This window comes from Dipodomys merriami, unplaced genomic scaffold (assembly GCF_024711535.1).
Source record: "Dipodomys merriami isolate MVZ:Mamm:240054 unplaced genomic scaffold, mDipMer1.0.p SCAF_3, whole genome shotgun sequence".
Taxonomy (NCBI): Eukaryota; Metazoa; Chordata; class Mammalia; order Rodentia; family Heteromyidae; genus Dipodomys; species Dipodomys merriami.
Genome location: NW_027204492.1, coordinates 64,905,694 through 65,049,872, shown reverse-complemented (window position 1 = coordinate 65,049,872; position 144,179 = coordinate 64,905,694). Strand labels below are relative to the sequence as shown.

At 39.1% G+C, this 144,179-nt stretch overlaps 2 protein-coding genes across 3 annotated transcripts; both read left to right on the top strand.

Annotated features, from left to right (window-relative positions):
- Positions 1-60,798: 60,798 nt before the first annotated feature.
- Positions 60,799-68,831, top strand: Cdx4 (caudal type homeobox 4). Its single transcript, XM_070039078.1, has 3 exons — positions 60,799-61,300; positions 66,913-67,058; positions 68,625-68,831. Exons 1-3 carry the CDS (start codon positions 60,799-60,801, stop codon positions 68,829-68,831), a joined length of 855 nt encoding a protein of 284 aa, XP_069895179.1.
- Positions 68,832-77,521: 8,690 nt separating this feature from the next.
- Chic1 (cysteine rich hydrophobic domain 1) lies at positions 77,522-133,039 on the top strand. 2 transcript variants are annotated; one of them, XM_070040189.1, is made up of 7 exons: positions 77,522-77,880; positions 81,684-81,749; positions 88,068-88,122; positions 101,570-101,725; positions 123,494-123,550; positions 123,786-123,845; positions 126,561-133,039. In XM_070040189.1, exons 1-7 carry the CDS (start codon positions 77,588-77,590, stop codon positions 126,609-126,611), a joined length of 738 nt encoding a protein of 245 aa, XP_069896290.1. In that variant the 5' UTR covers positions 77,522-77,587; the 3' UTR covers positions 126,612-133,039. The 2 variants fall into 2 exon arrangements, with proteins under 2 accessions (XP_069896290.1, XP_069896291.1); XM_070040190.1 differs by lacking the exon at positions 81,684-81,749.
- The last annotated feature ends 11,140 nt before the right edge of the window (positions 133,040-144,179 follow it).

Sequence of the window (144,179 nt, the reverse complement as noted above, 5' to 3'; positions counted from 1 at the left end):
ATGCCCCCTCTTTCCCACACAATTTTCTCCTATTACTAGCATCTTGCAGTATTGCAGTACATTTGTTACAATTAATAAACCATTACTAATCTGTTACTATTCAACAAATCCCTTAGTTGGTACCAGCTCTCCCCAAACAAATAAGAGTTATCTCAGTGATAAGGGTAGGAAACTTTGCAATTTTATATCTCTAAAGTCCAAAATGCTCTGCCCCTCTCCTATGCTGGCTAAGCAAATAGCCACTGAGAGAATCTGTATGTGGATTCATGAAAGTAGTGAGACTAGAACTCATATTCATGGACACAGAATTTCTTGAGTGGATAATGCAAGCCATAACATGCAATGGTATGTGGTGGTATGTTGTCATTTCAGATATGTGGAACCTCATGCAAGGGAAGTTCAGAATGAGTTGTGAGATACTAATCTGTAAGACATCAGAATAGCAATCTGCAGACCAAAGCCAACACACACATGGGGTAAGTTCAAGGAGCCACTGATGGTGAACAGCCACTTTCTCAAGTCTCAGGTAAATCTCATGAGTCTATTGGAGAGCAAATTTGGAGTTGGTGTATACCACATTCAAATGAGAATAACGTCAGTCCATTAGAGGGTAAGCTAAGAATTGACAGGAGTGTGACTAAAAAGATTTCCGTGAAATTCTGGAACAAACAGAAATGTCAGGAGTCACTGGCCACAAGGAGATGAAAAATGAACAGCTGTTATGCTATCTCACAAACAGCAAGATATTTATTGTGACAGAGATCTGGCTCAGGGGTTCCCAAGTGCTGAGCGGGCTGTCTTTTACTGAGCTAAGTCCCCCAGGCAACACTCTATGGTCTTACCTGTTCAGACTTCAAAGAATAGAGAAACTGTTTCAAGAGAGTGGGGAATCCTCTCACTTCTTCCTGAGCAAAGATCTGCAGAAATATAAGCCAACATATAACAGAGATACTTGCACAATTGCTATATGCTTAGAGCAGCACTATTCATAATATCAAATTATAGAGAAGCTGGAATCTGAACAAGCTCTCACATAGAAAGCAGTTTTAGAGTTCCAGTGAACAGTCCTAAGCCAGAGAATCACACCAAATGTGCCATCACAGGACAAAGAGTTAGACAAGAGAGGGGAAGCCAAGACAAGGAGACACATCTGAGCGCCTGCCAGCAGCGGCCGCGGCGGCGGCAGGGTCGAGGCGGCGACCGCAGCCGTGGCCATACCTTAGCGCTCACACAGAGAGTCCGGGATGAAGGAGCCAGACGCAGCGGGCGAGAGGATTCTACTCAACACCAGCAAGAACCAACAAGGAGCGGACATCTTCATCCTGCAATTTGCAGACCAGAGACGACCCAGGATCCAAGACTCGGTGTGAGTACAAGCCCGACGTCCTCACTCCTTCTCAGGGAGCAGAGGAGGGAAGGCCACCCCTCCCCAACCCCCCCCCCCCAGCGCCGGTGATCTCCATCTTGGATACCCACAAAGCTCGGATGAGCTGCTAGCTCCAACTCAGGCCTTGGAATAAAATGAGTCATTTAGCAGGTCACAAGAACTTAACGGTGAAGTGACCTGCCAGACTCAGCTCCATCCAGGGAAAAGTCACCCAGCTCAGGCGCCAGCCATTGGAGTGCCTTGCCTCACTGGGTAACCAGAGCCAGAGGCTGCCCCTCCCTCTAGCAGCCTCCACAATCAATTGAAAAACAGAAACCCTGAGAATGGCTCCAGGCTGGGCTCTGTGAGTTTTTCACAAAATAGCCCCAGGGAAAAGCTACTGTTTGTTGAAAGGCCTCAACTCTACCAGAACCTAGCCTCACCACCCCTCTTTTGTGATTCTCAAAGCAGATCACCCTCCCTTTAAACTAACCTGGGAGGGGGATCTCAAAATCTTGGGTAAAGCAGAGCATTTTTCTGCCTGTTGGAACAAACTGACTTAAGAAACCAAGCAAGCCACAGGACCTCAAGATGACCAGAGACTCCAACAAGAGGCTGGTTACAGACAAAAGGGAGATACAGGATTCTTCCCACCCCTCCCAAAAAAATCAAAAAAAAAAAATCAAAGAACTTTTTTTTTTCTTTCTTCTTCTTTTTTTTCTTTTTTCTTTTTTTGGTACCTTATATATATAAAATTTTTTTTTCCTTTTCTAAAACTTTTATTAATCTTTAATTTTTGCCTTTTTTTGAAAAAATAATTGTTTTCCAGCAATTTTTTCCCTCTTATAATTTTTATTTTAGGAATACGTGAATGTGCGTTTTCCTTTCTTTTCTTGTCTTCTTTCTCTTTTTCTTTCTTTCTTAATTATCTTTTTGTTTTTTGTCTAGCTCTACTGAACTTCTGATCTTTTTTTTTCTCCCTTTCTTATCCTTGTCACCTTTTCCTCTCTTTTGTTCTTCTGTATGTGACTTAACTCTTGTCCTGCACATCCTCAGATAAACCCATAGTTAACTAGTAGACCCTATCCCCCATTGTGTACACACTTAACCCACAAATTTATTACTCAATCCAAAACCTCTGAGACTTAAATTCCTTAATAGCAGTACTACCTCTTTATTCCTATATAAGATTTTAAACATTTTTTTAAGTTTTTCACATCTCCTCTATCTCCCTCCTGTTTTCTCAATATATTCACATTCCTCTCTAAATAGATGGTCTTTCAATCTCCACAACTATATTAACTTTTACGTTTCTATTTTTTTTTCTGGTCTCTTTTCATTTCCCTTTCCCTTTCTTCTTTTTCTCTCTCTCTCTACTTGCATCCTACCCAACCTATTTCCTGCATTGAGATTAGGACATAGTTAACTCTCCCTGTGCCTCCCCACACCAATCTATTCCTATTTTTTACCCACATCTCTCCCTAACCCTAAAAATTCCTGGTTTTCCAAATTCTTCTCTGCGGTTCGAAGCCCATTAAGATATAGTTGTTTGATGTTGAATAGATGTATCTGTTGAACTAGATTGTATCTGTAGACTATTGACTGTATAAATGCAAACGTTGGTTGATGGTGGCCTTAAGATAGTGTTCTAGCACAAAACTGGTGCTATTTTCATCTCAAATGGGCAGAGTAAGCCGGAAAAACACAAGAAAAATGGCAAATCCGGGTATCTCAATTCCCAATCTTGATAATCAGGGGCCAGATCAGATAATGAACAATCCAGAGGACAGTTCCCAAATAGTTCTACAAACACTGCTGGCAAACATGATAAATGAGAAGTTTGACAACTTACAAAGGACTCTATGAGCGTGATAGGGAGAGAGAGGAGGCATCCCAAAAGTTTATACAGGAATATCATAAGCGTGAGGAAGCTACTCAAAAACTGATACAGGATTTGCGTGAACAACTTGAGAATACTCAAAGAGAAAAGGAGGAATGGCGCGAGCAGGCTGAGAACACTCAAAGAGAACTGCAGGAATCCCACGAACGGGAGGAAAGAGAACTGCAGGAATCCCACAAACGGGAGGAAGCTAATCAAAGAGTAATTCAGGAATTGAGAGACCAGGTAGAGAATACACAAAGTCACTAAAGGCATTCATGGAATCCATTAACAAAGAGCTGAAGGAAGTCAGGGAGACCACAAAGGGAATGCTGAATGGAACCCAACAGAAGGAATGGGAGTCCAAAGAAACCATAACCAATCAACTAAGTGATTTGAGAACAAACACTGAACACCAAACTAAGGAAGTAAAGAAATTCATACAAGACCTAAAACAGAGCTTCAACAAAGAACTTGAAGCCATCAAAGCTGACCAATTAGAAGGAAAAGAGATAAAAAAAACAAAGCAGAGAGTCTTGACAGCAGGTTAGACCATGCAGAAGATCGAATCTCAGGGATTGAAGACAGCCTAGATATTATAGAGAAAGAACATACAACCATCCAAGACAAGTCCAAGAAATATGATAGATCTATCCAACACCTGGAAGACACCATCAGAAGGCCTAATCTAAGGATAATGGGTGTAGAGGAGCACCTAGAAACAGAAGTTAATGGTCTAGGAAATTTGTTTAACAGGATCCTAGCAGAGAACTTCCCAAACATACAAAAAGATAGGCCTATTCAGATACAAGAAGCTTTTAGAACCCCAAATAGACCAGACCAGAATAGGACATCCCACCGTCACATTATCATCCACACAGGATCAACTCAGACCAAGGAAAAGATACTTAAAGCTGTCAAGGAGAAAAGTGTAATCACCTATAAAGGGAAACCAATTAGAATCACCTCAGATTTCTCAGCAGAGACAATCAAAGCAAGAAGAGCCTGGAATGATGTATGCCATGCCCTAAAAACAAACAACTATCAACCAAGAATACTGTACCCAGCTAAACTCTCCTTCATAACTGAAGGCCAAATAAAAACCTTCCATAGCAAAGAAAAATTGAAACAATACATCTCCACCAAACCAGCCCTACAAAAGATTCTTAAAGATGTCCTACACATAGAAAACCAACAAGACCGCAACAAAGGCCAAGAAACTGCACCCAAACTGAGAATCCAAGAACCATAGGAAGAACCCAGTTTTCGCAGCCCCCAAGAAGGTGGATAACATGGCGGGAACTCCCAAATACCTCTCAGTCCTATCTCTTAACGTTAACGGACTGAACTCTCCAATTAAGTGACATAGACTGTCTAGTTGGATTAAAAAACAAGACCCTTCTATCTGCTGCCTGCAGGAGTCACATCTTGCCCGTAAAAACAAACACATTTTCAATGTTAAAGGCTGGAACAAAATCTACCAAGCAAACAGCCCCCATAAACAGGCGGGAGTTGCAATCCTAATATCAGATAAAATAGACTTCAAATTAAAGTTCGTGAGAAGAGATAAAGAAGGTCGCTACATACTAATTAAAGATCTCTCCTTCAGGAGGATATTACAATTCTAAATATCTATTCGCCAAACAATGGAGCACCCAAATTTATCAAAGAAACACTACTTTCCCTCAAATCCCATATAGATCCAAAGACATTAATTGTTGGGGATTTTAACACACCACTCTCCCCACTAGATAGATCAACTCGGCAAAAACTCAACAGAGAAACCGCAGATCTAAACAGCTGCATAGACCAACTAGACTTAACAGACATCTACCGAACATTTCACCCAGCAGCATCAGAATACACATTTTTCTCAGCAGCACATGGAACGTTTTCTAAAATAGACCACATTTTAGGCCACAAAGCAAACTTGTCTACATTCAGAAACACTGAAGTTATACCTTGCACACTTTCTGACCACAAGGGAATAAAATTAGAACTCAACACCAAAAGCCACCAAAGAAAGTCCGGTAACACATGGAGGCTGAACAACACACTGCTGAATCAAGAGTGGGTCATGGAAGAGATTAGAAAGGAAATTCAAATGTTCATGCTATTCAACAAAAATGAACACACAAATTACCAGCTTCTCTGGGACACAGCAAAGGCAGTACTCAGAGGCAAGTTTATAGCTCTGAGCTCCTACATAAACAAATTGGAGAGATCTGAAACTAGCAATTTAATGACACATCTAAACCTCCTTGAAAAAGAGCAGCAAGATAAACCCCAATCCAGTAGACGGAAAGAAATAATCAAAATTAAATCAGAATTAAATGAATTAGAATCCAAAAAAACTATAGAAAGAATCAACAAAACAAAGAGTTGGTTCTTCGAAAAACTTAACAAAATTGACAGACCCTTAGCAAATCTTATCAGAAAAAGAAGAGAACACACCCAAATTAATAAACTCAGAGATGAGAATGGAAACATCACCACGGAAACAACCAAGATTCAGAACATTATAAGGGAATACTTCTCAAAACTTTATGCTAATAAGTTTGAGAACTTGACAGAAATGGACCTTTTCCTAGCAAATCTTGACATGCCAAAACTAAACCAAGATGAGTTAAACCAGCTTAACAGGCCCATATCAAGCATTGAAATAGAAACAGCAATAAGAGACCTCCCAGCTAAGAAAAGTCCAGGACCAGATGGTTTTACAGCAGAATTCCACGAGGCCTTCAAAGCAGAGCTCACACCAATACTCCTCCAACTCTTCAATGAAATTGAAAGAGAAAGCTCACTACCGAACACATTCTATGAAGCCATCATAACCCTCATCCCAAAACCAGGCAGGGACTCATCAAAGAAAGAGAACTATAGACCCATTTCTTTGATGAACATTGATACAAAACTTCTCAACAAAATTTTGGCCAATCGACTTCAACAATTCATCCAAAAAATCATACACCATGATCAAACAGGATTCATTTCAGGTATGCAAAGCTGGTTCAATATACGCAAATCAATTAATATTATTCATCACATCAACAGGAGCAAGAATAAGAACCACATGGTTATCTCAATAGATGCAGAAAAAGCATTCAACAAGATCCAACACCCCTTTATGATGAAGGTTTTGGAAAAATTAGGAGTCCATGGAACATTCCTCAATACAATAAAGGCTGTATATAACAAACCTACAGCCAGCATTATACTCAATGGTGAAAAACTAAAGCCATTTCCTCTTAACTCAGGAACAAGACAAGGATGCCCACTCTCTCCACTTCTCTTCAATCTAGTATTAGAATGCCTAGCTACAGCAATAAGACAAGATGCAGACATAAAGGGGATCCAAATAGGGAAAGAAGAAATAAAACTCTCCCTCTTTGCAGATGACATGATCTTGTATTTAAAGAATCCCATAGACTCCACTCCCAAATTACTCAAACTGATTCAAAACTTTGGCAAAGTAGCAGGTTATAAAATTAACCCCCCAAAATCAATGGCTTTTCTGTATGCCAACAATGAGAAAAGTGTGGCTGAAATTAGGAAAGCAACTCCATTTGTAATAGCCCCACAAAAAATAAAATACCTAGGAATTAACTTAACTAAACAAGTGAAGGACCTCTATGATGAAAACTTTAAAATCTTAAAAAAGGAAATCAACACAGAACTTAAAAAAATGGCAAAACCTCCCATGCTCCTGGATTGGAAAGATTAACATCGTGAAAATGGCAATACTTCCCAAGGCTATCTACAAATTCAACGCAATACCTATCAAAATTCCAACCTCATTCTTCAAGGAAATAGAAGAGGCAATCCAAAAATTCATATGGAACAATAAAAGACCCCGAATAGCAAAAACGCTCCTCAATGGAAAGAACACTGCTGGAGGAATATCAATACCAAACTTCAAACTCTACTATAAAGCCATAGTAATCAAAACAGCTTGGTATTGGCATAAGAACAGACCTCAGGACCAATGGAATAGAATTGAAAACCCAGAAATGAACCTACAGACCTATAGCCATCTAATCTTCGATAAGGGAGCTAAAACAATAGAATGGAAGAAAGACAACCTCTTCAGTAAATGGTGCTGGCAAAATTGGTTAACTACATGTAGAAAACTTAAGCTAGATCCTTATATATCACCCTGCACCAGAATCAACTCCAAATGGATCAAAGACCTTGAACTCAAAGCAGACACTCTGAAAACATTACAGGATGGAATAGGAGAAACCCTAGGTCTCCTTGGCTCAGGCCGAAATTTTCTGAATAGAGACCCGGAAACACAACAAATCAAAGAAAGGTTGGACAAATGGGATTGCATAAAGTTGCAGAGCTTCTGCAGGGTAAATGACATAGCTAGCAAGATCACTAGAAAGCCCACGGATTGGGAGAAGATCTTTACTAGCCATACAACGGACAAGGGTCTCATATCTAAAATATACTTGGAACTCAAAAAATTAAACCACCCAACAACAAATCCTCAAAGAAACAACTGCCCAATAAATAAGTGGGCGAAAGACTTAAAGAGAAACTTCTCTGAAGAAGAAAGAAGGATGGCTAATAGACACATGAAGAAATGTTCAACATCCCTAGCCATAAAAGAAATGCAAATCAAAACAACATTGAGATATCACCTCACTCCAGTTAGAACGGCAAAAATCAAGAACTCTAACAACAACAGATGCTGGAGGGGATGTGGACAGAAAGGAACCTTACTTCATTGTTGGTGGGAATGTAAACTTGTTCAACCACTTTGGAAAGCAGTATGGAGGTTCCTCAAAAGACTTCACATAGAACTCCCCTATGACCCAGCAATCCCACTTTTGGGCATTTACCCAAAAGTTTACAAACAAGACCACACTAAAGCTACCAGCACAACAATGTTTATTGCAGCATTATTTACCATAGCTAAGATATGGAACCAACCCAGATGCCCCTCAGTAGATTAATGGATCAAGAAAATGTGATATATACACAATGGAATTCTATGTCTCCATCAGAAAGAATGACATTGCCCCATTTGTTAGGAAATGGAAAGACTTGGGAAAAATTATATTAAGTGAAGTAAGCCAGGCCCAAAGAAACATAGGTCCCATGGTTTCCCTTATTTGTAATATCTAGTATATGTATGAGTCAAGCAGAAAAGGTCAGATAATGTGATGTCAGGAAAATGAACCCTTAGATGTGTATTTTAATGTTTTTTTTCTTTCATGCATGTGTTTCTAACGCATTTATAAGATTATCTCTTTGTTGCTTTGTATGTCCCTCCCCCACAGTATATGGCCTCTGCTTTCACTATATTTGATGTCAGTATAACTTGTGGAAGAGATAGGGAAAAACCAGTTGTTTAAGGATACAGGTGGACCTGTTGCAACAATGAGAAGTACAAGTTGTCATGTCCAAAACGAGCTTTACAACGTCGGTGGGGGGGGGGGGAGGAGAAGATTGGGTTTGGGGGGAGGGGGGAGGCTGGGAAGGGATGTGAAGGGTAAACAAAGGAGGAGGCTGCAATGCTTGGTAAGAAATGTAAGCATTATCCTGCCCACGTAATTGTAACTCCTCTGTACAGTATGTTCACAAATAAAATTAAATTAAATTTAAAAAAAAAAAAAAACTTTGGAAGTAGAGCTGTGGCTCAGGTGGAAGAACACTAACCTTGAGCAAAATAGCTCAGGGAACGCACCCAGGCTCTGAGTTCAAGCCCTAGGCTCAGCACCAAATAAAAAGTTGTAAGTGAACATGTGGCTCAAGTGTTAGAATTCTAACTTTTAGCAAATTAGCTCAGGGAAAATATCCAGGCCTTGAGTTCAAGTCCTAGGCATCGCACAAAACAAAATGTTGGAAGTGGAACTGTGACTCAAGTGGTAGAATGCTAACCTTGAGCAAATTAGCTTAGGGAAAGCACCAAGGACCTGAGTTCAAGCCCTAGGCCAGGCAGGAAAAAAATACTTGGAAGTGGAGTTTTGGCTCAAGTGATAGAATGGAAACCTTGAGTTAAATAGCCAGGGAAAGTACTCAGGCCCTGATTTCAAGCCCTAGGCCTGGCACGCACACACACACACACACACACATACACATACACACACACACACACAAACTTGAAAGTGGAGCCATGGCTCAAGTGGTAGAATGCTAACCTTGAGCAAAATAGCTCAGGGAAAGCACCCAGGTTCTGAATTCAAGCCCTACGCCAGGCTCGAAAGAAAACATTGAAGCAGAGCTGTGTGTGCTCATTTGAACAACTACCTCAGGAAAAGCACCAAGGACTTGAGTTCAAGTATTAGGCATAGCCGAAAAAAAATATTGGAAGCGGAGCTGTGGCTGAAGTGGTAGGATGTTAACTTGGAGCAAAATAGCTCAGGTAAAACATTTAAGCCCTGAATTCAAGCCCTCACACAGCAGGAAAAAACAGTTGGAAGTACAGCTTTGGCTCAAGAATGTTAACCTTCCATTTCTAGCTCAGGGAAAACACCTAGGCTCTGAGTTCAAACCCTAGGACAGTCACTGAAAAACAGTCGGAAGTGGAGCTATGGCACTAAGCTCAAGTCCTAGGCATGGCATGAAACAAAAAGTTGGAAGTGGAGCTTTGGTTCATTTTTTAGAATCCTAGCCTTGAGCAAATAGCTCAAGGAATGCACCTAGGCCCTGAGTTCAAGCCCTAGGCCAGGCACATACAAAAAAAGTTGCAAGTAGAGCTATGGCTTAAGTGGTAGACTCCTAACCTTGAGCAAAATACCTCAGGGAAAGCATCCATGCCCTGAGTTCAAACCCTAGGCCCAACACCAAAAATAAAGTTGGAAGTTGAACTATACTCGTGGTAGACTACTATAATTGAGCAAAACGGATCAGGGATAGCACTCAGGCCTGGAGTTCAAGACCTAGGACCAGTACAAAAGAAGCTGGAATTAGAGCTGTGGCTCATGTGGTAGAATGCTAACTGTGAACAAAATACCACATGGGAAGCACTCAGGCCCTTAGTTCAAGACCTAGGATCATTATGAAAAAAATAGAGACAAAATAGCGCAAGGAATGCACCAGAGTCCTGAGTTCAAGCGCTAGTACCAGTGCACACACACACGCGCGCGCACACACACTCACACACACACACACACACACACACACACACACACACACACACACACACACCCTTGAAAGAGAAGCTGTGGCTCAAGTGGTAGAATGCCAACCTTGAGCAAAATAGCTCAGGGATAACACCAAGGCCCTGAGATCAATACCTAAGCATGGCAGGAGAAAAAAATGTTGGGAGTTGAACTGTGGTTCAAGTGGTAGAATGCCAACCTTGAGCAAAATATCTCAGGGAAAGAACCCAGGCTCTGAGTGCAAGATTTAGACTTGCCACAAAATAAGTAGGAATAGGAGCTGGGGCTCAAGTACTAGAGTTTATCTCAAGGAAAGCACTCTGGTCCTGAGTTCAAGCCCTACGCCCAGTACAATAAAAAGAAAGTTGGAAGTGGAGCTGGGGCTCAAGTGGTAGAATGCTAACCTTCAGCCAAATACTTGAGCAAAAACACTCAGGTGCTTATTTCAAGACCTAGGATAAAAAAGTTGAGGGCTGGGAAGGTGGCTCAGTGGTAGAGTGCATGCATGCCTTGCATGCATGAGGTCCTAGATTCGATTCCTCAGCACCACAGAAGCAGAAAAGCCAGAAGTGGCACTGTGGCTCAAGTGATAGAACACTCATCATGAGAGCTGAGGGACAGCGCCCAGGCCCAGAGTTCAGGCCCCACAACTGACAAAAAGAAAAAAGAAGTTGAAAGTGGAGTTGTGGTTCCAGTGGTAGAATGGTAACCTTGAGCAAAATAGCACTTGGAAAACACCCAAGGCCCTGACTTCAAGTCCTAGGCACAGCATAAAACAAAAAGTTGGAAGTGGGGCTGTAGTTCAAGTCATAGAATTCTAACCTTGAGCCAAATAGCACTGAGAAAGCACCCAGACCCTGACCTCAAGCCCTAGGCCATACAGGAAAAAAAATAACTTGGAAGTGGAGCTGGGGCTCAAGTGATAGAGTGCTAACCTTGAAGTTAAATAACCAAGGAAAGTACCCATGCCCTGAGTTCAAGTCCTAGTAAAAGAGCAACAACAACAACAACAACAACAAAACCTTGGAAGTAGAGCTGTGGCACATGTGGTAAAATGCTATGTTTGAGCAAAATAGCTCAGGGAGAGCACCTAGGCCCTGAATTCAAGCCCTACATCTAGCAAGAAAACAAAATTAGAAGTGGAGCAGCAGCTCAAGTGATAGAATGCTAACTCTGAGCATTATAGCTTAGAGAAAGCACACAGGCCATGAGTTCAGGTCCTAGTTCCCACACGTAAAAAAATCTTTGGAAGTGGAGATGTGGCTCAAGTGGTGGAATGCTAACCTTAAGCAAAGTATCTCAGGGAAAGCACCCAGGTCCTGAATTCAAGCACTAATGCAGCCACGAAAAGAAAAGTTGGAAGTGGAGATGTGGCTCAAGTGGTAGATTGCTAACCCTGAGCAAAATAGCTCAGTGAAAGCACCAAGGCTCTGAGTTCAAGTCCTAGACATGGCACAAAACAAAAATTTGGAAGTGGAGTTGTGGCTCATGTGGTAGAATCCTAACCTTGAACAAATACCTTAGGAAAAGCACCTAGGCTCTGACTTCAAGCCCTAGGCCCAGCTCCAAAATAAAGTTGGAAGTGGATCTGTAGCTCTAGTGGAAGAATGCTAACCATGAGCAAATTAATTAAGGGAAAGCACCCAAGACCTGAGCTTAAGACCTAGGAATGGCACAAAATAAAATCAAAAATGGAGCTGTGGCTCAAGTGACATATGCTAATGCTGAGCAAATACCTCAAAGAAAGCACCTCAGAGTTTAAGCCATAGGCCCAGCACAAAAACAAAAAGTTGGAAGTGGACATAGGGGTCAAGTTGCAGAATGCTAAGCTTGAGCAAACACCTCCGGAAAAGCACCAGGCCTAGAGTTAACCCTAGTCCTGGCATGAAAACAAAAAATGTTGAAAGTGGAGATGTAGGTCATTAGTTCAAGCCCAAGTGCAGGTATAAAAAGAAAAGGTGGAAGTGGAGCTGTGGCTGAAGTGGTAGAATGGTAAATACGCAAATTAGCTCAGAGAAAGCACCAAGGCCATGAGTTCAATTCCTAGGCATGGCAAGAAACAAAAAGTAGGAGGTGGAGATATGGTTCATGTTTTAGAAGCCTAACCTTGAGAATTGGGGTCAGAGAAAGGACCCAGGCCCTGACTTTAAGCCCTAGGCCAGACATGGAAAAATCAACTTGGAAATGAAGCTGTGACACAAGTGCTAGGATGCTAACCTTGAGCAGAATAGCTCATGATCTAAGTTCAAGACCAGTAAAAAACAGAATTGGAGATGTAGCTCAAACGGAACAATGCTAACCTTGAGCAAAATACCTAAGGGAAAGCACCAGGCTCTGAGTTCAAGCCCTAGGCTTCACATGAAAAAAAGTTGTATGTGGAATTGTGGCATGATTGGTAGAATGACTACCATGAGCAAAATAATTCAGGGAAACCACCAAAGCCCTAAGTATATCTCTAATCCTAGCATGAAAAAAGAATTTGGAAGTGGAGCTTTGGCTCAGTAGGTACAGTGCTCACCTTCACCAAACACATCATGGAAAGCACACAGGCTCTGAGTTTGTCCCTAGTCCAGGCATGAAAACAAAAAACGTTGGAAGTGGAGCTATGGCTCAAGTAGAATACTGCTAACCTTTAGCAAATTAACTCAGGGAAAGCACCCAGGCCCTGAATTAAAGCCCTAGGACCAGCACCAAAAAAATGGGAGTAGAGCTATGGCTCAAGTTCCAGAATGCTAAACTGGAACAAATGCCTCAGGGAAAGCACCCAGTTCCTGAGTTCAAGCCCTAGGCCCAACAGGAAACAAAAAGTTGGAAATGGAGATATGGCTCAAGCGGTAGAATGCTATGCTTGAGCAAAATAGCGCAGGGAAAATACTAAGACCCTGAGTTTATACCTAGTCCCAGCACAAAAAATATCTTGAAAGTGGAACTGTTGCTCAAGTGGTAGAATGCTAACCTTGAGCAGAATAGATCAGGCAAAACATCCAGGCCCCGACTTCAAGTCCTATTCCTATGCCACACAGGAAAAAATACTTGAAGGTGGAGCTGCGTCTCAAGTGATAGAACCTAACCTTTAGTTAAATAGCCAGGGGAAGCACCCAGGCCCTGAGTTCAAGCCCTGGGATTGGCACCAAAAAATAGTTGAATGTAGAGTTGTGGCTCAAGTAGTAGAATTCTAACCTTGAGCAAAATACCTCAAGGAAAGCACCCAGGCCCTGCATTCAAACTCCATGTCCCACATGAAAAAATTGGATATGGATCTCTGGTTCAACTGGTAGACTGCTACCTTGAGAAAATTACCCCCCCAGGGAAAGCAACCAGGCCCTGAGTTAAAGCCCTAGGCCCATCAGAAAATAAAAAATGTGGAAGTGAGCTTTTGGCTTAAGTAGTAGAAAGCTCACCTTGAGCAAAGTTATCTCATGGAAAGCAGCCAGGTCTTGCATTCAAGCCCTAGGCCTGACACCAAATAAAATTTGTCAGTGGAACTGTGGCTCAAGTGTTAGAATTCTAACCTTGAGCAAAATAGCTCAGGGAAAGAACCCTGGCCCTGAGTTTAAGCCTAGGCCCAGCAGGAAATTTTACAAGTGGAGCTGTGCCTCAAGTGGTAAAATTCTAACCTTGAGCAAACACTTCAGTTCAAGCCCTAGGCTCACAAGCAAAATAAGACGAGAGCTGTGGCTCAAGTAGTACATTGCTAAACTTGAGCAAAATAGCTCAGGGAAAGCACTCAGGCCCTGACATCAAGCCCTAGGACCAGCACAGAAAAAAAAATGGAAGTGGAGGTGTAGCTAGAATGTAAGAATGCTAACCTTGAGCCTCAGGGAAAGCACAAAGCACCTGAGTTCCAGCTGATAGAATGCTAACCTTGAGTTAAAAAGCCAGGGAAAACAACCAGGCCATGAGTTCAAGTCCACATACAAGTGCAAATAAAAACTTGGAAGTAGAGCTGTGGATCAATTGGTAGAATACAAAGTTGAACAAAAGAGATCAGGCAGGGATAGCACTGAGGCCTTGATGTTCAAGACACAGGATCTGCAAGAAAAGCATTTTAGAAGTGGAGCTGTGATTCAAGTGGTTGAATGCTATCTTTGAGCAAAATAGGCCAGGGAAAGCACCCACGCCCAGAGTTTAAGCCCTAGGTTAGGCATGAAAAAAAAAGTCTCAGGTGGAGTTGTGACTCAACTGATAGAATGCTAACATTGAGCAAAATATCCCAGGGAAAGCATCCAGGCCCTGAGTTTAAGTCCCAAGCCAGACAAGAAAATATTACTATGACATGGAGCTGTGACTCAAGTGATACAATGCTAACTTTGAGTTAAATACCCAGGAAAAGCATCAATGCCCTGAGTTCAAGTCCTAGGCCTGGCACCAAGAAAGGCCTGGAAGTAGAGCTGTGGCTGAAATGGTAGAATGGTAAATAAGCAAATTAGCTCAGAGAAAGCACCCAGGGCCTGAGTTCAAGCCTAAGATCTTATACAAAAAAACAAAAAAAAACTTGGAAGTGAGGCTGTCACTCAAGTGCTAGAATGCTAACCTTGAGCAAAATAGCTCAGGGAAAGCACTCAGGACCAGAGTTCAAGGCCTAGGCCAAGCACTAAAAACAGGTAGAAGTGGAACTGTGACTCAAGTGGTAAAATGCTAATCTTCAGCAAAATAGTTTAGGTAAAGCACCCAAGACTTCAGTTCCCAACCTAGATCCAGCTTGAAAAAAAAAACATTGGAAGTGGAGCTGTGGCTCAAATCATAGAATAATACCCTTGAGCAAAATAGTTCATCGAAAGCATACAGGCCCTGAGTTCAAGCCGTAGGCCTGGCACACACACACAAAAAAGGTGTAAATATAGCTATGGCTCAAGTGTTAGAAGGCTAACCTTCAGCAAAATAGGTCTGGGAAAAGACCCAAGTCCCTGAGTTGAAGCCCCAGGTCCGGCACAAAAGAAAAAGTTGGAAATGGAGCTGTGACTCAAGTGGTAGGATATTAACTGTAAAAAAAAAAAAAAAATACCACATGGAAAGCACCAAGGCTCTGAGTTCAAGCCATAGGCTCAGCCCTCAAAAAAAGTTGGAAATGGAGCTGTTGCTCACATGACAGAATGTTATTCTTGAGCAAAAAGGCTCAGGGATAGCACTCAGGCCCTGAGTTCAAGACCAAGGAATGACACGAAAAAAAAAAAGTTTAGAAATCAATCTGTAGCCCAAGTGGTTGAATGCTATCCTTGAGCAAAATAGCCCAGGAAAAGCACTCAGGCTCAGATTCTAAGCCCCAGGTTTGGCATGAAAAAAAAGTTGGAAATATAGCTGAGGTTCAAGTGGTAGAATGCTCACCGTGAGCAAATACCTCAAGGAAAGCACCCAGGTCCTGAATTGAAGCCCTTGGACTGCCCTAAGTTCAAACCCTAGACCCAGCACCTACAAAGAAGTTGGAAGTAGAGCTGTGGCTCAAGTGGTAAAATGTTAACCTTGAGCAAAATAGCTCAGGGAAAGCACCCAGGCCCTGAATTCAAGTCTTAGGTCTGCCAAAAAAAAAAAGTTGGAAGTGTAGCTGTGACTAAACTGATAGAATGCTAACCTTGAGTAAATTAGCTCAGGGACCTGAGGTCAAGCTCTTTGCTAGGCATCACAGAATTAAGACAAAGCCAAGTGTGGATTGGATCTTGTTTTGACTGACTTATTTTCTACCAGGGCTGTGACATATCCTCACTTGTCTTTGCTAACATTAATCCGATTAGACAACTTCATGCTACCTCCTGCCTTGATTCTACTAAGTAGAGAAGCATGCCTTATATCACCTTTTTGGGGGAAATAAGATGGTAAGTGACATCCTCCAGCTTGCTTCTTCTATCATCGGATCTGTGGAAAAGCAAAGTATCAAGTAGCATCACTTTACATAATTTCATTGCTACTAGGTAAGGATAGAAGTTGAGCTTTCTGCAGGGCTTTACTGAATTCATCCTCACAAAAGCACAGTTCCCTTCACATTGCTTTGCCCTGCCCCATTGTTGTGTCTTTGACACCTCATTACCACTGGGCCAGGCTGTATATTCTGCTTCTCCCTTGAGCTCCAAGGGGGAAAAGTGCTGACTGGCATCACTTTGTATGATCTATTGTATTGTCTGGCGGAGGTGGGCAGGACAGACTCAGAAGTCGGAATCACTTTGCCAAATAATATGCCTGTTGCTGTTGGGGTAATATAAATTCAGATTCTTTGGGGAATCTGCTTATACCACTTCTAATTGCAGAATTCTAACTCATACCACCTATTGCTTGTGGGGGAGAGGTGGCAATGTAGCTGCTCATCAGTCCCTGCTAACACCAGGGGTTGGAAAAGCAATGGTCAACTCACAGTAACTTGTTACTGTCCCATGGGGGTAGAATTTTAGCTCTGTACTTAGACCCACTGATATCAGTGAGGAAAACCAAATACTGATTTACTGTTACTATGTCAGGATGGAAGCCCTGGTCCCAATGACAGCAGTAGCGACTGGAAGTTTAGTTCTTCATTAAGTTCTATTAACACTAATAGGTCTTTTTCTGTGCTTGTTGATAATTTGCAGTTGCAGAATTCTCTAGTACCCAATCTGGTGTGTTGAAGGCAAAATTCAAAGAGGAAATTGCCAGGTATAGGTTGCTCACAGTGTAATCCTTACTACTCAGGAGGCTGAGATCTGAGGATAATGGTTTAAAGCCAGCCCCAGGGGTTAAAAAATGAGAAACTCTTATCTCCAACTAACCAGCAAAAAGTTGGAACAGGACGCATGGCTCACGTGGTAGACCTCAAATCTTGAGTGGAAAATAAATGAGTTCAAGCCCCCATACCAGTACCTAATATAATAATAAAAATAATAAAAGGAAGGAAAGGAAAAGAAAAGAAAGAGAAGGAAAGAAGGAAGGAAGGAAGGAAGGAAGGAAGGAAGGAAGGAAGGAAGGAAGGAAGGAAATAACAGAGAAGGAAAACAAAGTGGCAAAGTTCCTGACATTTCAAGGTCCCTAAGCAGTTCCACACCTCTTTTCCACTCTGGAGTTGTTTTTGTTTGTTTGTTTGTTTTTTGTCGGTAGTGGGGCCTGAACCCTGGGCCTGGGCGTTGTCCCTCAGCTCTTCAGCTGTAGACTAGCACTCTACCACTTGAGCCTCAGCCCCACTTCTGGCTTTTTCTGCTTATGTGGTGCTGAGGAATCGAACCGAGGGCCTCATGCATGATGCAAGGCAAGCACCCTACCACTGAGCCATCTTCCCAGACCCTCTGGAGTTGTTTATATTTGTTGTGCCCAGGCATTTAGCTGTAAAAAAAACTAAAGTATAAGCTATTTCATCCTGGCCAGAATCCCGTAGTGTATTTTAAGGTTTCATTTTCTTCTTACTATTAGAATATGAAGATAAAAGTAAATAAAAGAAGCCAGATTCAGACCTCAAGTGTGTTGTGGGGTGTGTGTGTGTGTGTGTGTGTTGATTAATTGTAATTGTAGGACTATTTGGGGGAATGAGGAGGACAAAGGGAGAAGAAAAGAGAATAGGAGGTGACTAATTTTGAAGTACATTGTGTCCATGAAAATGGTGAAAGCTGTTAAAAAATAGGAGAGGGGCCGTGCACCTGTGGCTCACGCCTGTAATCCTTAGTCAGGAGACTAAGATCTGAGGAACTCAGTTCAAAGCCAGCCCAGCAGGAAAGTTCGTGAGACTCTGATCTCCAATTAACCACCAGAAAACTGAAAATGGCGCTGTGGCTCAAGTGGTAGAATGCTCACCTTGAGCTGAAGAGCTCAGGGACAGTACTCAGGCCCAGAGTTCAAACCCCACAACTAACAAAAAAAAAAAATAAGGGAAAGAGATAGGAAAAATAGTAATAGAAGGGTCAATCTGATCACAGTACAATATATGCATGTGTAAAATATCACAGTGAAACTTCCTTTGTATAGTTAATATATGCATTAATAACAAGATGGTTTTGTTCATCACAATGTTAAAAAAGAATATGAAGATGTAATTAATTTTTGTATACTGATGATGTTCAAGGATCTTACTAAGTTGATATGATTTGCAAAATCTGTCAATAGATTCTTTTGGACTTCATATGTGCATGATTTTTTTGCCTGATATATTTTTTGTTTTCTTCATAATCATTTCATTCCTTATGACTTTATACTGCTTAGTGTATGATCCAAACTTCAATTGCAGCTGGGTGCCTATGGCTCACACCTGTAATCCTAGCTACCCAGAAGGCTGAGATCTGAGGATCACAATTGGAAGCCAGGTCAAGCAGTAAAGTCCACGAGACTCTTATCTCCAATTAACCAACAGAAAGCTGGAATTAGAGCTATAGCTCTAGTGGTAGAACGCTAGCCTTGACTAAAAAAAGCTTAGGGACAATGCCCAGTCCCTGAGTTTAAGCCCCTAGACAGAAAAAATAAAAACTTTCATTGCAGTAATTAATGTGATGATAGAAGACATACTTATTTTGTTCTGAAATTAAGCAAGAATGTGTTTAATATTTTTAGCATACTCTTCTATCAATAGAGTTCTAGTCTATTCCAAAATAGCCAAGATTGAAAAAAAAAGCACTATGGACCTTTGGTGGCAATACAAGATGGTGGCTTAGAAGCTTCCTATGTGAATGAGAAGAATCATACCTCAACAACAACAACAAAAAACCCACAGCCAATATCTTACTGAATTTTGAAAAGCCTGAGAGCATTGCTGCTAAAATAAGGACTCAGACAAGACTATTCTCTCTCACCATTTTCAAAATTTTGCTATCAATCAATAATAGAAAAATCCAAAGGGGATTATAAATAGGAAAGGAGAAAGTTCAATTATCTTTGTATGAAGATAATATGATTCTATCCTTAGAAAACCATAATTCATCAGGTGCTGGGGCTCACACCTATGATACTAGCTGCTCAGAAGACTAAGATCTGAAGATCATGGTTCAAAGCCAATGTAGGCAGGAAAGTTCATGAGACTTATCTCCCATTAACCACCAAAAACAGCCAAAAGTGGAGCTGTGGATCAAATGGTATAGCACTAATCTTGAGCAAAAAGCTCAGGGAAGTGTCCAGGCCCTGAGTTCAAGGCCCAGAACCAGCACCAAAAACAAACAAACAAACAAACAAACAAACTCTGGAGGCATCACAATACTTGATGAGAAAATATACTACAGAGTCCTAGCAACAAAAACAGTATGATACTGGCACAAAACCAGATACACAGACAAATGGAATACAATAGAGTACCCAGAAGTAAACTCATGCATCTATAGCCATCTGATTTTTTTGTCAGTTGTGGGGTTCGAACTTAGGACCTGCGCACTGACTCTGAGTTCTTTTGCTTAAGGCTAGCCCTCTACCACTTTGAGCCACAGCACCACTTCCAGGTTGGTTTTGTTTTTAGTAGTTAATTGGAGATAAGATTCTCATGGGGATTTTTCTAGCCTGGCTGGATTCAAACCACAATCCTCAGATCTCAGCCTCCCGAGCAGCTAGTATTACAGGCATGAGCCACCAGCGCCTGGCACCATCTGATTCTTGACAACAGTGCTAAACCATAGAGTATATATGTAGACGATTGAAACATGACCTCTTTCACCCTATACAAAAAAAAATAACTCAAAATTGGTCAAAGACATTAATATACGACCTGAAAATTTTTAAACTACCAGGAGAAACCCCAGAGGAACATTTTAAGATACTGGCACAGGTAATGGTTTCCTGAATAAAAATTATATGGCTCAGTAAACAAAAGCAACACTTGACAATGTAATTACATCAAATTTAAAACTTCTACACCACAAAGAAATCAATCAACAGTATATACAAATAACCAACAGGATTGAAGAAAATCTTCACTAGTTATGCATCTGAGAGAGATTTAACACCCAGAATCCATAAAGACGTTAAAATTTTAATATTAAAGAACAAATAATGCAACCAAAAAGGGGCAAATAAGCTCGAAGCTTGGGGTTCATGACTGTAACCCTAGCTACTTGGGAGACTAAGAATGGGGGTATCACAGTCTGAGGACAGGTAGAGCAAAGAAAGTTTGTGAGACCCCTTCTCGATCCATACCTGGGTACAATGACCTATGCTTGTCATTTCAAGATGCATAGGAGTCTGCAATTGGAAGGTCTGGTTCCAGGCCAGCCTGGCAGAAAAAGCTCATAAGATTCTGTCTCCATAGAGAGAAGCTGGATGCAGTATCTGGCATCTGTGATTCCAGCAAGGACAGGAAACTTAAAAGTAAGCAAAATGTAGCTCTGTCACACTCCTGGGCAGGAGGCAAAGACCCTATCCAAAAAAAAAAAAAAAAAAAAAAAAAACAGTGAAAAAATAGAGTTGGAAATATGGTTCAGCAATATCATGCCAGACTAGCATCCATTAGGCCTTGAATTCAAAACCTCAATACCACCAAAAAAAGGGTGGAGGGGGGCAGGGGAAAATGATCTGACAAGACACTTCTCACAAGTAGTACAACTCAGGGGCTGAGATATGAGAATCACGGTTCAAAGCCAGCTCACAGGAAAGTTTGTGAGACTCTGAACTCCCACTAACTACCAAAAGCTGAAAGTGGCATCATGGCTCAAGTGATAGAGTGCCAGCCTGGAGCAAAAAAGCTAAGGAACAGCACCCAGGCCCTGAGGTCAAGCCCGAGTATTAGCACCAAAAAAAATCTATTTCTTCAAAAGTCACTATTTGAAAAGTGACTAAATGAAACCATAGACTGTAAAATTATGTTCTCTCTTCTCCACAGAGAGGATATATCTACATATACATAGTTTATATATACATATGTAGTTTATATAAGAAACTCATAAAAACCAAAATAAAAGCTGAAAATTCATTTAAGATTTGGACATTCCCTTTAGAAAGAGAGTCTACAACTAGTCAAGAAGTATATGAAAATATATTGGTATCATTAGATATGAAGAAATTCAACTCAACATGTACATATATAAGAGTACATATACAAAACTGGGGTTAAAAATACAATAACTCATGCTGCTGTGGTAACTATATTTTTAATTTTTTAATTTTTTTTTCGGTCCGGTCGTGGGTCTGAACTCTGGGCCTGGGCACCGTCCCTCAGCTCTTCAGCTCAAGGCTAGCGCTCTACCACTTGAGCCACAGCGCCACTTCCGGCTTTTTTTTTTCTGCTTATGTGGTGCTGAGGAATCAAACCCAGGGCCTCATGCATGCAAGGCAAGCGCTCTACCACTGAGCCACCTTCCCAGCCCTATTTTTTAATTTTATTGCCGAGGTGACGTACAGAGGGGTTACAGTTACATAAATAAGGTAGTGATTGCATCTCTTGTCTAACTTGTTAACCCCTCCCTCATTTGCTCCCTTTTTCCTTCCCCTTAACCTCCCTACATACCCAAGTTGTACAGATCATTTCCAACCTATTGTCTTTTAAGTATGGCTGTTGCATAGATTCTCCTTTGTCTTTTGTCTCACCATTTTGTTGTTCCCCTTCCCTTCCCTTCCCTAGTTCAGATAAACATACATACAATACCCACGGTACCAAAATCAAATACAGTGACAACAGGGGATAAACCATAGAAAGAAAAAAACACAAACGAAAAAGGAAATCACATAGTACATTGAGAACAACAATAAAGAAAAACTCGGGGCTGGGAAGGTGGCTCAGTGGTAGAGCGTTTGCCTTGCATGCCTGAGGCCCTGGGTTCGATTCCTCAGCACCACATAAGCAGAAAAAAAAGCCAGAAGTGGCCCTGTGGCTCAAGTGGTAGAGCCCTAGCCCTGAGCTGAAGAGCTGATGGACAGCACCCAGGCCCAGAGTTCAGGCCCCAAACTGGACCCAAAAAAAAAAAAAAAAGAAAGAAAGAAAGAAAAGAAAAAACTCTTGTCTCCAGGTCTTGGAGTTCATTTCACTTAGCATCATCTTTTTTAAAATTTTTATATATTTTTATTATAAAAATTCTGTACAGAGGGGTTACAGTTACGTGAGTAAGGTAATGAACATATTTCCTATCAAGCATTGTTACCTCCTCTTTTGTTTTTCTCCTATCATACTTTCCCTCCCCACTTCCCCAACTCTACCCCCCCCAAGTTGTAAAGTTCATTTTCAACATAGTGTATTGTACATCTCACTGTTACAATGGGTCAACCTGTATCCTTATTTCAGCATTTTATTATTTTCCTTCTCCTCCCCAAATTAGAAAAATGTATATTATATACAAGATGCAGGGCACCAGAATCAAATACAGTGAAAACAGGGGTTATACCATGGGGAAAGAACATACCAAAGAAACAAAAAAAAAATCACATAATACATTATAAATACATTAAAAGCAACAGAAAGAAAGAAACAAGTTGTGTCCCTATCTTGGGGTTCATTCCATTTAGCATCATCTTATATGGTCATATGCACATAACTTTTGAGCTTGTACTAGACATATACTAGTTATTGCAAATAAGGGAAACCATGGGACCTATGTGTCTTTGGGCCTGGCTTACTTCACTTAATATTATTTTTTTCCAAATCCTTCCATTTCCTTACAAATGGGGCAGTATCACTCTTTCTGATGGAAGTATAGAATTCTACTATATATATATATATATATATATATATATATATATATATATATATATATATATATATATATATATATACATATATATATATAATCACATTTTCTTGATCCATTCATTTACTGAGGGCTGGTAGCTTTAGTATGGTCTTGTTTGTGATCATTCGGGTAAATGCCCAAAAGTAGAATTGCTGGGTCATAGGGGAGCTCTATGTGGAGTCTTTTAACGAACCTCTATACTGCTTTCCAGAGTGGTTGAACAAGTTTACACTCCCTCCAACTAATGCAGTAAGGTTTCCTTTTGGCCACATCTCCTCCAGGATCTGTTATAATTAGAGTTCTTGATTATAGCCATTCTAACTGGGGTGAGGTGGAATGGCAATGTTGTTTTGATTTACATTTCTTTTATGGCTAGAGAAGATGGACATTTCTTCATGTGTCTATTGGCCATTCCTATTTCCTCTTCAGAGAAGTTTCTCTTTAAGTCTTTAGCCCAGTCTTTAGGGCAGTTGTTTCTTTGAGGATTTGTTGTTGGGGGATTTAATTTTTTGAGTTCTAAGTATATTTGAGATATAAAGCCCTTGTCTATTGTATGGCTAGTGAAGATCTTCTCCCAGTCCATGGCTTTCTATTGATTTTGCTAGCTATGCCCTTTGCCATGCAGAAGCTCTGCAGTATCATGCAATCCCATTTGTCCAAATTTTCTTTGATTTGTTATGTTTCTGGGTCTTTATTAAGAAAATTTCAGCCTATGTCAAGGAGCCCTAGAGTTTCTCCTATTCCTTCCTGTAATGTTTTCAGGGTATCTGCTTTTACCTTAAGGTCTTTGATCCATTTAGATTCAATTACAATTTTTAAAGATGTTTTTCCAAGGGAGAAAACTTTCCCAAGACAAAAATAAATTTTTTAAAGTATTCCTTTAAATATTTCTTTTCTTTTGGCTAACTGTTGTTTTAACTGTTATTAACTGTCACTTATAAACCATTTTGACTTAACAGAAAACCAACTGCTGTGACTGCCACTTTCTCTCAGAGGGGGTACTTCAAACCAATAGAAGACCTATGATTGGTTCAAGCACCAACTTTTATTTGCATAATGGACTGTACCATGTTTGGTACAAGCATGAAGGGACTCTTGTGATTGGTGCAGACTCCCCCTTATAGATATATAAACAGGTCCAGTCAACTCACTTTGTGAGCAGCTAGGAAAAATGAAATTGTAAAGAAGACAAGATTAAGACATCAGTCTTAAATTCATTACATAATTAATTCTATGCTATGCTAGAGTGGTATTATAATATGTTCAAAAAGAGGATTCCCCCACCCAATTTTGTAGGTTACATTTTCTTCTGTTTTTCTTCAAGTCAGAAGTGGTATAGCTTTGAAAATCTTTAACTCATAGTTTCACTCTTTTTCTTTTTTTATTTCTTTTTTTAAGAAGAAGCAGTCGGGGGCTGGGAAGGTGGCTCAGTGGTAGAGCGCTTGCCTTGCATGCATGAGGCCCTGGGTTCGATTCCTCAGCACTAAATAAGCAGAAAAAGCCAGAAGTGGGACTGAGGCTCAAGTGGTAGAGCGCTAGCCTTGAGCTGAAGAGCTGAGGGACAGCGCCCTGGCCCAGAGTTCAGACCCCACGATCGGACCCCCCCCCAAAAAAAAAGAACAAGCAGTCTACCTATATTTACATTTACTTAAACATAGCTAGTACATTGTCCTTAATGAAAATGATGGAAATCATATGAAGTGATAAATTATATAAAGATTGGACAAATGACTTAGTCTTCCTTAGTTTTCAACTCTAAAATAAGGATAGCATTGATATGGGAATTAAATAAATCATTCAAAGTATACAGAAACCTCCTGGAACACAATAAGTATTTAATAAGTATCAGTTCTTATGGTTATACAATAGAATGGTTATACTCACTCTTTTGTTGAGACAAATAACAGGCCACAGGCTGCAACCCAGTGTGCAACAGCAACAGAGACATCCACACAGCAGCCATTTCACATTGACTGGGAGAGCCTTTTTCAAACATGCATTCACACGGCCGATGCTGGTCTTAAATTCTTCTGGGGCCACCTATAACAAGGGTACTATCTTTAACAATTTGGAGGCAGTTTCCCACTATTTACCTTGAATCCTAAGGAAAATGTCTCATTACAATTGCAAATGTCGCAATATATTTCTTTCCCATCTGTCCCACAAGTATGTATCACATATTCTTGGAAGACTTCAGAAAGTAAAACAATAGGACTGAGGGGCACGGCTGGAGTGGTAGAGTATCTGCTTAGCAAGTGCAATGTTCTGAAGTAAAACCTCAGTAACCCCTCAAAAATGTTAAGATGATATATTAGTCTGGGATGTAGTTCAGTGGTAGAGTGCTTGCTTAGCATATACAAGGCCTTGTGTTCAACAGAAAGCAACAAAACTAAAAAGAAAAAAGTAAAATAATATCATTTCATGTTCACAGAACTTAGTTTAATATTCACAAACATCTTCTGAAATGATCAGCAATAAACTGTGAGCAATAGGCAATCTGGTAAAGGATATCTATCAAGCAGTTTTGTTAGCAACATTGTTCACAGACTTCAGGTGCTCTGACAAAGTTGAATAAGACTGGAATAATAAATCAAGAATAAAGTCCCAAATACTACCAGGGAGACTAGAATTAAAATTAGACATTGATAATAGTCCTGGATTACGTGTGTGTGTGTGTGTGTGTGTGTGTGTGTGTGTGTGTGTGTGTGTGTGTGTGTGTGTGTGTGTGTGTGTGTGTGTGCCAGTCCTAAGGTTTGAAGTAAGGGCCTAGGTGCTGTCCATTAGAATTTTACCACTTGAGCCCATAGTCTGACTTTTGGCTTTTAGGTGCCTAATTGGGATTAGAAGTCGTATGGCCTTTCTTGCCTGGGTTAACTTTGAACTACAGTCCTCTTGTCTAAGCCCCTTCAATAGCTAAGGTTACAGGCATGAGCCCCCAGTGCCTACGTGGATTACTTTTTTTTCCTGTTGGTCATGGGGCTTGAACTCAGTGCCTGGGCCATGTTGGTAAGCTTCTTTTGCTCAAGGCTAGCACTCTACCACTTTAGCCATAGCTACATTTCTGCCTTTTTGTTAGTTTGGTGGAGATAAAGAGTCTCATGGACTTTCCTGCCTGAGTTGGCTTCAAACCATGATCCTCAGATTCAACCTCCTGAGTAGCTAGGATTACAAGTGTGACTCACAAGCTCCTGGCTACTCTTTACATATTTAAAAGTTCCTATTAACATCTCCCCACCCCAGTCAGTCCTCTGCTAACGCCTTCATGGTACATCCTATTTTTATGCCTTTTTGTGAACAGGCCTTAGAATGCTAGCTAGTTAAGTCTTCCTTGGTCAAGCAAATTGGTTGTTGAAAAAGCATTTCTCTGAATATGGCTTCTAATACCTTATGCAAGCAACCTATTTGAAGAAATGCATCAGTCTGTATTTCTAACATATCCTTTTTTTTTTAGGTGCTTGTCCTGGGGCTTGAACTCAGAGCCTGGGTACTATTCCAGAGGTTTCTTGCTCAAACTAGCACTCTGCCACTTGAAACACAGATCCACTTTCAGCTTTTTTGGTGGTTAATTAGAGATAAGAGTCCCGTGGACTTTCTTGCAGGGTCCAGCTTTGAGAATTGAGATCTTCAGATCTCAGCCTCCTAAGTAGCTATGATTATAGGCATGAGCCACTGGCACCCAGCTAACATATTTTTATTCACCGTGATTTTTCATTTTCTTCACTTATACTGTGACTTAACTAAGATTACTGGTTCACATAGTATCTAACCCAGGGTCCCTTGTAATTCAGCTGCCTTGTTTTAAATATTAGGGGCTGAGATATTTCAAAGAGAATGGAATTGCCTGAGTGGTAGAATTTGGACTATACTTTTCTTCTGGAAGAACCAGAGAGAAGCTCAAAAAATGAACAATGTACCTGCCATATAAATGAGGGTAAAAGAGAAGGAGATACTAGAAACAATGGAGAAGTGAGTAAAATTCTAGGAGATAGGAAGGAAAATCTAAAAAGCTAAAAGGGATTGTGAAGATGGAAAGTCACCAACTTCTATTACTTTTTTTTCTTCCTAAGTCATTTACATGTGAATCTCTCTCACATTACACAAAGATATGCAAAAAACCTCTACAGTGTCAAGTTTAAAGTCTCCAGGCTGAACTGTCAGGATGTTTAGGTTTTTATTTAGAAAATATAAAGTCACTGGGGTTATTGTATTGCTTCTTGGATTTTTCCCAATCTTTTGCTCTAGGGGAATTTTTTTAATGAATTGAATTCCCTGGCCTTTCCCCTGTGTCTCTCATATTGTCTCCCAATTTTAGTGCTGTATGTGTACCTTTAAAATGTAGACAAACAAGGGCAAAAAACTATTCAAGGAAACCCAAAAATTCACTTGCACAGGCACAGCCCTTCACGATCAAACTTCTTTACAAAAAGGGAAAGACTGGAATGAGAGTTGTGAAAACATTACTGAACAGTTCTTTTCCTCACCAATCTGAAGAGCTTCCCCCCAAACAACCTACCTTTCCTTTCCTCTACTTTTCAGATAAAAAGAGGAGAATCCACTTCTCCTGAAAAGATCATTAGACTTTCCTCCATTATCTATCCCACCGGAGACCAGTCCCAAATTGATGAGAGAAAGGAACTTGTAGGGTTTATTCCAGTGTAACCACTGGGTCGTAAACACCTCCCTTCTAACAGGTTTTTTTCCCCCTGAAAACAATAAAGTCTAGGATAGCCCTTTTTATTTGCTGTGAAAATCCTCACCTTTTCTTGCAATATAACCCTTGAAGAAAGGCGAGCTGAGGAGGAACCCTGGTGCATATCAAAGCTACGTGAAATGTTTAAAAGGTCTGTTGCTTCAGTATGACAAGATAAGACCTCAAACTCCTAGACAGAGTAGGAAGCTATTTTCTTAGACCTCATAATTCCTGGACAAAGAGAAAAACATCAGCATTCAAGAGCAGCTCTGTCTTGGTGTTGTCTTTCAGATCTCTTTAGTGGGCCTGGGTAAGAGTGTCACCTTCAGATGGATTAAATGAGGAAATAAGAGGGGCAGGGTAATGAAATAACATCCCAGTGGAGAATGCACCTTCTTCCCACCAGGGGGCCACATGGTGATGAATAGTCTCCTTACCTCACTCCTGAAAGATTTAAAGAGAACACCAATTTTGCAGCTCAGGAGGCTGAAATCCTAAGGAATAGATCTGACCAGATAGTTAGAATTGAGACTAATGTCCAATTCTACTAAATCTAAACTGAATTATGCTCTACCATTGGAAGGTGAGCACTGTAGCTACAAACTTCAAATATACTCAGTAACTTTAAACTGTTCCAAATTCTCTATAAACTCAAGAGGCTTTTCACAGAATCTTTTTTTGGGGGGAGGGGTCCGTCATGGGGCCTGAACTCTGGGCCTGGGCGCTGTCCCTCAGCTCTTCAGCTCAAGGTTAGTGCTCTACCACTTGAGCCACCAGCACCACTTCTGGCTTTTTTTTTCTTTTTGCTTATTTGGTACTGGGGAATCGAACCCAGGGCCTCGTGCATGCAAGGCAAGCGCTCTGCCACTGAGCTACCTTCCCAGCCCTTTCACAGAATCTTGGGAGTGTAGAATATCTTCAAAATCTTTTATCATAAGAACTGTTAGGAAATAAGTCACTAAACTGATAGTGGTAGACGCTAGAGTTTAAGAATACACAAATAGTATAATTCTTTAGAAAGTCTAAGCCAAAGCCTAGTAAAATAAGTACCAGGAAATGTGTACTTGCAAATGGGGGTATGATCAGAGGAGAGGGGTAGAAGAATAAACAGGGAAAATGAGTAGGCAGGCAAGAAAGCATTGAATATAAAGAACTAAGAAAAATAAAGAAGGGATGGGTCAAAAGGAGTTGAAACTGTTGAAGGGATGACACAGATCAAGATGCATTGTACACATACACTTCCTTGTTAACTTGTAAAAAAAAAATCCATAACCTAAAACTTAAGAAAAGTGAGGGAAGGGGTGGGGTAGGAAAGGTGAGAATGCTAAAAGGGGTGACATGGATCAAGAGGCACTGTATTCATAAACTGCTCTGTTGAATAGCAACTCCTTTGTACAACTACTTAAAGAAATAAAAAATATATTTAAAAAGAAAAGAAATTTATTATCAGATACATATATATAATTCCAAAGTACGTGGACATTTATTTGTAATTATTATAATAGGAGCTATCATTTATTATATCTTAAATAGATATAACTGAATTTGTCTATTCATTTGTAAAAGAATGATGTTTTGTAATAGCTTTTAAGTCAAATTTCTGCACAACAAAGGAAGAATAAACAGGAAAAAAAGAGTCAACGTACAGGATTGGAGAAATATTTGACACCTAAACATCTGACAGGGAGTTAAAATCCCAAAATATATAAGAAATGGAAAAATTCAATAGACAAAAACATCATATATTAAAAGTAGGCAAAAGATCTAAACAGACATTAATCAAAAAACAATCAAATAAACATATGAAAATATTCAGCATCATTAACCATTAGGAAATGCAAATTAAACCCTAATGAGATAGTACTTCATTTGTGTTAGAGTGCCTACTACCAATAAATTCAAAAGGTAACAAAGTCAAGGATATAGAGGGAAGAGAACCCTTGTACACTGTTAGTGTAAAGGTAAATTAGTACAGACATTATGGAAACATTATGGAGGTCCCTTTAAAATGGACTTCCATCAGCTGGGTATATGTATCCAAATAACATGAAATCACCAGGCTAGCCCTTTACATTCCCATGTATATTTTTTAAATTTAGTTTACATTTAATTTTTATTAATACCTTAATTTTATATATCAGTGGAGATCAGTATATCTCAACATAAGAATATGGTCTACACTGATCAAATGAAGTCTCTATTCACCTTCCTTTCTCTACCTTTCCTCTAGTAATCACTATGGTACACTGAAGTTGATCTTTTTAGCTTCAACTTAGGAGAAAGAACATGGAATACCTGCTTGTCTTTGTTGAGCTTATTTCATATATCCTTCAGTTCCATCTATTCGGCTGCAAAAGACAACAATTTCATTCTGTATGGCTCAGATAATATTTGAGATATGTTCTCCAGAATGCTAGAATGATGTTGGTAGTTTCCTGAAATTATGACAATTTTTGCTGAATTAGTTCTGTGATAAATGGAGGAAATAATCCCTATGGAAAAGATTCTGCAGTATTTAGCTTTCTATTCTTCACTTAGTTCACTGAACATAATAATGTCCAGTTCTATCCATGTTATATAGGTGAGTCCTTGCTATGCTGATTATTTCTTTTTCTGTACAGAAATTCCTAGATTTGATAGAATCACATTTGTCTATTTTGTTTGTTGGCTTTTACCTTTGAGGTCATATACAAAACATCATTGCCTATCAGGGTTGAGAAACCTGTTGTTGTTTTTGTTTTTTTTACCACCAAGAGCCATATTTACAACATTATTTGTAAATCATACAAAATTATCAATACAGGGCAACCGATGAGAAATATAAAAGCAACATACATATCTTTCCTTTCATATATCAAATGATTTTAAGGGCCTTATATAGCCCATGAGTCAGATAGTCCTCACTCCTGACCCCTGGTAGCTCTATCTTGAAGTGGTTCCCCTTTGTTTCCTTCCAATAGTTCCATAGTTTCACATCTTAAATTTAGGTCTTTGATCTCATTTGAGGATTTTTTTTGTTTTTTTAATTATTTTATTTTTTTAATTTTTATTTATTTTTTATTGTGAAAATACTGTACAGAGGGGTTACAATTAGATGGGCAAGATAATGAGTACGTTTCTTATCAAGCACTGTAGCCTCCTCCTTTGTTCCTTCATCATTTGAGATGATGGTGAGAAATAGGGATTTCATTTCAGGGTCCTCAATATGGATATCCATTTTCCTCATGATATCCATCATTTTTTGAAGGGGCTGTCCTTTCCCCAAACTGTTTTGGCACCTTTCACAAGTATCAATTGGCTGTGGATAGGTTATTTTATTTCTATGGTCTTTCTTTTCCATTGGCCTGTATACCAAGACAATGCTGATTTTGTTACTTGGCTCTGTAATATGTCTTCAAATCAAGTATCGTGATACCTTCAATTTTGTTCTTTTACATCCATACTACTTTGGATATTCAGGGTCTTTCATGCTTCCATGTGAAATTTAGGATTTTTTTTCTGGATCTGTGGAGCACAGCACTGGTATTTTGATGGGGATTGAGATGAATATATAAATTACTTTGAGTAGTATGGACAGCTTAACAATATTAATTTCTTCAGTCCCTGAACATGGGAAGACTTTCTTTCTTCTTTAATTTCTGTCATCAAGATTTTGCAAATTTTATTGTCAATCATGGGACTTGAACTCAGGTCCTACGCACTGTCTCTGAGCTCTTTTTACTCAAGACTAGTGCTTTACCACCTTGAGCCACAGGCCCCACTTCCAGTTTCCTGGTGGTTAATTGGAGTTAAGAATCTCACAGACTTTTCTGCTGGCCTGGCTTTGAATGCAATCCTCAGACCTCAGCCTCCTGAAAAGCTAGGATTACAGACATGAGCCATCAGCACCTAGTGATTTAGCAATTTTTTTTATTGTAGTGGTCTGTTGTAGAGGTCTTTCAATCCACAGTTACATTGATTTCCTGGTATTTGTTATAGCAATTATAGTCTGATTATTTTGTTTTCATAGCTCTTTCTCATAAATCTTGTTATTGGTATATAAAAACATCAGTAATGTTTTATATATTTTTGTACAGAGGGGTTACAGTTACATGAGTAGGGTAATGAGTCCATTTCCTATCAAGCATTGTTATCCCCTCCTTTGTTTTTCCCCTACCATCCCTTTCCTCCCCAATTCCTTCCTTCCCCCCTCCCAAAATTGTAAAGTTTGTTTTCGACATAGTAAAAATACCAGTAATTTTTGTATATTACACCAACATCTCCCAGTGTATGTGGAACAATGTATGTCAGTGGATACAGAATGGAGTCTGGAAATAGCTGATAGGAAACCTGGTAAGTTTGATCATGGCAGCTAGGATCCAAGTGCTAGATTGTCTAGCATTCCCCATGGATCACACCAATCATGACACAGCAAACTCTCCTGAGACAAATAATAAAATCCTAACTACTAGCACAAGTCTGATAGTAGCCATGGATACATCTTGGAAATTTTGACATGGACCCAAAGTGGCATGATCTCATAGAATGTCCACAGCCCTAGAGCTCAACTTTTTAATCTCTAATAAGGGAATCATACCAGCCTAGAAAAGAATAGTCTGTGAGTTGGCAGGGACCCAGAAGATTTGGAGGGCACCTCAGGTTAAATGGGGAGTGAAATCAGAGAGAGGTTAGGAGTCCCAATTTTGGAAGACAGCATGAATAGTTGCATACCAAAGTTTAAGTGTATTTTCTGTACTAAGGTCTCAACTCAGAGACCTATAGGCCCTGATTGGCTAGTCTGCCATCAAGCTAAATACCCAAACCAGACACCCCCTCTCAGTCATTTCACATTTTTAACACTGCTTTGGAGAGGAAAGGGAACCCCTTTCCTCCTCAACAATAAGGAAAATACTGTTTTGTTACTGGCTTAGTCTTTTGGAGAGTTGTTTGGTTTTGTTTCTTTAGGGGTACTTTTGCTCTGTTTTATACTTTTTCTGTCCTTTCTTTCATTTCTTTGCAGTCATTATACATGAACCAAAATACCCATTTTTTTTTATTTTTTTTTTTTTTTTGTCAGTTGTGGGGCCTGAACTCTGGGCCTGGGCACTGTCCCTCACTAGCTCAAGGCTAGTGCTCTACCACGTGAGGCACAGCTCTACTTCCGTCTTTTTCTGCTTATGTGGTGCTGAGGAATGGAATCCAAGGCCTTATGCATGCAAGGCAAGCACTCTACCACTGATTCACCGTCCCAGCCCCCCCCCATTTTCAAACATTGAATTTTTAACCATCTCTTCTCCCTTCCTTCCTAGTGCCCTCTCCCATTTCTACTTTCCTTCTGACCAAAATTAGATTCTTCTTTTTTAAAATCTTTCTCTGTTCCCCCATTGACAATCCTTTATCATTACCTTTGGCAGGCTATTAAATTACAAGATCCACTTTTCTCTCTCCTTTTATTCTCACTATGCTTTTAGTGGAATCTTTTCTATCCCCCTTTTTCTATCCCCCTTCTTTCTCATTAACCCTTTCTACCTCCATTAGCCACCCCTTCCATTCCTATTACACCATACATCTTGTAGTATCCATTAGTATAATCCCTCTTTCCTTCTATCCATTCCTAGCTTTATTAACTCATGTCGTCCTAGTTCATGAAATGTTATCTTTGCTCCTTTATTCTTCTAAAGATATTCTAGCAGTAGCAATAATTGTTCTTTCTAAGAGATTACTATATTCTCATAATGACTTAATATTTTTCTCATTTAGGGAAATAAAGGGTCTTGAGCATAGGGTCAAGGGTCTTGAGCATAGTCAAGGGTCTTGAGTATCTATATGCCCACAACAAAAATACTACCCTGTCTTGCCTAAACATTACAAATACTTCAACTGAAAGGGCACAGAGCATTAAAACCTCCAACCATAAACTTGGCTTCAGATGTGTAAATCCCAATGTAGAAACCAAGTAATATGAAAAAAGTCAATATGTCTCCTCAAAAAGTCAACAATTTGCAGGGCGCTGGTGGCTCATGCCTGTAATCCTAGCTACTCAGGAGGCTGAGATCTGAGGATCACGGTTCAAAGCCAGCCGGGGCAGGAAACTCGGAGAAACTCTTATCTCCAATAAACCATCAGAAAACAAGAAGTGGTACTGTGGCTCAAGTGGTAGAGCACTAGCCTTGAGCTGAAGAGCTGAGGGACAGCGCTCAGGCCCAGAGTTCAAGCCCCATGACTGACAAAAAAAAAAACTTAACAATTCTACAATAAAGAACTTGAGCCAGGTGCCTGTGGCTCATGCCTATAATCCTAGCTACTCAGAAGGCTAAGATCTGAAAATCACAGTTCAAAATCATCCTGGGCAGAAAAGTCCATGAGACTCTTATCTCCAATTAATCACCAGAAAACTGGAAGTGATGCTGTGGCTCAAGTGGTAGAGTGCTAGCCTTAAGCTGAAGAGCTCAGGGACAGCATCCAGGCCCAGAGTTCAAGACCCATGGCCAATCCCTGCCAAAAAAAGAACTTGAGAGACAGTGAAGTAAATGAAATCTCACATAATGAACTCAAAAGCATCCTGTATTTAAAGAACCCTATAGTATAAGACAGAGTCTCAGAATCATAACAAACCAGAGAAAGACTGGATAAATGAGATTTCATACAACTAAAGAGTTTCTGCATGGCAAAGAACATTACTAGCAAGATGAATAGAAAGCCCAAAGAATGGGAGAAGACCTTTACTAGTTATGCATCAGACAAGGGCCTCATATCTAAAATATAATTAAAGCTAAAAAAATTAACCCCTCAAAAACCAATTTCCAAAGAAACAACTCAATTAATAAATGAAGACTTAAGGAGAGATTTGTCAATAGATGATAGAAACATGAAGAAATGTTCAACATCTCTGGCAATAAAACAAATGCAAATAAAAACAATATTGAGATTCCACTCACCCCAGTTAGAATTGCTATTATCAAAAAAAAAAAAAACTAACAATAACAGATGCTGGCAGGGACGAGGCCAAAAGGGAATGCTACTACACTATTGATGGAAATGTAAACCACTCTAAAAAGTAGTATGGAGGTTTCTCAAAAGACTAAACATATAGCTTCCCTATGACCCAGCAATTCCACTCCTGGGCATTTATCCAATTGGCCACAAACCAGGCCACACTAAAGCTATCAACACTATCATGTTCATTGCAGTATTGATTACCATAGCCAAGATATGGAATCAACCCAGATGCCCCTCAGTGGACAAATGGATCAAGAAAATGCGGTATATATACACAGTGAAATTCTATTCTCCCATCAGAAAGAATGGTATTGCACTGTTCGTAAGGAAATGGAAAGACTTGGAAAAATTATATTAAGTGAAATAAACTGAACCCAAAGAAACATAGGTGGCATGGTTTCCCTCATTTGTATTAATAAGAATGTGCCTATAAATCTACAAGTAAACACAATGGACTGTAAAAGAAAAAATTACAATTGGGCATGATAAATTAAACAGGACTCTACAGTGAGAACAAAGGAAACTATTCTTAGGAGAAGATCACAAAGGCTCAATAGGTATGTGGGTATGATCATATAAAATGATGTTTATCAAAATGAACTCCAAAAAATGGAAAAAACCGGGTTTTTTGTTATTTTGATTTTGGTTTTTGTTTTGTTTAGGGGTTGTTTTTTCTTTGTCACTGTTTTTGATTTCTGTACTTTTTGTCTTGTATGTAAGTTTATCTGTTTTGGAAGGAGTAAGGGAGAGCACAGAAATGGTGGGACAAAGGATGAACAAATGCAGCAGTGATACTCACTAGCCATTATGTTAAAAATGAACTATACAACTGTGGGAGAGGCATGTTGGGGGAAGGGGAGGAAACTAGAAGAAAACAAGGGAAGAGGTGACAATGTTCAAAAAGAAATGTAGAGAGGATCACATGGGCTCAGTAGCTATGTGCATATGATCATAAAAATGAGGCTTATCAAAATAAACGCCAAGAAATTGAAACAAGAGTTATTTGGGGTTTGTTTGTTTTTTACCAATCCTGGGGCCTGAACTCAGGGCCTGGGCACTGTCCCAGAGCTTGTTTTTGCTCAAAGCTAGCACTCTACCTCTTGAGCCACAGTACAACTTCAGTTTTTTCTGTTTATGTGGTACTGAGGAATCGAACCCAGAGCTTCATACATACTAGGTAAGCACACTACCAATAAGCCACATTCCCAGCCCAGGAGGTTTTTTTATTGTACTATTTTCAGTTATTTTTTCTTTTCTTCTTTCCTTTTCCTTTGGTTTATTCCCTTCTGTTATTGTTTTTTATTTCTGTTCCCTTTGTCTTGTATATGTTTATCTGATTTGAGGAGAAGTGAAAGCACAGAAATGGCGGGACAAAGGATGAACTAATTCAACATTGAAACACACTAGACACTATGTTGGAAATGAACTACACAACTTGGGAAGGAGGAAAGTCAGGAGGGTAAAAACTGAGAGAGAAAGAGGGAGGGGGGTGACACTCTTCAAAAGGAAATGTACTCATTACTTGGCTTATGTAACTGAAACCCCTTTCTGTACATAACCTTTAAAACAAAATTTTTTTAAAGAAATGTACTCATTACCTGACATATGTAACTATAACCCCTCTTTACATCACCTTTACAATAAAAATAAATAAAACTTTAAAACTAAAAATAAAAAATAATAATTAAAGAGGACAGGCATAAGCATCTGAATTGAAAGAGAATGCAAATAAACAGCTGTATGTACTTAAAGAGAATTCAAATAAACAGCTAACTAAAATAAGGAAAATAAAGGAAGATATGAGAGAGGAACTCAATAAGGATATAGATATCATTAAAACATCAAATTGAAATTCTATAAATGAAAAGTTCAGTAAGTAAAATGAAAAACTCAGTTGGAAGCCCAGGACTTGAAGATAAAGTAAAAGAAAAGATAAAGAAAAGCCAGGTGCTACTGGCTCACACCTGTAATCCTAGCTACTCAGAAAGCTGAGATCCGAGGATCCTGGTTCTAAGTCAGCTGAAGCAAACAAATTTGTGAGACTCTTACCTCCAATTAACTATCAAAAATCCAGAAGTGAAAGTGGCTCAAGTGGTAGAGCATCAGCCTGTGCACAAAAGTTAAGGGAAAGCATAAGGCCCTGAGTTCAAGCTGCAGCATTACACACACACATACACACACACACACACACACACACACACACACACACACACACACACACACATACACACGACAAAGAGCCAAATGCCAGTAGTTCATGCCTGTAACCTTAGCTACTCAACCTGATGAGCTCTGAATATCAAGTTCAATGGCAATCCAGGTAAGAAAGTACATGAAACTTATCTCCAATTAACTACTAAAAAGCTGGAAGTGGAGCTGAGGTTCAAGTGGTAGAGCACTAGCCTTGAGTAAAAAAGGGACAGTGCCCAGACCTTGGGTTCAAACCCCAAGACCAACACATCAAAGGAAAGACAAAAATGTACAAATGATTATAGTTTATGCATTCATATTAAGTTTGTACAAACAAAATATTTTATGATTAAGACTGCCATTCCGGAATGGAGAGGAAAAGACATTCCTACAGAAACAAAAGCTATGAGATTTTATTACTATCAGACCAACTTTACAAGAAATGTGAAAGGGAATTCTTCAATCTAAAACAAAAGTAATTAGTACAAGGAAAACATAAAACTCACTGGTAAAAATATGTATATACTTAAATTCAAAATAGTCTGGTTCAATAATGAAGTTGTAAAACCACTTATGCATGTAGTATAAATGTTAGTAAAAAAAATTAAAATCAATATAACTAAAATAATTGGTTAATGTATACATGAAACAAAAAGATGCATTGCAATATCTGAAACTCAAAGGTGGGGTGGTAACAGTAAAACTAAATTTCCCATATACAATTATATGAGTTGTTATCAGCTTAAACTGTCACAACTACATGATATTTTATGTAACTATCATGGAAACCTAAAGTCAAAATCTGTAGTGAATAAAAAATAAAGAAAAAGATATGCAAGTAGTCCATTATAGAAAATCATCACAATAAAAATGAAAACAAGAAAGAAATGAACAAAAAATATACCAACAACCATAAAACAATTAAGAAAATTTCCAAACTAAACCCTAACATGCCATTAATTTTCTTCATTGTAAATAAATTAAATACTCCAATCAAAATACATAGTGACTGAATATTTTAAAAAATAATTTCTACATTATCTACAAACAACTCACCTTAACTTTGGACTTTTGTTGCCTGAAGAGATGGAAAAGATATTTCAAACAAACAATAATCAATAGAGAACAAATGTAGCTGTGCTTGCATCAAAGAAAAATACACAATTCAAAAACTATACAAAAAGGACAAAAATCCATTGCATATTGATAAAGAGGTTGATTCATCATGAGAATATAAAAATTGTAAATACAAGCCGGGCGCTGGTGGCTCACGCCTGTAATCCTAGCTACTCAGGAGGCTGAGATCTGAGGATCGCGGTTCAAAGCCAGCCCGGGCAGGAGAGACCATGAGACTCCTATCTCCAATAAACCACCAGAAAACCGGAAGTGGCGCTGTAGCTCAAGTGGTAGAGCGCTCGCCTTGAGCTGAAGAGCTGAGGGACAGCGCCCAGGCCCAGAGTTCAAGTCCCACGACCGACAAAAAAAAAAAAAAAAAATTGTAAATACGTAGAAGCAACACCAGAGAATCTGTATATATAAAATAAAAATAGATAGACCCAAAGGAAATAAGCAGCAATACAATATAACTACAGAACTTCAATACCTTATTTTCAATACCACCTAGACCAAATCCAAAGAGATTTGGCACTTGAGCTAGACTTAAGACAAAATGTACCTTTAAAAATATACACAGAACTTTCAACCCACCAGTATCACAGTTTAAATAGAACTTAATACAGGACAGGTCACATGGTAGGATACAAAACAATGCCAAACAAATTTAAGATCTCCTGGTAATGGTGGTTTACGCCTGTAATCATAGCTACTCAGCAGGCTGAGATCTGAGGATCGAGGTTCAAACCCAACCCTGGCAGGAAAGTCTATGATACTCTTATCTCCACTAAACTACCAAAAGAGCTAGATGTGGAGTTGTAGTTTAAATGGTAAAGCACTAGCCTTGAGTAAAAGAAGCTCAGGGATAGAGTACAAGCCCTGAGTTCAAGCCACACCACCAGCACAAAAAAAAAAAAAATTAAGAAGACCTACATTTTATTAAGTATCCTTTTTTTAGGGGGGTCCGGTCGTGGGGCCTGAACTCTGGGCCTGGGCTCTGTCCCTCAGCTCCTCAGCTCAAGGCTAGTGCTCTACCACTTGAGCCACAGCGCCACTTGCAGCTTTTTTCTTTTTTTGCTTATGTGGTGCTGAGGAATCAAACCCAGGGCCTCAGGCATGCAAGGCAAGCACTCTACCACTGAGCCACCTTTCCAGCCCTTAAGTATCCTTTTTTGATACAATGGTATGAAACTATAAATCACTAACAGGAAGAAAATGGAAAATTATAAATAGGTGAAAATTAAACTTTTGAAAATCCATGATTGAAAGAAGAAATCAAACAGGACTTTTTTTTTTTTAATTGTTGGTTGTGGGCCTGAACTCTGGGCCTGGCCACTGTCTGTCAGCTCTTCAGCTCAAGGCTAGCACTCTACCACTTGAGCCACAGCACCACTTCCAGCTTTTTCTGCTTATGTGGTGTTGGAGAATTGAACCCAGGGCCTCATGCACGCAAGGCAAGCACTCTACCACTGAGCCACCTTCCCAGCCCTCAAACAGGAAATTTAAATTTCCTTAAGACAAATGAAAATTGAAATATGACATACCAAAACTTAGGGAATGAAGAAAAAACAGTTAAACAAAGTTTATAATGCTAAACACCTAAACGTGAAGAAAAAAGGATCTCAAGAAACCTAAATTTGTGGTCTGGGAAGGTGGCTCAGTGGTAGAGCGCTTGCCTTGCATGCCCGAGGCCCTGGGTTCGATTCCTCAGCACCACATAAGCAAAAAGAAAAAAGCCGGAAGTGGTGCTGTGGCTCAAGTGGTAGAGCACTAGCCTTGAGCTGAAGAGCTGAGGGACAGCGCCCAGGCCCAGAGTTCAGGCCCCATGACCGGACCCAAAAAAAAAAAAAAAAAGAAACCTAAATTTGTGATCTGGGAATGTTGGCTTAGTAGTAGAGTGCTTGCCTAACATGCATGAAGCCCTGGGTTTGATTCTTCAGTACAGAAAAAGCTGGAAGTTACACTGTGGCTCATGTGGTAAAGTGCCAGCCTTGAAAAAAAGAAGCTCAGAGACAGTGTCCAGGCCCTGAGTTCAAGCACCAGGACTGGCAAGAAAAGAAAAGAAAAGAAAAAGAAAGAGAACTAAATTTATACCTCAAGGAGACAAAAAGAACAAACTAAGATGAAAGTTAGTAGAAGGATGAAAATAACAAAGGTCATCACAAATAAGTGAAAAAGACTATTATTTACCTACCAGTAAAAAAGAATATTTCTGTCATTTGCAGCAAAATGGATACAACTGGAAGATAGTGCCTTAAATGAAATGTCTTTTTTTGGGGGGGAGGGGGTCCAGTCATGGGGCCTGAACTGTGGGCCTGGGCACTGTCCCTCAGCTCTTCAGCTCAAGGCTAGCCCTCTACCACTTAAGCCACAGCACCACTTCCGGCATTTTTCTTTTTGCTTATGTGGTGCTGAGGAATCGAACCCAGGGCCTCTGGCATGCAAGGCATGCGCTCTACCACTGAGCCACCTTCCCAGCCCCATTAAATGAAATGTCAAAAGCAGGATGGGGAATGATGTGTTTTCTCTTACACATATGGATGTTTTTCTATTTTATTTATTTGTTCATGCATTCATACATTCATTTGGTGCCAGTCCTTAGGCTTGAACTCAGGACCTGCATGCTATCCCTAAGTTTTTTGGCTCAAGACTAGTGCCCTACCACTTGAGCCACAGCTCCACTTTGTTCTTCTAGTGCTTTCACTGGAGTTACAAATCTCATGAACTTTCTTGCCTGGGCTGTCTTTGAACCTCAATCCTCATATCTCAGCCTCCTGAGTAGCTAGGATTATATGTGTGAACGACCAGTGCTGCCCAGCATGAAAGTTTTTTGAAAGTCAACTAGTTGGACTCTTCTTTGGGACCTCTCTCTGGATGGAGAATCTTACTAGTTTCCTTTTGCTATTCACTTTAAAATAATCTTGCTCCATCTGGTTTAAATGTTAAAAATTAAAACTAATTAAAACTGGAATGTGTAGTTACTAGTTGAGGCTGGATAGAAAAGGAGGATAGTAGGAGGTCTGATAATGGATACCCAAACACAGATTGATGCAATGCGTTCTGGTGTTCTAAAACACTACAGAACAGTTAACAATAAACTTATTTTTTAATAAATGGAAGACTCCAAACTCAAATAATTATAAGGTGATAGAAATGTTGATTACTGTGATTTGTTCAGTATATATTGCATGCATGCATTGAAATAACATTCCATGTTCCACAAATATGTATAATTATATATTAATCCTTTTTTCAGTTTAAAGAGATGTAAATAAATGTTAATTACCAAGATTTGATCATAATATGTAACAAATAATAAAACAGTTAAAATCAAAATATCCATTTGTATAGTATTGTATATTTTATCTGTGTGAGAAGTATTTTAGTTATAGTGAGAGTTATCAATAAATGTATAATATATGTCCCTCAAAATGATCATCCATTGGAAAAGATTAGTTAAATATTAGAAGAGGCTTTTAATAAGCCATTCTCAAAATAATGCTCATATGGCTGACAAACTTATAAAAATATATTCAGTGCTGGGCACCAGTTACTTACTCATGTAAATTCTACCTACTAAGGAAGCTAAGATCTGAGGATCATGGTTCAAAGCCAGCCCAGGCAGGGAAGTTTGTGAGACTATGCAATTCATCACCAAAAAGCCAGAAGTAGAGGTGTGACTCAAGTGGTAGAGCACTAGTCTTGAGCAAAAATGCTAATGAACAGTACCCAAGCCCTGAGTTCAAGCCCCAGGACCAGCACAGAAACAAAAAAAAACCACTAAGAAAAGTCAGGCACCAGTGGCTCATGCCTATAATCCTAGCTAATTAGGAGGCTGAGATCTGAGGATTGCGGTTCAAAGCTAGCCTGGGCAAGGAAAGTCCATGAGACTCTTATCTCCAATCAACCACCAGAAAACCAGAAGTGATGCTGTGGCTCAAATGGTAGAGCACTTGCCTTGAGCTGAAGAGCTCTGGGACAGTGCCCAGACCTCAAGCCACACAACTGACAAAAATAAAAAGTACACTAGGAAAGCATACTCAACATCATCGCTTAGGGAAATGTGAGTGAAAACCACAGTGAGACATCAGCCCAGCTAGACATGTTAGCAGACTAGTATTAAAAAGTCAGAAGTAGGGCTGGGAATGTGGCCTAGTGATAGAGTACTTGCCTAGCATGCATGAAGCCCAGGGTTTGATTCCTCTGTGCCACATAAACAGAAAAAGCCAGAAATGGCACTGTGGCTCAAGTGATAGAGTGCTGGCCTTGAGCAAATGAAGCTCAGAGACAATGTCCAGGCCCTGAGGTTAAGTCTCAGGACTGGCAAAAAAAAAAAAAAAAGAAAAAAGAAAGGAAGAACATTAGAAAAAGATTAATGAAGGTAAAATAGAGGCCTTCATTTAGCTTATTTCTAATTGATCTAGTAGATATGTTCAAAAAACTAATCATTGAATTTATTTATGTATGCATGTATCTAAGCACAAGTGATGTGAATGGCAGGGAGAAACAAGGTTCAAAAGGAACAACTGATAAGGTAATTGAACACAGTATAGTGGTATATACATGTACACATGTAGTATAGTGTTATATGAAAGAAGACTTGGAATAATGGTAAATATATGTTGTGAACCCTAGGATCACAACTTAAGAAAGCAAAAAAAGTGAGAGTGGTATACTAAGAAAGGAAAGTAAATAGAATTCTGCAAAAACTTAGTTGAAACCACAAAAAGCAGAAAAAGTATAGATCAGAGTCTGTTCAGACTACTATAACAAAATACCTTAGACTGAGTAACTTATAAACAACAGTAATGCTGGGTGCTAGTGACTCACACTTGTAATACTAGCTTCTCAGGAGGCTGAGACCTGAGGATCGCCATTCAAAGCCAGTTCAGGAAGGAAAGTCCATGAGACTCTTATCTCCAGAAAACCAGAATTGGCACTGTGGCTCAAGTGATAGAGCCAGCACCCAGGCCCAAAGTTCAAGCCCCACCACTGAAAAAAACAAACAAACAAAAACTCACAGTTGTGGTGACTGGAAAGTCAACAACAAATTCAAATTACAGAAAATTCAGTGTCTGGTGAAACATTGTCCCTCAAAGTAAATGCCTTCTGTATCTGGATTTGTCGGATGGGACAAAGAAACCCCTCAGACTTCTTTCATAAGAGTACTAGTTCACTCATGAGAACAGGACCAGCAGGATTAAAGCACTTCTCTAAGTCATCATTTTAATATCTTAACATTATGGATTTGAACATAAATATTCCAACCATAGCAGTGTAAAACACCAAGATCAGAGAAACAAACTAGAGCAACATATAGAAAACATAACAAGCATGTTTTATATTAACCTCAACATATCAGTAATCAACTTAAACCACCTCTGTAGGCTAAATAGAACAATAATAAGACAGATATTCAAAGGAGACTTTCAGAATATCCACCAGTAGTCTATAAGAAACTCATTTTAACTATGAACATTTATTGATTAAAGTTAAGGGAATGGAGTGGTTATAACATACAAACACCACTGACAAAAGCTGAAGTAGCTTTATTAATTTCAAACCAAGTAGAGCAAGGAAAGTTATCATGAATAATTTCATACTTTCAGAAGAGTTGATACTTCAACAAGAATAACAATATATAAAGTATATTCACCTAAAAATACAGCATCTAAATGCATGAGGCAGCAGTCTGGGATGGTGGTACATGCCTATAGTACTCCTGAGGCAAGGAGAATCATTTAAACCCAGGAATTCTAGACTGGCTTGGTTAACATAGTAATACTCTGTCACAGAAACAAAAATTTTAATTCACGGAGGAAATAGAACTTAAGAGGTAAGAATCAATCTACTGTTAGAATTGGAGAAATTAATACTCCTCTATCAGAAATGAATAGATCCAGAAAATCGGTAAGGAGATAGTTTAAATCAATAGTACCATCAACTAATTAAACAAAATTCAAATCCATGGTGACTTCTTCCAAAAAACAGAGCAATGTACACTCCTCTCAAGTCATACAGAATGTTCACAAGGATATACTGCTTTCTGGACTATAAAAAAAACAAAACACCTGGAGTCTGGAGGAAGATAGCAGAGGAGAAGCTGGAGGCTAAACAAGCTCTCTCATAGAAACCAGTTTTAGTGTTCCAGTAAAAAGTCCAAGGCTAGAGAATCACACCAAGTGTGCCATCACAGTACAGAGAGTTTGGCCAGAGAGGGAAAATCCAGGCAGCTTGGTTAAGGAGACAGATTAGAGCACTCACCAATGCAGCAGCAGTGGCTCCTGCCCCAGCTGCCATATCAAAAGAGGGAGCCTGGGACAAAGGAACCAGAGGCAGTGTACGAGTGGATTCTACTCACCAACAAGAACTGACAAGAGTGGACATCTTCATCTTGCTGACCACAGACAGTAGCAGACCGTGGACAGCCCAGAAACCAAGGGAAAGGTATGAGTACCCCACAAGACATCCTCACTCCTTTTCACGGAGCAGAAGTGGGAAGGTAGGCCCTCCCCCACCACCAGAGAATAACTCCATCTTTGATACAGACAAAGACCAGGCAAGAGCAACTAGCAGGTAAATCAAGCCTTGGAAGAAGACAATAGGAGCCATTCAACCAGTCAAAGGAACCTGGGGCTCAGGTCCACCACATGGAGGAAAGTTGCCCTTCCCAGGCAGAGAAAGCTCTGCCCATGGAGGAGTGACTTTCTTCACTGGGTAAACAGAGCCAAAAGCTGCTCCACCCCACTGCAGCACAGGCAGCAGACCTAGATGCAGGAGGTTAAAAGAAAAACAGAAACTCAATACACATAAATCATGAGAATAGCTCCAGGCTGGACTGTGTGAGAGTCTCAGGAGCTAGCCACTCAGGAACAGGCTACTGGTTGCTGACAGGCCTCAACCCTAACCACAAGCTAGCCCCATCACAGAAACTCCAAGCTAGAGGAAACAGCCATCGCCCTCTTTTCTGATCTCAAAGCAGATCACTCTCCCATTGAACTAGCCTGGGAGAAGGGTCATAAAGTCCCTGCTAAGGCAGAGCTTTGTTCTGCTTGCTCAAACTGATTTAAGAAAACAGTTGAGCCACAAGAAAACCAAACACCACAAGCAAACCAGAGACTCCACCGAGAGACTGGTTACGAACACAGGGGAGACACAAGATTCCCCCCCCCAAAAAAATCAAAGAACTACTTTTTCTACCTAAATTTTTTAAATTATTTTCTTCTTTTTTCATCATTTTTTGGGGGGGAGGTCCGGTTGTGGGGCCTGAACTCTGGGCCTGGGCGCTGTCCCTCAGCTCTTCAGCTCAAGGCTAGCACTCTACCACTTGAGCCACAGCGCCTCTTCCGACTTTTTTTCTTTTTGCTTATGTGGTGCTAAGGAATCGAACCCAGGGCCTCAGGCATTCAAGGCAAGCACTCTACCACTGAGCCACCTTCCCAGCCCTTTTCATCATTTTTATTTTAGGTTTTTTTTTTTTAATTGCCTTTTTACTCTTTTCCCTTTTAGTCCTTTTGGGGTTTTTTGCTTTACTTAATTGTTATTCTGTTCATTACCAAATATTTACCTGTCTTCGATTATTAGACCTTATTCTTCACTGTGTGCATACTTTATTCAAATATTGATTACTCAATTCACAAAGTCTCAGCTTTAACTCCTTTAATTGTAGTATTATATCTTTATACGTATATAATTTTTAAGTTTTTTATTTTTAAATTGTTTATTTTTCATTTTTCCTTTTTCTGTATCTCTTTTCTCCTTTCCTTCTATTCTTCTCCTCTCTCTATATTTAGGTTTTGGTTATATCCCCTCTCTCCCTTTCCCTCCCCACATTCCTCTAATCTTATTTTCAATTCACAATTCTCCCTAAACCTATTAATTTCTGGTCTGCTGACTCCTTCTTTGATTTTCTTAGTCCATTGATCCCTAGTGTTTGTTGTTGAACTAAATCATATCTGTTGAACTAGATTGTATCTGTACTCATTTTGACTGCAACAAACAATCAAGGCTCTGGTTGATGCTTGCCTTAAAATAGTGTTCTAGTGCAGAATTGCCTTTGCTTTCATACCCAAATGGGCAGAACAAGCCAGAGAAACACAAGGAAAAAGGCAACTCCCACTCATGATAACCAGGCAACAGAACAGTTAATGAATAATCCAGAGGAAAGTTCCCAAAATGCTCTACAAACACTACTGGTAAACATGCTGAATGAAAAGATTGAAAGCCTGCAAAGGACACTGTGTGAGCATGATAGGGAAATGTGTGAGTATGATGAGGCTAACTAAAGATTAATACAGGAATTTCTTGAGGGTGAGGAGGCTAATCAAAGATCAGTTGAAGAATTGTGTGAGCGGGATGAGAATAAACAAAGATTAATAGAGGCATTCATGAAATCCACAAACAGAAAGCTGAAGGAATCCTTGGAGGCCACAAAGGGAATGCTGAATGAAGTCCAACAGAAGGAAAGGGAGTCCAATGAAACTATAACCAATCAATAAGGGATCTGAGAATGAACACTGAAAACCAAATTAAGGAGGTAAAGAAGTCCATACAAGATCTAAAACAAAGCTCCAACAAAGAATCTGAAGCAATCAAATCTGCAATTAGAAGGAAAGGAAATTTATGTAATTATCTAATCTCAATTTTAAAAAAAAGTGAGAGAAGGGACGGGTTAGGAACAACGAGTGACAATGTTGTCAAACATTGTTGTACTCATATGCTGTTTTGTAGAATGGGAGCTTCTTTGTACAACTACTTAAAGATATAATAATAGAAATGTAAAAAAAAAGATTGTCAGAGAAATTAAATCACATTTGTTAACACCAAAAAAAAAGAAAAGGAAATAAAAAACAAAGTAGAAAGTCTTGACAGTAGGTTAGACCATGCAGAAGATCAAATCTAAGACAGCCTAGACATTATAGAGAAATAACAGACAAGTATTCAAAAGAAATCTAAAAAATATGATAGATGTATTCACCATTTAGAAGACACCATCAGAATGTCTAATTTAAGGCTAATGGGTGTAGAGGAGGGTCTAGAGACAGAAGTTAAAGGTCTAGGAAATTTATTTAACAGGATCCTAGCAGAGAATTTCCAAAACATGCAAAAAGATAAGCCCATTCAGATACAAGAAGCTTTAGGACCCCAAATAGACCAGACCAGGACAGGACATCCCACCATCACATTGTAATCCTCACAGGATCAATTGAGACCAAGGAAAGGATCGTTAAAGCTGTCATGGAGAAAAGATCAATCACTTATAAAGGGAAAACAATCAGAATAACTTCAGATTTCTCAGCAGAGAAATTAAAGCAAGAAGAGCCTGGAATAATGGATATCATGCCCTAAAGACAAAAAACTATCAACCAAGAATACTCTACCCAGCTAAACTCTCCTTCATAACGGAAGGTCAAATCAAAACCTTACACAACGGGCTGGGAAGGTGGCTCAGTGGTAGAGCGCTTGCCTTGCATGCCTGAGGCCCTGGGTTCGATTCCTCAGCACCATATAAGCAAAAAGAAAAAAAAGCCGGAAGTGGTGCTGTGGCTCAAGTGATAGAGCGCTAGCCTTGAGCTGAAGAGCTGAGGGACAGCGCCCAGGCCCAGAGTTCAGGCCCCACGACCGGACCCAAAAAAAAAAAAAAAAAACCTTACACAGCAAAAGAAAAATTGAAACAATATATCTCCACCAAACCAGCCCTACAAAAGATACATAAAGATGTCCTACACATAAAAAAACCAACAAGAGCACAATAAAGGCCGAGAAACAGCCCCCAAACAGAGAATCCAAGAATCATAGGAAGAACCCATTTGTCACATCCCACAAGAAGGTGGATAACATGGCAGAAATTACCAAACACCTCTCAGTCCTAACTCTCAATATTAATGGACTTAACTCTCCAATTAAGTGAGACATAGGTTGTCTAGTTGGATCAAAAAGCAAGATCCTTCTATCTTCTGCCTTCAAGAGAGACACCTTGCCCACAAAAACAAACATATTCTGAAAGCGAAATGCTGGACTAAAATCTACCAAGCAAATGGCCCCCATAAACAGGCGGGAGTTGCAATCCTAATATCAGGTAAAATAGTCTTCAAATTAAAATTATCGAGAAGTGATAAGGAAGGTCATTTCATACTAATTAAGGGATCTCTCCTTCAGGAGGATGTTACAATTCTAAATATCTGTTCACCAAATAACGGAGCACCGAAATTTATCCAAGAAACACTACTTTATCTAAAATCTCACATAGATCCAAAGACATTAATTGTTGGGGACTTTAACATACCACTATCCACACTGGATAGATCAACCTGACAAAAACTCAACAGAGAAACCTTGGATCTAAACAACAGCATAGATCAACCAGACTTAACAGACATCTTACCCAAATTTCACCCAGCAGCATCAGAATACACATTCTTCTCAGCAGCAAAATAGACCACATTTTAGGTCACAAAGCAAATTTGCCCAAATTCAGAAACATTGAAATTATGCCCTGAATTCTCTCAGACCACAAGGGAATAAAATTAGAATTCAACACCAAAAGCCACCAAAGCAAGCCCTGTAACACGTGGAGGCTTAACAACACATTGTTGAACCACCAGTGGGTCATGGATGAGATTAGAAAGGAAATTTAAATGCTCATGATATTTAACAAAAATGAACACACAAATTACCAGCTCCTCTGGGACACAGCAAAGGCAGTACTCAGAGGCAAGTTTATAGCTCTGAGTTCTTACATCAACCAATTGGAGAGATCTGAAAATAAAAATTTAATGGCACCTGAAGCTCCATGAAAAAGAGCAACAAGCTAAACCCCAATCCAGTAGATGGAAACAAATAATTAAAATTAAATCAGGATTTAAAAAAAACATAGAAAAAATCAACAAAAGAAAAAGTTGGTTCTTTGAGTAAATTAACAAGATTGACAGAGCCTTAGAAAATCTTATCAGAAAAAAAGAGAACACACCAAAATAAACAAATCAGAGATGAGAATGGAAACATTACCACAGAAACAACAAAGATTCAGAACATAATAAGGGGATACTTCTCAAACCTTCATGCTAATAAGTTTGAGAATCTGGAAGAAACAGATGAATTTCTAGCAAATACTGACATGCCCAAACTAAACCAAGATGATTTAAATCAACTTAACAGACCCATATCAAGCATCGAAATAAAAGCAACCCTCACAACTATGGTTCTCACAGCATTATTCACCATAGCTAAGATATGGAACTAACCCAGGTGCCCCTCAGTATATTAATGGATCAAGAAAATGTGGTATATATACACAATGGAATTCTATGCTTCCATCAGAAAGAATGACATTGCCCCATTTGTTAGGAAAGGAAAGACTTGGAAAAAATTGTATTAAGTGGAGTAAGCCAGGCCCAAAGAAACATAGGTCCCATGCTTTCCCTTATTTGCAATAACTAGTATATGTCTGAGACAAGCAGAAAAGGTCAGATAAGTTGATGTTAGGTGAAATGAACCCCAAGATAAGTATTCAAATGTTTTTTTTTCTTTCTTGCAATTGTTTCTAACACATTTATAAAATTATTTCTTTGTTGCTTTGTATGTCCCTCCCCCATGGTATAACCCCTGCTTTCATTGTATTTAATGTTTGTATAATTTGTGGAGGTGAAGGGAAAAAAACAAATCGTTTAAATAAGGATATAGGTGGACCCATTGTAACAATGAGATGTACAAGTCGTTATGTTGAAAAGCGAACTTTACAACTTTGGCCGGGGGGTTGGGAAGGGGGTGAGGGGTGGGGAGGAGAGATGGGAAGGGATGGGAAGGAGAAACAAAGGAGGAGGCAACAATGCTTGATAAGAAATGTACTCATTATCTTGCCCATGTAATTGTAACACCTCTGTATGGTATTTTCACAATATAAATAAACAAATAAATAAATAAAAAGAAAATGTGGTATATTTATACAATGGAATTCTATGCCTCCATCAGAAAGAATGACATTGCCCCATTTGTTAGGAAATGGAAAGACCTGGAAAAAATTATATTAAGTGAAGTAAGCCAGGCCCAAAGAAACATAGGTCCCATGGTGTCCCTGATCTGCAATTACTAGTGTATGTCTAGGACAAGCAGAAAAGGTCGAAAGCTATGTACATATGACCATATAAGACGATTCTAAGTGAAATGAACCCCAATATTGGGACATAAGTGGTTTTATCTTTGTTGCTGTTGTTTTAAATGTACTTATAATGTACTATATGATTTTTTTGTTTCTTTTGTATGTTCTTCTCCCATGGTGTAACCCCTGTTGTCACTGTATTTGATTCCAGTGCCCTGCATCTTATGTGTACATTTTTCTAATATGGGGAGGGGAAGGGAAATAACAAAATGCTGAAATAAGGATACAGGTCAACCCATTGTAGCAATGAGATGTACAATACACTATTTTGGAAATAGTGCTGGGGGTGGGAGGAGTTGGGGAGGTGGGGAAGGAAGCAATGGTATGGGAAAAACAAAGGAGGAAGTAACAATGCTCAGTAGGTAATGTACTCATTACCTTACTCATGTAACTGTAGCCCCTCTGTACAGTATCTTTACAATAAATATATATTTAGTAAAAAAACATAAAAAATAGGTCTAGGAATGTGGCTCAGTAATAGAGTGCTTGCCTCACATGCATGAGGCCCAGGGTTCAATTCCCAGTAGCACATACACAGAAAAAGCTGGAAGTGGGCATTATGCCTCAAGTGGTAGAGGACTAGCCTTGGGCTGAAGAGCTCAGTGACAGTACGCAGGCCCAGAGTTCAAGCCCCACAACTGACTAAATAAATAAAGAAATAGCTTACTATTAGGGGCTGGGAATGTAGCTCAGGAGTTGAACATGTGCCTTGCCTGCATAATGTTCTGGTTTTAATCCACAGCATCAAAAAGAAAAAAAAGTAGAGAACAGAAATCAAACCATATCTATTCTCACTACAATGCCATTAAATCAGAAGTCAATGGCAGAAATACAGATAGGAAACTCTCCAATAATTGGAGATGACACAGGAAAATTCTAAATAATACAATGGGTTAAACTAGAAGTCAATGGCAGAAATTTAGCTAGAAAACACAAATAATTGGAGATGACACAACATAGTTCTAAATAATTCATGGATTAAAGAAATCTCAAGGTATGTTTTTAAGTCCTTTGAATTAAATGAAAATAAAAATATGAATTTTCACAACTTGTAGGACATAGCAAAGGCAGGACTAGTCTAGCACTGACTACATATATATTTAAATAATATTTAAAGCTTAATAATCAAAACTTCCCCATTAAAGAACTAGAAAAATAAGATCAAATTAAATCCAATTAGAGACAATAAATAATGAGAAGAATTACAGCTGGGAATAGTGGCTCAAGCCCATAATTCTACCTACTTGAGAATCCAAAATCATTCTAGCTGCAGCATAAATAGAAGGATTACAGTCAAGGACAGTTCCAGCAAAAAGCAAGACACTATTTCAAAAATAACTGAGGCATTATCAAGAAAACAAAACAGATGCTGGCAGGGATGTAACCACAAGGGACCACTATTACACTGTTGGTGGAGATATAAACTAGTTCAACCACTCTGGAAAGTTGTATGGAGGTTTCTGAAAAGATTGAACATAGAGCTCCCCTATGACCCAGCAATCTTACTCCTGGGCATTTACCCAAACAATAACAAATAAGGCCACATTAAAGCTACCAGCACAACTAGGTTCATTGCAGCATTATTTACCATAGCTAAAATATGGAACAACAAGATATGGAATTATAAGTTAGGGAACAACAAGATATGGAATAACAAAATGGTGAGACAAAGGACAAAGGGTGGACCAATGCAACGATATTCACAAGACACTATGTTGGAAATGAACTTTACATCTTGGGGGGGGGGGGGGTTAGGGGGAGGGAAAGTGGAAAAAAAAACAAGGGAAGGTATAAAAATGTTCGGCAAGAAATATACTCATTACCTTACTTATATAACTGTAACTGCTCTGATATCACCCTAACAATAAAATTAAATTAAATTAAAAATAACCAAGGCAAATCCCATAGCCAGTGTCTCATGCCTATAATTCTAGATACTTGTGAAACTGAGATTGAGAGTATTGTGGTTTGAGGTCAGCCCTAGCAGAAAAGTTTGTGAGACCTCTTCTCATCCCAGGGCTAGGTGCAAATGCCTGCCATCTCAAAGTATGTGAGAGGAAAGAGGGTGAAAATGTGCAGCAGTGGAGCTCACTGGACACTGATGAAAATGAACTACACAACTTGTGAGTAGAGACTGGAGGGAGGGACTGGGAGAGAGTGAAGAAACAGAAGACACTGTAGAAAAGGAAATGTACTCATTACCTGACTCTTGTAATTATGACATATCTGTACATCACCTCTATAATAACAATAAAATAAACTAATTTTTATTGTGAAAATACTGTTACAATTACATGAGCAAAGTAATGAGTACATTTCTTATCAAGCATTGTTGCCTCCTCCTTTGTTTCCCCTTCCCATCCCTTCCCATCTCCCACCCACCCCTCACCCCCTCATTTCCCCCCACCCCCCACTCCCGGCCAAAGTTGTAAAGTTCATTTTTCGGCATAACGACTAGTACATCTCATTGTTGCAATGGGTCCACCTATATCCTTATTTAAACAATTTGTTTTTTCCCTTCCCCTCCACAAATTATACCAACATCAAATACAGTGAATGCAGGGGTTATACCAGGGGGAGGGACATAAAAAGCAATAAAGAAATAATCTTATAAATATTTTAGAAACAAGAAAGTAAAAAATTTGAATACTTATCTTGGGGTTCATTTCACCTAACATCAACTTATCTGACCTTTTCTGCTTGTCTCAGACATATACTAGCAATTGCAAATAAGGGAAATCATGGGACCTATGTTTCTTTGGGCCTGGCTTACTTCACTTAATATAAGCAATCCCACTTTTGGGCATCTACCCAAATGATCACAAACAAGACCATACTAAAGCTACCAGCACAACTATGTTTATTGCAGCATTATTTACCATAGTTAAGATGTGGAACCAACCCAGATGCCCCTCAGTATATGAATGGATTAAGAAAATGTGGTATATATACACAATGGAATTCTATGCCTCCATCAGAAAGAATGACATTGCTCCCATTTGTTAGGAAATGGAAAGACTTGGAAAAAATTATATTAAGTGAAGTAAGCCAGGCCCAAAGAAACATAGGTCTCATGGTTTCCCTTATTTGCAATAACTAGTATATATCTGAGTCAAGCAGAAAAGGTCAAATAAGTTGATGTTAGGGAAATGAACCCTAAGATATGTATTCAAATGTTTTTTTTCTTTCATGCGATTGTTTCTAATACATTTATAAGATGATTTCTGTGTTGCTTTGTATGTCCCTCCCCCATGGTATAACCCATGCTTTCACTGTATTTGATGTTGGTATAATTTGTGGAGGGGAAGGGAAAAAACAAATCCTTTAACTAGGGATAGAGGTGGACCCATTGTAACAATGAGATGTACAAGTCATTATGTCAAAAGAGGAACTTCACAACTTTGGTGGGGAGTGGGGGGAGGATGGGATTGGAGGTGGGGGGAGTATGGGAAGGGATGAGAAGGGGAAACAAAGAGGAGGCAACAATGCTTGATAAGAAATGTACTCATTATCTTGCCCATGTAATTGTAACTCCTCTGTATGGTATTCTCACAATAAAAAAAAAAACTATCTGAAAAAAAAAGAAATGTACTCACTACTGATGTAACTATAACCTCTCTGTACAGCATCTTTACAAGAAAATGAAATTTTAAAAAAATTTTAAAAAGAGTCTCATGGGGGCTGGGAAGGTGGCTCAGTGGTAGAGCGCTTGCCTTGCATGCATGAGGCCCTGGGCTCGATTCCTCAGCACCACATAAGCAAAAAGAAAAAAGCCGGAAGTGGCGCTGTGGTTCAAGTGGTAGAGCGCTAGCCTTGATCTGAAAAGCTGAGGGACAGTGCCCAGGCCCAGAGTTCAGGCCCCACGACCGGAACCCCCACCCCCACCCCAAAAAAAGAGTCTCACAGACTTTTCTGCCTGGGCTGGCTTTGAACTGGGATCCTCAGATCTCAGCCTCCTGAATAGTTAAGATTACAGATATGAGCCACTGGCGCCTGGCTAGCTATTTATTTATTTATTTGCCTTTTACAAGCCTTACAATTAACTTGGAGATCAACCCAGAGTCTGAAGCCTCATTTGATCCCTGCCTCTCTAAGTCTCAGAAAAACTAAAAGATCTCTTCCTGGTAGCACTAAGATCACTGTAGTGAAGCTGTTCCTCTCATTCATCTTTTTTTTTTACTTTATGTCTTTATTTATTTATTTTTATTATCTTTAAGTAGTTGTACAAAGATGTTCCCATTCTACAAAACAGTATATAAGTACAAAGTTTCTGACAACATTGTCACCCATCTCTCTTAACTCATCCCTTCTCTCACTTTTTTTTTTCTTTGAGATTAGGTGATTACATAAATTTCACATATTTCACAGTGTTGTGGAATAGTGATACTTAGAGTCACAAACATCTTCTAATTCTCACAAGGCAAATTGTCATTATCATGGTCTCTATAGTTTGTGAATTCTATGAGCTCTGACATTACAAGTTATTTTTTCCACATCAGGTGATGTTTATATTTTTTTTCCTTTTGTTTAGTGTGGGCTGTTCCCACTTATTCTGTTCCTCCTGCTGGCTTCCCTCTTTTTTGTGCATATATCTACCATATATATGATCTAGAACATGGGGTCAATTAGCAAAGATATGACAAAATGAGTGGCTGTCTTTTGTTTCTTGAGTCCTGTTTGCCATATCTTCTTGTATTTTGGCTTTAGCATCCACATATCAGGGAGACCATGTACCATTTGTCTCTTTGTTCTTGGCTTACTTCACTCAAAATAATCTGCTCTGTCCCATCCATTTCCCTGCAAATGCCATTATTTTGTCCTTTCTAATTGCTGCATAATATTCCATGTATATAGGTACCACAATTTTTGGATCCACTCATCAGTAGTGGGGCATCTGGGTTGTTTCCAAATCTTGGCTATTGTGAACAGTGCTGCAATGAACATGGAGGTGCATGTGTCTTTGTATACTAGTTCCTGTTGCTCAGGGTAGATGCCTAGAAGTGGTATGGCTGGGTCATAGGGGAGGTTTATATTTAGCTTTCTGAGGTAGCTCCAGACTGTTTTCCAAAGTGGTTGTATTAGTATACATTCCCATCAGGAATGCAGTAGGGTTCCTCTTTCTCCACATCCCCTCCAGCATTTGGCTGACTTTAGGATGTGAGCCATTCTGTAGGGTAAGGTGGTATCTCAGTGTTGTTTTTATTTGCATTTCCTTTACAGCCAGAGATGATTAACATTTCCTCATGTGTTTCTTTGCCATTTTTATCTCTTCTTCTGAGAAGTCTGTCTTTAGTTCACTTGCCAATTTCATGATTGGTTTGTTAGATTTGTAAGGAGTTAGTTTCTTGAGTTCCCTGTATATAATGGATATTAGACCCTTGTCTGATATTTTGCTGGTAAATATTATTTCCCAATTAGTTAGCTGTCTTCCTAGTTTGGTTGCTATTTCTTTAGCTGTGCAGAAACTTTTTATTTTAAGGTAGTCCCATTTGTCCAGTTTCTCTCCAATTTGTTGTGACTCTGGGACTCTGTTCATGAAGTTCTTGCCTGTGCCTATAAGTTCAAGTGTCTCTCCTACTCTGTCCTGCAATAGTTTCAGAGTATCAGGTTTGATGTTAAGGTCTGTAATCCATTTTGAGTTGATGTTAGTGCATGGTGATAGGCTAGGGTCCACTTTCATTTTTCTGCATGTGGCCACCCAGTTTTCCCAGCACCACTAGTTGAAGAGGTTATGATTCTTCCACTGTATGTCTTCGGCTTCTTTGTCAAATATCAACTGATTGTATGTATGTGGCTTTATTTCTGGGTCCTCTAGTCTGTTCCGTTGGTCTTCGGATCTCTTTTTGTACCAGTACCAAGTTGTCTTTGTTATTATGGCTCTATAGAAGAGCTTGAAATTCGGTATCGTGATCCCTCCTGTGTTGTTTCTTTTGCCTAGAATTGCTTTACCTATTCTAGGTCTTTTGTTGTTCCATATGAACTTTTGGACTGTTTTCTGTATTTCAGTAAAGTATGTCATTGGGATTTTAATGGGAATTGCATTGAATGTGTATATCAATTTTGGCAGTATAGTCATTTTCACGATGTTAATTCTGCCTATCCAGGAACATGAGAGATCTTTCCATTTCCTGGTATTCTCTATGATTACTTTTTTTAGGCTTTTATAGTTTTCATGAAATAGATCATTTACATCTTCAGTAAGGTTAATTCCTAGATACTTTATTTTTTGAGGTTATTATGAATGGGGTTATTTCCTTGATTTCCCTTTCTGCTTGTACATTGTTGGTGTACAGAAAGGCGACTGATTTTTGTGGGTTAATTTTGTATCCTGCTACTTTGCCAAGTGGTTTATAATCTCTAAGAGTTTGGGGATGGAGACTTTGGGATCGTTAAGGTATAAAATTATGTCATCTGCAAAAAGAAATAGTTTAACTTCTTCCTCCCCTATGAGGATCCCTTTAATGGTCTTTTTCCTGCCTTCTTGCTCTGGCTAAGGATTCCAGAACTATATTGATAGGAGTGGGGAGAGTGGGCATCCTTGCCTTGTTCCTGTTTTTAGGGGAATTGGTTGTAGTTTTTCCCCATTAAGTGTAATATTGGCGGTTGGTCTGTCATATAAAGCTTTTATTGTTTTAAGGAATGTTCCTTCTATTTCAATTTTTTCCATAGCTTTTAACATGAATGAATGTTGTATTTTATCCAAAACCTTTTCTGCGTCAATGGAGCTAATCATGTGGTTCTTGACCTTGGATCTGTTGATGTGATGAATTACATTTATTGATTTATGTATGTTAAACCATCCCCACATCTCTGGGATGAAACCTACTTGGTCATAATGTATGATTTTTTTGTATGTTTCTGGATTCTGTTGGCTAGAATTTTATTGAGCTTTACATCTGTGTTCATCAAAGAGATTGGTCTGTAGTCTCTCATTGATCTTAAGAGTAAGAAAGAAACCAAAAGTCATAGTCAGATAAACTAGACTACCTGCATGCCAACACACACACACACACACACACACACACACACACACACACACACACACACACACACACACACACACACATTGTGCTGTGCTTAGCACAACCTGGCTTCAGAATTGCTGTGTGTGTGTGTGTGTGTGTGTGTGTGTGTGTGTGTGTGTGTGTGTGTGTGTGTGTGTATGCTGGGACTAGGGCTTGAATTTAGGAACTAGGCACTGTGCCTAAGCTTTTTCCGCTGAAGACTAGCACTCTGCTGCTTGAGCCATAACTCTACTTCCAGCTTTTTGCTGGTTAACTGAAAATATGAGTCTCACAGACGTCTATCCAGGCTGACTTTGACTTGGGATCCTCAAATCTCACTCTCCTGAGTAGCTAGGGTTACAAGCGTGAGCCCGTGGTGCCCAGCTACAATGTTCTTTACTGGCTTTATTTCCCCTGACAAGCCTATAGCTGGATCAAATGGTAGTTCCAATCCATAGTTCTGAGGTCTTTCATCAAGTCTGTTCATAAGTATTTCCCAAGACTCTACATGTGCAGGGACACTCCATTCTGCTGGCTTCAAATATTCAGACTCCAAAAGATTTAGATAAGATCTCAAATATCTCTAAGACAGACTAAATGGTTTTAGTCATTTAAGGAGATCAATAGGTAGTGGAAGTTCAATAATAGTATATTCTGAGAGAAACATCACCACAAGGAGGCTTTAAGGAGAGGGGATACTTGACTTGAATCTAGTAAAACAGGAAGAATTTGAACAGCTTTTTCTCTCTATAACAGGAACATTATGGAACAGTTTGGGCAAACCCCCAGACTCCTCATGTACAAAAAGGATGGCCCCTGGGTGAGATACATTTGAAAGACCCCCCTGTTGTGCCTTTATCCTGACATCATTTTTCAAATATTAGGTATTTGCCTCCAGATAAAACAAGTGAAAGAATTATCCAGGGGTTATTGAGTTTATGTTGTTAAAAAATATCTTGAAGGCTAGGCCTCAGATCCTGAGCCCAGAAAGAAAACAGATTCCAATTCTTGATCTATGCCCTGACACTATAACAACCTGGTGCCAGTGTAAGAACATCTTCTTTATAGTCAGGGCAGCCTACACTGGAACCTAGCATTACTTCACACCAGCTACGTATCCTTAAATACTTCATGTCACCTCTTTGAGCCTCTGTCTCTTCATCTCTAGATAGAAATGATAATAATTTGTGGGGCTGTTGTGAAGATTAAATGAGACTAAGGCGTAAAAAGTATCCACAGATGTGTTATTGCCCTGCATCTTAGTCCCTTCTCTCCAGCACAAGGCTTTAATTCGTCTTGCTGATCAATTACTTGTTTCTCTTCTGTTTCTCTTTCTGTTTCTCTTCTGTTTTCTGAAATAGGCTTGAAAATATATTAAGATTCCAACCACTTCTCCCATCTCCACTGCCATGTACCAAATTGCAATGCCCTTTTAATTGTCTCACTGGTTGTATTTTGTCTGCTTAATCTATCATGTGCCTCATCTGCTCAAAGCCCTACAATGCCTCCTTGCCTCATATAAAGCAAGACCAAAATCTAGAATGTTTACAGTGACCTACTCTACCTCAGCATTTGGACTTTACTGTCATTTCTGCCAGTACTGGGGCTTGAACTCTGGGCTAGGGCACTCTCCTTTAGCTTTTTCACTTAACACTAGCATTCTACCACTTGAGCCACAGCCCCACTTCTGACTTTTTGCTGGTTAATTGGAGATAAGAGTCTCAAAGACTTTCCTGTCTGGGCTGGAGTTGGACTGTAATCCTCATATCTCAGCCTCCTGAGTAGCTAGGGTTACAGGCATGGGCAATTGGGCACCAGGCAACTATGCCTACTATCTAGCTACACTATTTTTCCTTGCTGTTTCTCAAGGTATTCTCTTTTTACATGTTCCTTCTAACTGAATCCTCTTCCTTTATGATTCAGTCTACCAACTCTCATAATTGAATGTCATTGCTCAGGAAAGTTCTCCTGGACTAGTACACTTAAAGTTGTAGTCCCTCGCCAGCATTCCCAATCAGCTTTCTCCTTTTTTTCAAAACATGTATTACGATCTGACATACCATACAATTTAGTTACTTAGAAGTGTTTTTCGTCACCAAAATGTAAACTCATAAGGTCCCTACTCATGTCTCCATACACAGAACAGCATCTCAATAAATATTTCTTAAGTTGGTGAATATAGTAGCCCACACTAGGTGCCAAGCAATAAATTAAGCAGTTTGTATTTATTATTATTATTATTATTATTATTTGCCTTGTAACATAGGTAACATTAGGAATTCTGCCTTTAAAAAGCAGAATACCCTGGGGATGTAGTTCAGTAGGGCCTAGCACATACAAAGCCCTAGGTTATGTCCTCTGCAGGGTATGGGGGAGGGAGATGGAAAGCTCAGAAGTTAAATGACTTTCCCCAAACGGGGGAGGGATTAGCTAAGTGGGAGTGTCAGCTTGGCTGAGACATTGTGGAGGAGCATTTCCTGAGGAGAGGGTGGCCTGAATTACAGGTTGTGGTGGGTCTTGGTGGGAGGGAATGGATAAGAAGAACACAGAAGGTGATGGGGTTTTCTACTAGCAATCCCAGATCTTTTACAACAACTAGAGCTTTGAAAGGGAATCCCAAGTCTGCAGCAACAGCCATTGACTCCAGACTGCAAAAGTCCTGGCCTCACGGAGGATACTCTTAGGAAGGAACACAATAGGTGCATTGCCTCCTGTGCCTCTGATCAGATAAATTAATATTTATCCATATGAAAAAAAATCTGACCTTTGGGGGTATCAACTTTGGGGCAGACAGATACCATATTTGATAGAGATACCTGAAACTAGTAAATTAATACGAAGTTATAACAGTTCAATTATTCACATGATCTGTCTGTCTCTCTCTCCTCCTCCCCCCTTTTTCATAACCCACACTCTTCACAGTAGTTTTGATTAATTCGGCCTGCCATCCACTAGAATATAACCTTAGGAAAACAGAATTTAAAGAATGGTTGCTTGCTCAGTGCTCTGTCCCCAGTGTCTACATTACTACCGGGCATACAATAAATTCCCAATACGTAGTTATGAACAGAATTTCTTCCCTTGGTAACAAGGGAAAAGGGGAGAGGGAAGGAGAAGGGAAAATCCTTTTTGATGGTCTCATAGGCCATTGCCTGGTTGGGAGAAAAAAAAATCGCTAGCAGGGAATTAGGGCAGAAAGGTGAAAGTGTATGCAGGCTGGGCTCCAGAACTTCGGTAAAAGAGAGGTGTCCGTGTTGAGAGCTAAATCCCAGAGAGCATGACCCGGTGTCTTAACCACACTTGGGAGCGAGCTGGTCAGAAAGTGTTGGAGGAAGTCCTGATTCCAAAAGCGCCAAACTGGTGCTCTAGGAACCAGATGGACAGTCAGGAAAGATGATTTGGAAAGGCCCAAAGGCTTGGGAGAGGGAGCCTACAGTGAAACCAAGTCCCCGTGAAAGTGAAATGGCCCTTCATTTGAATGCAAATGCTATGTAAAGCCTGAAGCCCCTTGACGTCAGCCCAAGCCTTGGGTGGCCCATCTCCACCAGGCTACCTGGAAACCGTCAGGAGGTAGCAAACGTGGGATGGAGTAGTCTGAGACTGGGCAGAGGAGCTTGCGGCATAGCTAAGCAGTGGTTGCCCGTCTTGCTTTCTCAAAGTCAGGTTGGGGACCTTTACAGGGAACCTCAGGATGGCTTAGGGAGTTCTTTCCTTCTCACCAAGCCAGCATGTACGGAAGCTGTCTTTTGGAGAAAGAAACGGGCATGTACCCGGGCACTCTCAGGAGCCCTAGAGGAGACAGCAACGCGGGGGTGGGTCACTCTGGGAGCGGTGGGAGTCCGCTGCCAGCTCCCAACTTCGCTGCGACCCCGACTTATTCACATTATATGAGCTATCCTCATGTGGCCAGCATGGATCCTCACGGTCCATCGCTGGGGGCCTGGAGCTCACCCTACAGTCCCCCCCGGGAAGACTGGAGTGTGTATCCAGGGCCGTCCAGTGCAATGGGCACCGTGCCCATGAACGATGTGACACAGAGTCCTGCGGCTTTTGGTTCACCCGATTACAGCAACCTGGGTCCCTCGGGCGGCGGAAGCAGCAGCAATAGCTTGCCAACCCCCGCCAGTGGGTCACTGATCTCCATCGACCCAGTGACCGCAGACGCCACTTCTCCCAGTAGGAGCCGCCACAGTCCTTATGCATGGATGCGCAAAAGCGTGCAGGTGACCGGTGAGTAAGCAGTTGGGGCTACGTGGTCCACTTCCTCCCCTACTTGTCTGCGCCCCTCTCCATCTGTCAGCCCTCCTACTTCTCTGGAGTCTCCAGGGAGTGTTTAGGTGAGGAGAGTCGGGCGTGCTGCTTTGCTTACCTTTCAAGCAGCCCCGGGGCTCAAAGGTTGCTAAATGTGTGGCTCTAGACTAAATCTACCGAGAAGGGGAGCGGGGGACTTGGGGAATCTCCATTTCCTCATCAGCTAGGGGACTGAGCGCGTGGGAAACGAGCACCATTATTAGCCAGAAGGATCAGGAGCCAAGAAACAGATGTACGGAAAAGCTCAACGGGTGCATCGATAAGGTATGAGGACAGCTGTGATGTTCAGATGTGCTTTCCCAGTGCGCAAGGCTTGCTCTTTTCAATTCGTTCACTATCTGGGTGGGGCAGCTCCCCCAAACAGCTGGTGATGAGCAACTTCAGTTCGCCGTGTTTGGGACCTTCCAGTTTAACTACAAAGGTTTCCCGACGACAAAACTCTAGACTTCTAGCTTCCTTTACCTAAATTGGCAGACACAAGATATAAACTGACATAGACTACTCCAAGCAATCCTCACAGCAACCAGCTCCCACGCAAGTAACAGCCCCAGCTACTAGTGGCTGAAGCTCTAAGTCAGTATTAGGACCGGCATCAGGGAACCGGCGATTAAATCCAAGTCTGAGGTAGTGGCACCTTACAGGAAGACACGGGCGGATCCTAGCCTAACACCGACCAGCAAAGCAAATCGCTGGAAGCTGGAGGCGTGGAAGGCTGGAAATCTTTAATCTTGGATAGGGGAAAGGGAGAGATGTCTGTTTTCAGCTATGGTTGTTGGTGGGTTTGTTGTTTGTTTTTTTTTTACTCATGTTCTTATTGTTCCAATTCTTCCTCCCTAGCATTAGGGGAAATTGGCAAGATTCGATTCTATTACTTTCATCCCTCTGGAGGAAAAAATGACTTTTCAATAGCGTTTACCCACAGTGATTATGCTCTCCGTTCACAGTTTTGTTTTCTCTCTCCTCTCCAAAGCAAAAAGGTGAATGGGAAGGCACTAACTTTTACCATTAAGAGGACTTTTTAGCCAGAAGAGGAAATGCAAGTTGATCATAACATTACTAGTGTGGCAAACACAAATTAAAAGTAGAGTGGAAAGCACCACTGTCTCATGCCTGTAATCCCTACCTACTCAAGAGGCGGTGGTCAAGGATTGTGGCTCAGAGCTAGACCAAGGAGAAAAGCCTATGAGAGAGACTCTTATCTACAATTTACCACCAAAAAGCCAGAAGTGAAGCTGCGGCTCAAATGGTAGAGCACTAGTTTTGAGAACAAAAGCTCAAGGATAGTGCCCAGCACGTGAGTGCTCATTCACACACACACACACACAAAATGGGTAAGTCAGATGATTAAGTAAGAAAGAAAATGAGGTTAAGATGGGCCATTCTTAGAGCTGTTATTACATCTAATCTCATGGTTGTAATTATATCCATTTACTAAAATGTAATAATCAGGAAAAGACACAAAAAAATGACCAGAAAAGTAATAGCTCTTGGACCAGGATTATATTCTGAAACATTTTAGGAGACAGACGTCATTGGCATGTTGTTAAATTCACTGGCAGGTTGTTTGGAATAGAGAACAATGGGGGAAAAAGGACAAGATAAAATATTATGTTGTTCTTTTTCAGTTTATGAGGGAAAATATGACAAGTTTATTTGCTTTAACATTTTCCACTTACATATGTTTTCCTGAGCTGGAGCCTCTCTTGGGAAACTTTGGTGCCTTCTAAGTGTGTGGCATCTGACTTTTCCATGTGGCCTTCATGGGATTTTTCTCTTCACTGTCCATGAAAAGTTTAAAATTGAATGCTTTTGGAATATCTTTGACTCTTAGGCAGCCTGTCCTACAGATGAAGCATTATTAAATCCAACCTTTGTTTCATTTGCAATATACTCCTTATAGCCCAAGGTGCATGTTCAGTAACAACTTAAAATATAAGGAGAACATGGCTATCCTCCCATGAAAATACACAAAAGCACACAAAAACACACACATTGTCTACATGCACACACACAAACTATTTCACATAATTTCCACTATGACTCTTTTATGGACATCAGATCTCATGAAAAAAAAATAAAGTTAATCACCTAACTGGATCACTCTGGATCACAATGCACTCATTTATATGCTTAGCACATAGAGAGGGTGTTATACAAATATTGGTTAAATGAATGAGTGAGTCAGATCCTCCTACATTTTTCACTTCACCCTGTAGTGTTATAACATTTGGTTTGTGGCTGAGACAAAAATAGATGAACTATAAAGTGGAAGTAACTCTTTCCTGAACTAAGGCAATTATGGCAAGTTCTTTCTATTCCTGAAGAATGTTTTTAAATAGACCCAGGGTCTATTTAATTTATCCCCTAATATGAATACTTTTGAAAAGTATCACTATGGAATATCTTCTCATTGTCCCCTAATATGTATACTTCAAAATATTCCACAGTGATCATTATAGCATTTGATTGTTTAATGATAGCAAAAGGACCGATGTATAGAATCAATAATTGTGTTACAGGTGATCTGATTTAAAAGTAAGACATTTTGCTTCTACTTAGTTCTCTAAGTCATCTATTCCAGCAAACATCTCATTTTAAAGATGATGTTAAGAAGACTGTTACAGAAAAGTTTCTATGGAAAGTTAAACATTTTATACATTTTCCTATTTTGAATACTTAGCATGTTAGAGCAGGTCCAGTTATGGACCTGGATGACTATTGGCAATATGGTATCTTAAGCAGGGCTGGAGAAAGGCTTTCTTGGTAGGGGGAAGAAAGGGGAAGAGGAAAGAATAATTTTGATTGGTTCTCATGAAACTACTCCACAACACTGAGGAAGTCGTGCTTTACTTGATTATGGCACTTCATAAATAGAATAGCTTAATCATTATTGAGGCTTATCATTGTCTTCCTTGGTTTTGCTTATTACATTTTGCCACTTTTTAAATGAATTGGATGAACTGCCATTATATGAAAAATCATCACAGTGAAGTTAATTACACCGTTGTCTCTATAGAAGAAAATTGGTTTTTATCACATTTTTCTCTACTGACAGCATCATTGTAGTCCCTGGGTTTGGTGAGTGGTCTTCTGCCTACCAGGACTTTCACAGTCTCTGATGAGTACTTCTAAAATTTAATTTAGGGTGACAGTAAGTCATCATACATGATGACAATGGCTTACAAACCCTATGAGGACAGTGTCTTCTAGGTGATAAGAAAAGGGTCCATCCATCTTGAACTACAGAGATTTGCCCAAGTCTGAGGAACAGGTAATGAAATCCTCTTTGCAAAGAAATGGAAGTAGCTGTCTAGTAAATTGTAAACTTTCTTAAATTAGCTCACAGTTGCATCTGAGAAGGAAATCCTTCAGTCTCTAAAATATCACTATCTCTAGAAGAGAATGGCTTGAACAATAAGCACAAGCATCTCAACTCTTAATACTTTATTAATGTTGCTTATGGCAATATGGACAACATGCTCTACCAGAAAATGCTCCAAATCCCTTTTGGTCATTTAAGGACGCGATGCAGTGAAGTAGAGGAGAAGCAGTTAGGAAAGTGGCACAAGAGGAGAACCAGGAAATTGAAAATCCTTTCTCTTTGTAAACTGTGCAGCTACTATATTCCCCTGAGCTATGTCTTCCCTGGTTTTAGGTCTTATCTGTCAGATTGGGGCTACAGAGCCTGTTTAACACTTAGCTTGGCTTTGATATGCATCCAGGCTTTTCCTTGTCCCTCCTTTCTTTAGGGGTTATATTGCCGGAAAGGGTGAGGATTTTCATGGCAAATAAAGAGGCCTGGTCTTGACTTTATTGTCCTCAGAAGAAATTGCAAGAGGGGAATTTATGACCAGTGGGGGTAGGGAAGAACCACAACCTTTCCAGAGATCTTGAAGTCTGGTTATATTTACTGATTATAAAAGAGCAGAAGACACAGACACAGACAAGTTGAATTTTAACTTCTCTTGCCTTGAATTAAAATTTAAACATCCAGCCCCTTTGGTATTAGGAGGGATTTTAGAATGTGCCTCCTGAAAGATACATTTTTATTCTAAGATTGGAGGTTATGAGAGTAAGCTAACCTCAGGTTTTCATTTTTGTCCCCCTACACACATTCTTCCTTTGCTCCATAACCAATACCAGACTACATTTCTGTTTGTATTCAGCAAATAATACCAAAGTTTGAGCCTTTGAGTCAGGTTAACTAACTGACACTCTATAGTTTTCATTTTCAAGAAGACTTTTGTTTAGGTCATTAGTCAGGCATTTAGTTTAATCATAAGATAGATTTCTCAAGTGGAATTTGTTTCTACTTTCGTGACTCTTTTTTGTTCTTTCCTGGAGATGAAAGGGTGTCTGACATTTGTTTAGGGCTTGTAAATTCCAAACCAATTGGTTGGTGTTCCTGAATGTAAAGAGGGTTCAGGATGGGATCTGATGCCATGTAGCTCCTTTGTTAGGCCTGTGCTGCACCTTAACACCTCAATGGAGTTTAGGGAGCCACTTTAAAGAAGTCTTTGTCTTACAGATAGCTCCCCAAAACCTCACATCAAAAACAACCAGGGAAGATCAGAAGGAGTTTCTAAAAGCCATAGAGAAAAGGAAGAAGATCCTGGAGGGGGTTAGAGAAACTGAAAAGAAACTTCCTAATCACCTTCAGAAAATTTGAAAGGAGGAATAAAATTCTATTTGAAGGAGGGCATGAGAAATTAGTTAATGTTGTAACGCAAAGCAAATGTTTGGATATCCTTTCAAAGGACAAGAAATACTCACTTTATTCTGCTTAAATCAACACACCTTTCCCCATTCAGCATTCACTTGGGAATAAAAATTGGCTTAAGACTCCCACCAAAAAAAGGTCTGGTATTTTTAATAGGTAATAGGGACTCTTCTGAAATAGAACTTGCGAAGTGACAATAAAATTTTTCTTTTACAATTACTGTTCAAATCAAATTCTGTCTAAGTACTGTGTGTAACTATCATTTCAGGATCTCAGAGTAGTTTAGCACTCTTGAGACTTTCTTACACTTCCCATCATGTCTAGACTGGGAATAACAGCATACTGAACTAGGAGTCCAAGATGGGTCCTCTCCAGAGCCCACTAGCACAAATTTACTTGCCCATACCAAACTTCAGGTTCCTTAGCTCTACAATGAGAATAAGCATGTTCTGGGTAATTCAAGAGGGTATGCAAGAGATTTAGTAGAAAGCAATATGAAAGCATAACATAAAATATAATGTATAATGGATGTTGGTACTACTACCAGTGCCATTGTTGTGAGAAGGGAATTAAAAGCATAGATTAATGTTTAAGCATTTTAAATGTTTTGACTCAATGGTATACAAATGGTAGACTGACTATGGTTTGAATGATCATTTTAGTAGAAATATTAAAGAGATGAAACCAGCATTTCATAGACAGACAGAGAGACTATATCTATTGCTAGGATAAGGAGCTATGATTCCTTCAACAACAGAAAGTCTCCAAAGAAACAGAGTAAGATTAAATGAAATGCTTTCTCCTCCAATAGGGAAAACCAGAACAAAAGAAAAATACCGTGTGGTTTACACAGATCATCAAAGGCTGGAGCTGGAAAAGGAATTCCACTGCAATAGATACATCACTATCCGGAGAAAATCAGAGCTGGCAGTTACCCTGGGACTTTCTGAGAGACAGGTATCACAGAAATGCATCTAATATATTATGTGTAGTCGTTCAATAGACTAAGGGTTGGAGGAAGTCTGGAAACAGGTGAAAACAGAGATTCGAGACATCACTCAAGCTCCCCTAAGCCCACATTCATTTTAGTGGCTTTCCTAGCTTACTTTCTTTGTCAGTGGGCGTATAAACTATTGAATTTGGTGGACATCATGTAAACACAGAAGCAAAAGATGGGACATTAGCCAGGCGCCGGTGGCTCACGCCTGTAATCCTAGCTACTCAGGATTGTGGTTCAAAGCCAGCCCGGGCAGGAAAGACCTTGAGACTCCTATCTCCAATAAACCACTAGAAAACCGGAAGTGGCACTGTAGCTCAAGTGGTAGAGTGCTTGCCTTGAGCTGAAGAGCTGAAGAGCTGAGGGACAGCGCCCAGGTCCAGAGTTCAAGCCCCATGACCCACAAAAAAAAAAAAAAAGATGGGACATGAGAGGAGCAGAGACCCTTAATCTGGTTCCTCAAGTAATCAAAATCAGTGTATGAAGTACAGCTCAGCAACAATTGCAATTATCTGGTTCCTGCCATCAAACTACAAGAGTATCTGTTTTTAATTGGCAACCTGTACCAAGATTTTCCATTACTGAGAGTAGAACAATTGATCTTTTTTTTGGGGGGGGGGGTCGTCTAGTCGTGGGGCCTGAACTCTGGGCCTGGGCTCCGTTCCTCAGCTCTTCAGCTCAAGGCTAGCGCTCTACCACTTGAGCCACAGTGCCACTTCTGGCTTTTTTTTCTGCTTATGTGGTGCTGAGGAATCGAACCCAGGGCCTCATGCATGCAAGGCAAGTGCTCTACCACTGAGCCAATTCCCAGCCCGACAATTGATCTTCTAAAGAAAATTAATTATAATGCTATGATTCTTACCTTCAGTTCAGTTTATTATAAACATTAAATTAGGGTAAGGATAAAAAATTTTCAGTGTGTTCAAAGTTGAAAATTACATAACAAGCTGGTAATTTTTTTTTTCACTTCAGTCTAGGAATAATCCTGGAGCCATAGAATTCTAAAATGGTAAAGTTCATTAACACATTGCCCTATCCCAACAATCTTGCATTGCTGCTTATATAAGCACAGTAATAATACTCTAGTCTTCATACATGGCGTATCTTGGCCCATGCTCACCTCGTTCTATGTTGCATTAACCTTTTACTATTAAGATGTTTCTCTTAGTGATCAATTATAATCACCTGTTTGAATCTCTCTCTTCCCAACATTCCTCAGTGTCTGTCACTCTATCATCAGTCATTTTAACTTATGTAAATAAGTTGGTGAGTTGTAACATAAAGAGCAATTCATTCAGAGTAAGTAGTCCTAGACTTGATCTCAGTCTTATTTCTTGAAAGGTATTTGCCTCTCTCTGGACTACAGCTTAAAAAAAAACCATATTAAATGGACATACTTCACAAGATCATTGTGAAACTCAAATGAAGCTTTATAAATGCTAAAATTCCAGTGCAATATCAGAAACCCCTGTATTTACTCTTTACAAAATGTTATGCCATTGAATATAAAGCATTTTGTGTTGCAGGTGAAAATCTGGTTTCAGAACCGGCGAGCCAAGGAGAGAAAGATGATCAAAAAGAAAATCTCCCAGTTTGAGAACAACGGAGGCTCAGTGCAAAGTGACTCTGGCTCCATCAGCCCTGGGGAATTGCCTAATGCTTTTTTCACCACTCCATCTGCTGTCCGTGGATTTCAACCTATTGAAATACAACAGGTCATAGTATCTGAATGAAAAAAAGGTCAAAAGAAACAGACAATGCTCTTCCTTTAGCAAAGCCTCTTTGGTCTCTGACTTGCCAGCAAGAGAGTTGGTACAGGGTGAAATTCCTTATAAGACAGTTATTCTCAACAAGTAAACTCACAATGAGTTGGAGGAAAAAAAGTCTCATATGACTCTTAGAAAAGATCCCCAGGAACCTCCTGTTACATTCTGTTATGTGTCAATCACTCAAGAAGCTTAGTTATAAACTCTCTTAATTAAAAGCTAGTCTCATAAGCTCTAGAAACTCTGTTCACTAGTTCAGAAAGTTGCTTGTGAACAGACCATAAAACACAGCTCTGCCAGGAAGTGCACTTGTGTGTACCCTTGTGTTTATTATTTGCTACTGTGTTCTTTCAAATTATTTTTAGTGGGTAGGAATAAGGTAAGCAGAAAGTTACCTCTATAATAGCTTTCCAAATGTATAATTCGAAAGTTAACCGTTTGCCTAACAAGATAACTTTTTTAAAAAGCATCAAGAGGTGATTCTGAATCTATTGTCACTATCTAATAAAAATAGCAAATAAAAAAGATCATTTTGTCCCTCAATTACATTTCGTCTGGCATCAATTATCTTATCTCAGGACTTCTAACCTGCAGTGTCAATTTCAAATCTTGTTAAAACAATGAAATCATCCTGTAACAATATAAGCCAGCTTGGTGAGTGATTAGTCAGGCAGATACTCATCACATAGTGTAAACCTTCCTGCCCTTCTGTTTTCCACAGCTATTAGTATTGTGATTAAATGCTAGTCAGGTTTACATAAGCACAAAGACAGCAAGCTAGTCTGTAAGCTCCTGCCTGTCATCACCTTTCAACCAGTTCATTTTTATCCACATCATATCATCAAAGAGCTGCTGTTTACAGATAACAAACACACAACTTGGGTAAGAGAAAGAACAGCAGTAAAGGAGGATAGTTTCTGATGTTGGTCCAGTGTACTGTTTCCATATCAAAGTTGCTCTGAATCATTTCTAAATTGAAGTGGTGTTGGTTTGATTTCATTTGATTGGTTGGTAGGGTTGGAGTTTTAACTTAAGGCCTTATACTTGTTAAGCAGGTGAGTGCTCTATCACTGAATCACACCTGCAGTCCTAAATTGAGGTGGTTTAAAGGAAAGATTGATAAACGTATAAAAAGCAATCATATCCCAACTTCCCTCTCTTTTTGAAGACACACCTTCATAGTTGTTTTTAAAAATAGAATTTTGAGCATAACTACTTGTCTTGGGATTGAAAATAAGAAACTTATCATTCCACTCCTTATGAAAAATCTCAAGAAAAATTGCTCAATTTCCATGGCTGTTCTACAGGGTACTTTACTAGTGCTGAAAAGATTTAAGAGAAAACTTTCCATTTTTGACCAGTACTGTTGGTAGGATATTTTTTCACAACACATTTAAGAAGGTATCAATTGCTCCATTTTACTGATGAGGACAATGAGGTGTGAGCAAACAGGTCACTTTATAAAGATACGTGGCAAGTAATTGTGGGTACTACTGGGAATCCTCAACTAGATATGGTGGTCTTCCTCAGTCTCTAGCAATAGGTCCAAAGTCAAAGCATTCCTTTCTATTCATTTAGTATCTGAGGATACCATTGAAATTGCACACCCCTCTTCAAACACCAATCAGTGGGCAATTACCACCTAGGAAACCAGCCTTTGTTTTCTAGCTGTCTTGCTCTCTGAGTTAGTGAATCTGGGGATTTTATTAATAATGCCATGTGTGTGTGTGTGTGTGTGTGTGTGTGTGTGTGTGTGTGATATCTTATATGTTTCAATATGTTTTCATTCTTGTTATGCTATTTGATTCAAAATTTTATGTGAGATACACAGAAATTGATATCCTTATTTTGTAGTTTAAAGAGCTAGAGATGGACTGGAATGCTTTTGCACAACTAAAGATAATAAAAAAGAAATTTAAAAAACCTAGAGGCTAAAACAACTTATAAATTAAAATTCCCTTTCTTTTCAAAAAAGTTACTGGAAATGGAAAGGCTTGGAAAAAATTATATTAAGTGAAGTAAGCCAGGCCCAAAGAAACATAGGTCCCATGGTTTCCCTTATTTGCAATATCTAGTATAGGTATGAGTCAAGCGGAAAAGGTCAGATAATGTGATGTTAGGAAAACGAACCCTTAAATATGTATTTTAATGTTTTCGTTTCTTTCATGCATGTGTTTCTAACGCATTTATAAGATTATTTCTTTGTTGCTTTGTATGTCCCTCCCCCACAGTGTAACCCCCGCTTTCACTTTATTTGATGTCAGTATAACATGTGGAGGAGATGGGGACAAACAAGTCGTTTAAGGATTCAGGTGGACCTGTTGCAACAAGGAGAATTACAAAATGTCATGTCAAAGCAAGCTTTACAATGTCGGTGTGGGGGGGGGAGGAGGGGGGTGTGATTGGGTGGGGGGGAGGGGGGGAGGCTGGGAAGGGAGGTGAAGGGTAAACAAAGGAGGAGGCTGCAATGCTTGGTAAGAAATGTATGCACTATCCTGCCAATGTAATTGTAACCCCTCTGTACAGTATGTTCTCAAATAAAATAAAATAAAATTTAAATTAAAAAAAAGAATATGAAAGGTAACACTATAGAAAAAAAAGTTACTGGCCTTACAATAAGTTAATGGTAATATCTTGGATGAGATCTCAGATCAACTGTTTAATGAATATTTTTTGAGTTGTTACTCATTGCATAATTCCTCTCCCTTCATGGACTGGGGCTTGACTTTAGAACCTTACATTTTAGTTCAGCTTACTAGACTAGTGTTGTGTACCACTAAACCTCCAGTGAACTTTTTGCTGATAAGTTTGAGATAGAATCTCTCAGACTTTTCTACCTGGGCCAACTTAGAACTTCAGTCTTCTGGGCAGCTAGGTGCCTGGTTTCAGGTGCTTTTCCCCCCTCGCTTAAACCTTCTCATGTTGTTGTAAACTTATTATTTTCCCATGGTCAATAAACCATCACTAACATTTTTCCACTTTATTCACTACTTTTATAAAAGGATGAGTGTTTAAAATTCCCTCGCTACCTCTCCATTTTTGTTGACATTAACTTGGTTTGCTATTAAAGGATAACATTCTTGAACTCTGGGCCGGGGCACTGTCCCTGAGCTCTTCAGCTCAAGGCCAGTGTTCTACTACTTGAGCCACAGCGCCTAAAGGATAACATTCTTTTCAATTATTTCCAGTGAATTTATAATTGTTTGTTGAAATATTTTCATGGTGGTTGATTTAAAGACTTCTTCCTTAACTTGTTATTGGCATTTATTATCTTTATTTTATCTTTCAGGTTTATCTTCCTGACACTTGGCATAATAAATAATCTTATTGAAAACTGGATATTTTCATGTTAATGTGATAAAACTGTGGGTCTTATCTAAACCTCACTTTTATTTGACTGCTTCTGAAGTTGCTCTGTTAGTACAAGAGTATCTCGCCCCATTATTATCAGCTGTTGGTAGAAATCCAACTTTCCTAGTCATGTTGATATGAAGGACTAGGGGCTCCTCCTCATTATTAGGTAATATTCAAAGTTATGGCTCCCTGCTAGGCCTTTACAGATAACTTGCTAGCTGAACAGACTAGTAATGCCTCATTAGTATTTGGCTTCCATTGACATGGCTACCAGTGTTGACCTCATTAGCACTGAAAAGTCATGAAAGTCTTGACTACTGAAACTACTGACACCACTCCAGTGGGAATAGAAGCAGTACCTTCATATTGAGAAGTGAGGTAGAAAGTCAGGCTTCCTATGTGGTCTCTATTGACAACTTGGTGTGGAAGGCTTTGTTATTGTCTTGCATTGATAAAAATTATCTGCATCCTAATTGACTTTCTGTGACACTGTCACCAAAACATTAACACAGCTATCTACTTCACTCCTTGCCTCCAATGAGATAAGAATTCAGGCAAGATATAAAGCCTAATGGAAGTTTATTAGGAAAGGAAAAGGGGGGGGGAGGAGAAGGGAAAATAAAACAGAGGGGAGGGGAGGAGGAAGGAAGGAGAGAGTAGAGGAGAGATTACCACTGAAGTAGTAATCAGCAAATACTTCTCCCTGTACACATGGACTTAGTGGACCTTTATAGATAACGTTTGGAAAATATTTAATCTCATCTATGGCTTTTACTTCTTGAAAGAAATTGGTACAGAATATTGGATTTGCTCTTAAATCTAAAATATTTTACTCTCATAGTTGATATGACATATTTATGAATACTCAAGAAAACAAAAATCTATGTTTTGTCAGAAGATATTTATGAAATATTTTGAGGATGAGGAGCATGACTCAAGTGATAGAGCACCTGCCTAGCAAGTGTGAGGCCCTGGGGCTTAAACCTCAGTAATGCCCTCTTGCAAAAAAAAAATCTTAAGAGCTCTCTCTCTCTCTGCTCTTTTCTAGCTCTTTCTCAGCTCTTTCCTTCTCTTCTCTTTCCCAGATCCCTTCTCTTTCCTAGCTCTCTCTTTCCCACCTTTATGCTCTCTTTTCTAGCTCTTTTCTCCCTCTTTCCCAGCTCTCTTTCCCAACTCTCTCTCTTTTCCAGCTCTCCCAGCTCTTTTTCCCAGGCCTTTCCCCACCACGTGGAGGACCAAGATGGCCTGGTGCCAGCCAGAACGATGAATAAACCTACCCCTTACCTGAATAAAAAAAATCTTAAGATGCACTATCATATTATTTTTCAAGAAAGAGACATACATTACCAGAGAAAAAAATTTAATACTATAATTTTTAAACCTTCAAAATGTATCTATCCACTTTAAGGAATTTAATGTGAATAATAATGTGAATCTGAGCAGTCATCAGAATTTCTGATTACAGCCAGGCACCAGTGACTAAAATCCTAGCTACTCAAGAGGCTGTTACCTGGAAGACTGAGATTTGAAGCCAGCAGAAAAATCTTCAAGACTCCATTTCCAGTTAACAAGCAAGAAGCTGGACTGGAGTTGTTGAAATGTTACAGCTCCAGTCAAGCAAGTAATCTAAGCAGGCCCAAGGTCCTGCGTTGAAAACTCTGTACCAGTAAAAGTGGAGGGGAAAGGAAAAAAAATAATTTCTGATCATAGAATTGTTATCTGAAAAATATTTGGCAAAATATTCCTAACAGATATAACACAGTGTCAACTTTATTTGCTTATGTTATTTTTTGAGTGCAGTATTGGATCTTTAACTCAGGGTCTCAAGCATATTAGTCAAGGACTTTGCTAGGTGCACCAATCATCTCCAGTCCTGCCAATTTTCACAGATCATATAACTAGTATGTGTGCTATTGTCTTATTTTTGTACAGAAAAAATGTGTATGTGTATATATAATATATATATATATATTAATGCTAAACCAAACATATCAACAATGGGCATCTCTGAGTAAAAAGTTATCTTCCTTTTAGATTTTCACAATAAATATTTTTCTTAGTACTCTGGAAACAAATGACTAAAATTGTAAAGGAAAAATATTAGTAACTTCTAAAATTATACTGATAAGGAAAGACTAAACTAAGCACTAATCTTATGCATCTAGAAGGCCAATGTTCAGGAGCTGATGTCCCACGCAATCTCTCCTAGAAGCCCTGCCAATGTCATAGTTTTATATTCCTCTGACAGACTTTATTCTGTACAGACAATATCTAGCTATCCAGAAAGGAACTGTTCCAGGCAGGGCAGATAGTTGGTAAACTACTAAATTCGCCACTGCCATGCTGATCACAGAAGATGAGAGAGCAGGCAGGGAGTCATGTATAACCAGGGAGCTTGCTGCACCTCTTCCAATAATTACAAACAGCATACCTTCACACAAAGGCGGGATGATGAGGTTGGATCAATAAAAACCACATAAGTAATGAAAATTAAATAAAAGTTTTTTTAAGACTCTGTCTTTTATTAGAATTTCTAGCTAGTAAAGTTCTCTGTATTGCAAAAGGCTAGATTTTGTTGCTTATTGTTAGTATTACAACTTATTTTTTAAGGTCCTATGGAGTTGGGAAGGTGGCTCAGTGCTAGAGTGCTTGCCTCACATGCATGAGGCCCTGGGTTTGATTCCTCAGCACCACATAAACAGAAAAAGCTGGAAGTGCACTGTAGCTCAAGTGGTACAGTGCTAGCCTTGAGCTGAAGAGCTGAGGGACAGCGCCCAGGCCCAGAGTTCAAGATCCATGACCAACAAAATAAAAATAAAAAAGCTCCTAAGCCGGGCACCGGTTGCTCACGCCTGTAATCCTAGCTACTAAGGGGGCTGAGATCTGAGAATTGCAGTTCAAAGCCAGCCCTGGCAGGAAAGCCTGTGAGACTCATCTCCAATTAAGCACAAGAAAACTGGAAGTGGTGTTGTGGCTCAAGTGGTAGACTCTTGCCTTGAGCTGAAGAGCTCAGGGACAGGGCCCAGGCCCAGAGTTCAAGCCCACAACTGGGAAAAATAAAAGCTCGTAAATAATTAAGTTATTGAATACAATGGAGTGTTTTTTTCTTTCATTAGTAACACAAATTCCTTGGTGCCAGTATTGGGGCTTGGGCACTGTCCATTAGCTTTACCACGCAAGGTTGCCACTCTACCACTAGAACTACACCTCCACTGTAACAAAAATTCCTTGATAATAATAATGGTTTGATCCTCTTATAAAACTAATTTCTTCCTCCCTCTTACACCATAAATGTTTTGTTTATATTGTTACACAGCTAACAGGAGTCATCCTAATTGCAAGTGTGTCTGTTTTCCCAGTCTCATTGCCTAATTGGAATTCAGCTATAGTGTAGCAGAAAGAGGGAGAAACCAGATGTTTGATTGCCTGAATTACAGTACTTTTTCTATTACCCAGCAGCTATGTGATTTTACTGTGCTAATGGCAGGTTATGTGTTGCTGCCAAGTATTAGCCAGTTTGGCACTTTATTTGGAAACTGAAAATATGTGACGTCTGTATTTTAGTGGTGTGGAGAACGTAAAATAGAACATTTGAAATGGAACCATTTGGACAATGTGTCGCAATAGACCTAGATACATTACTTAAAACTTCCTGAGATTCAGTTTTGTCATCTGCAAAAGGATTACAATGATCATTTGAATTAACTGAGATATTGTATGGGAAAGAGTATAGCTCCATATCTGAAAAGGGGGGGGGGACTAATATTAACTCACATTACGTTAAGTTGAAATGTTCCCTATACCCCCAATTTTCACAAATCCCAATAAAACAGAATTGAAACTTGCATATTCTTATTCATATTTTTAAGAAACAGCCCCAAAGGCATCACAGTACAAAGCCTTTTCAAACAACTTCAGTCAGTATGATCGTTTAGCTAAGAGTATTATGCTTTTGGAATCAGAAGATGCTTCCAAATTTGAAACGACGTCTACTTTCAATAGCTTCATGGCCTTAGGCACATCCATATTTCTGTAATTAGATTTCCCATATCTAATGAGATCATCTAGGCATAACATGATAAGGTTGTGCAGGATTAAGTGAGATATGCATGCAATGTCTTTGATAATCTAAGGCAGTTCATTCACCTTAAACTGCTATGTAACAGAAGCAGAAACAGAAAGCCTCTTTAATGAAATGTTTAATGAAAATGTTTACCACCGGGCACCAATGGCTCACGTCTGTAATCCTAGCTACTCAGGACGCTGAGATCTGAGAATCATGGTTCAAAGCCAGCCTGGGCTGGAAAGTCCTCGAGACTCTTATCTCCAATAAACCACTCAAAAACTGGAAGCAGCGTTATGGCTCAAGTGGTAGAGTGCTTGCGTTGCATGCATGAGGCCCTGGGTTTGATTCCTCAGTACCACATAAGCAAAAAGAAAAAAGCTGGAAGTGGCACTGTGGCTCAAGTGGTAGAGCACTAGCCTTGAGCTGAAGAGCTGAGGGACAGCGCTCAGGCCTAGAGTTCAAGTCCCACGACTAGTCCCCCATCCCTCCCCCGCAAAAAATTTTAGCCTGTCATGTGTCAGAGTCCAAGAGGCTTGCAAGGATTGGTCTGGAAAATCTCAAAGTAGCTAAACATTTATGGTCACGAGTATTTCACTGCCAATGTGCAATTAAGGGAGAAAAAAGATGACAAAGTCCCAAAATGCACATCCATCTTTTATCATATAATTATATGTACATTGTAGTCTTCATTGGATTCGTTCTAGTACTCTGAAGTGGGTACATATATGCATTTTTCTGTGTATTTATATATTTATATAAACATATTGTACATTGTCAAAAAATGTTATCCTGTCTCCCAGGATTATAGCAAAAGCCCTTCAACTGTAATTCTGAACAAATATAAGGAATTGGTATCTGTGTATCTCGAGATATTTTAGGCAAAGTTCTGAACTCATTTTATAGAATATGCTTGCCCTCGACCGCCAGCAACAACGGACAGCCTTAATTAACAGGAAATCAAATCAGAAGCTACTTCCGTGGATTTATAAACTAGCTCTCGCCCAGCACGCAGCTTTAAGATCAGCACCCGCAGACCGGACCTCGAGAATTCCCTGGAGTTCACCTCTAACGGCCCCCTCCTCTCGGAGCCGCGCAAGCGTACACCGAATTTACTCCCCGGTCCCTCGTGCCCCCGCCTCCAACTCCCTCCCGCCCCCTCCCGTCCGCCCAACACGCAGGCGCGTCTGCACAGTCCATTCCCTGCCCCCCCTCCTCTTTCTCATTCTGTTCCCCCTCCTCTTCCAGCAGCTCCGCAGGTTCAAACTCTTCTCCCCGAGAGTGGTGGCGATCGCGGGGTCACGTGATGAGCATCCTGCTGCCCAACATGGCGGAGTTCGACACCATCTCGGAACTGGAGGAGGAGGAAGAAGAAGCCGCAACGTCGTCGTCGTCGTCGCCGTCGTCGTCGTTGGTCTCTGGGCCTGAGGATGACGAGGAAGATGAAGAGGAGGAAGAGGAGGAGGAAGAGGAGGAGGAGGAAGAGGAAGAAGAAGAGGAGGAGGAGGTGCCGCCCCCGCCTCGGGTAGTGAGTGAAGAGCATCTGCGGAGATATGCCCCTGACCCTGTGTTGGTGCGGGGCGCCGGCCACATCACTGTGTAAGCGACAGGGGGGCCGTGGGCTTTGGAAAGGCTGAGATGCAGAGACTGAGATAAAAGGTGATCGAGGTGATCCTAGGGCCTGTAGAGTGGGGGAGGGCTGGCTGAGGCGAGCAGTTAGGAAAGGACACCTGGGGTGTGTGTGTGTGTGTGTGTGTGTGTGTGTGTGTGTGTGTGTGTGTGTGTGTGTGTGTGTGTGTGTGTGTGTGTGTGTGTGTGTGTGTGTGTGTGTGTGTGTGTGTGTGTGTGTCAGAGAGAGAGAATAGGTGTAGAAGAACTGCTGGGGAGGGAGATGGGGGAGCGATCGTGATGCCGATTTTCAGCACCAACGCCAAGAGTGTCTAGGACATGGCAGGAGATTGAGAACCAGAGGTGTTGTAGTGTGCTTGTATGCTGGCAGGTGAATAATCTCTCAACTGCAGGATGTACTAGAGGCTTCTTTGCTGCTGAGATTGGTGTAGAAAACAGCGACTGCTGTGACATGTGACAGGAGCTAGGTTTGGATTCTTCAGCACAGAAATATGTGATATGTTTTGTGAATAATATTGCAAGTAGACATCCACCCACGTATTCCTCCATCCATTCTTCCGATGCAATCTTTATATGAATGAATGCAATCATCTTTTCCTTGTTTGCTCTATTCTGACGTCCCTTAAATATCACATCATTAGAGGTTGAGGTTGATTGATAGGCAGCTATAGAAAGTTAGAAAGAACCAGAGATTACAAGGCAGGGATCTTGGTTACTAGTCTCAGGGTTTTGTTGTTGTTGTTATTAATGGACCTGTGACCTTGGTGGGTTGCATCTTATTTCTGGGCCTTGGTTTCTCCATTTGTAAAATGAATGATGATTTCTTAACCCTTGCAGCTCCAAGAGCATTTCCTCCAGGAGATGAAATTATTTCTATGCCCAAATACTAAATAGACAAGCAGATATATAGACATCAGCCCTCTAGGAGCTGAGAATGATTTCTTGAAAATTTATCCAGGGTGGCTTTGTTTGAAATTGAAATCTTGGATCATATTTCAGAAAATAAGATGAGGAGAGACTTGATAACATCAGATACAAAACAAAAAAAAACCCAGAAAGGACAGAAAAATGAAATGATAAGTCTCTGGTTTTTGAGGAGTGCTTCCAATTTTTATTTGCTTGGATTGTAAATACTTGAAAGTTTGAGCATTATATTATGTTCATTCTCCAAATTGTGCTTTTGCTGCATTTTTAAAGTAGGCCTGTTCTTTCCTATCATATCATGCTGTCTCTAATTTTGATAATAGCTCACTTTAGTGACTCAACTGGGTTTATGGTATATGATTTATATTTATAGCATATTCAATTATATAGCATGCACTATCTCTGTCATGTTAGCTTTTTAATTTTAACATGTTGACTATTTTGATTGTGATACACTTTTCTAATGTCTGCATGAAATATATTAACAAGGATTTTTTAATTGTGGAAGAGTTTGGGAAGGTTTTTAGACTTGCGTTTTGATTAGGCAGTTTTAAGACAGTTTTGCAGATAGTATTCAGATGCCAGCTTACTGCGCTGTTTTACTCTCATTCCTTTCATCACTAGAGAAACAGTTTATTACTCAGACTAATTATGATTCTGGCACCAAGGGTTCCCTTCATGAAGATTAATTTATGTGACTCAACACAGAAAAGGTGTCTTATTCAAGTTTATAAATTTATACTCTTAACATCCCTTACCCATTATTTTTTTTAATTCAGACATTGTGTAAGAAGCAAGGAAATAGAATTTAAGTTCTCTAAAACTTATTGACTCTCCACACAACCATGGCCAAGTATTATTTCATTATTTTCATTATTTAATTCAGAGCACTGACAGTTGGCCATGTCCAGCCCATTGTAAAAGTTGTGATGTCTCTCCCAGCTTAAAAATTCTGCAGTTTGGAGTGTGGAGGGGTAGTACTGGTAGTTACTTGGAATTAATTAACTGAAGCTAAAATCTGAAAAGCACAGGCCAGTACTACTGTATACCACACAATGTATACAGTTGGGCAAGTTATTTCATTTTATTATACACTTTATCTCACCCTAAAAGCATATTTGATATTAAAGGATATCTTTGATGGGGGTAGGGACATTGAACATCTAGGAGAAACTTACTGAATCTGAGAAAGAGGCTATGGTAGTACACCTTTATATCAAGTAATGTAAAACTCTTAGAAAATAATCTTGAACTTGGAAATGTAGTTCAAGTGGTAGAGCACCTGCATAATTAGCACAAGGCCCTGAGTCCAAAACCCAACACTGCAAATAAAAATAGTTAATCCTATTCGGATACATCTAAAGTAAAGATTGTTTCTTTTCTGGCATAAGAATATTTGAGTTACCTTAAAGTATAGACCTTGTTTTTGGCTTTTGGTTGTTGTAGTGCTAGGCATTATACAAGCGAGGCAGGTGTTCTGCCACTGAGCTACATTCCCAGCCCTAACTTCTGACTGAAACACTGTTCTTTTTCACCCAGATTTTTTTCATTCTCCGTACAGTTTTCATTCTATAGAAGGCTTTGTTTCTTTTCAAAGTTAAAAATTTGAGAGCCATCGCATCCAACTGTATATTTCAAAAAAAAAAACTCAAAGGAAGTATTTTGAAGTTTTTCATCATGAAGAAGGAATTGAGGGCAGATATATGCTTAAATAGATCCAAACTTTGGTATACCTTAAAACCCAACTTTTTTTTCTTTCCTACACTGACTGCATTTCTAGTTGCCCTGTCTCTAACTATGGTACCACTGTTCTAATCTCTCAGTCTAATATTTAAAATCTTTTAAGTCATTTCTACTCTTCCTTCTTTAACTGGTCTATGCCGATCTTCCCCAGAACTGTCAGCATACCTTTGGAATGTCTTCTAGATTTTTCATTTTCTCTATTCCTATTTGGCACCACTCTAGTTTGGGTTTCCATCATCTCTTTCTTGAATTATTGTCACAGTCTTCTGTCTCTCCTGCACTTCAATCCACCCTGCATGCTTGTGCCAAACTAATTTTCTTAAAACACAGTTCAATCATGTGGCTTTCCTGCTGCAGAGCTGCACTGGATCTTAATTAGATCTGAGTTCTTCCAACCTCAGAGTTCAAGGACTCCTTCCACTTATCCAAAGTTCTTCCTTTCTCTTGTGCTTTCCATACCCTTCTCCTCTACCCTCCTTCTAGGTCTTACTCTATCAAATAGCTCTTGGCTTCAATATAACTTTTCTGTGCCACTCTGCTAGCTTTTGCTGTAATCATATTCAATTCTTCTGATTAAAAATAAAAAGACAAAATCCTTCCAATACCCATATTCCCTTTGGCTACTGGATCTTTCTTCTTTTTCCTCCAAATTTCTTTTTTAAGCTACCTTTCTTTATAAATTAATTTATTTTTTATTGTAAAGGTGATGTACAGAGGGGTTACAGCTGTGTAAGTCAGTACATTTCCTTTTGAACAGTGTTTATGAATAGATACAGATACCATATTTATATCCTCTGATATGAATTCTGCTACTTCAACCAAAGAGGAGCCAGCCTCACCATGATCATGGGCTAGGGGTGTAGCTCAGAGGTAGAGCCCTTGCCCAATATATGCATGACCTTGGGTTCAATCCCCAGTGCTGAAAGAAAAGATTACAAGTCCAAAGACAGCCTGGGCTAAATAATGAAATCCTGTCTCAAAACAACAGCGAAGAAAGATCACCATGATTGCTCTTGTTAGTTGCTTAGTCAGTGTACATCTTTCATTACCTATCTTCCTATCCTCCCTGCTGCATTTGACACTTACAATGACTTCATCTTTTTTAGAGGCTTCTATATAGAGATCGTTAAACACAAAAGCCTGAAGCCTAGGAAGTCACAGAAGATAAAAGTGTAAGTAGTGGTAAGGTCTTAGTAAATTGGAAGGTATAAAACTTTTTGAATGTCTTCAAATTCTAATTTAAAAGACAACATTCTGCCAGCCAAACAAACCTGAAAACTCCTTGGCCACTTCTTTCTCCAGGTTGTCTTGGTATTTTTCATCCTCTTGTTCCTTAACCATCTCAGTTGTGGCTCCTCTTCCTTTCTTACCTGTTAAAGTTAGTAATCTCCAGAATGTTATGCTCAACCCTCTACTTTTCTTTTTTTTTTTTTTTTTTTGGGTCCGGTCATGGGGCCTGAACTCTGGGCCTGGGCACTGTCCCTCAGCTCTTCAGCTCAAAGCTAGTGCTCTACCACTTGAGCCACAGCGCCACTTCCGGCTTTTTTCTTTTTGCTTATGTGGTGCTGAGGAATCGAACCCAGGGCCTCAGGCATGCAAGGCAAGCACTTTAACCACTGAGCCACCTTCCCAGCCCTCAACCCTCTACTTTTCTTATCCTCTACACTTCTCATTTTATTTCTCAGGGTTTCAAGGATCCCATGTCTCCTAAAACATGTATCTCAACTCCCCACTCTGCTTAGACTCTTATTATGCTTAATAACCCATTATCATCTTAAATTCAATGTATTCAAACAAATCTCATCCTTCCACACCCTCAAACTCTCAAGAATGCCTTCTCTTTCAGTTTTCCTTCTCTTGCTATCTCAATTACTTATCCTTAGTTCTCCTTTTTTTTCTCATTACTTATCTTTGGTTCTCACATTTCCCACAGCCAAACAATCAGCAGTTCCTAAGAAATGACAAAAATTTGCTTCTTTTTCTCTCTACTACAACTTCTCTGATTCTGACCCTTTTCATCACCCTAACTAGTTTTCTTGCTTCATCCTTGTCACTTGACAAATATCCTTCAACCTGCTGCTAGATTAAGACACAAAAAGTATAGATGTATGCTGGTGGTTCACTCCTGTAATCCTAGCTACTCAGGAGGCTGCAATCTGAGGATCACAGTTCAAAGTTAGCCTGGGCAGGAAAGTCCATGAGACTCTTATCTCCAATTAACCACAAGAAAACCAGAAGTGGTTCTGTGGATCAAGTGGTAGAGCATTAGCCTTGAACTGAAGAGCTGAAGGACGGCACCCAGGCCCAGAGTTCAAAGCCCCACGACTGCCAAAAAAAAAAAAAAGTATAGGTCTAAACAAACCACTTTCCTTCTTAAGGTTATTGTGTAATTACCTCTTACAGAATACAGTGTAAGCTCTGGAACATGGCATACAAAACTGTATCCAACCTGTATGTCAGCATCAACTCCTATCATTGAACTTGCTGCTTGTGTTACTACTCATAGCATATTTCTTATTTTGTGCCTCTGTTCTATCTAAAATGCAAATACTCACCTCCTTCTTACCCCAGCTCTCGTGTTACCACCTCTTATAAATCTTCTTTGCCCCCATTAAATTGTAACTTGAAATAGCAAGAGCAAAATTTCTTATTACCTATGAATCCTCCAAGCATAGCACACTGCCTGGCATAATGAATGAATATCATAGTACAAATTATTATACTATAGTCCCTCAACAAATATTTGTTAGTTAAATCACGAACCATGTGGTGGAGAGAACTTTTCCCAATAGTACATCTATATGGATACAATACACCAATTCAGGTGATGGGTTAATGGCATGGCCTTATTTCTGAAAACTTTGCAAAGCTAGCCCCTATATGTCAGAGTATTCCTGTTTACTTCAATTATCTTAATATTTTCACTAATTATTGTAACAAAATGTTAATCTTTTGGCACACAATTAATTATAATCTCATAAAAAGTAGAATGACCTAATCACATTAATTGTAATTCCAGTTCTGAAATGAGACTCATATATCAATATTTGGTGATCTTTTCCCAAATTAAAAAAAAAAAAAACATAGCAAAATTAACTCCCACAGGTTTGAGGTTCTAAATTGATAAAAAAAATATTGGAAATATTTACTGTTTCAGAAATGCTATATTTCTAAGTGATAGCACATGTAAGTATCACTTTTCTTTGTGATGTTTTTAGGATAAATACTTGGATGCAATACATAGAAATACAGAAAAAAATAAACCTTACCAAGTGCCTGTAATCCTAGATATTCAGAATGCTAAGGATCACAGTTTGAAGCCAGCCCAGGCAGACAAATTTGAGAAACTTTTATCTTCTCTTAACCAACAAAAAGCCAGAAGTGAACCTGTGGTTCAAGTGGTAGCGCACTAGCATTGAGCAGAAAAAGCAAAGCAAGAATGTGAGTCCCTGAGTTCAAGCCCCAGTACCAGCACAGAACAAAGAAAAGAGAGAAACAATTACAGAGCTGGGTGCTAGTGGCTCACACTTGTAATCCTAGCTACTCAGGAGGCTGAGATCTGAGGATTGTGGTTCAAATCCAGCCCTGGCAGGAAAAGCCATGAAACTCCAATAAACCACCAGAAAACTGGAAGTGGTGCTGTGGTTCAAGTGGTAGAGCACTAGTCTTGAGCTGAAAAGCTGAGGCCCAGAGTTCAGGCCCCATGACCAACAAAAAAGGTTGGGGACTTAGGTCAGTGGAAGAGAGCTTGCCTGACGAGTGCAAGGCCCTGAATTCGGTCCTCAGCTCTGGAAAAAAAAAATTACAGAGATTTCCCCCCCCTTATTTATAGACATTTACATATTTTTGTATTAAAATGCATGAATATTTATTCTTGGCATTACACCTGTATATCAGTAGAGATGATAGATTACCAATTCTCATAGACTCAAAATTATCTCATTGAAATTAATTTTAAAAAGCTGAAATAGGAACTGGAAGCATGGCTCAAGTGGTAGAGCACCAGCCCTCAAGACCCTGGATTCAAGCCCTAGTACTAGTACACACACACACACAAATACACACACACAAATACACACATACATACACACACACCAAACATACAGCTGAAGTAATTAAAGAATTGAAAAGATGACTAAATATGCTAAACAGTACATTTTCTGAAAAAAGTAACACTTCACATATTGATACTTCTCAAATAAAACAATGGTTGTCTTTAAGAAATTATACTGATCATTTGTTAAGTTGTGTTAAAACAAGGTGACTATTTTATAAAGTTTCAGGCTTTAAGAATATTGAATCTATGACTATTTGTTATTATATAGTGTGGTAAGACATGATTATTTCCACATGAAAGATTAAAGATATCTAACTAGCATCTTTTTATTGTCAGTATTTCTTTTTATTTAAAATTTTACTTTATTTCATTTTCTTTTTTATTATCTTTAAGTAGTTGTGCAAAGGAGCTGCCATTCAACAAAGCCCTTTATGAATTGGTGTCTTGGTCAATGTCACCCTTTGAACGTTCACACTCCTCCCTTTCAACATTTCTCCCTGCTCTTCCCTCATAAAATCTTAAAAAAAAAAAAAAACTCTTTATACTGTATGACACAGCCTTTCCTTTTCATTGGTGTAATAGAGTTCCAGTGCATGTGCTTTGAATCCTTGTTACTATTAAGTGCAGTTTATTTTAGCAAAATTGTATTTCTTATTGGCAGAATTTGACTGCACTGTTTTTGTAAGCCATCTGAGCACATGAACTTTAATTTGTACACAATTTGAGAGACTGATGTACAACCATTTTCAAAAGATGGGAAGTGGGGGCTGGGAATGGTAGAGTGCTTGCCTAGCATGCATGAAACCCTGGGTTTGATTCCTCAGTATCATATAAACAGAAAAAAAACGGAAGTGGCAGTGTGGCTCAAGTGGTAGAATGCTAGCTTTAAGCAAAAAGAAGCTCAGGGACAGTGCCCAGGCCCTGAGTTCAATCCCCAGGACTGACAAAAAATAAATAAATAAATAAAGATGGGAAGTGAGAGATGTAGGAGGGAGAGTGCAAAACTGAAAGAACCTATTCTTTGTTTCAATTTCTTTTTCTCCAAACAGTTGTTCCAATAAATTAAAGATTAGGGCATTTTAGGTACTTAACAAAGAAAATATAGTTATTGAGAACCACCAGCTGGGTCAACCTCAAACACATAATATATTTTATATTTCATGAAATCAATAAAATGACAGTGGATCAGTTCCCAAGTACCTGTTTGTCTAATGTGGAAGAGCCCCACATCTTGGCTAATGTCTTACCACTCATAAGTACTGAGTTGATGAACTTGTCTAACTTCTGTGGATTTATAGTTTGTAACTTAATGGTTTGTTTATAAAACAGAGCTGAAATATTTATTCAGCGGGAACTATTACATTATCCTTGCAGCTATAAGTGAAACTCTAGAGCCTAATTTTATTGGACTTTAAGTACTCTTTTTATGTTTTCAGTCTTTAAAGAGGAAGAGTTAAGAAAGAAATCCCTGATGGCAAGAACTGAGTAGCTACTATTAGTCAAAAGTATGGGAGAGTATCAGGCTTGCTTTTCTTTCTTCATGTTTTTTTTGGGGTTTGTTTTTTGAGATAGAGTCTTACTCTATAGCCCAAATGGTCTCATGATTCTTTTGCCTTCAACCTCCCAAGTGTTTGGTCTATAGGTGTGTGCAATCATGCCTACCATCTTACTGCTTTGTCAGTCTTGGAGTTTAAACTCAGGGCCTGGGCACTGTCTCTTAGCTTTTTCTCTAAAGGCTAGTGCTTGAGCCACAGTGCCACTTCTTCAAATATATTTGTAATGTACAAGATGCATTGTATTTATACATAAGTCCATATCCTGCTATTAGCTACTAAATATAGAGAATCTGTGCACTTAAGACTGGCTTGTTAGCTGGGCACCAGTGGCTTGCACCTGTAATCCTAGCTACTCTGGAAGCTGAGAGCTGAGGATCAGAGTTTGAAGCGCGCGCACACACACACACACACACACACACACACACACAGAGTTTGAAGCGCGCGCACACACACACACACACACACACACACACACACACACACACACACACCAAAAAAACTGGCTTGTTTCCTTGAAACTGAGCTATTAGCAAGGAGAATATAAAATTTCCCCACAGAGTTTTAATCAGATATTGGGTTCCTCCATTTCTTTAAAGTGATCAGAGTGCCATAAATCAGGTGAATCAAACAGTACAGTCACTATTATTTCACAAACTTTTGTTAAACATCTACTAGATTACACTATACAGCTAGACATAATAGAAAATAGCAGAACAACACTTAATTCTGTTCTCAAAGAGTTTAGTACAGGAAAGAAAGGACTTAGGGGTCAGCATTTGAATTGTAATCACCCCTACTTATTAATGAAGTAGATACCTGACTTTGGCAAGTCATTTAATTAATCTATTTTTAAATTTTTTTTTCTGAATGTCAGCCTCCTTGTCCGAAAAATGGGGATGACAATACTTCTCTTGAAGGCCTTTAAAATTTTGAAGTAATGTAGTACTAACTACACTACTTAGCACAGTGTCTAGCTTGGTAAGTACATAGTTATTGGTAGCTGTTAATTTAATTGCCTTCCTCACAAGGAGTTCTCAGTAAATGTTAGTATCTTCCTTTCTGCTTACAAGCTATCATCCACTATAATAAAACTGTAATAACTATGATATGATATCATCTAACATTCAGAAAATCACCTGTGTTATCTCTGCTAAAGTTGAAATGAGGTGAGAAAAGGCTTCTTACTACAAATTTTAGTGAGCGTAGTGAAAGGGAAAGTCTTTTAGAGACTGGGATCTCTTTTCTAAAAGTTGTGTACATGAAAGCCATTCATAAAGATCAAGGATATCTGAAGAGTAACTGAACAAAGTTATCAAGTTCTATACCTCCAAAGGCTAGATTAATGGGGGATGGGAGACATTTATTAGGAATATTTTTATATATATGTAAAAGTAGTTAAAAAAAAAAAAGTACGATGCATTCCCACATATTACCACCCTATCACCTCGTCCAAAAATTTATCAACTAAAGTGGGTTTTAACAGAGAAACATTTTAGTCAAATACTGTCACATTTTTGGCTCTCTTGTAAAATGTATTTGTCATTAATTTTTAAATCCTGTGTTATGATTGTGGTTAGAATCCTATTGTAATATTTGCTTTTATTGAGCTTGGATTAATAGTCAAAGATTTATTCCTTTAATATAAAGTTTAATTTAGGATGTATATTTTTATGTTATTTTAGGACTTCTATAGCTCGTTAAATTTTAAGTTTAATTTTTAACTGCACGAAAACCATAACAGTTGCATATATTCAGGACAGATTTTTAAATCAAAAGACCAAAAGAAAAATGCATGGATGTGTGGCTTTTTAAGAAAGAAAATAAGAGGGTTAAATATACTGGATAGAATATATTTTGTTCTGTCTTTTGTTTTTAAGGTTTGGCTTGAGCAACAAGTTTGATACTGAATTTCCCTCAGTTCTAACAGGGAAGGTAAGTGTAACTTTGCTTTGAACTTTTGAATTCTAATGCATTGTTATATGGCTTATTCAGTGTTATGACAAATGCTTTAACTTATTGGTAATGAATTCAAAGAACAAGAGGCCTCCATAACTGAACCTGTGTTAGCAACTGAAAGCTATCCCCATGACGACCAATCTCTGTCCAGTTATTCCATCTATTGTTTATTAATACTCACAATTATTTATTTACTTCAGCTTTTGCAGTTGTTTTCCCCCCCAGGGCAGGTAGCTATAATTATTTTTATTTACATCAAAAATAATTTCTAATTTTTTATTGCCAAAGTTATTTTTAACTGTATTAGTCTGTTATTTTGTGCCAGTGCTGGAGCTTGCACCCAGGGCCTGGGTGCTGTCCCTTAGCTTTTTTGCACAAGACTGATGCTCTACTGCTTGAGCCACACACCCAATTCCAGTTTTTTTGGTGGTTCATTGGAGATAAGAGTCTTACACACTTTTCTGCCCATGTTGGCTTCAAACCTCAATCCTCAGATCTTAGCTCCCTAAGTAGCTAGGAATACAGGTGTGAACCACCAGTATCTGGCCTAGTCTGTGGGATGATGCATATAATTTTGAGTTTTTAAACTTGGACTCATGGCAATAAATCATTACCTTTCTGTTTCCTACATTTTAGTATATTCTAGCATTGAGGTTCAGAATTCAGACTTTCAGGATTCAATATGATAAAACTGGAGACCTAATGTAAAACAAGATGATTATACCTAATACATAATATTGCATTATATACTGACATTTTGCTGAGTGAATAGATTTCAAGTCTCCATAGCACAAAAGAAAATCCTTGTCAGGATTGACATGTTAATTTAACAGCTGTGATCATTTCACCATGTATATATGTATCAAAACATAATATTGAGCATGTCGTGGTGGGATATGTCTGTAATCCCAGAGGAGGATCGTTTGTTCCATGCCAGGCTGGGATACCTAGTGAATATGAGGCCAGCTGAGGCTGCATGAACCCTGAGACTACATAAACCCTGAGACTACATAAATCCTGTCTCAACAAAACAAAAAACAAACAAAATCTATCATATTTATACCTTAAATATTTATACAATTTGAAAAACTACATTTGGGAAATTCTCTTAACAATGCTTTTAAGTTCCAAAGGAGAAGGCTGTGCCTAAGACAAAAAGTTATTTTACTGGTTTTTGGTGTTTTTTTTTTTTTTTTGTTCGTGGGGCTTGAACTCTGGGCTTGGGTGCTATCCCTCAGCTCTTCAGCTCAAGGCGCACGCTCTACCGGTTGAGCCACAGCTCCACTTCCATTTTACTGTTTTTATGTACAGTGGAATTCTATGCTTCCATCAGAGCACCACCCCATTTGTTAGGAAATGGAAAGACTTGGAAAAAATCATATTAAGTGAAGTAAGCCAGACCCAAAGAAATATAGGTCACATGGTTTCCCTTATTTGCAATAACTAGTATATGTCTAGGCTAATCTTACCAGACAAGCAGAAAAGGTTAAAAGCTATGTAGGTATGACCATATAAAATGATGCTAAGCGAAATGAACCCCAAGGTAGGGACACAAGAGATTTTTTTTCTTTGTTGCTGCTGTTTTTAATGTACTATGTGATTTTTTTGTTTCTTTTGTATGTTCTTCCCCCATGGTATAACCCCTGTTGTCACTGTATTTGATTTCTGTGCCCTGCGTCTTGCATATACATTTTTATAATTTGGGGAGGGGAAGGGAAATAACAAAATGCTGAAACAAGGATGCAGGTTGACCCATTGTAACAGTGAGATGTACAAGACACTATGTTGAAAATGAACTTTACAATTTGGGAGGGGGAGGTGTAAGGGAGGTGGGGAGGGAAGGGATAATAGGTGAAAAACAAAGGAGGGGGTAACAATGCTGGATAGGACATGGACTCATTGCCTTACTCATGTAACTGTAACCCCTCTGTAAAATATCTTTACAATAAAAATATTTTTAAAAAGTTATTTTACTGTTTGCTACTTGAATAAATGTAGAAAAGAGGAAAGTATTACAAAATACTCAATAACTTGTAAATGATTATTTGCTGAAGGCTTGAGTAGCTGAAATGATGATAATGGGTTACCAGAAAGTAACAACAAAGTCAAAGTCCAACAAATTACGTACCAGAAAATGGGTACTTGCAATAAGAGAGGGAGGTCAAAGGGAAGGGGTAGGGGGTGAATATGTTGAAATGGAGACACGAATCAAGATGCATTATATATATAAATTGCTTTGTTAAAAAAATTCGATACATATATCCCACAATACTGTGAAATTTGGGAAATTATGTAATCACTTAATCACAATAAAAAAAATACTGACTTGCTCATCTAAAAAAAAAAAAAAAATTCGATACATAAAACCTGCAATTAAGATAAGCAAAGGAAGGGGTGGGCGAGAATGTTGAAAAGGGGTGATATTGATCAAGATGCACTGTCTTCATAAACTGCTTTGGTGAATGGCAACTCTTTTGTACAACTACTTAAAGATAATTAAAATATTCTTAAAATAAAATGAAAATGAAAGAAATTGCCTTTTTAAATAGTTTGATGTTTTGTATTTAAATAAGCAGTTGCAATTTGTCAGTATAGATTTGTGTCATTGTCCAATGCCATTCTGAGGTTGGGGGCATTGCTCAAGTGGTAGATCACCACCCTAACAAGTACAATGCCCTGAGTTCAACCCCCAGTACTCCCAAAAAAATTATAAAAATAAAGCTAAGTGCCAGTGGCTCACACCTATAATTCTAGCTTCTCAGGACGCTGAGATCTAAGAATCATGGTCTAAAGCCAGTCTGTGAAACTTTTTATCTCCAATTATCCATTAAAAAAGCCAGAGTTGGAGAGATGGCTCAAGTGGCACAGCACCAACCTTGAGGAAACGAGCTCAGAGACAGTGCCCAGGCGCTGAATTGACTGTGGCAATTAATTAATTAATTCTTCTCCCTAAAGGACCTTTATGCTATTTTGATGTTAATTTATTGCATATTGTTAGTTAGGAAAACATGGTATAAATTGATGTCTCTAATAAATTTAAGAAGCAAATGATAAATACATTGATAATTGTATTTTATATAAAGCAGTTCTAGAAAAACATGCATGAAACTAACTAGTTATTACCTTGAATGGGAAAGAAGAATGAGGTGGATGGAGGAAAAGATAATGATGAGACTGTTCTGTGAATTTTTAGTGTTGTTTTAATTCTGGAACTATGACTATATTGCCTTTTTTAGTGTTATTGTAGAGGTGATGTACAGAGGGTTACAGTTACATAAGTCAGGTAATGAGTACATTTCTTTGTGAACAGTGCCACCTCTTCCCTCATTTACTCCCAGGTTTCCCTCCTAACAACCCCCCAGGTTGTATAGTTTATTTTCAGCATAATGTCTAGGGAGTACCACTGCTGCATTTTTTTCACCTTTTGTCCCACCATTTCTGTGCTTTCCCTTACCCTCCCTAATACAAATAAACTTACATAAAAGACAAAAGGTATAGAAAACAGAAACAGTGACAATGGAGAAAAAGAAAAATAAAAAACAAAATAACAAAAATACCTCTTGTTTCTATTTCTTGGAGTTCATTTCAATAAACATTTTTTTGTCAGTACTGGGGCTTGAACTCAGGGCCCGGGCACTGTTCCTGAGCTTCTTTTGCTCAAGGCTAGAACTCTACCACTTGAGCCATAGCACTACTTCTGGCTTTTTCTATTTATGTGATACTGAGGAATGGAACCCAGGGCTTCATGCAAGCTAGGCAAGCACTTCACTATACTACTAAGCCACATTCCCAGCCCTCAATAAATATTTTATATGATCATATGCACGTAAGTATTGAGCCCTTGTGATCCTTTCCTTTTGAACCTTAATTTACTTTTAATTTGTCCTTTATTCTAAACTGTTTGAGAAGGAAAATATTAACTCTTTTTTGTTATGTTGTATTTTCTAGCTGTTTATTCTTCTTACTTTTGGCTTAATCCCAGTCTTCCCTTCCCCCCAGCCACTAGGGGTTAAAGGGGGAATATATATATTGTCAGTTGTGAGGGCTGAACTCTGGCCCTGGGAACTGTCCCTCAGCTCTTCAGCTCAAGGCTAGCGCCCTACCACCTGATCCACAGCACCACTTCCAGCTTTTTTTCTGCTTATATGGTGCTGAGGAATCAAACCCAGGGCCTCATGCATGTAAGGCAAGCACTCTACCACTGAGCCACCTTCCCAGCTGGGGAAAACATTTTTTTAATTTAATTTTATTTTATTTGTGAACATACTGTACAGAGGAGTTACAATTACGTGGGCAGGATAATGCGTACATTTCTTACCAAGCATTGCAGCCTCCTCCTTTGTTTACCCTTCACATCCCTTCCCAGCCTCCCCCCTCCCCCCTGGGGAAAACATTTTGGGGGGGGGTCTGGTCATGGGGCCTGAGCTCTGGGCCTGGGTGCTGTCCCTCAGCTCTTCAGCTCAGGGCTAGTGCTCTACCACTCTTGAGCCACAGCGCCACTTCTAGCTTTTTTCTTTTTTGCTTATGTAGTACTGAGGAATCAAACCCAGGGCCTCATGCATGCAAGGCAAGCGCTCTACCACTGAGCCACCTTCCCAGCCCGGGAAAACATTTTTAATGCTGAAGTTTTGAACTCAGGGTCATGCACTTACTAGGCAAGTGTTCTACCACTTTAGCCATACCTCCAGTCCTGGCTGAGAGAAAAGAAAAAGGATAAAAAGCAAACATTTTTGTTTTCTAGAGGTTATCTCTGAGATTGTAAGAAATCATAGTTAATTTAACCCTAAAAGGTAATTTATGCTTTATTTGCTTCATTTTTCTCCTGAAAAATGGGAGCCAATTTGATAGAGAAGTTGAACAACAAGCTTTGCAGTTGGATCTGTGTTGGAATACAAGTTCTGTCACCTCCCAGCTATGTGGCAAATCACTTCTAAGCCTAGGCTCTTATGTGAAAAAAGAGGTGATATTGGTAGTTAAGTCACTTCTAAGGATTAAATGAGAGCATGTATAGGAATCATAGGGTATTCTCAGTCCTGGTGTATTCTCTTTTTTAATTTTGCTTTCTCTTCATCTGAGTAATAATTTATTCTAGGGTCGCACTCCTAATTTATCCTTTTGATTGTTGGGCCTTTCTATCTCTCCTGAGGCATGTCAGAGCCTGCCAAGGAATTAGTCCCTGGCAAAGTTAACACTTGAAAATATGTGGCCATTTAACTTTTTGGCATACAAAACAACCTTTGGTATGAAGCTTTAGCCTCAGTCTCTAGGATATTCTACCTTGTTCTTCTAATCATTTAAAACATTTCACAAATTGGAACAGCTCAGACTTATTTTGTTTGTCAGTCATGGGGCTTGAACTCTGAGCCTGGGCACTGTCCCTCAGCTCTTCAGCTCAAGGCAAGAGCTCTACCACTTGAGCCACAATGCCAATTCAGGTTTTCTGGTGGTTAATTGGAGATACAAGTCTCCTGGACTTTGCTGCCGGGGCTGGCTTTGAACTGTAATCCTCAGATCTCAGCCTCCTGAGTAGCTAGGATTACAGGCATCTGTACAGCTAGGATTACCAGCTTAAATTTTTTTTTCATAAATTAATCTAAAACATTTTCTCCAAATGAATAACCATGGAAATATCTATTCAATAATAATATATTGGTAAAAGATGGTAGTTACAAAATTAAGATTTAAAAGAATGTGAATTTAAATCTCTTCCATAGAAAATTTATTAATATTGTCTGGAAAGTTATATCAGCTTTAATATTAGCTTCATCTGGTGGGGTGGACAGTGCCAGTCCTGAGGCTTGAACCCAGGGCCTGGGTGTTGTCCCTGAGCTTTTTTTGCTCAAGGCTAGTTAGTGCTCTGCCACTTGAGCCACAGCTCCACTTCCAATTTCTTGGCAGTTAATTGAAAATAAGAGTCTCATGGACTTTCCTGCCTGGGCTGGCTTTGAACGGTGATTCTCAGACCTTAACCACCTAAATAGCTAGAAAAACAGGCATGAGCCACCTGCATCTGGCCATTTATTTTGATGTTGGGGATCAGACTCAAGCCTTTGAGTGAGTAGAGCATGTGCTCTACTACTGAGCTAAACCTTCCACCCTTGAAGAACGATTTTTAAAAGACAGATTGTTATAACATTAGTTTTAAAGCTGAAATAAGGATACAGGTTAACCCATTGTAACAATGAGATGTACAAAACACTATGTTGAAAACGAACTTTACAACTTTTCGAGGGGTGGGGGGAAGGAGTTGGGGAGATGGGGAAGGAAGGGATGGTAGGGGAAAAACAAGGAGGGGTAACAATGCTCGATAGGAAATGTACTCATTGCCTTATTCATGTAACTGTAACCCCTCTGTACAATATCTTTACAATAAAAAAATATATTTTAAAACATTAGTTTTACTCTTAATTTTTTTAATGAGAAAATTTTTCTCCATGGATATGTTGGTTTAGACTACCAAAAAAAAAAATTCTTCGTTTAACAGGGAAAAGACCTTATATGAGTGTGAAAATAAAATTTTACAAAAGTCTGAATTCTAGGGTTAATAATCCTTATATGAAACTGTTTTAAAATTAATGAATGCAATAACAAGAAATGAAAAAAGACCTGCCCTTTATAAAATTAGTTATCCAGCATGAATGAGATTCTAGGTAGCTATAAGAGCATAAGGCCTGTCTGAGCTGAGCAAAACTGCATGAAAAGTTCATTTGACAAGCTCTGTGGCTCAGTATTAATTTTTGCTTCTTTTATGTTAATACTTATCATGCAAAAATAAAGTGATCTTTTCTATTAAGTATAGAAAATATATTTCTTCACTCTTTCAATAAACGTAAGTCTTCCTCTCACGATAAGAAATATCAAGTGGGTATGAGCACATAGATTCTGGTGAGCAGAAAAATGAAAGAATCACAGAACTTTAGAAAGGAAATTAAAGCTTCTGGCCCTCGTCTTAAAATAATTAAATGGTGTTATAAGGAAGTTAGTGTGCAGCATAGGGAATCGTAAGCCATAAAGATTGACCTTTCCTATTGTGACCCAATATGACAAGTGATTGATAGGGTTGTGTTCCCCACAACTAAAGAAGGCAAGTCAGTCCTGCTGGGGTTTGCTTAGATTTTCTTGTGTTTGTAGAGTCTCCTACATCCTGTTATAAAATACTATTGCCCTTTCACCCACCTTTATGATGTGGTTTTCTTTTTTCTTTCCAAGAGAATGAATAGGAATGAAACGTTTCTTTACAACTTATGGTTCAACTAGAAAATGAGGGGTTTCCAGCTAACTTTCAGGACCAGAGATGCTCATTTAGATTGAAGAGTTATTAACTCTGATTCTATACAGTTAGTTGAACATTTCTTTCGCATTGTATAACATTGAGAGCTAACCAAGTCTAATTTCCTATGCCTATATCTCTACTTTATGATTTTAACTGTTATTCAAATACAGGGTGTTTTTTTTCCCCAAAGACAATACTTGGGGCTGGGGATGTGGCTTTATGGTAGAGTGCTTGCCTACTATGTATGAAGCCTTGAGTTCGATTCCCCAGTACCACATAAACAGAAAAAGCTTGCAGTGGTACTATGGCTCAAGTGCTAAAGTGCTAGTCTTGAGCAAAAGAAGCTCAGGGACAGTGCCCAGACCCTGAGTTCAAGCCCCTAGACTGGCAAGAAAAAGACAATCCTGGCCTCTTATTTAGAGACAAAAATATAGACTTTAGTTTGTTGCTTTAAATTCCACTAAAAGCTTTTCTTTTCTGTATATTTGTATTATGATTAACGATTTTGAATTGGTCTATGATAAGAATATAAAATGAAACTACTTATTAAAAGCGGAAAGTTATTGGTGGGAAAGAAGAAAATTGCCATATTTCAGGAGTGTTACTCTTTTCATTTTCAAAAGCATATAGTAAGAAAAGTTTAGTAACATTGTATGTACATTGGCATATAATTTATGTCATTGTGTTTTAAGTTAAAGGCCCATTTTCCATTCCCTCTATCCTTTTTGTCTCTAAGTCTCCCTCAGTCATTCTTCCTTAGTAGAAGTAGAGTTTTCCATTCTAAGGCTCCTTATACACATGTATTGTAAGGGAGCTAGAAACATTTTTTCATTTGTTCATTTAACCTCACCCTTTACTTTTAGTTTTTCATCTGTGCTTGCATACTTACTTTAAAATAAAATCTTAAATTCCAGTTATAAGCTTTTAAAATTGTTAATGGGCAGCATTAATAATTTTATGATATATGTGTGTGTGTGTTTACATCAACAGTTCACCTTTTTAAAAAAATGTGCTATCACTTCTGAGTACATAATTTAGATTTGATAATAGTGTTTTATAAAACATTAAAGCTCAATACATACTTTTCTTTTTCTTTTTCTTTTTTATCGGTCATGGGGTCTGAACTCTGGGCCTGGGCGCTGGCCCTCAGCTCTTCAGCTCAAGACTAGAGTTCTACCTCTTGAACAACAGCACCACTTCGTCTTTTTCTGCTTATGTGGTGCTGAGGAATCAAACCCAGGGCCTCATGCATGCAAGGCAAGCACTCTACCACTGAGCTACCTTCCCAACCCAATATATATTTTTCTTTATCTTATTGTTATTTTTGTTGTTGTTTGCTGGTCCTGGCTCTTGATTGTTTGCTGGTCCTGGCTCTTGAACTCAGGACCTGGGCACTGTCCCTGAGCTTCTTTTGCTCAAGACTAACAATCTACCACTTGAGCCACAGCTTTTTCTGTTTATGTGGTATTGAGGTATCAAACCCAGGGCTTCATGCATGCTAGGTGAGCATTCTACCACTAAGTCACATTCCCAGCCCTTTCTTTATTTTAAATTCTACTTGGTTATTTGGTGATTCCCTAGGGGAAAAACATTGAATATTGTTGTTTGCAAGGGGTAAACCGTTAGATAATAACATGATTCCTGATTTTTAAAAAGAACATCAAGTAACTAGGGATATAGCCCAGTGGTATGGCATGTACCTTAGCATGGGCAAATCCCTGGATTCCATATTCAGCACAGAAAAGAAGAGGGAGGAAGAGAGGATTGGATCTCAAAGAACTGAAGAGCATTAAATCTACATTCAAAATCTAGCAGATTATCTTTTGTTTTATAATATAACATGTAATAAACCAAAATATTAAAAATTGCTTGATGGAACCCCTTGCCTTCAGATGAGAGTTCATGTAAAAGAGAGCTTTTTTTTTTTTTTTTGTCCAGTCCTGGGGCCTGAACTCTGGGCCTGGGCGCTTTCCCTCAGCTCTTCAGCTCAAGGCTAGCGCTCTACCACTTGAGCCACAGCGCCACTTCCAGCTTTTATCTTTTTGCTTATGTGGTGCTGAGGAATCGAACCCAGGGCCTCATGCATGCAAGGCAAGCACTCTACCACTGAGCCACCTTCCCAGCCCGAGAGCTTTTTTTTTCTTTCTCCAAATTGATTCAGAAATATAATTTGCACACTTTCTTTTGCAAATTATTCCAGTCCATTTCTTTTGAAGGTATAATTTAAACTCCCAGCAAATTTGTAAAACTTAAGATTATTCTATTTTATAGATAGGAAAATGAAACTCAGAAAAATTAATTGATCTTCCCTAGACTTTCCAGAGCTAGTAAGAACTTAGATACCAATGTCTTGATTTATTGTCTAATGTGCTTAGCTTATGTTTTTCTCTTTTCAATAGTAAGACAGAGTTCTCTGAATTTATTTTCATATTTACTCATATTATGACAAATAGTTGGAAACTTTTATGCACACTGATTTTCTTTTTTATTAGCATCAATTAGTTGTACAAGGGAGATTCCTTTTAACAAGTCTATTTGTGTGTACAGTGCTTCTTGATCATAATCACTCCTCTGTCACTCTTCTTCCTCCCCTTCCTGCTCCTCAGACCAGGCTCATCAAGTTGCCTTGTTCCATTTTCACACATGTATATATTTTGGCTATATTAACTCCCCCCCCCCGTACTCATCTGCCCCCTTGCCACTAGTACCTACACCTTAGAGAAGACATGTTTCAAATTCCTAAATTTTTGTTTAACATGCTTAGTGGTTTTCATTGTGTCATCTTGCTGACAGTATAGATGGAAAATGAAATTCATTTACTTGTTTCCTATAATAAACCAATTTCACAACCATTGATTGATAGGTCAAACATGAGATTCGTGAGCCAAAAAATTAACCTTATCAAGTGATACAAACAGTTCTAATAAAGATTATATATTTGATGTTTTAATCAGCTGAACTCTTGACATGTATCTTTACAGCATATGCTAATAAAAATGTTCTGCAGTGTTGACTCTAATATATTGCTATTAAAAGTGAAAAATGTGGCCAGACACTGGTGGCTCATGTCTGTAATCCTAGCTACTCCGAGGCTGAGATCTGAGGATTGCAGATAGAAAAGTCCCTGGGAGACTCTTATCTCCAATTAACCATTCAAAAGCCAGAGGTAGCTCAAGGTGTAAAGCACTAGCCTTGAGCACAAAGAAGCTAAGGGACAACACCCAGACCCTGAGTTCAAGCCCCACAACCAACCAAAAAAAGTGAAAAACATAAATTGATTCCTCTAGTCCAGTTATTTTATTTGGTACAGTAAAGCTGTATTGTTTGTGATACTTAACAAAGTACCGGGCTTTTATTTTACAGCAGCTTATTTTCCCTAACAATAACAGAATGTTTTCACAGCCATATGCTAAAAAAATTTTCCCATAAACTTTAGTCTGACAGCTTTCTTTTTTTTTTTTTTTTTTTTTTTGTCGGTCATGGGGCTTGAACTCTGGGCCTGAGTGCTGTCCCTCCGCTCAAGGCGAGGGCTCTACCACTTGAGCTACAGTGCCACTTCCTCTGACAGCTTTCTAAATACAAGAGAATCATTTTGGGGATCCAGAAATGTGATTTAACATAAACAAAACTATTTTTAGTATACCTTTGACTAATCTTAAAGCAGAATTTTTGGTATAAATCTTATTATGCAGGTCATGCTTCTACCTTTGAATTGACTTTGTCATTGTCTATAGAGAGACACAACCAGTCATCTAAAAATATTAAATCTGTATATTTAATGACTATCAAGTTTTACTGCAGTTATGATTCCAATTTATGCTGAATCTTAAATATTTTAAATATAATTATTGCACATTATAATTTGTTAGTATAGTATTTCCATGCCAACAACAACAAGCCTTGAATTGCTTTGTTACAAATTTTCCAGGGAGAAAGAAGTTTAAATGTAGCCTTTAAAAGTAATCCAGGCCCAGTACTGGTGGCTCACTCCTGTAATTCTAGCTACTCAGGAAGCTGAGGTCTAAGGAGCATAGTTCAAAGCCAGCCTGGGCAGAAAAGTCCCTGTGAGACTCTTATCTCCTATTTACCACTCAAAAAAAAGTGTCACTGTGGCTCAAAGTGTAGAGCACTAGCCTTGAGTGAAAGAGCTCAGGGACAGAGCCCAGGCCCTGAATTCAAGCCCCGTGACCAACAGGAAAAAAAAAAGTAATCCAGGTAGGCACTGGTGGTTCATCCCTGTAATCCTAGCTACTCAAGAGGCTTAGACCAGAGGATCACAGTTCAAAACTAACCCAGGCAAGAAAATCCATGACTCTTTATTTTATTTTATTGTAAAGATGCTGTACAGAGGGGTACAGTTACATGAGTAAGGTAATGAATACATTTCTTGTTGAGCATTGTTACCCCCTTCTTTGTTTTACTATCCCTTCCTGCTCCCACCTTCCCCATCCCCCCCCCCCAGGTTGTAAGGTTCATTTCCAAAATAGTGTCTTGTGAGTCTCATTGTTGCAATGGGTCATCCTGTGTCCTTGTTTCAGCATTTTGTTATTCCCCTTCCCCTCCCCCAATTAGATAAATGCATATACAAGATGCAGAGTACCAGAATCAAATACAGGGATAACAGGGAATATACTATAGGGGGAAGAACATACAAAAGAAACAAAAGAAAATCACATAGTACATTAAAAATAACAACAACACAGAAAATCCTCATGTCCCTATCTTGGGGTCCATTTCGCTTAGCATCATCTTATATAGTCATTTGTACATAGCTTTTAAGCTTTTCTGCTCATCTGATAAAATTATCCTAGACGTATACTAATTATTGCAAGTAAGGGAAACCATGGGACCTACAAGACTCTTAATCCCAATTAACGACCCAAAAGCCAGAAGTTAGACTATGGGCTCAAGTGGTAGAGAACTAGTATAGCAAAATATCTTTTTTTGGGGGGGGGTTAGGTCGTGGGGGCCTGAACTCTGGGCCTGGGCACTGTCCCTCAGCTCTTCAGCTCAAGGCTAGTGCTCTACCACTTGAGCCACAGCACCACTTCTGGCTTTTTTCTTTTTGCTTATGTGGTGCTGAGGAATCAAACCCAGGGCCTCATGCATGCAAGACAAGTGCTCTGCCACTGAGCCACCTTCCCAGCCCCTAGTATAGCAAAATATCTAATGGACAGCACCTAGGCCCTTGGTTTAAGTCCTAGGACTGGCACACACACACACACACACACACACACACACACACACACACACACACACACACACACACACACACACACACACACACGTAATCCAGGATTATTATATTGATAATAGCTTAATAATTTAATTTTAATTCTGTTCTCACTGGTAGTATTTGGGACTTTATTCTTTTTTTGGGAGAGGGGATCCGGTCATGGGGCCTGACTTCTGGGCCTGGGCGCTGTCCCTCAGCTCTTCAGCTCAAGGCTAGCATTCTACCACTTGAGCCACAGCACCACTTCCGGCTTTTTTCTTTTTAGCTTATGTGGTGCTAAGGAATCAAACCCAGGGCCTCATGCATGCAAGGCAAGCACTCTACCACTGAGCCACCTTCCCAGCCTTGGGACTTTATTCTTGATTTATTATTCCAGTCTTATTCAACTTTAAGTCAGAGCACCTGAAGTCTGTGAACAATGTTGCTAACAAAACTGCTTGATGGATATCCTTTACCAGATTGCCTATTGCTCAGTTTATTGTTGATCATTTCAGAAGATGTTTGTGAATATTAAGCTAAGTTCTGTGAACATGAAAAGATATTGTTTTACTTTTTGTCTTATTAGTTTTGTTGCTTTCTGTTGAACACAAGGCCTTGTACATGCTAAGCAAGCACTCTACCACTGAACTACATCCCAGACTAATATATCATCTTAACATTTTTGAGGGGTTACTGAGGTTTTACTTCAGAACTTTGCACTTGCTAAGCAGATACTCTACCACTCCAGCCATGCCCCTCAGTCCTATTGTTTTACTTTCTGATGTCTTTCAAGAATATGTGATACATACTTGTGGGACAGATGGGAAAGAAATATATTGCGACATTTGCAATTGTAATGAGACATTTTCCTTAGGATTCAAGGTAAATAGTGGGAAACTGCCTCCAAATTGTTAAAGATAGTACCCTTGTTATAGGTGGCCCCAGAAGAATTTAAGACCAGCATCGGCCGTGTGAATGCATGTTTGAAAAAGGCTCTCCCAGTCAATGTGAAATGGCTGCTGTGTGGATGTCTCTGTTGCTGTTGCACACTGGGTTGCAGCCTGTGGCCTGTTATTTGTCTCAACAAAAGAGTGAGTATAACCATCCTATTGTATAACCGTAAGAACTGATACTTACTAAATACTTATTATGTTCCAGGAGGTTTCTGTATACTTTGAATGGTTTATTTAATTCCCATATCAATGCTATCTTTATTTTAGAGTTGAAAACCAAAGGAAGACTAAGTCATTTGTCCAATCTTTATATAATTTATCACTTCATATGAGTTTCCGTCATTTTCATTAAGGGCAATGTACTTGCTATGTTTAAGTAAATGTAAGTAGACTGCCTATTCTCTCTCTCTCTCTCTCTCTCTCTCTCTCTCTCTCTCTCTCTCTCTCTCTCTCTCTCTCTCGCTCTCGCTCTCTCGCTCTCTCTCTCTGTCTCTCTCTGTCTCTCTCTCTGTCTCTCTCTGTCTCTCTGTCTCTCTCTGTCTCTCTGTCTCTCTCTGTCTCTCTGTCTCTCTCTGTCTCTCTGTCTCTCTCTGTCTCTCTGTCTCTCTCTGTCTCTCTCTCTGTCTCTCTCTCTGTCTCTCTGTCTCTCTGTCTCTCTCTCTGTCTCTCTCTCTGTCTCTCTGTCTCTCTGTCTCTCTGTCTCTCTCTCTGTCTCTCTCTCTGTCTCTCTGTCTCTCTGTCTCTCTGTCTCTCTGTCTCTGTCTCTCTCTGTCTCTCTGTCTCTCTGTCTCTCTGTCTCTCTGTCTCTCTGTCTCTGTCTCTGTCTCTCTCTCTCTCTCTCTCTCTCTCTCTCTCTCTCTCTCTCTCTCTCTCTCTCTCTCTCTCTCTCTCTCTCTCTCTCTCTCTCTCTCGGCTTAAATCTCATGGGGCTTAAACTGTGGGCCTGGGAGCTGTCCCTGAGTTCTTCAGTTCAAGGTGAGCACTCTAGCACTTAAGCCACAGCGCCACTTCTGGTTTTCTGGTGGTTAATTGGAGATAAGAGACTCAGGGACTTTCCTGCCTGGGCTGGCTTTGAACTGTGATCCTCAGACCTCAACCTCCTGAGTAGCTAGGATTACAGGCATGAGCCACCAGCACCTGGCCAGACTGCTTATTCTAAAAAGAAAAAGAAAAGAAAAGAAAAACACTGAAGCTATGAGTTAAAATATTTCAAAGCCATACCACTTCTTACCTAAGGAAAGACAGAAGAAAATGTAACCTACAAGTTGGGTGGGAGGAATCCTCTTTTTGAACTTGTTATAATACCATTCTAACATAGCATAGAATTAATTATGTCATGAATTTAAGACTGATGACTTAATCTTGTCTTCTTTACAACTTCATTTTTCCTAGCTGCTCACAAAGTGACTTGACTGAATCTGTTTATATATCTATAAAGGGGAGTCTGCACCAATCACAAGTCCCCTCATGCTTGTATCAAACATGGTACAGTCCATTATGCAAATAAAAGATGGTGCTTGAACCAATCATAGGTCTTCTATTGGTTTGAAGTACCCCCTCTGAAAGAAAGTGGCAGTCACAGCAGTTGGTTTTCTGTTAAGTCAAAATGGTTTATAAGTGACAGTTAATAATAGGTATAACAACAGTTATCCAAAAGAAAAGAAACATTCAAAGGAATATTTTATTTTATTTTTGTCTCGGGAAAGTTTTCTCCTATGGGAAAATATCTTTAAAAATTGTAATTGAAGCCATTGAGGAAAACATTGATTTTATGTAAAGTTCTTTTTCCAGTTCTACATTAATGATTTTGTTTAAAGTTTTAAATAATAATTAGTCTACAAATCATATTTAGAATTACAAGCACCTTGTAGAAGAAATAACTAATGATACTATTGTTTGACTAAGATTAAAAAAAGTCCCAAGAAACACTCATTTTTTTCTCTCCATTTTTCCTGCCTTCTTTCATATCTACTTCAAAAAGACAACTAATAAAATATTTACAACTCTATGACTTTTTTAATGAAAAGTCAAGCACTTTATTGATTCTGTTGGTAGCCACCAGCCACCAGTAGGTCATAGCTTTACTTTATACAGCTTAATTTGTTGATCAAAGCACATAAAATTATTAAGTGGCTTTCTATAAATACAAAAAGCTGACTGTATAAATTTCTCTTGTCATAATCTTACTTTTAAATGTTACAATCATTAACTTCCACCCACCGCATTTTTTAAAACCTCAGTGTGAATTAATCATGTTTTGAATTTCCTATCATGTAAATACATCCAATCTGAAATACTTTAAAACAAGGTTGGGTTTTTCTGCTGCTCTTGTTATCTGGGATCTTTTTTCCTTGATGACCTATTTATGTTTTACCTCTTTCTTAGTACTTCTACACTGAGCCTGAAATAGGCCCTTTTTTTCAATTATTTGATTTTACTATGAGTACTTCTAATAGATGATCAATGGAAATTATAGTAATATTAATGATGTGGTCCCTTCCTATCATAGCTCCATTACTTTGGTGAATTAAGAGTTCATACTGAAGCCACGTCTGTAATCCTAGCTACTCAGGAGGCTGATCTGAGGATCATGGTTTGAAACCAGCCTGGGCAGGAAAGTACATGAGACTCTTTATATATATATATATATATATATATATATATATATATATATATATATATATATATATATGTATGTATGTATATGTATATGTATGTATATGTATATATATATGTATATATGTATATGTGTGTATATATATGTATATATGTGTATATATGCACACTCTTTTATATATACATATATATATAACACATATATTTTTGTAATAGTTTTATTGAAGTACAGTAAAAACATCATAAAACCACCAAACATATACAATATAATGCAAGTTATTTTTAATATATTTTTATTGTAAAGATACTGTACAGAGGGGTTACAGTTACATGAGTAAGGCAATGAGTACATTTCCTATCCAGCATTGTTACCCCCTCCTTTGTTTTTCCCCTACTATCCCTTCCCTCCCCACCTCCCCAACTCTTCCTCCCCCCACCAAAGTTGTAAATTTCATTTTCAACATAGTGTCTTGTATATCTCATTGTTACAATGGGTCAACCTGTATCCTTATTTCAGCTTTTTGTTATTTCCCTTCCCCTCCCCAAATTATAAAAATGTGTATACAAGATGCAGGAATCAAATACACTGGAATCAAATACAGTGACAACAGGGGTTATACCATGGGGGAAGAACATACAAAAGAAACAAAAAAATCACATACTATATTAAAAACAGCAGCAACAAAGATAAAACCACTTGTATCTCTATCTTGGGATTCATTTCACTTAGGATCATCTTATATGGGCATATGTACATGAGACTCTTATCTCCAATTAACCACCAAAATCTCAAAGTGGAGCTATGGATCAAGTGATAGAGTACCTTGAGCACAAAAGCTCAGGGACAGAGCCCAGGCCCTGACTTCAAGCCCCAGGATGGATGAGTGGATGAGGCTTGAGAGAGAGAGAGAGAGAGAGAGAGAGAGAGAGAGAGAGAGAGAGAGAGAGAGAGAGAGAGAGAGAGAGAGAGAGATTTTATACTGAAGTTTAAATACTAGTGTATCTTGAATAATCTTTCAGTTTTTTAAAAAAAGATAACTTAGCACTGATTTTTTAAGCTGTCATTCAAGGAGCCAAATCCAGCTCAAACTGTTTTAAGTGTCAGCATTTAAAAATCAGAATACTGGGGCTGGGAAGGTAGCTCAGCGGTAGAGCACTTGCCTTGCATGCATGAGGCCCTGGGTTCGATTCCTCAGCACCATATAAGCAAAAAGAAAAAAGCCGGAAGTGGCACTGTGGGTCAAGTGGTAGAGTGCTAGCCTTGAGCTGAAGAGCTGAGGGACAGCGCCCAGGCCCAGAGTTCAGGCCCCACAACCGACAAAAAAAAAAAAATCAGAATATTGAGACTGGAGGATAGCTCAGTGGTAGAGCACTTGTCTAGCCTGAAGTTTGATTCCCAGCACCACAAAAGAGTAAAATGTGTGGTACCCAGCCTCTCATAAAATCTAAAGTTCTGGCAGTACTACATCCACATACCTGTCTGTCAGCAATCGGTTCCATCAGAGTGGAGGCTGCTTTTAAATAGAACATACAGTTTCTTGTTCATCACAAAACCACTCAGCATTACCTTCTTTGTCTTTCTCTGTAGGCACATTAGTTCATGGTCCCTGATTTTGTACATGCCATACTGTCAACACTGCAGTACACAATGAAAACTGAAGCACACGCTGATAACCTTGTGAAAGGCACTTAGTGTCCTCACCTATAGGGTTAGGATAATACTATTTACGTTTAAGGCAGTGGTGATGAGACTTAAGACATCTCCCTGCTTTTTTGCATACACTGGGAAATAAGTAAAATTCAGTTAAATAATCTGTATACCTCTGTTATTGCTTCCTAATCTGAGCTCCCACAAATAACTTTTGGCTCTGGTGGGAATTCCCATAGCAACATGCTGTATGAAATTAGGGTTGTCATTTACCTGATCTTACATCTGCCATTGAAACAGCAGTGAGACCAGGCTAAATGCCCGATCCCACCCTTAAAGCTTGAAATTAATTTTAACCTTTCCCCTTTGTACTTTAATACTTGATCAACCGAGAGGGATATTCAGAAAGAAGCTATTTTCTGTCTCACAATATGCATATGATTTTTTGGGTACAGGTACTGGGGCTTGATCTACAGGCCTCATGCTCTCACTTGGCTTTTTCTGCTCAAGGGCAGTGCTCTACTATTTGAGCCAAACCTCCACTTCCAGCTTTTTGCTGACTAATTGGTGATGAGTCTCAAATTTTCTGTCCTTGTTGGCTTCAAACCTCAATCATCAGATCTCATTTAGCCTCCTGAGTAGCTAGATTACAAGTGTGAGTCACCTCTATCCAGCTATGAATATGATTTTGTTTTAGGGGAGAAACCTTTTTAATTCACTGTCGTATTTGGTTCCAGGTTTTTGTGTATCTAATTTAAAAAGGATAGAAACAAGAGCTCCATCCATACATTCTGTCACATGGTAAAGAAAATCAGCCTATATAATGAGAGACAGTCCTGCTGAGTCTTAACACAAATTACATGTAGTCTCCATTTAGATCATTGATGTATTCTTTTCAAGAAGTAGACAGTCTGTGTGCCTAGACAAAGACAATTACAACTTGATCATAGCCTGCCTTTCCCACACTGTCTTTGAACCTTTTGAGGCTTTTTGTTTGGGGTGTGTGTGCATGTGTGCATGTGTGCATGTGTGCGTGCATGTGCATGCCTATACTGGGCTTGAACTCAGGGCCTGTGTACTGTCCTTGAGCTTTTTGCTCAAGGTTGACTGGTGCTCTACCACTTGAGCCACAGCTCTACTTCTGGCCTCTGTGATAGTTAACTGGAAGATAAGTTTCACTGACTCTCCTCCCAAGGATAGCTTCAAACCATGATTCTCAGCTCTCAACCTCCTGAGCAGCTAGATTGCAGGAGTGAACCACTGGCATCTGGTTAAACCTTTTAAGTTGTAAGGAACTATAATCATTAGCCTATAGTCATATATAAGAAAATGATGCTGATCTAAGGATCAAGGTTCAAAGCCATTCTAGGCAGAGAAGTCCATAAGGCTGTTATCTCCAATTTACCACCAAAGAACCAGAAATGGAGATGTGACTCAAGGGGTAGAACTCCAGCACTAATAGAAAAAGTTAATAAGACAGTGCCCAGGCCCTGAGTTCAAGCCCCAATACAGACAAACAGGCACATGCACACACAGGCATGCACACACAAGATTAGTAGTCATATATACTAGTTAAATTATCTGTTCTTAGGATTTTTTTTCTTGGTAGATTTTGATTACTAATTCAGCACACTTACAAGTTTATTCAGATTTTCTATTTCTGCTTGAGTTGGTCCTAAGAATATGTCCATTTTGTCTAGATTGTCTAGTTTGTCAATCTACACTTGTTCTTACCAGTCTCTTACAACTTTTTTCTGTAAATTTGATAGTCATGTTTCTGATTTTAGTAATTTGAATCTTCTTTTTTTCCTTTTTTCCTTTTTCCTTCTTCCTTAATCCATGTAAAAAGTTTGTTAATTTGGGCAGTCTTTCCAAAGAAATAACTTTTTTTGGTTCTATTGGGGTTTGAACTCTGGTGTCCTTATGCTTTCTGGAGAGCTACTCTACCACTTGAACAATGGTCCTAACCCCTGTTTTTGTATTCTTTTTTACCACTCTTTTGGGGGGGGGGGTTATTTCTTCAATTAACTTTAGGTTTAATTTGTTCCTTTTTGGTAGCTCTTTAAGGCATGAAATTCCTTTTTTTTTTTTTTTTTTTTTTTTTTGCGTTCGGTCATGGGGCCTGAACTCTGGGCCTGGGCGCTGTCCCTCAGCTCTTCAGCTCAAGGCTAGCGCTCTACCACTTGAGCCACAGTGCCACTTCCGGCTTTTTTCTTTTTGCTTATGTGGTGCTGAGGAATTGAACCCAGGGCCTCAGGCATGCAAGGCAAGCGCTCTACCACTGAGCCACCTTCCCAGCCCGAAATTCCATTTTTGATTTAAGATTTTTTAGTGTAAGCACTTTAGCTCTTAATTTCCTTCTAAATACTACTTTAGTTACACCCCATAAGTTTTGGTATATTTTGTTGTTGTGTTCATTGATTACAGTATTTTCTTCTTTGGTCCACATTATTTCAAAGTGAGTGTTCCAGTTTTCTTCTCTTATGATTTCTAGCCTTATTCCCTTATTATTGGGAAAGATACTTTGGATTACTTTAATCTTTTTAGGTTTATTGAGGCTTATTTTGTGACATAGCACATGGTCCGTTCAGAAAATTGTCCATATCCACCTGATAATTTTTCACTGCTTTCCTGTAGGTGGAATGGGCTATATGTCCATTCTAAGTGGTTGCTACCATTCAGGTTCTAGGTTTCTTTATTGATATTCTGTATAGTTCTTTTATCCATTATTTAAAGTGGAATTTTGAAATCTCTATTATTATAGAACTATATTTTTCCCCTCAGTTTTCTTTTTTCACATATTTTGTGGATCTGGAACTTGTTGCATGTGCGCTTAATATTATTTCTTCCTGATTGCTTTGGCCTTTTATCAGTATATGCTTTTATAAACTGCATGTTTATGTTCCCCCATATATATGTATTGAAACCCTAGTTCCCAATGTGAAGGTGTTAAAGATAGGTCATTTGGGAGGTGATTATGCTTAAATAAATTCATGAGAGCTGAGTCTTTATGATAAGATGAATGCCTTTATGAGAAAAGTTTCCCTCTTCTCCTTCATCCTTCCCCTCTCCTCATCACTATTTTTTTATATCTCCCTGCTATGTGATGATAAAACAAGAAGGCAGCTGTCTGTAAACCAGGGTAAGGCTCCTCACCGTGTTGATGCTCTCATTTCAGGTTTTCCAGCCTCCAGGACTGTGAGAAATTTTCATTTTTAACCCAGTCTACAATATTTTTATAGTTATCTGATCAGACTAGTGTTTGTGTGTGTGTGTGTGCGCGCGCGTGCGTGCATGCACACACGCGCTTCTGCACCCAATTGCGTGCATAAATGTGCGTCCCTCTTGCTTTTCTTTGTTGTTGTTTGGGGGATAGTTTTGTTTTTGCTTTTTTTTTTCAGTATCTGGGGTTTTTAACTCAAGGCTTCACACATCCTAATCAAGTATTTTACCACTTTGGCCATACCTCTAACCTTTTTGCTTTAGGGTTTGCTATAGGGTCTCACGCTTTTTTTTTCTTTTTTTGCCAAGGGCCAGCCTTAGACCCTGATCCTCCAACCTATACCTCCCAAGTAGTTGAGATTATGAGCATGCCTACCTTCTTCTTTGAAATGGAGTCTTGCGAACTTTTTTTAAAATTAGGCTGGCCTTGAACCCTGACTTTTTTAACTGTACCTCCCAATTAGCTAGGATTACAGGCATGATCCATTGTGCCTAGACTCTCTTTTTCACTTATATATTGGTTTTTTCACTGTAAGTTTTTTTAAGTAGGCTTTCAGTCTTTTTTGTCTGATAACCACCAGAGCTCTATTTTTTGTTCCTATTTGTATGGAGTGTCTTGTTCTGTCTTTTCACTATTTGTGTCTCTATATTTTAGTCTCATGTGGACAACATGTAGCCACTTTATGGTTCCCATCCATTCTGCAGACCTCTAATTTCTAATTGAGAATTTTATCTAATTTACATCTGAAATTATTAATGATAATATATTACTTGGCTAATGTTTCTGTACCAAAGTACCATCAACTAGGTGCTTAAACTGCAGAAATATATTTTTTCACTGTTTTGGAGGCTAGAAGTCCAAGATCAAGGTACCCCCAGGGAGCTGGGTTTTTTTCTGCATCTTTTGGTTTGTAGCTGGCCTTCTCCTGCATCTTCATACCATCTTTCCTCTGTACGTGTCTGTGTCTTAATTAATGTTCTCTTCTTAAAATAATACCATTCATTAGATGAGGGAATACTCAAATGATCTTATTTTAATTTAATTGACTTCCTAAGTACTCTATTTCTAAAAACCATATTCTGAGGTATAGAGGTTGAGTATTCAATGTATGAATTTTGAGGAAATTTAATTCAGCCAATTTACTTCTTTGGTTTTCCTATTTGTTTTCTTTGGGAAGGGGCAGCCAATACTGGGGCTTGAACTCAGGCACTCTTGCTTAGCTGGCACTCTACCACTTGAGCTACACCTCCACTTTCAGGTTTTTGCTGATTAATTGGAGATAAGAGTCTCCTGTAGTTTCCTACCAAGGCTGGCTTTGAATCTTAATCCTGAGATCTCAACGTCCTGAGTAGCTAGGATTACAGGTGTGAGTACCCGACCTTGTCTTCTGTCATAGCTTTATTGCACCCTAGTGCCTCCATTATTGCCTTATTTTGTGTTTCTCTGATCTTGTACTAGAGCATGGACATTCTCATTTCCTTTTTGTGTTTTTTTTTTGTTATTTTCCCATTTGTTACAATTAATCCAAACTTTACAACACGTGAGTTTGAATTACTACTAGTTTAGCTTCAGTAGTATATAAACTCGCTAGTATCTCCTTTCCTCCCTGTTTTTATTCTTACAGATTATTTCTTATCATGGGCCCATTAACATAAGTACGTACCTTTAATTTTTGCTTTGTCTTTTAAGTGATGTAGGAAGAAAATAGAAGTTCCCATACAAAAATGTTACCATACTGGCTTTTCATAGATTCATGTACTTTTGCCAGTGTTATTTACTTCATAACACAACTGAAGTTACTGTATAGTGTCTTTCATTTTAACCTGAAAGACTCCATTGAGAATTTCTTTTTTTTTTTTTTTTTTTGCCAGTCCTGGGCTTGAACTCAGGCCCTGGGCACTGTCCCTGAGCTTCTTTTGCTCAAGGCTGGCACTCTACCACTTGAGCCACAGTGCCACTTCTGGCCTTTTCTGTTTATGTGATACTGAGGAATCGAACCCCGGGCTTCATGCATGCTAGGCAAACACTCTACCACTAAGCCAAATTCCCAGCCCTCCATTTGGAATTTCTTACAGGCAGTTCTAATAGCAATAAACTCCTTCAGTCTTTTTTTTTTTAGGGATTTCTTTTTCTCCTTTTTTCAAAGGATAATTTTGCTGGATACAGAGTTTTTGGTTCACAATTTTTCTTTCCACACTTTAAAATATGTCATCTCACTGCCTGGGACCTTTATGGTTTCTAATATGAAATTAGCTGGTAGTCTTACCAAGGATCCCTTATAACAAATTGCTTCTCTCTTACTACTTTCAGGACTCTTTATTATGCCAATATTCTGGGGTTTGAAATCAGAGCCTTGCATTTGCTTAGCTTGCTTGCTCAGCTTGCTTGCTCTACTGGTGCTCCACGTCCAACCAGGGTTTTTTGTGGTTATTTTTGAAGATAGGCTTTGCTGCCTAGGCTGGCTTCGAACTGCAATCCTGATCTTAGCCTCCTGAGTATCTTGCATTACAGACCTGAGCTACCAGCATCTGCCTTGTTTTTCAGTTTTTTTGTTGGTTTTTTTTTTTTGGGGGGGGGGGTCCGGTCGTGGGGCCTGAACTCTGGGCCTGGGCACTGTCCCTCAGCTCTTCAGCTCAAGGCTAGTGCTCTACCACTTGAGCCACAGCGCCACTTCCAGCTTTTTTCTTTTTGCTTATGTGGTGCTGAGGAATCGAACCCAGGGCCTCAGGCATGCAAGGCAAGCGCTCTACCACTGAGCCATCTTCCCAGCCCCGTTTTTGAGTTTTAATAGTCCCATTATACTTTGTCTTCATAAGGCTCACTTTAAGTTTATTCTATTTGGAATCACTAGGCTTCTTTGAATTTTCTTCTTAGATCAGTGCAAATTCAAAGTAATGTCCAATATCACTTGGTTTCAGTCTGCAAAGCTTCCTTTAATGTCTCTCCTAAGGTAGGCCTGCAGAAAATATATAATGTCAGATTTTATCTAAGAATGTTTTAATTTCAACATTTTGTATATAATTTTAATAGATGTCTTTTTCTCACAGTTTGAAGAGTTTATTTGTTTTTGTTAGTGATGGTGATTGTGGGACTTGAACTTAATGCCTAGGTACTGTCTCTGAGCTTTTTCACTCAAGGCTAGCACTCTATCACTTTGAGCCACAGCACCTCTTTTGTTTTTCTGGTGGTTAATTGGAGGTAAAAGTCTCAAGGACTTTCCTGCCTGAACTGGCTTCGAACCTTGATCTTCAGATCTCAGCCTTCTGAGTAGTTAGGATTACAAGCCTGAGCTACCAGCACATATCAAAGAGTTTATTTAGTAGGGAGAAAGTAAAAGCCACTCAGGAGAATGAGCAATAGGACCCGGAAACCAGTTGTCCCTAGTTAATAGAGTTCTTAAACAATTTTAAGTTTAAAGAATAAAGTGTGAAAAAGTACAGAGATTTCCCATAAGTCTCTATTGCTCAATGCCAGTCTCCCCTATATTTGCACCTTGCATTGTTGTTACAGCTGATGAGCCAATATTGATACATTATAAATAGCTGAGTTCATGGTTTATATTAGAATTAATTCTTTGTCAAGTATTTAGCATCATACAGATTAGTAGTTTCATTGCCCTAAAAATCCACTATACTACAACTATTTATCTCATCTCACCTACCTCCAAATCTCAAATTATAGCTGAATTTTTTGTCTCTGTAGTTTTGCTTTCTCTAAAATACCATATAATTATTATTAATATTTTTTGCCAGTCCTGGGGATTGAACTCAGAGCCAGGGTGCTGTCTCCGAGCCTCTTTGTGCTCAAGGCTAGTGCTCTACCACTTGAGCCACAGCACCACTTCCAGCTTTTTCTGAGAAGTTTATCAGAGGTAAGAGTCCTGGGGCTGGCTTTGAAATCCGATACTCAGCTCTCAGCCTCCTGAGTGGTAAGAATTACAGGTGTGAGCTACTGACACCTGGCTATAATAATTATTATTATACAAGCAGTCTTTTCATATTCTTTCACTTACCAATATTTATTTGAAGAACCTTCTTTACCTTGTCTGATTTTGTAGCTCATTTCTTTTTAGCATAGAATGCAATTGTTTGGATATACCATTTTTTCTTTATTCACCACATTGAAGGACGTATCATTTGCCTCCAAGATTTGGCAATCATAAAAAAGATGATCAGCAGAAAATTTCAACCCATTTGGGTGAATAGCAAGGAGTGTAACTGCTGGGTCATAATGGGAAGAGAATGCTTAGTTTTGTGAGAAATTGCCAAGTAGCTTTCCACTGTAGCTTTACAATTTTGCATTCTTGTCAGCAATGAATAAGGGTAATACTGCTGTTTGGCCACTGATAGCTTTCGCCTATAATCCTACTCAGAAGACTGAGATCTGAGGATCAGGTTTCAAAGCCTGGGCAAGAAAAGTCTGTGAGACTCTTACCTCCAATCAAACACTAAAATGCTAGAAATGGAGGCCTTAGTTCAAATGGTAGAGTGCCAGCCTTTAGCAAAAATGCCAACGGACAGTGCCCAGGCCCTGAGTTCAAGCCCCAGTACAAGCAGTTCAACATCATCACCAGCATTGGTGTTGTCAGTGGGTTTTTTCATTTCTACCATGTAGTTTACCTCACTATTGTATCATTTCCAATTTTTCACTTATGATATTGAATAGCTTTGTATAGGCTTATTCACTGTTTATACATTATTCTTTCATTTCTACTGAAACTATGCTCTTTTCTTACTACTTTCAGAAGAAAAAGAAGGCTGTGTGTACTCCAGAGCACCCTCACCCACCTATTTCTAGAGGAGGGCTTAACAGGGCAGAAACTGAATCTCCTATGACCACTTTTAAATTATGCCATTTCTTTTATTACTGATGATTTTTTCTTCTTCTTTTTTTTTTTTTTTTTTGGTCGTGAGGCTTGAACTCTGGGCCTGGTCGCTGTCCCTCAGCTCTTCAGCTCAAGGCTAGCGCTCTGTTGAGCCACAGTGCCACTTCTGGTTTTCTTGTGGTTTATTGGAGATAAGAGTCTCACAGACTTTCCTGCCCAGGCTAGCTTTGAACCTCTGTCCTCAGATCTCAGCCTCCTGCGTAGCTATGATTACAGGTGTGAGCCACCAGCGCCCAGCTTATTACTGTTGAATTTTTTTAACATATTCGTATACCATGGATGCAGTACATATGTTTTGCAAATAATTTCACCAAGTCTGTTGCATGTCTTTTTATTCTTTTATAGAACAGAAATCATTCATTTTATTGACTTCAAACTTAAACCATTTTTATGCATTATGCTTTTTGGCATTGTACCTAAGAATTCATTGCCAAACCCAAAGTCACCTATATTTTATTTGGTGCTATATTGTAGAAGTTTCATAGTTTTGCATTTTATATTGAAGTTTGTGATCCATATTGAGTCATTTTCTCTAAAAGGTATGAAGACTTTAGATGCGTTTTTGTGCATGTGAATGTACTTGTACCAACACCACTTGCTGAAAAGACTGTCCTTTCATCACTAAATTGTCTTTGACCATTTGTGAAAATTCAGGTGTCTGGGCTGGGAAGGTGGCTCAGTGCTAGAGTGCTTGCCTTGCCTGCATGAGGCCTTGGGTTTGATTCCTCAGCACCACATAAGCAGAAAAAGCTGGAAGTGGTGCTGTGGCTCAAGTGGTAGAGCGCTAGCCTTGAGCTGAAGAGCTGAGGGACAGTGCCCAGGCCCAGAGTTCAGGCCCTACAACTGACAGAAAAAAAATCAGTTGTCTATATTTCTGTAGATGTATTTCTGTCCTGTCTGTTTTGTCATACTGATCACTAAATCAGTGCTTTTCCATACATCAGTCGCATACTGCCTTGATTACTATGTGTTTAGAAGTCCTGAGGTCAGCTCGGTCTGTCCTTTGACTTTATGCCAGTTCTGGAGGTTGAACTCAGGGCCTGCTGCTCTTCTAGTTTGTTGTTGTTGTTGTTGTTGTTGTTGTTGTTTTGTCAGTCATGGGGCTTGAACTCTGGGCCTGGGTGTTCCAGTTTTTCACTCAAGGCTGGCACTAGATCACTTGAGCCATACCTCCACTTCTTGTCCTCTGACTTGGTTCCCCCTAAGTACCCTGTTGACTATTCTGGATCTTTTACCTTTCCCTGTAAACTTTAGGATCAGTTTGGTAATACATGCTAAATTGCCGAGATTTTGATTGTGATTGCATTGAATCTATAGATTAAGTTAGGAATATCAGGTACCTTGACATACTGAGTTTTCACCATATTCATGACATGTCTCTCTACTTATTTAGAACTTTCCTTCGGGCTGGGAAGGTGGCTCAGTGGTAGAGCGCTTGCCTTGCATGCCTGAGGCCCTGGGTTCGATTCCTCAGCACCATATAAGCAAAAAGAAAAAAGCCGGAAGTGGCGCTGTGGCTCAAGTGGTAGAGCGCTAGCCTTGAGCTAAAGAGCTGAGGGACAGCGCCCAGGCCCAGAGTTCAGGCCCCACGACTGGACCAAAAAAAAAAAAAAAAAGAACTTTCCTTCATCAGAATTGTGTGATTTTCCTCAGAAACCTTTCTCCAAAATTCATATGTTTACTCTGAACACCTTTGTGATAGTATTATTTTATTGTTACATTCGTTTATTCTTTCTTTAGCACTCAATTTTGTTCCCCTGGGCTTTCAGCAATTCAGTAACCAAGTCCAGGTATATATGGAGTTACCTTCCACAATTTGCTTTAGTAGGTTGTGCTTCTCCATATCTGCCTATGTCTTCAATATTCAATATTCAATATTCAATATGTATTCAATATTTGAGGTACATGTATGCAACATGATCTCACTTCTTAGAAAAAACTTACAGGACTTATTGATTCTCCAATTTATCCTGTCTTTTCCTTATTGTGTGGCCACGATAGATTATTTCTGTACCCCATACATTACCTAAATGGATCAGCCTAATGTTATAAAGTTAATTTTGTCATATATGGGACTCTTAGTTGGCATTTTTGTGATAGTACTGAGGCTTGAACTCAGGGTCTGAAAACTGTCCCTTAGCTTTTTCAATCAAGGCTGGCCATCTGTCCCTGGAGCTATACCGCCACTTCTCAGGCTTTTGAGAGATGTCTCCAGGAACATTTTTTTCCCCAAGCTGATCATATTCATCAGATCCCAACCTCCTGAGTAGCTAGGATTACAGGAGGGAGACACCAACACCTGGCTAGATATTTTGTTTCCTCACTTTCAATTTCTTTTTTTTTTTTTTTTTTTTTTTGGGTCCGGTCATGTGGCCTGAACTCTGGGCCTGGGCACTGTCCCTCAGCTCTTCAGCTCAAGGCTAGTGCTCTATCACTTGAGCCACAGCGCCACTCCAGCTTTTTTCTTTTTGCTTATGTGGTGCTGAGGAATCAAACCCAGGGCCTCTGGCTTGCAAGGCAAGTGCTTTACCACTGAGCCGCCTTCCCAGCCCCTCACTTTCAATTTCTTATCCTATTGTCTCTGTCACACATTTTGTTTGTTTTAGGTTTGTGGTTTTAAGTTTAGGGGTTTTGAAATTAGTTTTATTCATAGAAGGGGATTTGATTATGACATTTCCATACATATATGCAATGTTTCCCAATCAACACCATCCCCTGTTATCACTGTTCTTCATCCCCCCTTTCCCTTCTTAAAACAGTTTTAACAGATCTTATTGTTATATTTTCAATCAAATAAAGTATTTTGGTTATATTCACCCCTACTTGTCCTCATTTCCATCTGATACCTGTCTTCCCCCCTAAAACAGAGTATGGCTGTTTGAAATTACATCAAATTCATCTTTGCTTTTTGTTTGTTTTTTGGCAGAACTGAGGTTTAAACTCAAAGCTTCAAACTTGGTAGGCAGGTATTATACCACCGAGGCACCCCTTCGCTTTAGTTGTTCCTGGTTCCTAAACCTCTGTTACAAATTGTTATCATCGAGTTTTAATGTTTTAGAGTTCAGAGCTTTCATTTGAGAGATTCATTTTTCCATAATCCAGTTCCTCTTACTTTTTGTCAATTGATCAAATTCTTTCTTGGTTTCCAGGGTAGTAAGTCAATTTTTAAAGTTTGAATTTTGCTCAAATATATTCAGAATTTACCCTTTTGATCATTTCAAGTGTTGAAGTTCAGTAGCCTTAATATATTCCCAGTGTTGTACATCCATTACCACTATTTCCAAAATCTTTTCATTAGTCCATAAAGAAATCTTATCACCACTAAGTAATAACTTCCCATTCGCTCTTCCTTTAGATTCTGACCATCTCTGACCTATTTTCTGTCTCTACATATTTTCTTATTTCATTTACTAAATTTTGTTCCCATCTACAGCTGAATTTCAATGTTTTATTTATGTACCACATATTGTTTATTCATTCATCTTTTAGACATTTGAGTTGCTTCTACCTTTGGGCTACTATGAATTATGCTTCAACAAGCATTGCTGTACTGGAAGTAGCGCTGTGGCTCAACTGCTAGCCTTGAACTGAAGAGTTGAGGGGCAGCGCCCATGCCCAGAGTCCAAGCCCCATGACTGACCTGTTTTCAGTTTGTCCCAAGTATTATCTAGAAGTTTAATGGCTGGGTTGTATTAGCCATTGTTTAGCATTTTCAGGAATCACGAAAATGTTCCATAGTAGCTACAACATTTTATAGTCCTACAACAATGCGCAAGAGTCCCTGAGTTTCTTGATCCTCACCAACATTTATTTACCATTTTATTGATAATATGATAATAACAATAAATATATTATATAGATACTTACATATTATATTTATATATTTATGTGTATATTTATATAAAATATGATAATATAATAAATATGAAATAGTGTCTCCTTATGGTTTTGGTTTTCATTTCCATAATAAATTGTGAGCATTTCTACTTATTGGCCACGTGTTTATCCTTGTGTTTATTTGTTTTTTGGCATGTTACTACTAAGCCATGCCTTCAGCCCTTATGTATGGGTTGTGGGGCTTGAACTCAGGGTCTAGGCACTGTCCCTGAGCTCTTCTGCACAAGGCTAGTGCCACAGTGCCACTTCCAGCTTTGTTGAATAGTTTATTGGTGATAAGAGTCACACAGACTTTTTTGCCCTGGCTGGCTTTAAACCACCATCCTCAGATCTCAGCCTCCTGAGGAACAAGGATTACAGGCATGAGCCACCAGGACCCAGCTGCCTTTAACCCTTATATGTCTTTTTCGAATAAATGTCTGTTCAGATCCTTTATGCATTTTGTTACTACATTGTTTTTTGTTCTTGAGTTGTGGGTGTTTTTATATATTCTTTTTTATTGTGAAAATACTGAGTTTTTATATATTCTTATTGTTAATCACTTGTCAGATAAGTGATTTATAAGAATTTCCTCCTATTGTGTGGTTTATCTCTTCACTCTCTTAAAAATATCACTTCATACACAAATTTGTTAGTTTTGATTTGTTGGTTTCCTTTTTCTTTTCAAAAAAACACCAATTCTTAGTTCTGTTGTTCTTTTCTGTTCTTTTCCAGCATCTCACTTATTTCTACTCTGATTTTTATTTCCTTTCTTCTACAAAAGTTGAGCTTAGTTTGTTCTTTTTCTAGTTCTTTGAAATTAAACATTATTTGAGTGTTTTCTCTTTTTTTCAATGTACACTTTTTTCTGTAAATTTCCCTCTTGGCCCTCCTCCATGGTATAACCCCTGTTTTCACTGTATTTGATGTTGGTATAATTTGTGGAGGGGAAGGGAAAAAAACAAATCATTTAACTAGGGATACGGGTGGTCCCATTGCAACAAGGAGATGTACAAGATGTTATGTCGAAAAATGAACTTTACAACTTTGGCGGGGACGGGGGGGGGGCCGCCAAGTGGGGGGAAGGATGGACAGGGATGGGAAAGGGAAACAAAGGAGGAGGCTACAATGCTTGATAAGAAATGTACTCATTACCTTGCTCATGTAATTGTAACCCCTCTGTACAGTTCACAATAAAAAAAATTCCCTCTTGGACTGCTTTTGCTTCATCTCATTCGTTTTTGTGTGTTGTGTTTCCATTTTCATTTCTCTCAAGGTATTTGTTACTTCCCTTTTATTCTCTTCTTTATTGTCCTTTGCCCTATTGGCTGTCTAGGACCTCACTGTCTAATTTTCACATACGTGTGAATTTTCCAAGATTTCTTGTGCTATTGACTTCTCACTTCATTCTGTTGTTATTGGAAAAGACAGTCACTATAATTTCAGTCTTCTTTTTTTTTGGGGGGGGGGGGAGGTCCTGGGGCTTGAACTCAGGACCTGGGGACTATCCCTGAGCTTCTTTTGCTTAAGGCTAGCACTCTTCCACTTGAGCCACAGCACCACTTCTGGCTTTTTATTTTTATGTGGTACTGAGGAATCAAACCCAGGGCTTCATGCAAGCTAGGCAAGCACTCTACCACTAAGCCCAATTTCAGTATGCTTAATTTTATTTATTTGTTTGTTTAATTTATTGTCAGTCATGGGGCTTGAACTCTGGGCTTGGGCACTGTCCCTGTGCTCTTCAGCTCAAGGTGAACACTCTACCACTTGAGCCACAGCACCACTTCCAGTTTTTTGAGTGGTTCATTGGAGATCAGAGTCTCACAGACTTTCCTGCCCCAGCTGGCTTTGAACCGCGATCCTCAGATCTCAGCCTCCTGAGTAGCTAAGATTACAGGTGTTAGCCACCAGCGCCCAGCTTTTATTCTTAATTTTTGAGACTTGTTTTGTGACCTACTATATGATCTGTCCTAGAGAATACTCCGAAAGTATTGCCATCTTAATATGAAATCATCTGATTCATGAAAGTAGGACTCCCCCGCCTCCATTTGTTTACTTCTTTAGCTTTAATCCTTGTTTTATTTTTGTGGTACTGGAGATTAAACCTTATCCATTCTAGGCAAGTATTATACCACTGAGTTACGTCCCCAGCCTCTTACTGCTGTTTTATTCTGCTATAAGATTATTTCATAAAACTTAGTGGTACATAATAATGCCCATATATTATTTTATAGTCCAAACTCTAGGCACAACCTATTCAACTGGATTCTCTTATTAATAGTATCAGTGGCCAAAGTCAAGATGCTGGGAGGCTCTATTCCTCAGTGGACTAATTTGCTTCCAATCCCATTCAGGTTTGGGCAAAATTCACTTCCTTCTTACACATCTTATGTAGCCTTTTCCATCTTAAAGCCAGCAATGGTCAGTTGGATGCCTCTTGTAATTAAAATCTTTCCCTCTCTACTGGGTGCAGGTGGCACATGCCTGTAATCCTAGCTACTCAGGAGGCTGAGATCTGAGGATCCCGGTTCAAAGCCAGCCCAGGCAGGAAAGTCTGTGAGACACTTATCTCCAATAAACCACTCAGAAAACCAGAAGTGGCACTGTGGCTCAAGACATAGAGCACTAGCCTTGAGCTGAAGAGCTGAGGGACAGCACCCAGGACCAGAGTTCAAGCCCCACTACCAACAGAAAAAAAAAATCTTTCCTCCTCCTAGCCAGGAAAATTTCTCTGCTTGTGTGATTTCATTGATTTTTCTCAAGTAATCCTGGATTATCTCTCTATTTGAATGCCAGTTGATCAGTAACTTTAATTACATCTGTACAATTCCTTTTGTAATGTAACATGTAACATACATAGTCACAGGTGTAATGCCAGGTGCTGAAGATTATAGGAGCAAGAATTGTACCTCCCACAATTTTATATCCTGCAAACCTGGTTGAACTACTTAGTTTACAAACTGTATATTAAGTGGTGTTTTCAGAGAGTGAAAAGATAAACCACAGGATAGGAGGAAATACTTGCAAGTCATATATCCGATAAGGGATCAACAAGTGTTTTAGTGGTTTCCTTTAGGGCTATCTAATTGCTCTAGCTATAACTGCTAATACAATGTTGAAAACACAGTGAGAGGAAACCACCCTAAGTTCCTAATTTGGGGAATAATGTCACCATAAAGCATGGTGATAGTTCTAGGCTTTCCATAGATGTCCTTTCTCAAGCTGAGAGAGGTCACATCTAGTCCTAGTTTCTTAGGGTTTTGTCATGAATGGATATTGGAGTTTGTCCATTATTCATAATTATATGAACACAGTATTTTTGCTTCTTTTGTTAAGTTTCTATTTCTAAGTATTATTTTTTTATTTTTATGCTATTGTAAATGGTGAGGTTTATTGATTAATTGTGGGGGGAATGTTAGTCATCTGGAGCTGAGTGTGATGTTTCAAGCTTGTAATCCCAGTACTGAAGAGGCTGAGGCAAGAGAATTATGAGTTCAAGACCAGCCTGGGCTACATAGCAATTTCCAGGCCAGCTTAGACTACATAGTGAGACCTTGTATCAAAAAAGGTAAACGTGGGCTGGGAAGGTGGCTCAGTGGTAGAGCACTTGCCTTGCATGCCTGAGGCCCTGGGTTCAATTCCTCAGCACCACATAAGGAAAAAGAAAAAAGCCGGAAGTGGCGCTGTGGCTCAAGTGGTAGAGCGCTAGCCTTGAGCTGAAGAGCTGAGGGACAGTGCCCAGGCCCAGAGTTCAGGCCCCACGACCGGACCCAAAAAAAAAAAAGGTAAACGTGTTTTTTTTTCCTTTATTCTATTAATGTAATGTGTTATATGAGTTTGTTTTTGTGTTGCCAGAACACAATTTGAATGTGATTCCGTTTATAGTGTAGTTGAGAATATTTTGTTTGTATCAATTAGGGATATTGATCTGTGGCTCTGTGTGCATATGTGACGTCTTTGAGTTTATAGGGTGAACTGGAAGTATTCCTTCTATTTTCTGAAAGAATTTGTGAAGGACTTGTATTACTTCCTAAAAAGTTTGGAAGAATTCGTGATTGAAGCCTTCTGATCCTGGGTGCTTGGTTTTTTTTTCCTTCTGGAAAGATTTTTTTCTTGGTTTAAGTTAGCTTATATATACAGGGAGGATCTTATTGTTACATCTCCATTCATGTTTACACTATATTCCAATCAATCTCACCCACTCTCTCATACTTCCTGTTCTTTTCCCCCTAAACACCCCAGCAGGTTTCCTTCTGTTTTCATAGTTGAGAATTATCTGTTTTGACAGTATTCCGCCTCCTTTATTCTTCCTGAAAGATTTTTTAATTACTGATTCAGTCTCTATTTGTTATTCACCTGATTTTATCTAGATTCTATCAAATGTAATGACACCATAATACACTCTAACATTTTTGCTGACCTAGCAATAGTAAATAGAAGTCATTTAGAATTCAGTTGCCATAGATTGTTAACTTACACAGTTCAACAGGTAGGATACCTTCTTGGGTTGGCACTTTAGAAATCATTTCAGAGATAGTCTGCCTTGTAAATCCTTTGGTTGTAAAGAGTAATTTTCAAAGTTAACAGTGCCTACCAGCAGAGTTTTTAAAATAAAAAACCATATACAACTCTATCAATAATAATTAAAAATGCCTAGTAATCTTTTAATCCTTTCAAAGGCTTTGCAAACTCTTTTTATTCACTACAAAATATGTGCAATCAGAATGGAGAAACCCTGCTTTTGTCCCTGTTTGCTACATTGCTCTTTCTCTCCTTTATATTTTTCTTTCTAAATGTATGTCTTTCTACGGGGTGTTCCTAATATGTTATTTTTTGTGGAAAATTCTGGCTAGTATTACTCAGCCTGTTGGCCTTAACTGACCGCTGTATCTGCCAGGTGTTACACACTAGGAGTCTGATTGGGAAACTTTGTGTGAGGAATCAGATTAGCTTTGCATATTAGATATTTATTAAAAACTAATCCTAGCTAGATGCTGGTGGCTCATGCTTGTAACTATAGCTACTCAGGAGGCTGAGACCTGAGGATCTTTGCTCAAAGCCAGCCCTGGTAAGAAAATCAGAGAGACTCCTATCACCCATTAACTACCAAAATAAGCCAGAAGTAAAGCTGTGGCTCAAATAGTAGAGCACTAGCCTTGAGCACAAAAGTTCAGAGACAGCCTCAAAACCGGCACACACACACACACACACACACACACACACACACACACACACGCACGCACGCACGCACGCACGCACGCACGCACGCACGCACGCACACACACCCTGAATCCTGTGAAGGTATATGAAAATCTAGATTTGTAGATACTACTGTTTCAAGAAAGCAGTATTGATAATGTTTTCATAAATAGTGAAATGAAAAGTCAAGTCAATGGCTACATAACACAGAGCAATTAGTACATATTTCATTTTGAAAAACATAAAAGCATGAGGTATTATTATAACTCTATAGTAATTATCTAAAATATTCCTTTTCTTTGGGCAATTTCAGTCAGATCTTTTGCTTTTTTCTGATTTCTAACAGGAAAACAACAGGAGAACTTAACTAAATCTTATAAGTAAGCAGAAAAATATAGATACATGCAGTTTACAATGTTTTTCAGTTCACTTTATAACAGTCTTGATCCTTTTCCTTAGACTAGAAGATCAATTCAGAAGCTACTAGAATGGGAAAATAACAGATTATATCATAAGGTAAGAAAATTCAAGCAAATAAATTACTGTATTAAACAAGAATTTTTCAGACCATAAAGAAATGGATTAGAGAATTCATACTCAATTTTAAAATATATATACATATACTTTATGAAGTATTATAGGTGTGTTTTGTTTCTTATACCAAGATTGTTTTCCATGACTTATTCAAATGCTCACGTTGTAGTAAGTTTAAACAGATATAAGAAGTCTTAATGAAATTCTGCTTTCTTAGCTTGCTTTGCACTGGAAGTTGACTAAAAGGAAATGTGAAACGAGCAATATGATGGAGTATGTAAGTATGAAGTTGTTTAATTACATTTTTTGGGTTTCATCCTAAATGTAACATTTTACGGTGCTTAGCATCTGTCAGCCATTCTTTCTGCCTTTTTTCTTCTCAGCCTGAACTTTTATCAGTTGGAATGTAGACATTTCCTTTCCTTTTCTTTAGATTTGTAGCCAAACTAAAATATATTGAAAGCTGAGATTTAGATCTTAGAAAGGTTTAGGCAAGTATTCCCAAATGAAAACATTGTACAACTCTGATTTCTTTTAACATATATACAAACCTTAACACATGATAGTGAGAACAGCTGCTGTGGTAAAAAAAAAATTCTAAATTTGAAATCTTGTCAAAACTTACATAAAGTTGGAATTGACTTCAGAATTCTGAGTTCATACTTTGGGCTGTTTTATCTTGGCTGACATTTAACTTGCAGTGAAAGAAAGATGGATTTTAATATAGCCTCAGTGTTTCTACTGAAAGCTATGCAATCTTTTTTCTTTTTTGGGGGGGGGGGGGTCCGGTCGTGGGGCCTGAACTCTGGGCCTGGGCGCTGTCCCTCAGCTCTTCAGCTCAAGGCTAGCGCTCTACCACTTGAGCCACAGCGCCACTTCCGGCTTTCTTATCTTTTTGCTTATGTGGTGCTGAGGAATCGAACCCAGGGCCTCATGCATGCTAGGCAAGGTGTCTACCACTGAGCCACCTTCCCAGCCCCAAGCTATGCAATCTTAATCATGGAATATAAATGCACATAGAACTGGTGGGCACTGGTGGCTCATGTCTGTAATCCTAGCTACTCAGGAAGCTGAGATATGAGAGTTGAGGTTCGAAGCTAGCCCAGACAAATACAAGACTATTATCTCCATTTAGCCAGCAAAAAGCCAGAAGTGGAGGTATTGCTCAAGTGGTAGACATCACCAGGTATGAAAGGAAAAAAAAAAACAAGCAAGAGTGTAAAGCCTTGAGTTTAAGCCCGAGTTACTAGCACATGCACACATACAAGAAATTTGCATAGAACCAATGTGATCTATTCCATAGTATTAGCTTTTGAAGGAATATTAAACCAAGCCAGGTGCTGGAGGACAATACCTGTAATCCTAGCTATGCAGGAGACTGAGATTTGAGAATCATAGTTTGAAGCCAGCCTGGGCAGCAAAGTCCAAGCAACTCTTAATTTCCAATTAACCACCAAAAAGCCAGAAATAGCCCTGGCTCAAGTGGCAGAGCACTAGCCTTGAACGAAAAACTTAGGGACAGCACCCAGGTTGAGTTCAAGCACCAAGACCATCATGAAAAATAATAATGAACTACCCAAGCTACAAGGTGCTGATACATGGTATATATTTAATAATAATAAATACCCCATCCACATCTCTAAATGATTATTATGGTATCTCTCACACTGAATAGTTGTAGGAGAAATGACACATCTAAATTCTATTATAGATAAAACACTTAAAATATCTGAGGTTTTTATTATTATATCCATCAGCCTTTTTGCAATTAAATTGATTTAGCCAATCCATTTTTCATGAATGACTTATAAAACATAGTAATCCTCAACTAATATCAGCTTCTGGGATTGAAAAATATATAAGCATAATATACAGAGGGTTTTTTTTCTAATCTGTGTAATGTAGTTTCAATTATCTTCCCCTTTGCAAATACAAAAGGTTAGGGGAGGACATGAAAATTCATAGAGTTTGCTCTTCTCACCTTAACTCACTAACAATTGTAAATCAAGTAATAACAACTCTTAGCTACAAAAATGAGATTTGTTTGCCAGTAAAAAATGGCAGTGGAACAAATTGACCCACTGTAACAATGAGATGTACAAGGCACTATGTTGAAAATGAACTTTACAACTTTGGGGGGCAGGTAGGGGAGGGAGGAGTTGGGGAGGTGGGGATGGAAGAGATGGAAGGGGAAAAACAAAGGAGGGGGTAACAATGCTTGATAGGAAATGTACTCATTACCTTACTCATGTAACTGTAACCCCTCTGTACAGTAGCTTTACAATAAAAATATATATTAAAAATGGCAGTGGAGCTGGGTGTCAGTGGCTCATGCCTGTAATTCTAGCTACTCAGAAGGCTAAGATCTGAGGATCATAGTTCAAAGCCAGTCCAGGCAGAAAAGTCTAAAAAGTCTATGAGACTCTTATCTGTAATAAACTACTCAGAAAAAGTCAGAAATGGCACTGTGGTAGAGCATTAGCCTTGAGCACAAAGATGCTCAAGGTTGTGCCCAGACCCTGAGTTCAAGCCCCAGGACTGGCAAAAAAAAAAAAAAAAAACGCAGTGGGTAAGGCCCAAGCAGGTCTATGCTCTGGGACTCTATCCTCTTAATTTTCAAAAGAAATCTGTGGACAAAGTCACTTCAAGGTCCCTAAAATCTCCTAAGTTTCCCCCTGTTTTTTTGTTTGTTCTTGTTGTTGTTGTTGTTGCACAAAACACTGCATAACATAACAGAGACTGTCACAGACCCTGTTACACTCACACTTAAAATGAAATGTCACAGCTAGAGGAGTACTCAGAGCTACGTAGAGTCCTTACCTAGCTTGCACAAGCCCTGAGTTCAAACCCCAGTACTGCCCTCATCCCAGTTTATATGTTTTGCATACCAGCATGTATTGCCTATACTAAAACTGAAAAATGACCTGGGTCATATGTTATAATAAATGAAAAATATTTTGTCTACATATTCTTGTTTGTTTTTATTTTGCAGGTAATTCTAATAGAATTCTTACCAAAATACCCCATATTCCGACCTGACTGAGGAGTTTTATTCAGTCACTTCTGTGTTTCCTGTCATTTCCTACCCTTAGTGCCTTGTAGATGATTTTGGAATGAAGATGGTCTCCTTTGCTGTGTTCAACTTATTCCTTATAATGGTAGAATATTCTCCTTACTCTTTTATTTGTGTTGGTTTAAGAAGAGAATTTGCACATCCTTTGTTCTTAAATGAAGCTTGTGTTTTGCACTTTCAATTTTTACTTACTACACACTTATACATATACATATATATGCATATATGTATATATATAGTTGCCACAAAAAGGAAACATCAGTGATGGTGTTTTAAAAAACAAAACCTTGTTCTGAGCATGCTGCCTTATAATTTTCATACTCACTGTTTCTAATTATGCATCATTTTTTCTAGGCTATTTAATGCTCTGTAATCCCTTACTGACACACTTAAATAAAGCTTTTGGTAGCTTTTAGAAATGGTTTTACTCTGCTTTTAAAGGACATGCAATTAATAGCACTGGTTTTGTCCTGCACTTTGCTTAATTATCACTTATGTTAGTGGATAAAATATTTAAACTCCTAAAGCCTTGTAAATATTGTCTCTTTGCGTAATGTAAAATGTGGTATGCCATGGTTTACAGAATGTAATATTAATCTTACTGTATTGCCAACAATTCTGCGTAGATTTTAATATGAATGAAGTTTGCAAGCATCCTTTTGAATGTAGAGACTATTATTAACATGCTGTTTATGGCAGAGCCATACCAGTATGTTAAAATTTCAGGTGTAGGGCATGGTTGCCCTTTGTAACAAATGGATTCAGACTGAAATCATTATCAAGCTCAGATATTGTTCATTGCACCTGGAACCAAGATCCTTATTTTTCCCCCATTTAATTCAATGCTTCCCATTTTGTCCTCCCCTCCCACCCTCAAAAGACTTTATTTGATATCTGACAAATGTCCTAGCTTACTCTCCCTTATTTCTTTAAAAACAAAAAAACACCAAAACTTTGACCATTAAGTATTTTGAGATTTCATGTCTTGGGAGGTAGCTAGACTCCTATGAAAGCCACTGCTAACCCTTTTCTAGAGTTCAGTTATCCTGCTTTGGGGAAGAGCTAATTGAGAAATTATACATATATATATATATATGTATAACATATATGTATATATACATACATATATACATATATATGTATAATAGTGGCCAAGTCATACTTAACAAAATATTTTCTTCTTTTGGAGGATCTTTCTTTAAACATTTGGAAATTATTAATGAGGAGAGACAAGTATTTAGACAAAAGTGTTTTCAAGCCGGGCGCCAGTGGCTCACGCCTGTAATCCTAGCTCTCAGGAGGCTGAGATCTGAGGATTGCGGTTCAAAGCCAGCACAGGCAGGAAAAACCTTGAAACTCTTATCTCCAATTTACCACCAGAAAAATGGAAGTGGTGCTGTGGCTCAAAGTGGTAGAGCACTAGCCTTGAGCTGAAGAGCTGGGAGACAATGCCTAGGCCCAGAGTTCAAGCCCCACCACTGACCAAAAAAAAGGAAGTTTTCATTTGTTTGTAAATGTGCTACACATGTAGCCATCTAATTGGTATTGCATAGTTCTCTTTTTTCACAGTTAGTATGAGTGAAATTACCACACTCAGTTGAGTTCTAGAATTTTAGCGAAACAACAGCTTTATACCACAGTAATTCAGCTGCAAAGGTATGCCTTTATGTAGGCATTGTTAACTCATAGGGCTGAAAATAAATTTCAAGCAAAGGGACTGAATTATATTCTTGTCATCTTGCTCCAACTGCTTTTAGTAAGCTTTTTAAGCAAGCTCTTATCCCAGCGGAGAAAACAATCATTTCTTCATACAAATGAAGCCTTTTGAAGCCACCTTTAAAGTTTATGCCTAATTTGAGAACTTTGTCTTTGACTAGTAGAAGAGAGAAGAAAGATGTGCTGTTTGATATGTGATTATAATTGTTTGCACAAACACTACCACCTCCTTCTGTGGAACCCCACTCCCCCATGCCACCTCACCACCTAAATAATGTGTTGTGTCTGCCTACTGCAAACTGGAAGATGTATTTTTATATAGACGATGTGGTAACTGAAAATGCATACCTAGTGTCTTGTTTCATAGCTAAGATCACAGAAAAATTGTATCTATGTTTATGTTCCAACTGTTGTGATCAGATTTATGCTTCAAACTGTGACATTTTAATACCAAAACTGATTTTCATCATAATATAGACTTTTCATTCTAATACAATCATTGTTTTTAAATGTCAACCCTTAAAAATCATATTGTTTTTCTGTATCCTTAGAATTTGACCATATGGTATTATAGTAACTTTTCTGCCATGTATAAATCACACTTAGTTTTGCTCAAAAAACAGCAGGAAATATAGTGAGTTGTTTCCACAAAACAAATATTAAGATAGAAATAGAGCATATAAATCAAAGTCACAATAGTATTTGTCATAAACCAAAAACCTTTTCCAGCATGTGTATACTTAATTTTAACTAATTGCTCTTAAATTTAGGCTGTGTTGTCCATTGTGCTGTTTGACTAATCTGAGTTTCTTGAAACTACCCAGTAAACAACTAATTTCTTTTCTTTTGCCTTCCTTCTGTGACTGCTTTTTCAACAACTTTTACCTTTTTATCAAGCTGATTAGAAGTTGAGTGTTTGGGAGGGATTATTTTCTTTTCATTGAAATTGGCAGTAGCAAATGCCGAAATGACAGAGTACACTGTGGTAATTCCTCCCCTACTGAATGTTGTTTAATCCTCGGGATATACCATACTTGTATTTTTCCATTAAGTTAGTATTTTGTGAAAGTTATTATCAGATTGCAGGCATTAATTTTGAATTTCTTTGTTACATAATATTTTTATGAAATCTGCCATGTTAGTCTCCAGAGAAAAATAGCATGTATTTGCCAAAGTATATAAACATCAACTAAGCTTTGAGGTTAAAATTTCAGAGTTCTTTAAAAGTCACATTCCAATGCTTTTCATTTGGCCCAAAATTAAAGCTTAATAAATAGACCATTTTAAAACATCCAAAAGGCCAATGGCATGTGTATTATTAATAACAACCATGAGCAAGTGTCATTTACAGATTTCTTAACTCCTTCTCAAACATGTCCTCTACTTTATACCCTTCTATACTCATTTTAATTTAGGAAAGAAACCATTGTAGTCAAATTTTAGAGGTAAAGATGGAGAAGTGCCTTGTCTTTTTTGAACAAAGATAACATGTTATGCAGGAGGCAGAATAAATGGATTGGTTTGATTAGAGATCATCCTTTTTTGTTTTTGCTAGATACAAAGGTATATTTCACTAGGGTATTGTATTTATTATGCAAAACCTTTTTCTTGTTTTCCTCCAATCATGTGATAAATTAATGATAAAATATTGCAGGACAGGAATATAAGTCACTTAACATGAGTATAGTTCTAATGCTAGTAAACATGTGATTTAACATGGTCTGGAGGGACACTAGTCTTTGAAGCCCTGTATTCATATTACTATGACGTATAAACACTCATGCCTGAGAAATTAAACTGTATTAATATTCATCTCTCTACTATTTCAAATGAAATTTGTTCTGTTTTTTTAATCATTTGAGAAAAGTTCAAGTTCAGTAACATTTGTAAGCCTTTGAAAAAACAGTTTTAAACACCATTAGCATTTTTATTTTTGTCTACAGATAAGCTGCCACTTAAATAACCTTACTACTTGAACTTAAAGTCCCCAAACACTATTTCATTAGAATTTACTATATTGACCTAGGTGGCTATAGAAATTATATTTAGCTGATTAATTGGAGTAGCTTTACTAGTGGAAATATTTTTTGCTAATTCAATTCTAATTTCTGAAATTCATTGAAATTAGGTCCTATTTAATGCTTATAAAATTCTGCTTTTAAACAATCTATTTTACAATTGTCAAATTATTTAGGTTTCCTTAAATGGTGAACTGTTGGGATTTTTTTCACAGAAAAGGAATAGGTTTTGTTAATACCTATTCATATATTTTGTGGACTAAAAACAATTGAAGGATATATATGTGTATACCTTTACATATGCACATGGATAAACATGCATAGATATACATATATATATATGTATACATATATCCTTATCTTGCCCCAGATTTCCCTTACCTGATTCTGAGCCAGCTTTTTTAGTTTGTTGGTAGCAACCTGAGAATATGTTCCATTTTCTGTGGACTTTGTCAAACCCATACTATATGATGGTGATCCAATATTGCGGGCCCCAGGCAAGTCACTTAAATTGCATGTCTGTCTTTCTCATCTGTAAAATAATGGAGTTGAACCTAGAGCTGGACAGAAAATTAGAGATTGCCTAATGTTCTGTGATACTAGGACTCCTTAGGAAATTTTTACTCTCCATAATCTCAGAATGATTATTCTCAGATCTACTACCCTTAGAAACTCTCACAGTGCCTTGCACACAATAAAAGTGAATTTGCCATCTGGCTGCTAGTTGGTGTGTGATAATATCACTGACTCAAAGAACTTGATGCCTGCTAGACCTTAGTTCCCCCCATGAATGTAGTTTCCCTAGGAATTGAGTGGACTGAGGTCTTTGTGTTTTGCCTATGTGGAATCTGACAGTGCAGTTGCTTCCAGGCAAGAATTACAGCTGTGATGATAATAGAGATATGAGAGGATCCACTTGGACTATGTGAAGAGTTTCATATCCTATTCAACATCTGCTTCTGTAGCTTATCAAGTTCCATACCCTCAAAAAGATCAATTGGGACAAATGGATCAAGTTAGGTAGAAAAGAAAATGGTGTAGAATTCAAACCAAACCCAAGTCACTGCTTATTTAATTCTTAGCTCTGCTGCTTAATTCCTCTGTACCTCATGTCCTCATTGCTGAAGTGGGGACAATAATGTGGACCTACCTCACAGGAGAATTGAGGATTTTTTTTCGTATATTAGTGTGCTTTGAAATCAGCTGAGAGATATACTGGATTTCATAATTGTTTTAGAGAGTCCTTTAAATCCATGTTTGTTAGCTTGCTTTCTCAGTAAGACCCTATAGAGTAAGTGTTATAGTTGATCTAACCTTTAGTAAATTTTGTTATTAATTCTGCTCTGTTAAACATGAGTAATTTTATTATGTTAGTACTTGGTTTAGGGAGGAAAAGCAGGTGGAGGTAAACCAGTGGTTCCCAACTTGGGGCAGATGAAGATAGCAGTGGAGGTATACTTGAGCTTTCCTTATTTCAAAAACTATACTAGAAACCTCACATTGACCTATAGTATTCCTTCTGCATGGAATTCCCATGTTTTTTTTTTCTTATCCTTTCAATTGTCTGTTAACATTGCTTATCAATACTGATCAGAAGCTGTGCATAACAGTATGATTTTGATTAATAAAAATTACAAAGCCTGTTATTCCATGCAAAGTAATAAATACTTGACAAAATGGAGAAGGAATCACAGCAAGACCCCATATGGGGAAAATGTTGGGAGCCACTTTTATAAAGGAACTAATATCATTTGGCCCTCTCCACATATTTGCTTCCCTAGTCCCTAAATAATATGATGCTAGACTCTGTGTGTGTGTGTGTGTGTGTGTGTGTGTGTGTGTGTGTGTGTGTGTGTGTGTGTGTAGGTTGGGCTATATAAATTCAGATTCAGATTTGCTGTCACTTTTCTGTTTCAGGATTATATAACTGAGCTAATTTATTGAAGTGTGTACATGTGCACACATAGTATTACAAGTGTAAGAAATGTTGTAATGTCATGCTCTAGCATTGAACTAATAAGTTTTGGAGTCTCTTAAAGTTGATCTGTGTATAAACTACATGACTATTCAAGGCAATAATTTCACAAATGTTCTTTTGATTTCTGCTTATTTTATTCGCATTTATCTGGGCTTCATTTTCTGTTTCTCTTGTAAGCAAATAGTATAAAATTGTTTTAATGCCTGGACTTTGGAACAACTTGCAAATGTTTGAAATTATATAATCTACAAGCTAGTTTGCCATCTTTGGACTAACCACATATAAATATGAGTCTCAGCTGCAAGAACAGGACAAAACATCTGGATAGCTAGAAAACTGGCATTGATTAAAAAACAATTCTGGCCCAAAAGCCTACAATTTCTATTTTTTTAGCAAAGAATTCCTGTTGGGACAGCTTTACCAGAAAAGAATAATAGTGGATATGTCCATTGAAACCAAGAACTTTCATGCATCTGGTAGTGTTACATAGCCTGTGGAATGAATTCATCATTCTCCCCTGAGTCCAGGAATGACTCCCCTGGAAGAAGTCAACCTATATACAGCTGTGCCAAAATGAAGGGTATCTGCCTCTCAGACTTTCACTGCTGCTTCTGTTGTTGTTCACTTGTCAGATAACATTTTATTCTCAGGATGCAAAATTAAAATAAAGTGCAAATCTATGTTAATGAATTGTGGTTCAGAGTGTGTCTTCCTTCCCTTCATGTGCTTAGCATTATAAAATAATTACTTGAGGCTTCCTTCCAAAGACTGTATTTTGCATAGTTCCCTTTCCCATATGACTTAGTGTTCTAATTCTCTAATTTATGCCATATATTGGCTTTGAGAGTCTATGTCGGGCCCAGTATTCAACATAATTTTTAAGTGTAGGCCTAAGTTTTGCAAATTCATCAAAAACTACAAGCTATAAATTAACAAAAAAAAGTCTACTTTTTTCAGTTTGGTAATTTTACTGCTTATTTTGAAAGACTATAGATTACAAAAGGTTAAGGCAGAGATGATATACACTTAAACCTATACATAATGTTTTGTTATAAAAATAATTTTTTTCCCAGAGCTGAAGATCAAACTCAGGGCCTTGCATTTGCCAGGCAAGTGCCCTTCCATTGAGCTAAATCCCCAACGCCCAAAATCTTTTTTTTTCATACTATGGATTCCTAGTATGAACATAGGATCTTGCATGCACTGAGCATGTTTTCTAACATAGAGCACTGTAACTCACATTTTCTGATAATTACAATGGAAGAATTCTAGTATCCTCCAGAGACCTTTCTACACTTATAGCCTCTGAAATTATTTTTGAAATTTCCTTGATGATACACAATCTGTACTCTTTATTGATGACATCTTAAATGTGAAGTAGAATGTACTAGATTTGAAACAAGTTTTCATTACATTTACATTAAGGGAAAAAGCCACATGCCTTTAAATCCTTCATTAAATAATACTTAACACTTCAGAGGATACTTAAATTAGTGTAGGAAGGTCTCTGGAGGATACTAGAATTCTTCCATTGTAATTACCAGAAAATGTGATTTATAGTGCTCTAGCAAAAATCAGGACACTCATCAAGCCTAATTTTGTTCTTTATACCCAAGGTGGGGAGGTGGGGGAGGGTTGGGCTAGTCAAGGTTGTAAACAAAACCATATTCAGCCCTCTCCCATGGTTTATTTTCCCACACTGTTTGAAGTAGTTTCTAGGATTTAAGATTAGATCACTTCACATAAAAATCCAGATTTATCACCGGGCAGCTGTGGCTCAGGCCTGTAATCCCAGCCACTCAAGAGGCTGAGATCCGAAGATCATGGTTTGAAACCAGCCCAGGCAAGAAAGTCTCTGAGACTCTTATCTCCAACAAACTACTCAGAAAAAGCCAGAAGTGGTGCTTTGGCTCAAGTGGTGGTGCCCTAGCCTTGAGCAAAGAGAGGCTCAGGCTCAGCAACAGAGCCCAGACCCTGAGTTCAAGCAAAAACAAAAAAATCCAGATTCATAACTCTGTTGGTGAGAAATCTCACATATGAAGCTAGAGCTTTCAGCCTGTCCCTTAAATGAAGCATTTATTTTCTGATTTCCCATCGTTGCCACTTTCCTTTTGTTCCTGATTGTTTTGCATTTTTATGGCATAATTAAAAGGAAAGTAAAATATTTCTTGAGTGTATATCTTTCCATTTGAGGGGAAAATATAGACCATATTTATGTTCCTCTTACAAATTGAAAGGTTGAGAGAGAGTGTGTGTGTGTATAAGATGGCAGTGTTTGACATATGACTTTCTTCACTCTATGATGCTTCCCAATGTTTATGGCACTTAATTTCATAAGCCCTGAACTAATTCCTGAGGCCCTTCAGAGATGATTTATGAAGTCTTGTCTAATTCTAATACTTTGAGTTCTTATAAAGTGATTATTGTAGCATTGTTGTATTTGAAATCATTTACCTTTGAAGGTCTGTTTTCATGAAACTAGTCAGGCGCTCAAACACAACAGTGATATCACAGGCTCCCTAGTGAAATGCAACCACCAACAAGAAAGACCAACTCATTATTTCAGAAGTTGGTCTTCACTTCATTCCTTTAATGCCTGTTTGATCCGACACTTAGAGCCCACCATGATAGTAATGAGGTAAGAACTCTGTGGAGATTATTAGAAACTTTTTCTTTTTCCTTTATTTGTGCCAATACTGGGGCTTGAACTCAGGGCCACGTGCTATCCCTTAGCTGGTACTCCACCACTTGAGCTACAGCTCCACTTTCGGCTTTTTGGTGGTTAATTGAAGATGAGACACTCAGATTTGTGTGCCCCGGCTAGTTTTAAACTGAAATCCTCAGATCTCAACCTCCTGAGTAGCTAGGCATACAGACATTACCCAGTTCAGCAAGTACCTAGCTTCTATCTTTTCTTTTCTTGCTTGCTTGCTTGCTTTCTCTTTCTTTCTTTTTTTTTTAATTGTGAAAATACCGTATAGAGGGTTACAATTACATGGGCAAAATAATGAGTACATTTCTTATCAAGCATTGCTGCCTCTGCCTCCTCCTTTGTTTCCCCTTCCCATCCCTTCCCATCTCCCACCTCCACCCTCCCTTTCTTTCTTGATAGCTTGCTTTCTTGCTCGCTTTCTCTCTTTCACTCTTGCTTTCTTCTTGTCTGTGTGTGTGTGTGTGTGTGTGTGTGTGTGTGTGTGTGTGTGTGTGTGTGTGTGTGCTTATCCTGAGGTTTGAACTCAGGGCCTGGGCACTCTCTGAGCTTTTGTTCCCAAGGCTAGTAGTGGTCTACCACCTAACCACAGCTCCTCTTTTGGCTGTTTGGTGGTTATTTGGGGATAAGAGTCTCAAAGACTTTACTTCCTTGGAATGGATTTGAACCACCATCCTCAGATATCAGCCTTCTGAGTAGCTAGGATTATAGACATGAACAACTGATGCCCTGCTTACTTCTTTTGATATTTTGATAGGACAACTGTTATTCTTGTCTCATACTACATTGGCCCAAATTGATGCTAATCTAAAAAGACAATAAAAACATTTTTAAAACAGCCTGAACTCAATATTTTAGACATTGCAACCAGAACTAAGTTAATCTTTGCTATAATAGGTCCTGTATTAGGTTCTGATGGGTGAAAAGAATGCCTATTAAGATAGGTTTCCTTTATCATAAGAATACTGTGTCTATTAAAAAGTAGGAATATGAAGAAAATAATCTTCCCATTACCAAGAGGTTTCCCATTACCAAGAGGTAGTGAACTAGTGCACACACTATCACACACACACACACACACACACACACACACACACACACACACACACACACACACACACACACACACATTGGTAGAACCCTCAAGGAGTATCTTTTGAGGTGGAGGACCACAGAAGGTGCTGGAGTTTCAGTAGTGAACAGATACAACCTTACCTTTTTAATTGGAAATCTCAGAAAGCTGAACAGAGGTGGAGTGCTTAGCATGGAGCATGGAAACTCTAACAGTTGTAAAGAAGGGGAACTGAGGCAAATGAACATATGAGAAACTCAACTGTAGTGTTGGTTGTGAACAAACAATATTATTCAGAGGGAAATGCAGAGAATGTGGGAGCACATAAAGAGGAGAGAGGGCTGGGAAGGTGGCTTAGTGGTAGAGTGCTTGCCTAGCATGCATGAGGCCCTGGATTCAGTTCCTCAGTACCACATAAACAGAAAAGGCCAGAAGTTGCACTGTGGCTCAAGTGGTAGAGCGCTAGCCTTGAGCACAGAGAGGTTCAAGGACAGTGCCCAGGGCCTGAGTTCAAGCCCCAGGACTGGTAAAAAAGAAAAGAAGAGAAAGAAAGCTTTAATGAGTGAACTGGGTAGAAGCAGCATTGCACAGATGAAAGAAACTAAGCACAATTAACATTTGACTATAGCAAGCAGAAGTGCTAGCCAGAGGGGTCCAAATAGCATAAAGGTACTAGGAAAGCTCTTACTTCCTTCTTAGAATAAGCTATGGCACAATGGGAGAAGCCATTGTGTCCTGTATCTGCAGCTTTAATAAGCGTCAAAGTTCTGTGATGTACAACTCAAACTAGGAGTTAAGGCCAACCCCAGCAAAGGTAGTGAGACCCTGCAGAGACAAAATGCAAAATCTAAAGGGCGAGGAGGAGGAGGAGGAGGAGGAGGAGGAGGAGGAGGAGGAGGAGGAGGAGGAGGAGGAGGAGGAGAGGAAGAGAGGAAGGAGGAGGAGAGAAGAAGAAAAGAAAGAAGAAGAAGAAGAAGAAGAAGAAGAAGAAGAAGAAGAAGAAGAAGAAGAAGAAGAAGAAGAAGAAGAAGAAGAGGAGGAGGAGGAGGAGGAGGAGGAGGAGGAGGAGGAGGAGGAGGAGGAGGAGGAGGAGGAGGAGGAGGAGGAGGAAAGAAGAAGAAGAAGAAGAAGAAGAAGAAGAAGAAGAAGAAGAAGAAGAAGAAGAAGAAGAAGAAGAAGAAGAAGAAGAAGAAGAAGAAGAAGAAGAAGAAGAGGAAGAGGAAGAGGAAAAGGAAGAAGAAGAAGAAAAAAAAAAGAAGAAGAAAAAGAAGAAGAAAAAGAAGAAAGAAGCCGACAACGACGACTTGCCGAGCAGGTCTGATAAGTCCATTACTGGGAAAAGAAAAAAAAATTCAGCATACCCTGGAAACCTACAGCAAAAATCAGGCTCTTATCCACAAACTGCTAGCCTGGAGAAAATCATCTAGCTACTGGATATGCAGAGTTCCACGGGATGGGAAACTGGACACTGTCAGAGACAGGAGTAGAAATTACTTCCCACGTGGGTACAAAGAGAGGGAGACCTAAAAGGTGGTGCATGCGTTTAGCGTCCTGGTTGGTGTAGATCTGCGCAGAATTTCCATAGGACTAACTTGCACAGGCTGTTGGGAGGACACACACACACACACACACACACACACACACACACACACACACACACACACACACACACACACACACACACACACACACACACACACACACACACACACACACACACACACACACACACACACCCCAGCTTATGGCTTGCCCCATCCTGAGAGGACCACAGCCGAGCCTAATTCCTGAAGAGTAAATTACCTTTGCTTCTGTCCACAAGCCACTCCCTTTGGTTGCCAGGCAAACTACGTTGAAGAAAACGTAGAAAGCCACCTAGTGTGTGGTCTCTGCTGTCACCCTGTGGACAACAGTAGAAACGGCTAGAGAAAGAAAGATGAACATTGTACTGCTGAGAACTAGAAATCTATCCTCCCAGGACTGCACTTTTCTTATTGTGTGTGCTGGTACTGAGGCTTGAACTCAGGGCTTCGTGCTTTCACTTGACTTTTTTGCTCAAGGTTGGTGCTCTACCATTTGAGCCATAGCTCCACTTTGGGCTTTTTCCTAGTTAATTGGAGATAAAAGAGGCTCATGGCTTTTCCTAACCGGGCAGGCTTTGAACCAGCATGCTCAGATCTGTTTCCTGAGTAGCTAGAATTACAGGCATGGGCCAATTACGCCCACTCTCTTTTTTACTTTTTTATCATATATATCATATATCATATCATATATCTCTCTCTCTCTCTCTCTCTCTCTCTCTCTCTCTCTCTCTCTCTCTCTCTCTCTCTCTCTCTCTCTCTCTCTATATATATATATATATATATATATATATATATATATATATAGTTGGTCCTGGGGCTTGAACTCTGGGCCTGGGCGCTGTCTCTCAGCTCTTCAGCTCAAGGCAAGCGCTCTACCACTTGAGCCACTGTGCCACTGCCAGTTTTCTGATGATTAACTGGAGATAAGAGTCTCACGGACTTTCCTGCCTGGGATGGCTTTGAACTGCTATCCTCAGGTCTCAGCCTCCTGGGTAGCTAGGATGACAAGCAGGAGCCACTGGCTCATGGCTAAAAATTAATTTAATTTTCTCCATTTTTCTTTGATTATTTACTGATCTGTAAACTGTTTAAACCACACTGATCAGTTTAAAATTTTACATCTAAATTTTTATTCTACTTCTATACAATCTCTTTTTTTCTATTTGTATCACTCTCATAATTCCTTTATATTACTTCTCCAATTACTATCCAATTAGTTGGACCTGCTTCATCATTCCTTGTTTATTTCTAGCTATTGTTGTTGTTGTCTTGACTTTTTGTTTTGTCTTTTGGTTTGGTTTTGTTGAGATAGCCACATCCCATATGGCCCAAGTTTGACTGAGAATTGTGGTCTTCCTACCTCAATACCCCAAATTCTGGAATTGTGGATGTGAGTTACCACACCCAGCTTTTAATGTGTGCGCATGTATGTGTGTGTGCGCGTGCGTGCATGCGCGCAGGTCCGGGGCTGGGCTAGAACTCAAGGGTGGGCACGATTCTTCAGCTTTTGTGCTCAAAGCTAGTGCTCTATCATTTGATCCACAACCCTACTTCTGACTTTTTTGGTGGTTAATGGGAGAGGAGAGTTTCATGGACTTTCCTGCCTGGGTTAGTTTGGAACTGAGATTCTCAGATCTCAGCCTCCTGAGCAGGTAGGATTACAAGGTATAAGCCACTAGCTTAAAGGCATAAGCCTTTAGTATTTAATCTTTAATACTCTCTTCTTTCCTCTCCTTTCTCACTTCAGATTTTTTAACTCTCTTGCTGTCTTCAACTAGATTAATTTCCTCTTTCTCTCATTTTTCTTCTCTTTTTCTCTATTTTCCCCTTCTATAATTCTTTTTTTTTTGTTTTTTTTCTATAATTCTTCATTTTCATTATTTTGGTTGTTTATTGGTTTGCTGGTATTTTTTAAATTTTCTCCTTGTATCTTTAGCTGGAATTTCTCTTTCTCTTCCGTTTTTCCTCCTCCACTCACCATTAATTTTCCCTCTTCTATGATCATGCTTTATGCCAGTACTATTCAATAGTATCATTTGTCTATTGTCTTTCCATCTCCATTAAGTAAACTTTCATACTTCACGGTGTTACTTTTGCTAGTTTATTTCTCTAGTGTTATTGGAGTTGTGGAAACATAAATAGTATGTTGATGGTCCAAGCTAGTCCAGCAAAAAATAACTGAAGTAAAAAGGGCTGGTAGCATGTCTCAAGTAGTAGATCACCTGCCTAGCAAGCATGAAGACCTAGTTCAAACCCAGTGCAACCAAAAATTTAAAAACTAAGCTACAAAAAAATGGAACACTAATGAACAATGAAACTGAAACAGCAAAAATAGAAAAGTGATTCCCCCCAAAAATAAAAGCCCAGGATAAAATGAATTTATTGCTGAATTATATCAGACCTTTAAAGAAACAACACCAGGAGGGGGGACCAAGATGGCTACGGGGCAGTAGGAAAACACCACAGCTCTCTCCAACCAAAAAGAGAGTTCGAGTTCCAACGCTAATTTCCCCAAGAGACCGACAACAACAAAAAGACGAACACTCAGAGAAAAACCAGAGGTGGAAAATAACAAAAAAAGAAAGACAGGAAAAGAAGAATTTCAGAACAGAGAAGAGCGAAGACCCCTCCCCCAACCTTTACTGGCCGCGCGGCAGTGCACCAAGCCGCCGGCCAGCCGGCCCGGCGGGGGCTGCGGGAGCCCCAGACACACAGGGGGCGGCTTGCAGATCACCAGGTACCGGTTTGCAGAACAGCGGATCGCCAGGAACAGAGAAACCTACCAGCCGGGAGTCTCCACGAGGATCCCACCCCCACCCCTCACTCTCCACCCAAGCAGAGAAGCTCCATCCCGCCAAAGCCGCTCGGCACCAGCAGCGCAAAAAAGGGACCTGTCGGCAGACCACCCGCCCGATCGCGATTGCTACGACCCGGCGGGGGCCGCCCGGGTCCCAGAGGCAAAGGGGGCTGCCTGCAGATCACCTGCGCAGAAGTCGCCTGAGGCACTGGCGTCAGACCCACTGGATCTCTACAACCCGCGAAGAAGCCGCCTGAGCGTGGACACTTTTGACCCAACAGCTTCGATAGAGGCAGAGACAGAAAAGAATCACACAGAGCCACCACTGCCCAACCCAGCCCGCAATCACCCCAACTGAACTCGGATTGCAACAACAACTAACGACCTACACCACACAGAAACAACCAGCTCCAGGGTGAGTACCCCACAGAGGAAGTGTATCCCTCAAGGGAGACCAGAGCTGGAGGGAATCCCCAGACCCTGACCTAGACTCCCTACCCCAACACACGGACCACAGGACCCACTAAAACTGGGAACTGTTCAAGAGCTCCACCAGCCCGTGGAGCACACTCTGCTGGCCAGGCCAGAGCAAGAGTGCCCCTGGAAGGAAGCTTAAATGCCCAAGCCAGGAACAGCGCCCCTGGGTGAAGACTACCAACAGTAGAAGAAATTTGAACTGTGTCCCTCAGGCTGCATAACCTAGGTGGTATACACATCAGCACAGGCCTAACAAGCGCGCTCCAGGCTGGGGCCGGAACCAGGCCCGGGGATCAGGCACCTGAACAACACAACCAACTCCTCCCAACTGAAGTAAAAAGCTGAGCATATGCCTCAACAGAGGGGAGAAAATCAGGAAACAACACTCCCCGGGAAGCACGCCTGTGACAACAAAAGACCTGGAGGCTCAGGACAAGAGAAGCCCAAACCCCACCAAAACTCCACCCATATACCCTAGGCTGGGAATTGGGCAACACAGGCTGCCAGCACCTGATAGTAAGCAGGAGCTCAGGCTGTTAAGGCGGCTCAGCAATAGAGTGATAGTCTTGGATGTATGAGGCCCTGGATCTGATTCCTCAGCATCACAAAAGCAAAAAGGGTCAGAAGTGGTGCTGTGGCTCAAATGGTAGAGTGCCAGCCTTGAGCTGAAGAACTGAGGGACAGCACCCAAACCTAGAGTTCAAGCCCACAACCAGCCCAAAACAAATAAACAAAAACACATCAGGAGTCCATAGTAGACTCCAGTATATGGGAGAGTGCATCCAGAGCATCTGATCTTCCCAAGAGCACCCGTAGGAGCAAACACAAGCAGTCTAGGCTGCTCAACCCTTCCAAAGGCGGGAATTGCCAGCAATCTACAGCAGAGAGCTTTGAATCCTAAGTAAGTCAGAATAGCAGCTGAAAATAGGCTCCCAACAGAACCCATATCAGGCACAGACTCTCTCTACCAATACAGAATCAGCAACCAAGCAAAGACAGACACACCAAAACAAAATTGCAGAGCAGTCTCCTGAACCCCCATGCGAAAATCACAGAGAAAAATCACAAGATTTACCAACACCCAGGACAGCAAGCTCACCTCAAAAGCCAGCAGCCACACAGGGGAGAGCCCCAGTGGGAGCAAAGCAGGAATGGAAGACAAAAGCTACATCCAAGGGTTGCTGGAGGCAATGACTCAAGAAATAAAGCGAGAAATTGATCAGAAATTGAAAGAGCACAAGGATGAACTATCAAAAGAGATACAGGATATCAAACAAAAGTTGGATGCAAAAATAGAAGCTGCACAAACCTCAGTAAGAAGTGAGATAAACGTCAAATTAGAGGCAATACATACTGAGATCAGTACTCTGAGAACCAACATTGAATCCATAAAGGGATCCATTTCCTCCATGCAAACCACAATAGAAGCCACGGTCAACAGAGTGAATGAAATGGAAGGTAGAGTGTCAGATACAGAAGACAGAATACACCAACTGGACCAAAAAGTGACAGATATGGAAAAATCACTCAAATTAAACCAAAGGGAAATTTAAGAGCAAGCAGATAATGCCAAGAAATTTAACCTTCGCATAATCGGAGTGGACGAAGGTGAGGAATTCCAGAGCAAGGGAATGCAACACCTATTTAACAATATAATCAATGAAAATTTTCCCCACCTCAAAAACGACCATCTTAACTACATCACAGAAGCTTATAGAACACCCAACAAGCAAGATCCCAGGAGAAACACTTCTAGACACATGATAGTAAAAATGATAGATCTGAATAATAAGGAAACAGTCCTGCATGCAGCAAAAATGAAGAAGGAGCTATACTACAACGGGAAAAAAATTAGAATCGCTGCAGATCTCTCCACACAAACAATGAATGCAAAAAAAGCCTGGGAAAGCACCATACGAACCCTGAGAGCCAATAACTGCCAACCCAGACCGATCTACCCGGCAAAGCTAGCATTCACATTCGATGGAGAACTGAAAACTTTTAATAGCAAAGAAAAACTAAATGAATACATAAACATTAAGCCAGCATTACAAAGAATTCTAAGAGGGGGGACACAACCTGAAGAAAGCAACCAGGAACTGGGGCCTGCCCCAAACAGGCGTTACTCAAAGTCTAACTGAGCAAGCACAGGAGGAAAAGAAAGAAGAAAAACTTAGGAAAACGGAATGGCAGGGACAACAATGCATCTCTCTATACTTTCTCTTAATATAAATGGGCTGAATTCGCCAATTAAAAGAAAACGAACTGAGGACTGGATCAGAAAACAAGAACCATCTATCTGTTGCCTTCAGGAGACCCACCACTCAGCCAAACATACAAACAAACTCAGAGTGAAGGGGTGGAAAAGGATCTACCAATCAAATGCCCCCCATAAGAAAGCAGGTGTAGCTATCCTGATATCTGACAAAATAAACTTTTCATTAAAATCAGTACAGAAAGACAAGGACGGACACTACATATTAATAAAGGGAACAATCCAAGAGGAGGATATAACCATCATCAACTTATATGCCCCAAATATTGGTGCACCCAGATATGTCAAACAAATGCTCTCAAACTTACAGAATAAAATAGATCCCAATACGATAATACTAGGAGACTTTAAGACACCACTCTCACCAAAGGACAGGTCTACCAACCAGAGGATTGGCAAAGAAGCTACCGAATTAAGAGAGGCCATACTTCAAACGGAATTAACTGACATCTACCGAGTATTTCACCCTAAAACAACACAGTACACATTCTTCTCAGCAGCTCACGGAACTTTCTCCAAAATAGACCATATCATAGTTCATGCAAGGAACTTAAGCAAATACAAAGGGATCGACATAATCCCCTGTATCCTATCTGACCACAGTGGAATCAAGCTAGCTCTCAATAACAAAGCATACCGCAGAAATTTCTCTAATACATGGAAATTGAACAGCACACTCCTTAACAATGCCTGGGTAACAGAAAAGATCAGAGAAGAAATAAAGCATTTCCTACAACTCAATGAAAATGAAAACACCTTACAAAGAAACTTGTGGGACACAGCAAAAGCAGTCCTGAGGGGCAAATTTATTGCCCTCAGTGCCCACATCAAGAGAATGGAGACAGACCAAGTAAATAATCTCATGTTGCAATTAAAACAGCTAGAAAAACAAGAAAAAATGGGACCTAAAGT

What these genes read in the sequence shown, in the direction of transcription:
- Cdx4 (XM_070039078.1), top strand. Translation starts at nt 60,799, where the DNA reads ATGTACGGAAGCTGTCTTTTGGAGAAAGAAACGGGCATGTACCCGGGC. An exon ending in CAAAAGCGTGCAGGTGACCG is followed by an intron (nt 61,301 to 66,912) that starts GTGAGTAAGCAG and finishes CTCCTCCAATAG; the next exon opens with GGAAAACCAGAACAAAAGAA. An exon ending in TGGGACTTTCTGAGAGACAG is followed by an intron (nt 67,059 to 68,624) that starts GTATCACAGAAA and finishes TTTGTGTTGCAG; the next exon opens with GTGAAAATCTGGTTTCAGAA.
- Chic1 (XM_070040189.1), top strand. Translation starts at nt 77,588, where the DNA reads ATGAGCATCCTGCTGCCCAACATGGCGGAGTTCGACACCATCTCGGAA. An exon ending in CCTCAGTTCTAACAGGGAAG is followed by an intron (nt 88,123 to 101,569) that starts GTAAGTGTAACT and finishes CCCTTGTTATAG; the next exon opens with GTGGCCCCAGAAGAATTTAA. An exon ending in ATAACAGATTATATCATAAG is followed by an intron (nt 123,551 to 123,785) that starts GTAAGAAAATTC and finishes CTGCTTTCTTAG; the next exon opens with CTTGCTTTGCACTGGAAGTT.